This window comes from Anomaloglossus baeobatrachus, chromosome 5 (assembly GCF_048569485.1).
Source record: "Anomaloglossus baeobatrachus isolate aAnoBae1 chromosome 5, aAnoBae1.hap1, whole genome shotgun sequence".
Lineage (NCBI taxonomy): Eukaryota > Metazoa > Chordata > Amphibia > Anura > Aromobatidae > Anomaloglossus > Anomaloglossus baeobatrachus.
The window spans coordinates 513311054-513455232 of record NC_134357.1 but is presented as its reverse complement, the minus strand read 5'-3'; the positions used below and the strand labels follow the sequence as shown (position 1 = coordinate 513455232).

Sequence of the window (144179 nt, the reverse complement as noted above, 5' to 3'; positions counted from 1 at the left end):
CATATTTCCAAACTTTTCACACATAAACGCAAAAAATATCGGCCTAAATTTACCATTGACATGAAGTACAATATGTCACGAAAAAACAATCTCAGAATCGCCAGGATCCGTTGAAGCGTTCCAGAGTTATAACCTGTCAAAGTGACACTGGTCAGAAATGTAAAAAATGGCCGGGTCTTTAAGGTGAAAACAGGCTGGGGGCTGAAGGGGTTAACAAACAGAAGGAAAAAAGGGGAACCCCTCATATTAATTGTCTTTCATAAGCTGTAACAAATGTGATTAGCTTATACCACTAAACTATAAGAAATAGTTTCAGGAACTCCCACTCTAGGATTTCCTGAAGGTAGAGTACAAGAAAAAATTAAATAAAAAGAAATACAGAGAAGTAAGACATAAAGCAGGAAGGGAAGATAAAGATAGGAAAGAGAAAAAGAAGATAGGAGAAAAGTATTACCATGATGTCACACCACCATTCACCTTGGTCACATGGCCACTCATCTTAGGCCCCTTCTATTCTAAAACACCTTGTGTCAGCCAGATCTGAAATTGTTGAGATTCTCTAAATTCAATCCAGGGGTACCAGATTGTGAACCAAGTCTGAGTTGAGTTTGTATCAGATGCCCTCAGCTCCTCCATACAACGCAGAGTATCTAATGCTTCAACCCAATCTACTCTCTTCAACTCATAAGATGTTCTCCAGTGTCTGGGGATAATCTGTCTCATTGAGATTACGAAGTATGATAGGAGATCTTTACGTATTTTGGTGACTGATCCATTAAACATGGAGAGTAATGCTATCTCTGGTGTAGGGATCACTTCCAAGTGCGTAAGATGGTTATATAGGGAGAAAATTTCATCCCACAGTTTTCTAACTACCGTGCATGTCCACCAAACGTGTAGCATTGTCCCCGGTGATCCCCGACACCTCCAACACTCGTCTGCAACCTCTGGGAAAATCCTGTGGAGTTTGTCTGGCGTTCTATACCATCTAGATAAAATTTTATAATTTAGTTCTTGTATCTTACTGGATACTGTTGATTTGTGTGTTAAGGTGAAAGTTTTGTTCCAGGTTTTTTCAAGAAAAACCCGAAGCAACTCTCTATGCCACTGGTCTATGTATCCGGGCAGGCCTCCTCCCCCACTCTGTAGCGACACTATTTTATAGATTGTAGAAATAACATGAGTTGGTGTCTCCTGAGCAATACATAGCCTTTCAAAATGGGTCATTTCCTCATCAGATCTGGACCCCGGTGTCAGAGAGTCCACGTAGCTGAAGATAAAGAAACCAGTGTCCCGGTTTCATCCTCCTATCTCCCAGTAGGGAGTTCAATGTTCTACAAGCTGTGGAGGACACTACTTCCCTAACACGGGGAATTCCCATTGTGTAAACCGAGATAAGACTGGGGTGTAGCTCATGCATCCAACAGGGGAACTGAGGGTTACCCACCAGAGGAGTCAGGGGTCCCGGATTTTTGGTCAAGCCGTATCTCCTATTGATAGTGCGCCATGTGCCAATTAGGGAGAGGAAGAATGGGGTCAGTTCTATATTTGATAAATGATCACCCGGAGACAACCAAAAAATCCCCAATGCACTAGCTGGAGCCAAAGTATGTTCCATTTCTACCCATAGTTTATTCTCTTTATTGTGTAATAGGTCTAGAATACAATTTCCTACTGCTGCCGCATAGTAAGCTTTAAAGTCAGGTAGTCCCGTCCCTCCTTCCCACCATGAGCGTATTACTAGAGAATGTTTCAAACGAGATTTGGTACCGAGCCAGGCAAAGTGCCGTATCATCCTTCTTAATTTTAAGTAAGAAAGTGTTACGGGGGGCTGTCTGATAATAACCTAAATGAGTATCAGACAGTCAGGGTCCACCGTGCAAAGACTCTGCTGCAGACTATGGCAGAGTGCAATACCTCTGTTAACTCACAGAAGGATATAATAAGTAATTAAAGCAATTCCTCCCTTACTTGGAGGGTGTGTGGAATGATCTCTGTTAATAATCACAGAGACAAAGGCAATGTGTGCGAAATGGCACCTACCTAGGTCCGCTCTTCTAGTGGTGCAAAAGAGACGAACAGCAGCGTAAGCCGCACAAAGCTCCTACCTGCGTTCGCTCCACTAGTGTGCGAGGACACGAACCACTAGATATGGCACCTGCCTAGGTCCGCTCTTCTAGTGATGCAAAAGAGACGAACAGCAGCGTAAGCCGCACAAAGCTCCTACCTCTGTTCGCTCCCCTAGTGTGCGAGGATACGAACAACTGCCAGACGCAGTATAAGGAACGTTACCCTAGCGGCAACGTCCACCTACGAGTCGAACCACAAGGCCCAGCCAGACCATGTGCCTCAGGCACCTGCCTATGTCCGCTCCCCTAAGAGGTAAGGATACGGACAGCAGCCGAAGCTGTAAGGTATAAGAACGCTACCCTGCCGGTAGCGCTCACCTAGCATAGACAGAGGAATGCCTAGAGGAACGCGCACAGAGCGTCTACTCTTATGCATGAACCAAGAGGACTGAGCGCCATGCGGCGTGTGTCAGGGTCTTATATAGACTCTGTGCCTCATCCAAGATGGAGGACACCAGAGCCAATCCGCTGCCAGAACGACAGGAGTGACGTCATGCTGGCCTATCACTGAGCAAGGCATCACAAGCAAATGACCAGCGACCAATCGGCATAGAAGGTGTCAGAGACATGTGACCTCGTGTCAGCGATGATGTCACCCGCACATGTGCAATGGCTCCAAGATAGGACTTAGTCTCTGGCGCTCGCACATGTGCAGTAGCAAGAAATCTGGACTTAGTCTCCAGTGCTCGCACATGTGCAGTAGCAAGAAATCTGGACTTAGTCTCCAGTGCTCGCACATGTGCAGTAGCAAGAAATCTGGACTTCGTCTCCAGCGCTCGCACATGTGCAGTAGCAAGAAATCTGGATATAGTCTCCAGTGCTCGCAGCAACCGTAACAGTACCTCCCCCTCAAGGACCCCCCTCCCGGCGACGCAGGTAATCGGCAACTAAGTCGGGAGCATGGACAGCCTCCTCAGGCTCCCAAGAGCGATGTTCCGAGCCATAACCCTCCCAATCTATCAAGAAGAACCTGCGCCCTCTAACCATCTTAGAACCAACTATGGCTCGGACCTCATAGCTAGAGCGAGAGGAATCAGAGGCAGGAGAGTGCACTTCACGAGCGTGAGGTAAAATAGCCGGCTTTAACAGTGAGACATGGAATTTGTCATGAATCCTAAGATGGACGGGTAACTTCAATTGGTAGACTACAGGATTTACCTGTCGAAGAACCTCATAAGGACCCAGGAAGCGAGGAGCAAATTTGACAGAGCTCACTCTAAGTCTCACGTGTTTTGCAGAGAGCCACACAAAGTCCCCTGGAGAAAAGACAGGAGCCGGGCGACGAAACGGATCGGACACCATCTTCATACGGTCCTTAGCTGCTTGGATCGACTCTTGAGTCCGATCCCAAACCTCTCTGGCATTAGTTGCCCAGTCGGCCACAAGAGGAGGAGGTGCAGCAGCGGGAAACGGTACCGGTACCCTAGGGTGTTGCCCATTATGGAGTACGAACGGTGTCTGCCCAGTGGCCTCAGCCAGCGAATTGTTAAGGGCAAATTCTGCCCAGGGTAAGAGGGAGGACCAGTTATCGTGGTTCTCAGCAACAAAGTGTCGAAGGTATATAATCATAGATTGATTGGTACGCTCAACCAAACCATTGGTCTCCGGATGGTACGCCGAAGAGAGATTCAACTCAATTTGCAGAAGGCTACAAAGATCTCGCCAGAAACGGGAAGTAAATTGAGGGCCTCTATCACAAATGATACGATCTGGCATCCCGTGAAGCCTAAAGACATGCTTGAGGAATAGTTTGGCTAGTACCCTGGAAGATGGGATTCTTGATAACGGTACAAGATGAACCATCCGGGAGAAATGGTCCGTAATGACCCACACAAATCTATGTCCCTGTGAACATGGAAGATCACCCACAAAGTCCATGCCTACCACCTCCCATGGTCTATCTGGCACTGGTAAAGGATGCAAGAGCCCAGCCGGTCTCTGCCGTAATGGACGGTTGCGAGCACACGAGTAGCAGGAACCGACATATCTCTTGACGTGGCTGGCTAAGTGTGGCCACCAATACCACCTCTCCAGTAACTCTCGTGTCCGCCTAATACCAAAATGCCCACCCACCTTTGAGGTGTGGGCCCATGACAGTATATCATTCTGTCGATCAGGCGGAACAAAGGTCTTGCCCGGTGGGATTTGGTCTAACGTCACAGGGGAGAGCGTATGAAAAACCCTGGAGGGAAGGATAAGACGAGGTTCGTCAATCTCTTCCTGGGTAGAAAGCATAGAGCGAGACAGGGCGTCTGCCTTGTTATTCTTACTCCCAGACAGATAGTTGATGGAGAAGTGAAAGCGGGAGAAAAACAAGGACCAGCGGGCTTGGCGAGGATTCAGACGCTGAGCGGTTTGTAAGTACGTCAGATTCTTATGGTCTGTATAGACCTGGAAAGGATGTTTCGCTCCTTCCAGCAAGTGACGCCACTCCTCCAAGGCTAATCTCAAGGCGAGCAGTTCCCTATCCCCAATGGTATAGTTTCTCTCTGCCGGTGAAAAGGTTTTTGCAAAGAAGAAACACGGCCTTTTTCTACCTGCACCGTTCTTTTGATACAAGACCGCACCAGCACCCACTGAAGAGGCATCAACCTCTAAGAGGAAGGGCTTACTCTCATCGGGTCTTTGAAGAACGGGAGCAGTTGAAAAGTGTCTTTTTACTGCCTCAAAAGCCTGAGATGTCTCAGTAGACCAGGCTTTGGGATTAGCACCTTTCTTAGTCAAGGCCACCAAAGGGGCCACCAAAGTAGAAAAATGGGGTATGAACTGCCTGTAATAATTTATGAATCCTAAGAAGCGTTGCACCGCCTTCAAGGAATGAGGTTCAGACCATTTCAGGACAGCAGAGAGCTTCGCAGGATCCATAGCCAGGCCCTCTTGTGAGATAATGTAACCCAAAAAAGGCAATGAGGACTGCTCGAATACACATTTCTCGAGTTTAGCAAACAATGAGTGCTCCCTTAAACGGGAAAGGACACGAACGACATCCTGACGATGAGTCTCCAGATCAGGAGAAAAAATCAGGATGTCGTCCAGATACACCACTACTGAGGATAACAGTAAATCCCTGAACACATCGTTTACGAAGTCCTGAAATACTGCGGGTGCATTACATAAACCAAAAGGCATGACGAGGTATTCATAGTGACCGTCTCGGGTGTTAAAAGCGGTCTTCCATTCGTCACCCTTTCGAATTCGTACCAAGTTATACGCACCCCGCAGATCCAACTTCGTAAAAACTTGAGCTCCTCTCAGTCTGTCAAAGAGCTCCGAAATTAAAGGTAATGGGTATTTGTTCTTTATTGTGATTGCGTTGAGACCCCTGTAATCTATGCAGGGACGCAAATCACCCTCTTTCTTCCGAACAAAGAAAAACCCAGCTCCTGCGGGAGAGACAGACTTACGAATGAACCCCTTCTTTAAACTCTCTCTTATATAGGTCGACATGGCCTCTGACTCAGGTATTGACAGGGGGTAAACCCTGCCCTTAGGTGGAACTGAACCTGGGATAAGGTCTATGGCGCAGTCATATGGCCTATGGGGTGGAAGAACCTCAGCACCCTGTTTGGAGAACACGTCAGCGAAATCCAGATAGGGTGTAGGTATGGGAGAGAGATCAGTAGATGCAACCGCAATGACCTTAGGTGGTAAGGGAAGACATCGGGACTGACATTTCGAACCCCAACTAATAATGCTGTCAGACTCCCAGTCAATGTGAGGAGCATGAGTCCGAAGCCATGGGAGACCCAGAAGGACGTCGTCTATACCCTCAGGCAAAACAAGAAAAGAAATCTCCTCTATGTGACCCTGAGACAGGGAAAGGCGCAAGGGAACTGTCCTCAATGTAATGGAGTCAGACAACATAGTTCCATTAACAACACGGACAGGAATAGGCGCCTCTAACATGATAGAGGGAATATTGTGTCCCTTTACAAATCCTGAGGACACAAAAGTCCCGTCAGCTCCGGAATCCACAAACATATGGACAAATATTGGAATATACAATGAAAAATGCTACTTGCTAATTTGAACATGTGAATAATGAATTGCATACCTGCCATGAATATTAGGAAAAAGGAGATATTTAGCAATCGCATTGATCAATGTAACTGAGCCCCAAGGCCTCGTCAAGGCATATCTCTATATTGGGGTCCCTAGCTCTGTGACCCTAACTGTGTGTCATCTCATTGCAATTAAAAACTGCTATGGGTGGAGAGGGGTAACTAAGGACTTTCTTATATAGGAGATGGAAAAAACATGGCCGAAAGGGGCGGAGCTGTGTTCACATTCAGAAAAAAACTACATATAACTGAATAGGATAACTGAAGTGAGCACTAATATATATATTATGAGTGCAAGCCAAAAATTACATACTATATACGGATAAGGCTGCACATCAAACTTAGATAATAGTATAATGCCTCAAGCATATGGACAAATATTGGAATATACAATGAAAAATGCTACTTGCTAATTTGAACATGTGAATAATGAATTGCATACCTGCCATGAATATTAGGAAAAAGGAGATATTTAGCAATCGCATTGATCAATGTAACTGAGCCCCAAGGCCTCGTCAAGGCATATCTCTATATTGGGGTCCCTAGCTCTGTGACCCTAACTGTGTGTCATCTCATTGCAATTAAAAACTGCTATGGGTGGAGAGGGGTAACTAAGGACTTTCTTATATAGGAGATGGAAAAAACATGGCCGAAAGGGGCGGAGCTGTGTTCACATTCAGAAAAAAACTACATATAACTGAATAGGATAACTGAAGTGAGCACTAATATATATATTATGAGTGCAAGCCACAAATTACATACTATATATGGATAAGGCTGCACATCAAACTTAGATAATAGTATAATGCCTCAAGCATATGGACAAATATTGGAATATACAATGAAAAATGCTACTTGCTAATTTGAACATGTGAATAATGAATTGCATACCTGCCATGAATATTAGGAAAAAGGAGATATTTAGCAATCGCATTGATCAATGTAACTGAGCCCCAAGGCCTCGTCAAGGCATATCTCTATATTGGGGTCCCTAGCTCTGTGACCCTAACTGTGTGTCATCTCATTGCAATTAAAAACTGCTATGGGTGGAGAGGGGTAACTAAGGACTTTCTTATATAGGAGATGGAAAAAACATGGCCGAAAGGGGCGGAGCTGTGTTCACATTCAGAAAAAAACTACATATAACTGAATAGGATAACTGAAGTGAGCACTAATATATATATTATGAGTGCAAGCCAAAAATTACATACTATATACGGATAAGGCTGCACATCAAACTTAGATAATAGTATAATGCCTCAAGCATATGGACAAATATTGGAATATACAATGAAAAATGCTACTTGCTAATTTGAACATGTGAATAATGAATTGCATACCTGCCATGAATATTAGGAAAAAGGAGATATTTAGCAATCGCATTGATCAATGTAACTGAGCCCCAAGGCCTCGTCAAGGCATATCTCTATATTGGGGTCCCTAGCTCTGTGACCCTAACTGTGTGTCATCTCATTGCAATTAAAAACTGCTATGGGTGGAGAGGGGTAACTAAGGACTTTCTTATATAGGACATGGAAAAAACATGGCCGAAAGGGGCGGAGCTGTGTTCACATTCAGAAAAAAACTACATATAACTGAATAGGATAACTGAAGTGAGCACTAATATATATATTATGAGTGCAAGCCAAAAATTACATACTATATACGGATAAGGCTGCACATCAAACTTAGATAATAGTATAATGCCTCAAGCATATGGACAAATATTGCAATATACAATGAAAAATGCTACTTGCACAATGTAACTGAGCCCGTATATAGTATGTAATTTTTGGCTTGCACTCATAATATATATATTAGTGCTCACTTCAGTTATCCTATTCAGTTATATGTAGTTTTTTTCTGAATGTGAACACAGCTCCGCCCCTTTCGGCCATGTTTTTTCCATCTCCTATATAAGAAAGTCCTTAGTTACCCCTCTCCACCCATAGCAGTTTTTAATTGCAATGAGATGACACACAGTTAGGGTCACAGAGCTAGGGACCCCAATATAGAGATATGCCTTGACGAGGCCTTGGGGCTCAGTTACATTGATCAATGCGATTGCTAAATATCTCCTTTTTCCTAATATTCATGGCAGGTATGCAATTCATTATTCACATGTTCAAATTAGCAAGTAGCATTTTTCATTGTATATTCCAATATTTGTCCATATGCTTGAGGCATTATACTATTATCTAAGTTTGATGTGCAGCCTTATCCGTATATAGTATGTAATTTTTGGCTTGCACTCATAATATATATATTAGTGCTCACTTCAGTTATCCTATTCAGTTATATGTAGTTTTTTTCTGAATGTGAACACAGCTCCGCCCCTTTCGGCCATGTTTTTTCCATCTCCTATATAAGAAAGTCCTTAGTTACCCCTCTCCACCCATAGCAGTTTTTAATTGCAATGAGATGACACACAGTTAGGGTCACAGAGCTAGGGACCCCAATATAGAGATATGCCTTGACGAGGCCTTGGGGCTCAGTTACATTGATCAATGCGATTGCTAAATATCTCCTTTTTCCTAATACTCATGGCAGGTATGCAATTCATTATTCACATGTTCAAATTAGCAAGTAGCATTTTTCATTGTATATTCCAATATTTGTCCATATGCTTGAGGCATTATACTATTATCTAAGTTTGATGTGCAGCCTTATCCGTATATAGTATGTAATTTTTGGCTTGCACTCATAATATATATATTAGTGCTCACTTCAGTTATCCTATTCAGTTATATGTAGTTTTTTTCTGAATGTGAACACAGCTCCGCCCCTTTCGGCCATGTTTTTTCCATCTCCTATATAAGAAAGTCCTTAGTTACCCCTCTCCACCCATAGCAGTTTTTAATTGCAATGAGATGACACACAGTTAGGGTCACAGAGCTAGGGACCCCAATATAGAGATATGCCTTGACGAGGCCTTGGGGCTCAGTTACATTGATCAATGCGATTGCTAAATATCTCCTTTTTCCTAATATTCATGGCAGGTATGCAATTCATTATTCACATGTTCAAATTAGCAAGTAGCATTTTTCATTGTATATTCCAATATTTGTCCATATGCTTGAGGCATTATACTATTATCTAAGTTTGATGTGCAGCCTTATCCGTATATAGTATGTAATTTTTGGCTTGCACTCATAATATATATATTAGTGCTCACTTCAGTTATCCTATTCAGTTATATGTAGTTTTTTTCTGAATGTGAACACAGCTCCGCCCCTTTCGGCCATGTTTTTTCCATCTCCTATATAAGAAAGTCCTTAGTTACCCCTCTCCACCCATAGCAGTTTTTAATTGCAATGAGATGATACACAGTTAGGGTCACAGAGCTAGGGACCCCAATATAGAGATATGCCTTGACGAGGCCTTGGGGCTCAGTTACATTGATCAATGCGATTGCTAAATATCTCCTTTTTCCTAATATTCATGGCAGGTATGCAATTCATTATTCACATGTTCAAATTAGCAAGTAGCATTTTTCATTGTATATTCCAATATTTGTCCATATGCTTGAGGCATTATACTATTATCTAAGTTTGATGTGCAGCCTTATCCGTATATAGTATGTAATTTTTGGCTTGCACTCATAATATATATATTAGTGCTCACTTCAGTTATCCTATTCAGTTATATGTAGTTTTTTTCTGAATGTGAACACAGCTCCGTCCCTTTCGGCCATGTTTTTTCCATCTCCTATATAAGAAAGTCCTTAGTTACCCCTCTCCACCCATAGCAGTTTTTAATTGCAATGAGATGACACACAGTTAGGGTCACAGAGCTAGGGACCCCAATATAGAGATATGCCTTGACGAGGCCTTGGGGCTCAGTTACATTGATCAATGCGATTGCTAAATATCTCCTTTTTCCTAATACTTACGACAGGTATGCAATTCATTATTCACATGTTCAAATTAGCAAGTAGCATTTTTCATTGTATATTCCAATATTTGTCCATATGCTTGAGGCATTATACTATTATCTAAGTTTGATGTGCAGCCTTATCCGTATATAGTATGTAATTTTTGGCTTGCACTCATAATATATATATATTAGTGCTCACTTCAGTTATCCTATTCAGTTATATGTAGTTTTTTTCTGAATGTGAACACAGCTCCGCCCCTTTCGGCCATGTTTTTTCCATCTCGTATATAAGAAAGTCCTTAGTTACCCCTCTCCACCCATAGCAGTTTTTAATTGCAATGAGATGACACACAGTTAGGGTCACAGAGCTAGGGACCCCAATATAGAGATATGCCTTGACGAGGCCTTGGGGCTCAGTTACATTGATCAATGCGATTGCTAAATATCTCCTTTTTCCTAATATTCATGGCAGGTATGCAATTCATTATTCACATGTTCAAATTAGCAAGTAGCATTTTTCATTGTATATTCCAATATTTGTCCATATGCTTGAGGCATTATACTATTATCTAAGTTTGATGTGCAGCCTTATCCGTATATAGTATGTAATTTTTGGCTTGCACTCATAATATATATATTAGTGCTCACTTCAGTTATCCTATTCCAGAATCCACAAAAGCCATAATAGGCCATGTATTCTCAGATAACGAGAGCTGACCTGGGATACAACACTTAGAGGGTGCAGAAGATGTCTCTAGTAACCCCCCTCTAATGGTTACTAGACCAGGGAGTTTCCCTGACGACTAGGACACTTGTTGGCATAGTGCCCAGCCTGACGACATACGTAACATATAGGAGGACCAGACTTGCGTAATCTGAAAGACGTATGACCTAACTCCATAGGAGTGGGAGATGTTTCAGATGCTGAGGAAGATGGTAGTGGACCCTAAACAACTGGAATAGCCCGATGCTTAGGGCGTGAGGAAGAGACCTCGAGTCTACGTTCCTTATGGCGTACATCGATCCTCGTTGCTACTGTGATCAAGTCCTCCAGAGAAGCAGGGACCTCACGAGTAGCAAGAGCATCCTTGACATAGCCTGCCAACCCTCTCCAGAAGATAGGAATCAACACCTTCTCTGGCCAATCTAGTTCTGCCACCAGAGTTCTAAAAGCAATGGCATAAGAACTAGTGGATACCGAACCCTGAGATAGATCTAACAGTCTCAGGGCCGCATCATGGGTAACCTGCGGACCCATGAATACCGCCTTAAGAGCATCAAGAAAGTCTTGATGTCTCAGAGTAACCACATCAGAGCGCTCCCATAGGGGAGTCGCCCATTCTAAGGCTTTGTCCTGAAGTAAGGAGATGATAAAGCCTACTCTGGACCTCTCCGTAGAGAAGCGAGAAGAGTTGACCTCTAGGTGTATCTGACACTGACTAATGAAACCACGACATGATCTGGCATCGCCAGAATATCTGTTTGGCAGAGCAAGTCGAGGATCATGTGCAGATGTCACCATGGTCTGAGGTTTATCCTCTATACTCTTGAGCCGTGACTCAAGTACTTGTATGTAACGGTGTAACTGCTGATATTCTGCCATAACTGCCAGACCCTTGGCTCAGTCCTAATGTTACGGGGGGCTGTCTGATAATAACCTAAATGAGTATCAGACAGTCAGGGTCCACCGTGCAAAGACTCTGCTGCAGACTATGGCAGAGTGCAATACCTCTGTTAACTCACAGAAGGATATAATAAGTAAGTAAAGCAATTCCTCCCTTACTTGGAGGGTGTGTGGAATGATCTCTGTTAATAATCACAGAGACAAAGGCAATGTGTGCGAAATGGCACCTACCTAGGTCCGCTCTTCTAGTGGTGCAAAAGAGACGAACAGCAGCGTAAGCCGCACAAAGCTCCTACCTGCGTTCGCTCCACTAGTGTGCGAGGACACGAACCACTAGATATGGCACCTGCCTAGGTCCGCTCTTCTAGTGATGCAAAAGAGACGAACAGCAGCGTAAGCCGCACAAAGCTCCTACCTCTGTTCGCTCCCCTAGTGTGCGAGGATACGAACAACTGCCAGACGCAGTATAAGGAACGTTACCCTAGCGGCAACGTCCACCTACGAGTCAAACCACAAGGCCCAGCCAGACCATGTGCCTCAGGCACCTGCCTATGTCCGCTCCCCTAAGAGGTAAGGATACGGACAGCAGCCGAAGCTGTAAGGTATAAGAACGCTACCCTGCCGGTAGCGCTCACCTAGCATAGACAGAGGAATGCCTAGAGGAACGCGCACAGAGCGTCTACTCTTATGCATGAACCAAGAGGACTGAGCGCCATGCGGCGTGTGTCAGGGTCTTATATAGACTCTGTGCCTCATCCAAGATGGAGGACACCAGAGCCAATCCGCTGCCAGAACGACAGGAGTGACGTCATGCTGGCCTATCACTGAGCAAGGCATCACAAGCACATGACCAGCGACCAATCGGCATAGAAGGTGTCAGAGACATGTGACCTCGTGTCAGCGATGATGTCACCCGCACATGTGCAATGGCTCCAAGATAGGACTTAGTCTCTGGCGCTCGCACATGTGCAGTAGCAAGAAATCTGGACTTAGTCTCCAGTGCTCGCACATGTGCAGTAGCAAGAAATCTGGACTTCGTCTCCAGCGCTCGCACATGTGCAGTAGCAAGAAATCTGGACATAGTCTCCAGTGCTCGCAGCAACCGTAACAGAAAGGCTCTCCCAAATTGTACGGGATGGTCTGAAATAAATATAAAACTCTGGGTAAAATATCCATTTTTATAGTGTTAATTCTACCAAACCGATTGGAAGGTTGTGCCAATTTGTGAGGTCCCTCTGGATGGATTGTAAATTGTTTGTAAAGTTTAGATCATATATGTTTTGGGGGTCTACTGGTATTTTAATCCCTAGATATTTAATAAAACTGCTACTCCATTTAAATGGGAAGGAAGATTGAAGTGCTCTCTTCAGAGGAGAGTGAAACGTTCAAGATCTCAGTTTTCTGGAGGTTGACCTTAAAATTGGACAATCTACCAAATTTCTCAAATTCCACCAGAACAGCCGGCAGGCTTATCCTTGGTTGAGTAACATAGAGCAGTAAATCGTCTGCAAACACAGCCATCTTATGGGAACAGAGACCCACTTGTATTCCACTGATTGAAGGATTCCTCCTAATAGCGTTTGCTAAAAACTCCATCACTATGATGTATAAATATGGGGACAATGGGCACCCCTGCCTGGTGCCGTTCCCAATCTCAAGTGGGTTGGACAGGCGCCCATTAATGCTCACCTGAGCTGTGGGAGTTTGGTATAGTGCCATTATCCAATTTCTCAACCGAGGACGAATCCCTATCCCCTGAAGGGAGGCATCAAGGAAACCCCAACGAACCCTATTGAATGCTTGTTCAGCATCTACCGTTAAAAAGCAAGCAGGGATTTTTTGCTTTCCAACCCAGGAAATCAAAGATGTGGTTCTAATGGTGTTGTCTCGCGCCTCCCTCCCGGGAACAAAGCCCACCTGATCTTTATGAATTAATTTTGGGATATGTGGGTGTAAGCGAGGTGCAATCATTTTGGAGTATAGTTTAACATCGATGTTAATAAGCGATATTGGTCTGTAGTTGGCACATATTAAGGGGTCCCTCCCCGGCTTGGGAATAACCGCTATCCGGGCTTGGAGAGATTGTTTAGGAAAGCCACATGTTTTAGATATAGAATTAAAAGCTTTCAGCATCAGAGATCCACATGTCTCACCACATAGTTTATAAAACCGGGGAGTGAGGCCATCTGGACCTGGACTCTTCCCCACTTTGAGAGCACTGATAACTTCTTTAAGTTCCGATTCCGTAAAGTCAGCTTCCAACTCCTCTGCCTCCTCCACACCCAACCTCCCTGGATTATTTTCTCGTATGTAATCTTGCGTGTCCTAATCGAAATTTACAGCATCTGACATATGTTGTGATGGTATGTTATATAGAGATGTATATTTCTTAAATTCATCTAGTATGTCTGATGTGGAATGGATCTGGGTCCCCGACTTTGTGTTAAGGGTAAGGATCGGAGGCTGTGCCTGTCTGGGATGTAGAGTCCGGGCCAGCAGTCTTCCACTTTTGTCTCCAAATTCAAAGAAATTTTTCCGAGCTCTATCTCTAAAGCATAAGGATTTTTGGTCTAAAATGGATAAAATTTGGTGGCGCAAAGTAGATATCTCTGTTTTGAGGATGTCGTTTGGTGTGTTTTTATTTATGGTTTCTTTCAGACCCAGTTGTAACAGTAATTCTTTTAATTCCATCGCTCTTTCCCTCTTGAGTCTGGAACCATGGGAGATAAAGGTGCCTCTAATTACACACTTCAGGGCTTCCCACTTTATTGGGTCAGGTGTCGGGTCCATTGCATGGTCAGCCCCAAAGTTTGTAATTGCTGTGTGAATCTCTTCTAAACACGCTTCATTTTTCAGTAAGTTGTCATTAAGTCTCCAAGTATATCCCGAACTGCCTCTATCTATCATTCCCACCTCTCCATAAACTGGCGCATGATCTGACCACAAAAAGGTATCCAATGAACATTTTGGAGTATTGTCCAAAAGATCATGGGAAATAAAAATAGTCTATTCTCGTGTAACTATTATGTGCCAGTGAACGGAAGCTATAGTTCCTAACTCCAGGGTGCAGGATCCTCCAAAGATGTACCAGTCTAAAGCCTGCTTTACACACTTCAATAGATCTTTCAATCCGTCGTCGGGGTCAAGTTGTAAGTGACGCACATCCGGCATCGTTCGTGATGTATTTGCGTGTGAAACCTACATGCGATCAATATTGAACGAAAATACGGTGATCGCATACACGTCGTTTATTCCTCATACATTGGACGTTTTGTTGTATGAACCTAGTGAATTGTAACGTGTGACATCCCTCATACGATTGTGATGTCTGATGCTATGTGCGCAGGTGTGCGCTCTGCACCGCAGCTTAAAAAAGGCCTGCTTCAGAGCGCAGCTGAAAAGCTGCGTTCTGAAGCGCCTCACAATGTCTGTCATGCACTAATCTCTGTCAGTCCGTCACTATCTCTGTCCCTCTCTCTCTGTCCATGTCAGTCTATCCCTTTTACCCCCCCTCTCATACTCACCGATCCCCGATCCCCGGCGCTGCTCTGCACGGCGTTCACACTGCTCTGGCGGCTTTTACTGTTTTGAAAAAGCCGGCCGCCCATTAAACAATCTCGTATTCCCTGCTTACCCCGCCCACCGGCGCCTATGATTGGTTACAGTGAGACACGCCCCCCACGCTGAGTGACAGGTGTCACACTGCACCCAATCACAGCAGCCGGTGGGCGTGTCTATACTGTGTAGTGAAATAAATAATTAAATAATTAAAAAAAACGGCGTGCGGTCCCCCCCAATTTTAAAACCAGCCAGATAAAGCCATACGGCTGAAGGCTGGTATTCTCAGGATGGGGAGCTCCACGTTATGGGGAGCCCCCCACCCTAACAATATCAGCCAGCAGCCGCCCAGAATTGCCGCATACATTATATGCGACAGTTCTGGGACAGTACCCGGCTCTTCCCGATTTGCCCTGGTGCGTTGGCAAATCGGGGTAATAAGGAGTTATTGGCAGCCAATAGCTATGAGACACCTTCCATGATTAATCTGTAAGTTACAGTAAATAAACACACACAGCCGAAAAATCCTTTATTGGAAATAAAAAACACACACACATTCCCTGGTTCACCACTTTAATCAGCCCCAAAAAGCCCTCCATGTCCGGCGTACTCCAGGATGGTCCAGCGTCGCTTCCAGCGCTGCTGCATGGAGGTGACCGGAGCTGCAGCAGACACAGCCGCTCCGGTCACCTCCACGCAGCTAATGAAGACAGCCGTGCGATCAGCTGATCTGTCACTGAGGTTACCCGCGGCCACCGCTGTATCCAGTGACAGCGGGTAACCTCAGTGACAGCTCAGCTGATCGCCGGCTGTTTTCATTAGCTGCGTGGAGGTGACCGGAGCGGCTGTGTCTGCTGCAGCTCCGGTCACCTCCATGCAGCAGCGCTGGATGCGACGCTGGAGCATCCTGGATTACGCCGGACATGGAGGGCTTTTTGGGGCTGATTAAAGTGGTGAACCAGGGAATGTGTGTGTGTTTTTTATTTCCAATAAAGGATTTTTCGGCTGTGTGTGTTTATTTACTGTAACTTACAGATTAATCATGGAAGGTGTCTCATAGACGCCTGACATGATTAATCTAGGACTTATTGGCAGCTATGGGCTGCCAATAACTCCTTATTACCCCGATTTGCCAACGCACCAGGGCAAATCGGGAAGAGCCGGGTACTGTCCCAGAACTGTCGCATATAATGTATGCGGCAATTCTGGGCGGCTGCTGGCTGATATTGTTAGGGTGGGGGGCTCCCCATAACGTGGAGCTCCCCATCCTGAGAATACCAGCCTTCAGCCGTATGGCTTTATCTGGCTGGTTTTAAAATTGGGGGGGACCGCACGCCGTTTTTTTTAATTATTTAATTATTTATTTCACTACACAGTATAGACACGCCCACCGGCTGCTGTGATTGGGTGCAGTGTGACACCTGTCACTCAGCGTGGGGGGCGTGTCTCACTGTAACCAATCATAGGCGCCGGTGGGCGGGGTAAGCAGGGAATACGAGATTGTTTAATGGGCGGCCGGCTTTTTCAAAACAGTAAAAGCCGCCGGAGCAGTGTGAAAGCCGCGCAGCGTCGGACATCGGGGATCGGTGAGTATATGAGAGAGGGCTGCTCAATTCACTTACTCAGGAGTTTAGCGGTCACCGGTGAGTCCTTCACTGGTGACCGCTAATCAGGAAGCGACACAGACAGAGCCGCAGCATCACAATGAAGTCGGGTGAGGTTCACCCGAGTTCATTCTGACAGTGCGGCTCTGTCTGTGTCTGCTGCCATCCGCCATTCACCGCTGCTACATGGCTGTCTGTGTCTGCTTTCAGCGGCCATGTAGCAGAGCTGAATGGCAGATGACATAGTAAAAACGCATCCCTACACATTACACACGCTTGTCAAGTCAATAAATAAAAAAAAAAAAAAGGTGCCCAATGCATACGTCACAGAACACATGATCTAAAGGATCGCACACAAAATTGATCAATTTAACATAGACTACTAACGCACGTGTGACAGCAAATGAACGACCTACATGCAATCTCATTCGATCGCATATGCGACCTGGGCGTGTCACATCGCATACAAGATCGCATACCTAATTGTAAGGTGTAAAGCTGGCTTAAGAGACACCAACTCCTTTTTAAGTCTACGTATGATGTTGATTATTTAAATGTATTTTAATCACCTGATCACACAGGATTTGTGCTACTCTGTAAAAGAGACTGATCCTGTGTCTCACTTCACTGGACCCGTGGAAGCACTAAGGTGTCAAACGGCTCGCCGTCGTCCGGCATTATGTGCTTAATCCTCCCCCTCCCCCACCACCTGTACCCTCTGGAATGAATTTGGAATAAAGAAATTCTGCATTTGGATTCCGTTGAGTGCTGCCTATTCTCTCTCTATCCGGATATAATGTATGTGTATGTGTGCGCGATTTGATGTGTGCGAGTGTCGGCCAGAAGCAGTGGAGGACAATGTGCAGCATACCTGCTAGAAGCGCCTGCCAAGAATTGCAGAAGGACCTGGGAGCCATGCAGATTTCTTTAAGTATGAGTCTCTTGGGAAGGGGGGGGGGTCTGCTTTTTTTGGGGGTAAATTTTTCCCCAAAAATAACACCTACCTGGAAAAAAAAACATAGCGCTTTTTTCGGGGCAAAAAAAAAAAGTATGGTGTCATATTTTTGGAAGAACACAGTATATACACTGCTCACAAAAAGTTAGCGATATTTGGCTTTCGGGTAAAATTCCAGGATGATCCTAAAATTACTTTTTTAGGTACACTTAATGTGACCTTCTCTAAACTGTTGAATATACAGTACATGTCCAACTGTTCAATGTTTCAGTACATTTTGCAGAACTTGCTGTTTTCTAACAAGGAGCTTAATAGAACAATTCACAACAAGTGTTTCATCCATAAATCACCCAATAAATTTCAGGGTTCAATTAAAAAAGAGAATTTTGTTTACTTACCGTAAATTCTTTTTCTTGTAGTTCCGACATGGGAGACCCAGACCATGGGTGTATAGCTAGCGCCTCCGGAGGACACACAAAGTACTACACTCAAACGTGTAGCTCCTCCCTCCGGGCTATATACACTCCCTGGATGACAATCTATCCAGTTCAGTGCAAAAGCTGAAGGAGGACATCCACCCATAAGTAGAGATAGACTAAAACACGGCAAAACCAGAACTCTGTCTACTAACAACAGCCGGTGAAACACACGGAACAAAAAACTGCCAACAGGCAACAGGGAGGGTGCTGGGTCTCCCATGTCGGAACTACAAGAAAAAGAATTTACGGTAAGTAAACAAAATTCTCTTTTTCTTTATCGTTCCTTCCATGGGAGACCCAGACCATGGGACGTTCTAAGCAGTCCATTGGTGGGAAATAAACCAAACTGAAAAGTAGGCAAAACCTAACTTCACAAATGGGCGACAGCCGTCTGAAGGATGCGTCTGCCCAAGCTCGCATCTGCCGAAGCATGAGCATGCACTTGGTAGTGCTTCGAAAAAGTGTGCAGACTAGACCAAGTGGCAGCCTGACACACCTGCTGAGCCGTAGCCTGGTGTCTGAAAGCCCAGGAGGCACCGACAGCTCTGGTCGAGTGCGCCTTAATCCCCGGCGGGGGAGGCACCTGAGAACACTGGTAGGCATCGGCGGTAGCCGACCTAACCCAACGAGCTAGGGTCGGTTTAGAAGCAGAGAGACCCTTGCGCTGACCCGTGGTGAGCACAAAAAGTGAGGTGCACCGCCGAAAAACGGTGGTGCGTGACACATAGATTCGGAGCGCCCGCACCAAATCTAAGGTGTGCAACGCCTTCTCAAAGCGATGCACAGGGGCCGGACAAAGAGAGGGCAATGAAATGTCCTGGTTAAGGTGGAAGGAAGACACCACCTTAGGGAGAAAATCCGGAGTCGGACGAAGAACCACCTTATCTTGGTGAAACACCAAAAAGGGGGATTCCGAAGAAAGCGCAGCCAAATCAGAAACTCTCCTGAGAGAAGTTATGGCTACTAGAAAGACAACTTTCTGTGAAAGTCTAGACAAAGGAACCTCCCTGAGAGGCTCAAAAGGGGGTTTCTGTAAGGCCGTGAGGACCAGATTAAGGTCCCAGGGGTCCAAGGGCCGCCGGTAAGGAGGGATGATGTGAGATGCGCCCTGCATGAAGGTGCGCACCTGAGCCAGTCGGGCAATACGCCGCTGGAACAATACCGACAAAGCCGACACCTGCCCCTTGAGGGAATTGAGGGACAGACCTAACTGTAGACCTGACTGTAGAAAAGACAAGGTCGACAAGGAGAACGGCCAAGGAGCATGGCTGGAAGAACGACACCAGGACAGGAAAATCTTCCAAGTCCTGTGGTAAATCTTGGCCGAGGAAGACTTCCGAGCCGGAGTCATGGTGGAGATGACCTCAGAGGGAATGCCTGAAGCCGTCAGGATCCAGGACTCAAGAGCCACGCCGTCAATCTGAGAGCCGCAGAATTCTGGCGGAAGAACGGACCTTGAGAGAGAAGGTCTGGGCGGTCCGGGAGATGCCACGGCACCTCTACGGACAGTCGGAGCAGGTCTGGGTACCAAGCTCGCCTGGGCCAGTCCGGAGCAATGAGTATGACTCGACGGCCCTCCGTTCCGATCTTGCGCAGAACCCTGAGACTGGAACTGAGACCAATCTTGAACCAGTGCGTCTGCTGCGAAGGCTTGAGGATCGTGGGAGCGAGCCACGTAAACCGGAACCTTGTTGTTGTACCGGGAAGCCATTAGATCTACTTCCGGAGTGCCCCACTTGCGGCAGATCGATCTGAACACTGACGGATGCAGGGCCCACTCGCCGCCGTCCACGGTTTGACGGCTGAGATAATCGGCCTCCCAGTTTTCCACGCCTGGGATGTGGACTGCAGATATGGTGGACTTGAAGTCCTCCGTCCACTGGAGGATTCGTTGAACCTCCAACATCGCCAGACAGCTGTGAGTCCCGCCCTGGTGATTGATGTAGGCAACCGCTGTCGCGTTGTCCGACTGAACCCGAATGTGCTTGCCCGCCAACAGATGGTGAAAGTCTAGGAGAGCTAGAAACACAGCTCTGATCTCCAGCACATTGATCGGGAGGGCTGACTCGGACGGAGTCCAAGTGCCCTGTGCTCGGTGATGGAGAAATACCGCTCCCCAACCGGAGAGGCTGGCATCCGTGGTGAGGATCACCCAGGACGGAGTAAGGAAGGAGCGTCCCTGCGACAGGGAGAGGGGCTGAAGCCACCACTGAAGGGAGTTCCTGGCTTGTGATGACAGAGCCACCAGCCTGTCCAAGGAAGAAATCCGCTTGTCCCAACAGCGGAGAATGTCCAGCTGCAAGGGACGCAGATGGAACTGGGCAAAGGGAACCGCTTCCATTGACGCCACCATCTGACCCAGCACCTGCATGAGGTGTCTGATGAAATGACGGCGGTGCCTCAGCAGAGAGCGCACCGCCAGACGAAGGGACTGCTGTTTGACTAAGGGCAACTTGACAAGTGCCGGCAGAGTCTCGAATTGCATCCCTAGGTACAGAAGTACCTGGGTCGGGGTCAGAGTGGACTTGGGCAGGTTGACAAGCCACCCGAACTGAACTAGCGTGGCGACAGTGAGAGAGACACTCCGCTGGCAGTCTACACTGGATGAGGCCTTGACTAGAAGGTCGTCCAGGTAAGGAATCACTGCCAATCCCTGGAGGTGCAGGACCGCAACCACTGCTGCCATGACCTTGGTGAACACTCGAGGGGCCGTGGCTAAGCCAAAGGGAAGAGCCACGAACTGGAAATGTTCCTCTCCGATTGCAAAGCGTAGCCAACGCTGGTGTGAGACCGCAATAGGCACATGCAGATAGGCATCTCTGATGTCGATGGATGCCAGAAAATCTCCTTGGGTCATTGAGGCAATGACCGATCTCAGAGATTCCATGCGAAAGTGCCGCACCTGAACATGCTTGTTGAGAAGCTTGAGATCCAGGATGGGCCGAGGTAAACTGGTGTATCTCTACCAGAGAGGCTTGTTCCTCAGACTCTGGTGGGTTGAGGTTCAGTACGGAGTTAATGGACGCAATCAAGTCACTAACATCCGCATCACCCTCAGACAAGTCAATGGGGTACATAGAGGTAGCGTCTGAGCCCACAGTAAACGAGTCCTCCTCGCCCTGCACCTCGGCACGTGAATCAGAGCCGTGGGAAGAGGAAGGAGAAGGGTCCCTGCGTCTCCGTTTAGGGGGACGGGGTCCTGGGACATGCTCTGGGAGCTCTGCAGAGCTAGGAGCAGCCGAAGCACCCTGAGAAGGGGGCTGATGCATGGACAGCAGTGTCCGGGACAGCTGCCCCATGGAGTCGGCAAAAGACTTGGAAATAGCATGCGAAAAGGATGCTACCCAAGCCGGGGGTTCAGCCACCGGGGCCAAAGCAGCCGGAGGGACCCCTGCGGAGGCTCCAGGCTGAGACACAACCATGTTAGCACAGGCATCACAATGTGGGTATGTGCTTGGCTCTGGCAGAATGAGCTTACAAGCAGTGCATATAGCGTACATGTTTGCAGCCTTGCTCCTAGTGACAGACATGCTGCTGATGGTGGAGGCTCTGCAGCCAGAATACACTCCTGTAGAATGCCTGAGAGTGTAATAAAAGTCCACAACCAGAGGTTGTGGCTTACCAGCCCGTGCTCTCTGTGTGCCCTCCGGATTCCACCGCTCCCCTGTGAAGCGTTAGCCTTCCTGATAGTATGCAGCTGCAGCATCCAGCGCCTCCAGTGTAAAGAACGCTGAGAAAATGGCGCTGGGAGAAAGAGGGGGGGCGTGTATAAGCCCAAGAGCGGGAAAAACGGAGGGCAGAGAGATACAGGACGATACAGGATACAGGATACAGGGGAGGGAACATCTCCCCAGAGAGGAGTGCCCTCCCCTCTGCTGGTCGGGCGGTGGGCGGCGCTGTATGCAAAACATGCAGAGAAGCCAAAACCGAAACTAGGCCCAAACAGAAGCCGGGGCCTAGATTTAACAATGCGGCCGACGAGCAGGCACCTTCGGCGCGGTTCTCAGGGGAAAACCCCAGAATCGGCCGGAATTTACAGTAACGCTAAAACACATACTGTCCCCCTAATAAAAGTACTCGGGACCCCTGAAAGACGTCTCTATACTTAGCTTGGAGACGCAGGGCCATGTCCCTGGAGAGGGGGGTAATGCTCCTTCCAGCAGGGACCAGACAGGGCTGCGGATGGAGACCGGTCTTCTGTAAGCAGAGAGGACCGTGGAGGCTCCCACTTCAACCCAGAGCCTCTTAGAGGATGTGAAGGAGCGCGGCATGTGAAGCCAGCCTTATAAAGTCAACCTTAACAGCACCGCCGACAGAGTGGGGTGTGAAGGGACATGCCGGGAGTCCAGACTGGACCCGCTTTTCTTCCAAATCTTTAAAATAAAATAAAAATGAGAAAAAAATATCAGAGAATGCAAGTGTGTGTATCCTCCTGAAACACAAAGCATTGAACTGGATAGATTGTCATCCAGGGAGTGTATATAGCTCGGAGGGAGGAGCTACACGTTTGAGTGTAGTACTTTGTGTGTCCTCCGGAGGCGCTAGCTATACACCCATGGTCTGGGTCTCCCATGGAAGGAACGATAAAGAAATTGGTATTTAAACAATCCTCCTCAACAGGCTGTGAACATTTTCACATCATGAGACCAAGATGATACCTAACAATTGATCAACAGTGCCTAGCAATTTGCAAGGCTTCAAGCAGGGTTTCATAGTTTCATAGTTTTTAAGGTTGAAGGGAGACTCTAAGTCCATCTAGTTCAACCCGTAGCCTAACATGTTGATCCAGAGGAAGGCAAAAAAACCCCAATGTGTCAAATAAGCTCCAATGGGGAAAAAAATTCCTTCCTGACTCCACATACGGCAATCAGACTAGTTCCCTGGATCAAAACCCTGTCATAAAATCCAATATACATAACTGGTAATGTTATATTTTTCAATTAATGCGATCAGGCTCTGCTTAAATTTTACTTGTGAATCCCTCAATACAACATCATACGGCAGAGAGCTCCATAGTCTCACTGCTCGTACAGTAAAGAATCCTCATCTGTGATTATGATTAAACATTCTTTCCTCAAGACGTAGCGGACGTAGGGTGTTCACAGTCGGAAGTGGACACAGAGCTTAGAAGTGTCACAGAGTGTCATCAGCAGGTGACAAAACAGATGGGAGACTGGAAGTCACAGAAAGGCATATAATTGGACGTCCTTTGACCACATCCCCCACTGATGACCACTTCATTGTGAACAATGTGCTCCAGAACTGGATTGTGAATGCCACACTATCCAGGTACATTTAAGGCAGTTAATTGTCAGGTTGGACCATTCAAAACCAGTTACATCAGTGTGGACTGCGTGTTAGATGACCTGCAAGAGTACCTGACCACACCATGAGGCACAGGCATCATCGTCTTTCTGGACAAGGTACCAGTAAACCTCAGCTCTGTTGACTGATAAAAGCCAATTCATGCTGAGCAGAAATGATGGCTCCCACAATGTTGTAGACATTAAGGAGAGTACTATGCATCAGCTACTGTTGTCACCAGATGAGCCTTTGGTGGTGATGGTGTTACAAAACTGCCCAACACTTTGTTAATGGCACTGTGAACAGCAGGAGACATTGTTGTTAGCTATAATTGATGCTCAAGGCCACATGACAAGTTATTGGGACATTGACATTTTTTGGCGTGGTATACCCAGCACTGTTGTTGGCTTTTGTTTCAACAAATTGTTTGACATGAGGAAATCACCATTGCATGCATCTGCTTAAATGCCCTAATTTCATGATAAAATATCACTGTAGCGTGAACTTTACATTTTACAGAAATTTCACCCGAAAACCAAATACGCTAATCACTAAAATATTAGGGATATGTCCCCCATCCTGAGCGCATCCTGGTATACGTCCCACATCCTGGTATATATGTTCTCCATCCTGGGCCCATCATGGTGTATATGTCCCCTATCCTGAGGAATAAGTCTCACATCCTAGGCCCCATTCTGGAATATATGTTCCACATCTTGGTATACATGCCACGAAACATTTCTCTCTTCCCCATCTTCAAAATTGAGAAACCTACTCTTCATGACCACGCCAAATAATAGTTTTATTTAGGGGTGAGTGGTTTGGAGGTGTTACCAACAAAGACTTTAGCTTTGGGACCCTATCATTTCTATGCTGGTCTCATATTATTTGGTCACTTTATTTATTAGATGAGACAAGCTGGGCATGGGATATTACCGCGGCAATTGTACTGATCATGTAAAGCAGCATCCATGCTTAATCCTTATCAAATAGGATGGAAATAAGGATCACCAACAATCTTTTAATGCTGCAGTTGTACAAATGCAAAATATCTTACATACATTGTTCATATACAGGTATATTATTTGGATAATAATTAATTTTAATATTAAATGGTCATTGATAATTGTATAATTTATTATTGATTAGTGCTTTACATTGTTTTTCCTTTCTTTTGTAGCAAATGATCTTACTATAACTTCATTTTTTTTATGTTGCAAATAAAATAAGTCTATAAAGAAAATGGCTACTTCACTATATGCAATCTTTGATGAATAAAAAGATTTCTTTGCTGACTAAAACATTTCTCACAATTTGAATATGGCTTCTCCATAGTGTGAGTTTTCTGATATATTACAAGATCTGATTTCTCTGTAAAACATTTCCCAAAATCTGAACAGGAAAATGGTTAATGCTCGGTGTGAGTTACGAAATGTCTAATGAGACTGTATTTCTATGTATCACATTTTCCACACTTGAAACATGAATAAGACATGTTCCCTGTTTCAATTCTTGGATGCAAGATTAAAACTGACTTTTGTTTAAAACATTTTCCACAATGGGAGAAACAAAATGCATTTTTTTACTGTATATGACTTACATGATGCTTATCAAGATGTGATTTTTGTGTAAAACATTTCCCACATTTTGAACATGAAAATGGCTTCTACCCTGTGTGATTTCTCTGATGATGAACAAGAAGTGAATTAGTAGAAAAATATTTCCCACATTCTGAACAAGAAAATGACTTATCCCCTGTGTGAATTCTCTGATGTTTAACAATTTCCCTTTTCGTTGAGAAAAATGTACCACATTCTGAACAAGAAAATGGCTTCTCTCCTGTGTGAGTTTTCTGATGTTGAACAAGATTTGATCTAGTAGAACAATATTTCCCACATTCTGAACAGAAAAATGTTTTCTCCCCTGTGTGAATTCTTAGATGTGAAACAATCTCAAATTTCCTAGAAAATTTTTTACCACATTCTGAACAAGAAAACGGCTTCTCTCCTGTGTGAATTTTCTGATGCTGAACAAGATTTGACCTACTAGAACAATATATCCCACATTCTGAACAGAAAAATGGTTTCTCCCCTGTGTGAATTCTTAGATGTGAAACAATTTCAAATTTCCTAGAAAAACACTTCCCACATTCGGAACAAGCAAATGGCTTCTCACCAGTGTGCAGTTTCTGATGTTGAACAAGATTTGATTTAGTAGAAAAATATTTGCCACATTCTGAACAAGAAAATATTTTCTCTCCTGTGTGAAGTTTCTGATGTTGAACAAGATTTGATTTAGTAGAAAAACATTTCCCACATTCTGAACAAGAAAATGGATTTGCTCCTGTGTGAATTCTCTGATGTTGAACAATTTCTCCTTTTGTGGAAAAACATGTTCCACATTCTAAGCAAGAAAATGGTTTCTCCCCTGTGTGAATTCTCTGATGTGAAACAAGTACAGGTTTCCTAGAAAAAGATTTCCCACATTCTGAACAAGAAAACGGCTTCACCCCTGTGTGAATTCGCTGATGTTGAACAATTTCACTTTTCTTTGAAAAACATTTCCCACATTCTGAACATGAAAATGGCTTCTCCCCTGTGTGAAGTTTCTGATGTTGAACAAGATTTGATTTAGTAGAAAAACATTTCCCACATTCTGAACAAGAAAATGGATCCATTCCTGTGTGAATTCTCTGATGTGAAACAAGTACAGGTTTCCTAGAAAAACATTTACCACATTCCGAACAAGAAAACGGCTTCTCCCCTGTCTGATGTTTTTGATGTTGAACAAGATTTGATTTAGTATAAAAACATTTTCCATATTCTGAGCAAGAAGATGGATCGCCTCCTGTGTGAATTCTCTGATGTGAAACAAGTACAGCTTTCCTAGAAAAACATTTCCCACATTCCGAACAAGAAAATGGCTTCTCCCCTGTGTGAATTCGCTGATGTTGAACAATTTCACTTTTCTTTGAAAAACATTTCCCACATTCTGAACATGAAAATGGCTTCTCCCCTGTGTGAAGTTTCCGATGTTGAACAAGGTTTGATTTAGTAGAAAAACATTTCCAACATTCTGAACAAGAAAATGGCTTTTCCCCAGTGTGAGTTCTTTGATGTCTAATAAGATGTGATTTCTGATTAAAACGTTTTCCACATTTTGAACATAAAAATGATTTCTCCCCTATGAAAGCCATTTCATGTTCAATAGCATTTCTATGACTTTTGTTTTGCATATTTGTGTTTGGGGAAGCAGAAGAAAGGACCTTGGCTTGACGTGCATCTGATGTAATGACAGGTTCTTCACATGTATCTGTTGCAAAATCTGAGAATATCAGATGTCCTTCTGAGCTCCTGGTCAAGTCATCTGCCAAGAACAAAACTTGATTTTATTATTTTTAATTAAAACTTAGTTATATAGTTACATAGGTTGAAAAAAGACCTTGCTCCACCAGTTCTACATTTTGTCACTAAAGCGGGCTTTACACGCAACAACATCGCAAACAAGAGGTCGTTGGGGTCACGGAATCACGACGCACGTCTGGCCTCGTTAGCGATGTCGTTGTGCGTGAAACGCAGGAATGACCATTAACGATCAAAATTACTTACCTAATCGTTGATCGTTGACACGTTGTTCCTTTCCCGAATATCTTGCTGTTGCAGAACGCAGGTTGTTTGTCGTTTCTGCGGCAGCACACATCGCTATGTGTGACACCGCAGGAACGAGGAACATCACCGTACCTGCGGCCGCCCGCAATGAGGAAGGAAGAAGGTGGGCGGGATGTTCGGCCCGCTCATCTCCGCCCTTCCGCGTCTATTGGGCGGCCGCTTAGTGACGCCGTTGTTACGCCGAACGAACTGCCCCCTTAGAAAGGAGGCGGTTCGTCAGCCACAGCAACGTCGCTAGGCAGGTAAGTTTGTGTGACGGGTCCTAGCGATGTTGTGCGCCACGGGCAGCGATTTGCCCCTGACACACAACGGACGGGGGCGGGTGCTTTCACCAGCGACATCGCTAGTGATGTCGCTGTGTGTAAAGCCCGCTTTAGTCATTTATAACCAACAATGTTGTGTGTACTGAGGAAATCATCCAGCCCTTTTTTAAAAGCAGTTCTAGTATCTGCCATTACTACCTCTTATGGTAGGGCATTCCACAGCCTGACTGCTCTAACTGTAATAATAATAATAATTTTTATTTCTAAAGCGCCAACATATTCCGCAGCGCTTTACAATTCAGAGGGGACATGTACAGACAATATGAGACAATACAAAATAACAACATTAAGATACCAGGAGTGAGGGCCCTGCTCGTAAGCTTACAGTCTTATGAGGAAATAGGGGAGGCACAAAAAGTGAATGGGGGGAGAAAAGCTTGTTATATATGGTCCAGCCATCGATTTTTAACTGTAAAGAATGCTTTCCTATTTAAATGGCGGAATCGCTTTTCTTCCACTCGTAGTGTATGCCCCCTAGTCCTTAGTATTGTCTTTGAAAGGAATAAGTCATGTGCCAGTCCTTTATATTGACCACACATGTATTTATACATATAAATGAGATCTCCTCTAAGACATCTTTTTTTCTAAGATAAAAAACATATTTAACTTTTTCAACCTCTCATCATTTATTCAATCGTATGAATGTTTACCTTACCATCATATAAAAATAAACACCAGACAATAGACAGTGATTGAAAAATATCAAAAGGATAAAAATCAAAGTTGAATATCAAGATTTTCTATATATGCAATAGAGTTATCATTTACAGTATAGAAATCATTCTTGTCACCATAGTAGGATCTCAGGGGGCACTCCTCAACAATGTGCTGGATAGTTTGACGATCTGCTCCACAGTCACAGGTCGGAGAGTCATATTTTCCCCACTTATACATAAAATCTGCACAGACGCCAAAGTTTGTTCTGATACGATTTAGAGTAACCCAGGTTTTTCTTGGTAGATTGAAGCCTGGTGGAGGGTTTTGTAACTTAGGGAACATTTGGGGATCACCGTCTACTACACTGACCCAAAGTTCTCGCCATTTCTCCTCTAAATTGAAGTCTTGTTCATGCAAGGTGATTGCCTCAAATGGGAGGCCTTCCATTCCTTGTAGTAGTCTAGTTGCCCGCCTTTGAACTGATTCTAACTTCTGAATGTCCTTTTTAAAATGTGGAGCCCAAAACTGAATCCCATATTTTACAATTGATTTATAGAGGGGTAACAATACGTTGGGATCATGGGACCTAATTTCTCTTTTTATACACCCTAAAATCTTGTTTGCTTTAGCAACTGCTGCCTGACATTGAGTATTGCTGCTCAGCATATTTGTAATGAGAATACTAAAGTCCTTCTTCTGTTTTGTAGTCGTGAGTTTACTGCCATTTAATGTATATGCAGCTATAGGATTACTCTGTCCTAGGTGCATTACTTTACATTTATCAACATTAAATCTTATTTGCCAAGTATCTGTCCATTCTGACATCTTAAGACCCCGTTACACGCAACAACGTATCTAACGATATATCGCCGGGGTCACGGATTCCATGACGCACATCCGGCATAGTTAGCGACGTCGTTGCGTGTGACACCAACGAACGGCCGTTAACGATCAAAAATACTCACCTTATCGTTGGCATGTCGTTCACTTTCAAAATATCGTTGATTGTTGAGGTCGCAGGTTGTTCGTCGTTCCCCAGGCACCACACATCGCTACGTGTGACACCTCGGGAACGACGAACTGCAGCTTACCTGCGGACCGGGAATGAGAAAGGAAGGAGGTGGGCGACATGTTACGGCCGCTCATCTCCGCCCCTCCGCTTCTATTGGGTGGCTGCTTAGTGACGTCGCTGTGACGCCGCACGAACCGCCAGCTTAGAAAGGAGGTGGTTCGCCGGCAACAGCGACGTTGCTAGGCAGGTAACGTGTGACGGCTCCGAAGGATATTGTGCGCCACGGGCAGCGATTTGCCCGTGACGCACAACCGACGGGGGCGGGTGCTTTCACCAGCGATATCGCTGCGTGTAACACCCCCTTTATCCAGATCTTTTTTATAATATCAAGGTCAGTGTTTAATATCCTACATAGTTTGGTGTCATCAGCAAAGACTGACACTTTACTATCTATCCCATCCACAAGGTCATTAAGAAAAGTGATTAAAAAGAACTGGTCCTAGCACAAATCCCTGTGGCACCCCACTGCTGACTATAGCCTATTTAGAGAATGTACCATTTATGACTACTCTTTGTTTCCTATCTTTTAGCCAATTCCTTACCCAGTTGCATATAGTTTCCCGTAGTCCTTGCTTCTGGAGCTTTAGTATAAGGCTATTATGTGGTACAGTATCAAATGCCTTTGCAAAGTCCAAATAAATCACATCAGCTGCATTACCAATATCCAGATTTGCACTTACCCCCTCATAGAACCCCAGCATGTTGGTTAGACACGACTTATCTTTCATGAATCCATGCTGTCAGTTATTATATTATTTTCTGCACTATATGTTTGCATGTCATCCCTTAAAATGCCCTCAAAAACTTTGCATACTACTGATGTCAGGCTTACTGGACAGTAGTTGCCTGGATCCACCTTCTTACCTTTCTTAAATATCGGAACCACATCAGCAATCCTCCAATCCTGAGGCACCAACCCTGTTACAAGCGGGTCTAAAAAGATGAGATACAGCGGTCTGTAGATTACGGCGCTCAAATCCCTCAATATTCATGGATGAATGCCATCTGGCCCGTGGGATTTGTCAATGTTTAATTTACTCAGACGCAGGTGTACTTCTTCTTGTGTTAAATTAATTATATCGGGTGGTGAACTTTGATTTTTCACTTGTTGAATGATCCCTGGAACAGTCAGTTCCTTGGTGAACACAGATGAGAAATGCCTATTTAATATCTGAGTCTTTTGTTTGTCCTCTAGAACTAACTTTTTATTATATTTTAAGGGGCCGATACTATCCTTTTTATTTTCCTTTCGGCATTAATGTACTTATAAAAGATTTTGGGATATAGTTTAATGTCCTTGGCGATTTTTGTTTCAGTAGCTAATTTTGCTTGATTTCTTTTTTACATTTTTTATTGATATCTTTAGACTTCTGAAATGGTATTTCTGTATTGTCAGCCTTCAAGATTTTAAACGCCCTTTGTTTTTGTTTTCTTATACTTTGTACAGTCTTATTTATGCATAGTGGTTTCTTTTTATTCCTGGACATTACCAGAGGGTATACGTTTTTCACAGGACTCTAGGAGTATATCCTTAAACTTACCCCATTTATGTTTGGTATCCCCAGTTACCATCACATTGTCCCAATCTACACATTTAAGCTCTTCCCTTAATTTGTTGAAATCACATTTCAGATTCAAATTTCCTAAAATTCCAGGTTTTAGCATTTCCCCTTTTAAATGTTCTATTGAATATTACTTTGAAGCTTACCATATTATGATCGCTGGCAGGGCCGGATTGGCCATAGGGCAAGTCTGGCAAATGCCAGATGGGCAGGTCCCTGTAGTGGGCCGCTCGATCTGCGGCCACTTTCTCCTTTGCAGCATGAACGGCAGGCAGCATTTGCCTTGAGCTGCACGATCATGCTGCGCACGCTGCACAGTTAAAATCAGCAGGAGGAGGGGGTGGTGTGCTCTGTGCCGCCCTCTGCTCCTACTGATTAGACAGTGACAGTAGATCGAGCCTCCATCTGGCCCGCGAGATGTGGGCATCCTACGCTGCTCCCTGCTTCCCTGATCAGTGCAAAGCGGTGACTGGGCCCTGAAGTGCGGCAGCGTCATGATGACAGTGCATTGCTGACGTCATCACATAGCGCGCAGACACACGTCGGGTACCGGTAAGCACTCCACTTAGCCGAAGATGAAAAGTTTTATCAATGTGGATGAGAGGGGATTAGGGCACAAGATGGGTGAAAAGGGGCACAGCTTTGCAAAAGAAAGTGGAGGGAGTACTTTATACAGATGTACAATGTGTGTCTGTAAGGGGGGGGATTTTGAACTGGAGCAGTGTGGGGAGGAATATTTTGGAGAGGAACTGTGTGTGTGTGTGTGTCTGTGTATGAGGCCTGGCTGTGTGTGTGTATATGAGGCCTGGCTGTGTGTGTGTATATGAGGCCTGGGTGTGTGTGTGCATATGAGGCCTGGCTGTGTGTGTGTGTATGTGAAGCCTGGCTGTGTGTGTGTGTGTGTGTGTGTGTGTGTCTCTGTGTATGAGGCCTGGCTGTGTGTGTGTGTGTGTGTGTGTGTGTGTGTGTGTGTATGAGGTCTGGCTGTGTGTGTGTATGTGTATGAGGCCTGGCTGTGTGTGTGTGTATGAGGCCTGGCTGTGTGTGTGTGTGTGTGTGTGTATGAGGCCTGGCTGTGTGTGTGTGTGTGTGTGTGTGTGTGTGTGTGTGTGTGTGTGTGTATGTATGAGGCCTGGCTGTGTGTGTGTGTATGTATGAGACCTGGCTGTGTGTGTGTGTGTGTGTGTGTGTGTGTGTGTGTGTGCGCGAGAGAGAGAGAGAGAAGCATGGATATTATGGAGAGGGGCAGCCTGGGGGATATATGATGGAGAGAGGCAGCCTGCCTGGGGGGTATATGATGGAGAGGGGCAGCCTGGGGGGGATATGATGGAGAGGGGCAGCCTGTGGGGGAATATGATGGAGAGGGGCAGCCTGTGGCGGAATATGATGGAGAGGGGCAGCCTGTGGGGGAATATGATGGAGAGGGGCAGCCTGTGGGGGAATATGATGGAGAGGGGCAGCCTGTGGGGGAATATGATGGAGAGGGGCAGCCTGGCGGGGGGGAATATGATGAAGAGGGGCAGCCTGGGGGGAATATAATGGAGAGGGGGAGCCTGAGGGGAATATGATGGAGAGGGGCAGCCTGTGGGGGAATATGATGGATAGGGGCAGCCTGTGGGGGAATATGATGGAGAGGGACAGCAAGGGGGGAATATGACGGAGAGGGGCAGCCTGTGGGGGAATGTCATGGAGAGGGACAGCCTGGGGGGAATATGATGGATAGGGGCAGCCTGTGGGGAATATGATGGATAGGGGCAGCCTGTGGGGGAATATGATGGAGAGGTTCAGTTTGTGGAGGGGATATTTTGTGAAGGAAGCACTGCAATTATTTTTTCAGGGGTGCAGAATAGGATACATTTATGGGGCAGTATAATGATACTTTTATTTTTAAGAGCGCCATGTTGGGAAGTGTTGCGGAAGATGGAGAAGAGGGAAATCTGGACACATGAGCACTGTGCGCAACATCTCATCATGGCGTCTTTACTTCATGGAGACACATGGCACGGGAACAACTCTGATTTGAGATTACATCACCTATAAGGTACCTGCATGTAAATCATTTTGATACTGCCTGAATCTCATCATTACTGTGGTTCCTCTATGCTCTGCAGTCTAATGATTCCTGATAACAGCTCCCAACTCACAGCATCTCCTTACCATTTTTCAGGACAACCTGGGAGTTGGTTTGTACAATACAATTGTACATGGGGCTAAGGTTGGTTATTTATTCATCTACAGATGGTAATTCTGGCTCTGCATTCATGTGCTGACGGTGGTTCTGGTGCTACATTTATTTGCTGACGGTGGTTCTGGCGTTGGATTCATGTGCTGACCTTGGTTCTGGATTTGCATTCATGTGCTGAAGGTGGTTCTGGCTGTGCCTTCATGTGCTGAGCCTGGATCTGATGCTGCATTCATGTGCTGATGGATATTTCACTGCATTTATGTACTGAGGGTGGTTCTTGAGCTGCATTCATGTACTGACGCTGATTCTGGTGCTGCATTTATGTACAGATGGTGGTTCTGGTGCTGCACTTATGTAATGACAGTGGATCTGATCTTGTAGACATTTAACAATCCAAAACAAGCTTCATGGCTTCAAGTTAAAATGTAAAAAAAAAATCTTCAAAATTTTGTTTTGAGATTATGAGGAGAATTTGGCGAGATTCTTATCCAAAAACAGTGTAAGGCTAGGTTCGCACACTGCGTCTTTTTGACGCTGCGTTTTTGGCCGCTAAAAACACACAAAAACGCACCTGCGTCAAAAAAACGCATCAAAAAACGCATGCGTTTTTGCCGCGATTTGGTGCGTTTTTGGCTGCGTTTTTGATCTTTGCGTTTTGCTGCGTTTTTCCAAAGCATTGCATGGGGGGAAAACGCAGAAAAACGCAGGAAAGAACTGACATGTCCATTTTTTTTTTTAACTCAAAAACGCAGGTAAAAAAAACAGATGTGTGCGGACAGCAAAAATGAAAACTCATGGACTTTGCTGGGGAAGCAAAGTCCTGCAGTTTTGAGGCCAAAAACACACCCGAAAAACGCGCAAAAACGCCGCGAAAAACGCACTGTGCGCACATAGCCTTAATTAGCGTATGTTCAAATTGATTTTTTTTTTGAGCAGAAACTGAGCATAATCTCACCAAATCCTCATTAAATCCTTACAAACTTTTATTCCAGGGATGCATTAAAGTACTCATGGTGGTTCTAGTAATGTATTCATGTAAGTGCCTCTAACATAACACTAACTGCTCACATCCTCTTGATGTCTGATGCTTCCTTTTTGTTATAAAAATTATAAACTGCTGTTGTGTCTGCTATCTATAATTGATTGGTTGCAGCGCCGTCATTGTGACGTGACATCAGCGTTGCAGACAATAGCAGGCCTGGGAGGGACAATAAAGCAGTTTGTTTTCAAACAAACAATCCAGGGAATGGGTTTCCAAAACCGGAAAACCACTTTCAGGGCATTTTTTCTGTTTTTTGACGATTTTTCTTATCAGTGTTTTCTCATTGTTTTTGTCACATTTTTTACAGCGCTTCTAAGAAAAAGCAATGGTAAAACGCAACAAAAAAAAGACGTCCGGGCATCTTCCGAGCCTTCCTATTGTCCTGCATAGTAAAGTACAGAGCGTCTTCCGAGTGGCAAACACCAGAAGAATGGACTGCTTTTAATCACTTGGTGGTTTTAGAAACCTGAACTGGTTAAAAGATGCTGAAAATCTTGAACCTGTGCACAGCGAGTAGATGCATATGGTCATTCCAGTATTTTTCATAGTGGTTTCCATGGTGGGATCTGCCCCCAAAAAATGTCATTGCACATTACCTAAGTGGTATGTGTCCAAAATTATCACCAGTGAAAACTACAGCTTCCTTCCATTCCCCCTTTCCAAAAAAGCAAAGTTATGGGTCTCAGAAATTGGTGGAAAAAAATCTGATTTTGTATCCCTGCCCATAAGCAATATGAAGAAGCCACAGTACTATGGAGGGCAGCATCCTCTTCATTATCTATGAGCTCTGTAGGGAAAATAGCAGCAAATAAAGCAATAAATAGGACTGTAAGCTGGCCACAGCTGTGACTACATGTTATATGGTCGTGTTACACAATCTACAAGTGCACAAAGATATCACACATTTACCACGCGACAAATGGGCCTGTGTACCCCCAAATGCCAGGGCTGAATGTGAGTCCCAGTGCGGCCATGATCGCTGGTCCCAAGTACTCCCGGACCTGTAGATCTGAAATTGTATCTGGTCTATTAGACAGGACCAGATCTAGCAAATTATCTTCCCTCGTCGGTTCATCTACCATCTGAGAGAGGAAATTGTCTTGAATAGTAGATAAGAACTTACAGCTTTTAGCACAACCAGAAGATTCTATGTCCCTCTGAATGTCTGGATAGTTGAAATCCCCCATAATAAGAACCCTATTATTATTATTATTATTAGCTGCCTTTTCAATTTGTTGCAGCATTTCACCCTCTACCTGCTGAGGTATGTTAGGAAGCTTATAGCAAACTCCAATTAGCATTTTTCCCCTCCCCATGTACATTTACCCATATTGACTCTATATTGTTGCAGTTCCCCAAAATGTCATCATTCAACACATGTTTTAGGTTAGATTAGATAAATATACACACCCCACCACCTTTTTAGTCTTTCCTGTCCTTCCTGAATGTAGTGTAACCACTATAGGCCACCTGCCGTGTGACGTCGCTGTGACGCCGCACGACCCGCCCCCTTAATAAGGAGGCGGGTCGCCGGCCAGAGCGACGTCGCAGGGAAGGTGAGTGCATTTGAAGCTGGCGTAGCGATAATGTTCGCTACGCCAGCAATCACAAGATAATCGCTGCTGCGACGGGGGCGGGGACTATCGCGCTCAACTTCGCAGCATCGGCTTGCGATGTCGCAGCGTGCAAAGTACCCCTAAGGCAATGTGCACACGTTGCATTTTTTCCTGTGTTTTGGCTGCGTTTAAAACTGCAGCGTGTCATTGTGAAAATGCATGCATTGTGCTTCCCCCAGCAAAGTCTATGAGAAGTCAACAAATTCCATGCGTAGATTGCTTTTTTAAACGCAGCGTTTTGGATGCCAAATATTTGACAAAATCGATGCGTTTAAAAAAGCAGCAAGTCACTTCTTTTGTGCGTTTTGGTTGCATTTTGAACCCATTGAAATCAATGAGGTGTGTCAAAATGCAACTAAAATATTTAGCTGTGCGCTTGTTGCATTTTTGCTGCGTTCTGCATGCTTTTTTGACAAACAAAACGCAAGTCTTTCGGTCTCTCTCTCTGTCTGTCGATGTCGGTCTCTCTCTGTCAGTTGGTCTCCCCCTCTCACCCTGCCTTTCTCACTCACCGATCACCGGCGCGGTGCTACACAGCTGTCACACTGCTCCGGCGGCATCTCCTGCTTTTGAAAATGCCGGCCGCTCATTATTCCATGTCATATTCACTGCTTCCCCCGCCCACCAGCGCCAATGATTGGTTGCAGTGAGACAGCTGTCACTCAGCGTGGGGGCTCGTCTGACTGCAACCAATCACAGCCGCGGGTGGGCGGGTCTATATCTTGCAGTAAAATAAATAATAAAAAAAAAAGTGTACGGTCCCCACCATTTTTGATACCAGTCAAGGTAAAGACACACGGTTGAGGGCTGGTATTCTCAGGATGGGGAGCCCCACGTTATTTGGAGCCCCCAAGCCTAAAAATATCAGCCAGCAGCCGCCCGGAATTGCCGCATCCATTAAATGTGACAGTCCCGGGGACTCTACCTGGCTCATCCCGAATTGCCCTGCTGCGGTGGCAATCGGGGTAATAAGGTGTTAATGGCAGCCCATTGCTGCCACTAAGTCCTAGGTTAATCATGGCAGGCGTCTGAGACACCCACCATGATTAATCTGTAAGTTAAGGAAAATAAACACATAACCCCAAAAAATCCTTTATTTGGAATAAAAGACAAAAAAAACACCCTCTTTCACCACTTTATTAATCCCCAAACAGCCCTCCAGGTCCGACGTAATCCACACGAGGTCCCAAGACGCTTTCAGCTCTGCTACATTGGAAGCTGACAGCGAGCGGCCATAAAGCAGGACCGCTCACTGTGAGCTCCACACAGAAACTGAAGTGAGTCGCGCTATGAGCGATGACGTCACTCAGGTTACCCGCGGCCACCGCTGGATCCTCCAAGTGTGACAGCAAGTCGCCCGAGTGACTAAAGTGAGCCGCGCAATCAGCGGTGCCCTCACTCAGGTGATTTGCGGCCTCAGGTGGAGGCCTTCAGCCATGCTTCTATGGGGATGTAGCAGAGCAGAGTAGGACCGCACTGTCAAAAATGCATTCAAAATGCATCCAAAATGCATGCGTTTTGGATGCATTTTTTTTGTCAAACGCAGTGTTTACAGTTGTCCAGTCTGCCAGAGGGTGCAATTTTTTCTACACTTGGCAGAACGCAGCTTGTGCACATACCCTAAAGGATGCTTTACACGCTGCAACATCGCTACCGATATATCGCCGGGGTCACGTCGTTAGTGACGCACATCCGGCGCCGGTAACGACATCGCAGCGTGACACCAAAGAGCGACGATCAACGATCGCAAAATCGTTCAAAAACGGTGATCGTTGACACGTCGCTCCGTTCCTTAATATCGCTGCTGCCACAGGTACGATGTGGTTTGTCGTTCCTGTGGCATCACACATCGCTGTGTGTGACACTGCAGGAACGATGAACATCTCCTTACCTGCGTCCACCGGCAATGCGGAAGGAAGGAGGTGGGCGGGATGTTACGTCACGCTCATATCCGTCCCTCCACTTTTATTGGCCGGTCGCTTAGTGACGCCGCAGTGACGTCGCTATGACGCCGAACGCACCTACTCCTTGAAGGAGGGATTGTTCGGCGGTCACAGCGACGTCACTGACAAGGTATATGCGTGTGACGCTGCCGTAGCGATAATGTTCGCTACGGCAGCGATCACCAAATGTCGCACGAGCGACAGAGGTGGGTTCTATCGCGCACGACATCGCTAGCGATGTCGCAGCGTGTAAAGCACCCTTAAGTCAAACAGCAGTGACTGCACCAACAGCTACTTGACCATGTGGGAGTTGAGATTTATTAGGCAAGTTGTATTTTAGCGGATTTTTTTTATTATTGATCAACAACTATGTTCTCAATCAACCCAAAAGACTCAAACATCAAAGCTTCATATTTTTGGAAGTTGGAGTGTTTTTTTTTTAGATTTGGCTCTTAGGAGGATATCTGTTTGTGCAGGTAACTATTACTGTGCAGAAAAATTAGGCAACTTAATAAAAACCAAATATATTCCCATCTCACTTGTTTATTATCACCAGGTAAACCAATATAAATGCACAAAATTTAGAATTAAACATTTCTGACATGGAAAAACAAACCCAAAAAATTAGTGACCAATATAGCCACCTTTCTTTATGATGACACTCAATAGCCTACCATCCATAGATTCTGTCATTGCTTGATCTGTTTACGATCAACATTGCGTACAGAAGCCACCACAGCCTCCCAGACACTGTTCTGAGAGGTGTACTGTTTTCCCTCCCTGTAGATCTCACATTTTATGAGGGACCACAAGTTCTCTATGGGGTTCAAATCAGGTGAACAAGGGGGCCATGTCATTATTTTTTCATCTTTTAGAGCTTTACTGGCCAGCCACGCTGTGGAGTAGTTGGATGTAAGTGATGGAGCATTGTCCTGCATGCAAATCATGTTTTTATTGAACGATACAGACTTCTTCCTGTACCACTGCTTGAAGAAGTTGTCTTCCAGAAACTGGCCGTAGGTCTGGGAGTTGAGCTTCACTCCATCCTCAACCTGAAAAGGTCCCACAAGTTCATCTTTGATGATACCAACCCATACCAGTACCCCACCTCCACCTTGCTGGCGTCTGAGTCGGAGTGGAGCTCTCTGCCCTTTACTGATCCAGCCCCTGGCCCATGCATCTGGCCCATCAAGAGTCACTCTCATTTCATCAGTCCATAAAACCGTTGAAAAATCAGTCTTAAGATATTTCTTGGCGCAGTCTTGATGTTTTATCTTATGTTTCTTGTTGAAAGGTGGTCGTTTTTCAGCCTTCCTTACCTTGGCCATGTCCCTGAGTAAGGCACACCTTGTACTCCAGTAACGTTGCAGCTCTGAAATATGGCCAAACTGGTGGCAAATGGCATCTTGGCAGCTTCACGCTTGATTTTCCTCAATTCAATGGGCAGTTATTTTTTGCCTTTTTTGCGAAACACGCTTCTTGCGACCCTGTTGGCTATTTGCCATGAAACGCTTGATTGTTCAGTGATCACGTTTCAAAAGTTTGTCAATTTCAAGACTGCTGCATCCCTCTGCAAGACATCTCACAATTTTTGACTTTTCAGAGCCCATCAAATCTCTTTTGTGACCCATTTTGCCAAAGGAAAGGAAGTTGCCTAATAATTATGTTCACCTTATATAGGGTGTTGATGTACGGTAATTACACCAACACCCCTCCTCATAACAGAGATGCACATCACCTGATTTATTTAATTGGTAGTTGGCTCTCAAGTCTATACAGCTTGGAGTAGGACATGTATAAAAAGTATCATGTGATCAAATACTCATTTGCCTAATAATTCTGCACACAGTGTCGATGACTGGGATTGCATATCTGTTCATCTCTCTACAATCAAGGGAAAGATACTTGATGCTTGATGTGATAAAGGAGTTCAACAAGCAAGCGTTTTAGATGTTAATGATTACACCGACCAGGTACTATGTGAGGATGTAACCTGGTTTTAAATGCAAGGAGAAGGGGTAAGAGTATAGTTTGAGTCTTGCTTTTATAGCTGGCCTGCTTGCTTTCTCAAATAATTAAGTACAGTATGTGGCTTAATGTGTTTAGGAAGCATTGAAGTTCCTAATCTATTCATGCCTGGGTGTCCACTGTCTATTTTCCTGCTCCGGAGCCTTCATATTGCAAAAGATTCATCACATGGCAACATGAAAAATTAATTCCAATCACCAAGACGCTCGCATGTGGCGCTTGCCACCAGTACAACCACAACCAGAGCTTTCAGAAGCTGTTGAGTTTCTTCTAGCAACTGCAGTTGCGGTATCACCTGCTACAAACCTGACACAGACGAAGCACATCTACCCCAGAAGATTTTTTAGGCAAATCTTGGCTGCCCTCTTTTTGTAGATACCACCACCCTCCTCCTGCTGACATCACGCTTTCATCAATCATGATCTGGCTCCCAGATCTTGTCCACCACACAATTGTGCCGCCCCCGTGAATGCAGCCGAGCTGCTCGGATCCGGGTTCTCAGTGGCTCGAGTGTCTCCGGACCCGGGGGTTGTGCGGCCGCTCAAATGAAGGGGGGTATTTACAAGGGATTATAGAGTTTGTGGCGTGGTAATTAGGAGTACCACCGCTGCTGTTGGGAATACCCGGGGATGATGGAACGGGGCAGCAAGGTATTGGAACCCTCCACGGGTAGGGGGAATTCCCCAGGACTCTGTGTTGGGGATAAGGCTGTGGGATGCAGGGGTCAGTCTTGTACTCACTCAGTCCATTAAGCAGACACCGACAATCGGGTAAACCAAATCTTTGGACACCGCTGCCGCTGAGGGGAGCTAGTTCGGGTCCCGTCCCCAATGGTGCTGCCTGGTGATCCATGACCTGCCTCCTGGCACTAAGTGTACTTCTCTGGTGGTCCCGGTAGTGTGAAACTTGCCGGGTCCCGCTCTCCACTGTGGCTAAGTGTGGGAGCTTGCTCTCAGGGCTCACGCTTGGGAATTTCTGGACCGTTTTGGGTGGAAAGTCCTATCCCCCTCGTTGCGCTACTGCCCCAATTTTGGAGCGGTTGGGAACGAATCTTCAAGGCTCCGTTCTCCACGGGTAAATTATCGGGTTGCATGCAGCTCCTCCCACACCTAGGGTCCACGTACCCAGTCGGCCTCGGTCCCGGACCGTTGATTGTGAAAGGCCGCCGGCTGTCCTGTTCGACAGATCCGAGATCCTTGCCATGATCCCCTGCGTCCAACTCATCTAGGCCCAGACCACCGTCTGCAACCTAAACAGTTTTTTTATCGGAGTCACCGCTCCTGACTTCCTCAGAGCTCCTCACAGCTCGAGGGATACTCACTACTCCTCACTACTGACTACTGACTACACTCCTCACCTCCCCTCCCTGACCCCCCAGGTGGGCGACTCTATTACACTCAAGCCGTCCACTGGTGTGTCTGGTGGGTGTGGTGCAGGGTGTATCTAGGATTTGATTTGCTGTTGTAGGCAACACCATTTGGTTAGGGACCCATAACCAAGAGGGTTGTGGATACTGCACGGGAGGGTAGATTGTACAATACCCTGTGAAGACCTGATAGTCCAGGGGCGTCACACAATCATCAGCGTTCATTCTAAAGTCAGCTACAGTTGTCTCAGTATGGGAAATTGGCAGTTTCTTGCACTCTCGTCTGTGGGGGCATTATTCTATTTAGAGAGCTTTTTTGGGGGTCATCCTACTATTTAATGATTTATGAAGGGGCCATCATATTATTTGTAGGGCTATCTTATGTGCACTCCTACCTCTACTTGTAGCTTCTGTGTAAATTTTCATAAAATGTCTTTAAGACGTCGTCTTATTGTAGACAATAGGTTTGATCAGGCTGGATGTAGACGGCCATGTAAAAATCCTAACAGTTACCGTATTTTTCGGACTATAAGACACACTTTTTTCCCCTAAATGTTGGGGGAAAGTGGGGGGTGCGTCTTATGGTCTGAATATAGGGCTGTGGCTGGGAAAGAGGGTGCTGCGGTGGAGCGGGTCATCGGCGGCACGAGCAGGTTGCAGCAGCGCCTGCCGTGACCATGTGGGCCCGCTCATTTCATATGCACGCCCATCCTTCCGTGGGTGCGCGCATAAATAACAGACGGCCGTGATCACCCCTGGCAACTACAGCTTGGAGTGATCATGTGCGGCTGCATTCACTGCCCCTCGCGCATCATCATCAGTGCGGGGAGCAGTAAATAAGTACGCTACACTCACCGGCCACTTCCGTGCAGCACCGCAATCTCCTCCAGTCTGTGCCGGCCAGCTGATCTGAGTAGAAAGCAGTGAGCACAGCGATGACGTCATCGCTATGCGCACCGCTGGTCACGCAGGTCAGCAGACCGGCAGACTGGAGGAGATTGCGATGCTGCAGGGAAGTGACCGGTGTCGGCTCCACAGATCAGCGGTGCATCTTATAGTCCGAAAAATACGGTATATTTGCAGAATATGGACCTGTTTGGCTTCATGTGCAGCTCTAGATTTGTGCTGTTGATGGTGCAGGAGCCACCATCTATTGTATGAAATATCTTGGTACATTAATTGAACTAGAATAAAGCAGAGAATATTGACTCAATTTGATCCTAAATTCTTGAAGAATTAGGGACAATTCACTTATTACAGTTTTATCAACTGGGATTTTGATTTCCAAATGAAATGCAAAATTTACTTTCATCTGAAAACAACACCATGGACCTCTGAGCAACAGTCCAGTTCTGTTTCTCCTTGGCCCAGGTAAGTCGCTTCTGGTGTGGTCTATTGGTCATGAGTGGCTTGACACAAGGAATGCGACACTTGTAGCCCATGTCCTGGATACGTCTGTGTGTGGTGGTTCTTGAAGCACTGACTCCAGCAGCAGTCCACTCCTTGGGAATCTCCCCCACATTTTTGAATGGCCTTTTTTTTAACAATCCTATCAAGGCTGCGGTTATCCCAGTTGCTTGTGCACCTTTTTCTACCACAAGTATTCCTTCCACTCAACTTTCCATTAATATGCATGGATGCTGCATTCTGTGAACAGACAGCTTCTTTAGCAATGACCTTTTGTGGCTTACTCTCCTTGTGGAGTGTGTCAATGACTGCCTTCTGGACATCTGTCAAGTCAGCAGTTTTCCCCATGATTGTGTAACCTACTGAGGCCTAAGACACACATCCGTGCCGCCGGTACGTGTTTGGCAGTTTTTTCACGTACCGGCAGCACGGAGACACGTGGACCTATGTTTTCATTATTGTTTGGACACACGTAAGCATTTTGGAACGGAACGTGTGTCCGTTCCGTACTTACGTGCATCCGTGATTTTCTCACGCTGACATGTCTACGTATTCTCCGGCAGTACGGGTGTAACAAAACACATACTCACCTCCACCAGCCCCGCAGATTCTTCTGCTGCAAAATGTTCTTTCCGGCCGCCGCTCGTTATGAGCGTGTAAAGGAGGTGGGCGTGCCGTCACGGGCGCTAATCTCCGCCCCTCCACTCGGCCGGAAGCGGCGTCAGCGGGGAGTGGGTGGGGCTGGAGCCGAAGATCAGAACCCTGGACAGCAGCGCGGACCACGTGAGTATGCAAATTACCGGTTCTCCGTGTGGTATCGTGGATAGCACACGGAGAACACACGTGGACCGCACGTACCCGAGACACGTACTTACCACACGCAACACGCAGGGAAAATACGTGTCTCGCGGCACGTGCGTGTTTTAACGGATGTGTGTTGGAGGCATAAACCAGACTATGAGAGCAATCTGAATGCTTAGGAAGCCTTTGCAGGTGTTTTGTGGTAACTATTCAAATTTTCTGAAATAATGACTTTTGGGTTTTCATTGGCTATAAGCCATAATCATCAACATTAGCAGAAATACACACTTGAAATAGATCACTCTGTTTGTAATGACTCCATATAATATATGTGTTTCACTTTTTGTATTGAATTACTGAAATAAATTAACTCTTTGATATTCTAATGTATTGAGATAAAATTGTATCTGTGATTTCTCTGGATTTAGTGGTCACTACTCACCTGTGCGGTTATCTGTAGGAATCTCCTCTTTACACCGCTCATAACCCCTCACATATGTCTCTGTAATATTAATATGGGTCAGATCTTCACCCTGAAACAAATATTGTAAAAGTCAAAGACAGACGAAAGAGTCGCTTGAAAGGATTCAGAAAAACAGAAAAGATCATAAATGAACATGACGACCAAAACTGACAGCAGTAGATATCACAGAGCTGCAGGTCTCCTGTATAATCCAACCTGTCGCCTCCTAATTGTAACCAGCAGTCTCCATAACCAGAAAATTGTGAGAAGATCCAGACAACATCTAATGTCTATGATCAGCTTTATCCTGTCATCTCCACCAAGTATAAACCATACACTGAATGGCCACATTATTACAGACACCCATCTAGTAACGTTGGATTTACTTTGGTATTTAGGAGTTCAGCAATTTATAGTCAAATATTCTAGGTGGTGAAATAGTTCTGCAGGATTACAGGCCCATGGGGACATGAAAGCTTCTTACATTTACCAAAAATTAGACTGAGGAGCTGACAGGCACTGAACATCCCATTTTACCTTGTCCCAGAGATGCTCTGTAGGACACAGATCTGAGGACTGTGAAGGCCGAGGAGGCAAGAACAAGTAACGCGCCCTCCTCCTGCTTATAAAGAAGGGAATTTTGTTTACTTACCGTAAATTCCTTTTCTTCTAGCTCCAATTGGGAGACCCAGACAATTGGGTGTATAGGCTATGCCTCCGGAGGCCGCACAAAGTATTACACTCAAAAGTGTTAAGCCCCTCCCCTTCTGCCTATACACCCCCCGTGCTCCCACGGGCTCCTCAGTTTTGGTGCAACAGCAAGAAGGAGGAAAAAGAATTATAAACTGGTTTAAAGTAACTTCAATCCGAAGGAATATCGGAGAACTGAAACCATTCAACATGAACAACATGTGTACACAAAAAAACAGGGGCGGGCGCTGGGTCTCCCAATTGGAGCTAGAAGAAAAGGAATTTACGGTAAGTAAACAAAATTCCCTTTTTCTTTGTCGCTCCATTGGGAGACCCAGACAATTGGGACGTCCAAAAGCAGTCCCTGGGTGGGTAAAATAATACCTCGTAAGAGAGCCGTAAAACGGCCTCTTCCTACAGGTGGGCAACCGCCGCCTGAAGGACTCGTCTACCTAGGCTGGCATCCGCCGAAGCATAGGTATGCACCTGATAGTGTTTCGTGAAAGTGTGCAGGCTCGACCAGGTAGCCGCCTGACACACCTGCTGAGCCGTAGCCTGGTGCCTCAAAGCCCAGGACGCGCCCACGGCTCTGGTAGAATGGGCCTTCAGCCCTGAGGGAACCGGAAGCCCAGCCGAACGGTAGGCTTCGAGAATTGGCTCCTTGATCCACCGAGCCAAGGTTGATTTGGAAGCCTGTGACCCTTTACGCTGGCCAGCGACAAGGACAAAGAGTGCATCCGAGCGGCGCAGGGGCGCCGTACGACAAATGTAGAGTCTGAGTGCTCTCACCAGATCTAACAAGTGCAAATCCTTTTCACATTGGTGAACTGGATGAGGACAAAAAGAAGGTAAGGAGATATCCTGATTGAGATGAAAGGGGGATACCACCTTAGGGAGAAATTCCGGAACCGGACGCAGAACCACCTTGTCCTGGTGAAAAACCAGGAAAGGGGCTTTGCATGACAGCGCTGCTAGCTCAGACACTCTCCGAAGTGAAGTGACTGCTACTAGAAAAACCACTTTCTGCGAAAGGCGTGAGAGAGAAATATCTCTCATTGGCTCGAATGGTGGTTTCTGAAGAACCAGCAGCACCCTGTTCAGATCCCAGGGTTCTAACGGCCGCTTGTAAGGAGGAACGATGTGACAAACGCCCTGCAGGAACGTGCGTACCTGTGGAAGTCTGGCTAGGCGCTTCTGGAAAAACACAGAGAGCGCTGAGACTTGTCCCTTAAGGGAGCCGAGCGACAAACCCTTTTCCAGTCCAGATTGAAGGAAGGACAGAAAAGTGGGCAAGGCAAAAGGCCAGGGAGAAAAACCCTGAGCAGAGCACCACGACAGGAAAATTTTCCACGTCCTGTGGTAGATCTTGGCGGACGTTGGTTTCCTAGCCTGTCTCATAGTGGCAATGACGTCTTGAGATAACCCTGAAGACGCTAGGATCCAGGACTCAATGGCCACACAGTCAGGTTGAGGGCCGCAGAATTCAGATGGAAAAACGGCCCTTGAGATAGCAAGTCTGGTCGGTCTGGTAGTGCCCACGGTTGGCCGACCGTGAGATGCCACAGATCCGGGTACCACGACCGCCTCGGCCAGTCTGGAGCGACGAGGATGACGCGGCGGCAGTCGGCCCTGATCTTGCGTAACACTCTGGGCAACAGTGCCAGCGGAGGAAACACATAAGGGAGCTGAAACTGCGACCAATCCTGAACTAAGGCGTCTGCCGCCAGAGCTCTGGGATCTTGAGACCGTGCCATGAACGTCGGTACCTTGTTGTTGTGCCGGGACGCCATGAGGTCGACGTCCGGCACCCCCCAGCGGCAACAGATCTCCTGAAACACGTCCGGGTGAAGGGACCATTCCCCTGCGTCCATGCCCTGGCGACTGAGATAATCTGCTTCCCAGTTTTCCACGCCTGGAATGTGAACTGCAGAGATGGTGGAGGCCGTGGCTTCCACCCACATCAAAATCCGCCGGACTTCCTGGAAGGCTTGCAGACTGCGTGTGCCGCCTTGGTGGTTGATGTATGCCACCGCTGTGGAATTGTCCGACTGAATTCTGATCTGCTTGCCTTCCAGCCACTGCTGGAACGCTTTCAGGGCAAGATACACTGCCCGTATTTCCAGAACATTGATCTGAAGCGAGGACTCTTGCTGGGTCCACGTACCCTGAGCCCTGTGGTGGAGAAAAACCGCTCCCCACCCTGACAGACTCGCGTCCGTCGTGACCACCTCCCAGGATGGGGGTAGGAAGGATTTCCCCTTCGATAATGAAGTGGGAAGAAGCCACCACCGAAGGGAAGCTTTGGTCGCCTGAGAGAGGGAGACGTTCCTGTCGAGGGACGTCGGCTTCCTGTCCCATTTGCGTAGGATGTCCCATTGAAGAGGACGCAGGTGAAACTGCGCGAAAGGAACTGCCTCCATTGCTGCCACCATCTTCCCCAGGAAGTGCATGAGGCGCCTCAAGGGGTGTGACTGGCCTTGAAGGAGAGATTGTACCCCTGTCTGTAGTGACCGCTGCTTGATCAGCGGAAGCTTCACTATCGCTGAGAGGGTATGAAACTCCATGCCAAGGTATGTGAGCGATTGGGCCGGTGTCAGATTTGACTTTGGAAAATTGATGATCCACCCGAAACTCTGGAGAGTCTCCAGGGTAGCGTCGAGGCTGTGTTGGCATGCCTCTTGAGAGGGTGCCTTGATCAGGAGATCGTCCAAGTAAGGGATCACCGAGTGACCCTGAGAGTGGAGGACCGCTACTACCGTAGCCATAACCTTGGTGAAAACCCGTGGGGCTGTTGCCAGGCCGAACGGCAGTGCCACGAACTGCAAGTGTTCGTTTTCTATGGCGAAGCGCAAGAAGCGCTGGTGCTCTGGAGCAATCGGTACGTGGAGATAAGCATCTTTGATATCGATCGATGCAAGGAAATCTCCTTGGGACATTGAGGCGATGACGGAGCGGAGGGATTCCATCCGGAACCGCCTGGTCGTTACGTGTTTGTTGAGAAGTTTCAGGTCCAGGACAGGACGGAGAGACCCGTCCTTCTTTGGGACCACAAACAAGTTGGAGTAAAAACCGTGGCCCTGTTGCTGAAGAGGAACAGGGACCACCACTCCTTCTGCCTTCAGAGTGCCCAGCGCCTGCAGAAGAGCCTCGGCTCGCTCGGGAGGCGGGGATGACCTGAAGAATCGAGTCGGGGGACGAGAGGTGAACTCTATCTTGTAACCGTGAGACAGAATGTCTCTCACCCAACGGTCTTTTACCCGTGGCAGCCAGGCGTCGCAAAAGCGGGAGAGCCTGCCACCGACCGAAGATGCGGAGTGAGGAGGCCGAAAGTCATGAGGAAGCCGCTTTGGTAGCGGCACCTCCGGTGGCCTTTTTAGGACGTGACTTAGACCGCCATGCGTCAGAGTTCCTTTGATCTTTCTGAGGCCTTTTGGACGAGGAGAATTGGGACCTGCCCGCGCCCCGAAAGGACCGAAACCTCGACTGCCCCTTCCTCTGTTGGGGTATGTTCGGTTTGGGCTGGGGTAAGGATGTATCCTTTCCCTTGGATTGTTTGATGATTTCATCCAAACGCTCGCCAAACAATCGGTCGCCAGAAATTGGCAAACTGGTTAAGCGCTTTTTGGAAACAGAATCTGCCTTCCATTCCCGTAGCCACAAGGCCCTGCGGAGTACCACCAAATTGGCGGATGCAACCGCCGTACGGCTCGCAGAGTCCAGGACAGCATTAATAGCGTAAGACGCAAATGCCGACGTCTGAGTGGTTATGGACGCCACCTGTGGCGCGGACGTGCGTGTGGCTGCGTCAATTTGCGCTTGACCTGCTGAGATAGCTTGTAGCACCCATACGGCTGCGAACGCTGGGGCAAAAGAAGCGCCGATAGCTTCCTAGATGGATTTCAACCAGAGTTCCATCTGCCTGTCAGTGGCATCTTTGAGTGAAGCCCCATCTTCCACTGCAAGTATGGATCTAGCTGCCAGTCTGGAGATTGGAGGATCCACTTTGGGACACTGAGCCCAACTTTTGACCACGTCAGGGGGAAAAGGATAACGTGTATCCTTAAGGCGCTTAGAAAAACGCTTATCTGGACAAGCATGGTGATTCTGGACTGCCTCTCTGAAATCAGAGTGGTCCAGAAACATACTCGGTGTACGCTTGGGAAACCTGAAACGGAATTTCTCCTGCTGAGAAGCTGACTCCTCCACCGGAGGAGCTGAGGGAGAAATATCCAACATACGATTGATGGACGCAATAAGGTCGTTCACTATGGCGTCCCCGTCCGGAGTATCAAGATTGAGAGCGGCCTCAGGATCAGAATCCTGATCAGCTGTCTCCGCATCATCAACCAGAGATTCCCCCCTCTGAGACCCTGCACAATATGATGATGTCGAGGGAAAATCTAAGCGAGCTCGCTTAGTCGGTCTGGGGCTGGGGTCTGTGTCAGAACCCTCAGCCTGGGATCCATGAGATACCCCGGGAGGACATTGTTGGTCCAGCTGAGGTGGGCCAGGGAACAAAGATTCAACAGAGTCCCTGTGCTGAGATACCGGCCTGGACTGCAAGGCTTCTAGTATCTTAGCCATAGTCTCAGAGAGTTTTGCAAACTCCGTCCCCGTCACCTGAACAGTGTTAGCAGGTGGCTCCCCCTGGGCCCCTCTTAGCAGAGGCTCCGGCTGAGTAAGTGCCACAGGGGCCGAACAGTGCACACAATGAGGGTCAGTGGAACCTGCCGGTAGCGGGGTCGTACATGCGGCGCAGGCAACATAATAAGCCTGTGTTTTGGCACCCCTGCCTTTCGTGGGCGCCATGCTATTATCTTCCCTGAGTAACACAATAGGGTATATAGCCAGAAATCAACTGTGCACCATACAGTGTAAAACATATATACCATAAACATATAATGTTACACTACTGCACAATGGGGCTAGCACCACAGGTGCTGCTTACCACCCGCCTAAAGCGGTTGTGAGGCCACCAGAGTCCCTGCCTGGGTCTCCCAGACTTTGTCCCCCTCTGCAGCGTCCGAGGAGCTGACAGGAATGGCTGCCGGCGTCCTGAGGAGAGGAGGGAGCCGTGGGCGTGACCCAGAAAGAGCGGGAACTGGTGCCCGCACTGTGCACAGTGAGAGGGGTGGAGTATGCAAAGCATGCTCCAGCCCTCAGTGCTGCTCGTTCTGTGCAGCGTCCCGCCCTTCCCCTGCCTGTCAGGGCTGTGGGCGGGAGGAAAGGAAACTAGGCCGCAAAAAGCCGGGGACTCTAGTAATAAACGCGGCCGCCGTAAAAGCGCGGCCGGCGTGAAAGTCCCCGGCGCACTACAAGTCCCAGCCGCGCCGCAGTGTTTCCATGGCCGCGGCGGTCAGTGCGGCAGTCCCTATACATAAACACACTCAGCAACGCTGAGTGTGTAATGGCACATATTAACCCGGTCAGCGCCGTGGTCCCCGGTGCACTAGCACACCCAGCAAAGCTGGAGTGTTGCTGTGCGCTGTCCCCACAGGGATACAGAGTACCTCCAAGTAGCAGGGCCATGTCCCTGAACGATACCCGGCTCCTATCCAGCAGGCTCCACAGGAGTTGTGGATGAAGCACGGTCTCAGTGCCTGGAGACCGATAGGATCCCACTTCACCCAGAGCCCTGAGGGGGATGGGGAAGGAAAACAGCATGTGGGCTCCAGCCTCCGTACCCGCAATGGATACCTCAACCTTACAACACCACCGACAAGAGTGGGGTGAGAAGGGAGCATGCTGGGGGCCCTATATGGGCCCACTTTTCTTCCATCCGACATGGTCAGCAGCTGCTGCTGACCAATCTGTGGAGCTGTGCGTGCATGTCTGCCTCCTTCGCACAAAGCAAAAAACTGAGGAGCCCGTGGGAGCACGGGGGGTGTATAGGCAGAAGGGGAGGGGCTTAACACTTTTGAGTGTAATACTTTGTGCGGCCTCCGGAGGCATAGCCTATACACCCAATTGTCTGGGTCTCCCAATGGAGCGACAAAGAAACGTTCTTCTATACTGCACTATTACATCTATACAGAACAGCAATCTGATCGATCTATAGATCTCATGGTGATTTTGACAGTGTCACCATCTTAAAGGCATATCCCGACACAAGAATCTATTGATGATGAAGACCCAAGTATAGGGGTCGAAACTTTACATTTTTTGGATTGCCGGTTTAATAAAGTCCTTATATTCATTTTTGGTGTGGCAAGTTTTCTTATATCTAATGACGGGTATGAGCCCTTTTTGAGCACCCATAATTCCAAGTGTGCCATAAACCTTATTCTGAAAGACAAAACAATGTCATATTGCTCACATAAAGAAGTGAAGCATCCTGGAACCCCCTGGAGAGAATTGCTGTGGACATAAAGTTTCAGTTGTGAGGCTCTAAAATAAACTGTTATTTTTTTTCAATCAGATCTTTTTTATTAAACACTGGTACAAGGGTACAAAACAGAGAAATGATCATTGCAGAACATCAATGTACATTGTCATAGTAGGCTGAACATCATCGTATTATGCCGAGCTATACAATTACTCCTCATACACATTTATGATAGTATTTTGATTTTCCATAAACTAACCAATTGAACTACTTAACTTCTTTAAAATAACAAAAAGTCATTAAGCATAAAAGTTGTTTTTCCTACTATGTTTGTCCCGCTCAACACTCATTCTCCGACCATGTCACTCCACAACATTTTCCGCTCAATCACATCTAACCCTCCTTCTCTTTTCGGTACACCAAAATTATTTCTGTTGCTCTTCTCAATGTCCCCCAGAGGCTCCAATACCATATGGAAATTCCAATCTCCCAGTACTTCAGTGGTGCCCCCCTATTGCAAACATAAATTATCCAGTATGCTATCCTGTATTCGCACATTGGAGGGAAGACCAGGAACATCCATCCAGGGCTGCCAGATCTTATAGAATTTGTCCAGTGCCCTCTTCTTCAGATATACTCCTCTCTCCAGTCGAAGTAAATTATTCAATTTATATTTTAGCTCTACTATAGTCGAAGGCGAGGGATCAAGCCAGTGATACGCTAGTAACTTTCTCGCTTGGTTTTGGATGCGAGATATACCCAGGGCTACCGGGGAATCCAGATCCACTCCATCCTCCCACAGCTTCACCAAACAAATACGGGGTGAGGGCTGAATCTTGATATTATACACCTGTTCTATGAGTCCTAAGGTTTGCTTCCAAAATTCGCCGATGTGTCCACATTCCCACATTACATGCATCAAGTGAGCCCCCTCTTGTCCACATCTAACACATTGCGCATTTAGCCTAAGTCCAATCTTGAACAGAAATCTAGGTGTTCTGTATACCCTATGAATAAGAAACAGCTGAGAAAGCCTCTGGCTCTCCGAGACTGCCATTTTGGGAATCTGCTCCAATATATCTGACCACTGATTATCTGTTATGGGACCTAGGTCTGTCTCCCACTTAGTCTTAACCGCTAACGGAAATCTATTCAAATGGGAGGACAACAGTCTTTTATATAGATCAGATATGAGGCCTCTAGAGGATTCAGATATAGCTAAAGCATACAGCGTGGAGTTGTGTGTCACCTTCACGGAGCCTAATCTCCCCTGCTTCTCTAGTGCGTGTCGCAACTGCACATATTGATAGAAAAAGGAATGTGGAAGACAAAACTCCGTTCGCAATTGTTCGAAGCTTTTAAGAACATTGCCCTGAATAACTTGGGACACCAAGCAAATCCTTCTATCTTCCCATCCCCTAAAGCCAACCATCTTCTGTACTTCTTACAGATCCGGATTCCGCCATAGTGGCAAATACCGCATAGGCCCATCAACCTTTAAGAGAGATTTGCCCCTATCCCACACCTTAAAAATCATAGCTAGCGTTGGATGCCTCACTGTATTCCCATGCCGCCGCCTCACCTCCAACCGGCTCATCGGTTACTTCCAGTCTGAACCTTCCTTTATCAACTCACCACTTACATCGTATGCCCCCTCCCTTCCCCATCCTCTGAAGTGTTGCAGTTGGGAAGCGATATAATATAAATATGGATTCGGAACCGCCAACCCCCCCCTTCCTCCTTTCCTCTCTGCAGCACCTCTAGACGGACCCTAGAATGTTTTTTCCCCCATATGAGCTTGCAAAACATGGTGTCTATCTTGGTAAAGAATTCCCTATTTATCCATACTGGGGAGTTATGTATCAGATACAACAACTGTGGCATCAGTACCATTTTTTTTTTAATCAGATACATTTATTTTTCACCAGGTATACAAAACATGTTATGTTTTCAACAATAACGAGCAGAACTATAAACTTTCCCTCCCCAACATCACTTCCCCCTCCCCCCTTAGCGTACATATTACCCATATCAATATCAAAGATCTTACATTTTAACCCTTCAATAGCATATATTGGAATGTATAGAACTAACTATCTCTGTCCCTAGTCCAACATCTCCCAACTCTAATATTTATCCATATTGCAACCACGGATTCCACAGTCTATCAAAAAGTGCAAGTTGTTTCCTTTTCCCATATATGCTGCTCTCCATTCGAACAATATGATTAACATATGCGACAAATTCCCCTCTAGTCGGTGGGTCCCCCTGCATCCAGTGTTTGGCAATTACTTTCCTCGCCGCATACAGCAGTCTGGCTATCACTATTTTAAAATTGTTGTCTACTCTAATTTCCTCCACGTAACCTAGAAGACATACCAGGGGTTTTCTGGGAAGTTTACATCTATAAGCTCCTTCTAGTCTATTAAGACCAGTATCCAAAAGGGTGCCAACCTGGGGTACATCCACATCATGTGTGAAAATGCCGGCATCTTCTCCATTACATCTACGACAGTCGGAGTTACTCCTCAATCCCATTTTACACATAATTAGCAGGAATCTATATGCCCTATGCACCACGTAGAGGTGGGATAATCTTGCTGGTTCACTCATTGATAATTTCGGTATGTATTCCAAAACACTATCCCATACCTCATCAGTGATCCCGTCTATCTCGGCCTCCCATTTAGTCCTAGTGTTTACAGGATGATCAAGCAAATATGTATGCAGTAGGTCCCTATATATAGTAGATATGATTCCTCTTGTGGGTCCACTACTACACACATATATTTCAGTACTAGGTCTGCCTGTACCAGCAATGATTGCTTAACCCCCTGAGCCACCACTGCATGCGCCAACCATTTGTACTGGTACCACCTGTCATGATGTATGTAGTTTTCTCCATTCCATATTTTTGTATAAGATGCCATGTGATGTATTTTACCTTCTCACTGTATTTGCTGTAATACTATGTCTTGGGATGTAAGTGACTATACCTTCCCCCAGCCTGTATCATATTGCACTCAGGCTTCAGCAATAGCTATTGTCATTGATTTGGTGGGGGTTGCATATCTATTGTTCTTCTCAGCATGGGACTTCTCCAATCTACAACTTGGTAAACAGAACAGAGCCAGCAGTCTAAAGTCCATTCATGCATCAAATGGCCAGGGGGAGGTGTGCCCAACTAAGGGGCTGATCCCAGGAGAGAAGAACATGTTAGTTCAGTTAGTTGGAGCTCGGCTGGAGAAGGACTAGGATCCATAGCTGAGGCTGGATCCTGGGGTCTGTGTGTGTGGACTGTTACAGACTGGAGATCCGCGGCCACGTGGGATTGCGTTTTGTTGTTCACCTGTTGGACTCAAGGAACTCATATAAGGACCATTGCCCTAATTCCCCTGGCATCGGAATACCAGGCGGTGCCCCTGGATCTTTTGTTTTTCTGTTGTGGACTCCTTGCAGATTTGAAGGATTTATATTTATGTTGGCTGCTTATTCTTTGTGGTTCCAATAAAGCCCTTTGGATTGTTCCTTGGCCTGGCGTCCCTCACTGCTCTGTTGCATACCCCGTCACAAACTGGTGGCAGCGGCGGGATCAGAGCAGAAGAAATGGAGGACAACAGCCAATCGACGTCTGAAACCAGAACCTCAGGATACAGGAACTGGACTGTGGCGAGTCTACAAACAAAGGCCCGTGAATTAGGTGTCGGCTACAAAGGACTCTCTAAGGAGCAACTAATTGAGGCATTGGAACACGCTTGCCTGCAAGATGGCACCGAGGAACAATTTCCACAGCAAGGGGAGCAAAGACGGGAGCCGGAGGTGAATACCCAAAAAAGTCAATGGGTTGTGTGGTACAAGGAAAAGATGGCACTGCTTGGAGATGAGGCCACCATAGAAGATAAGAGGGAGGCCATGCGTGGAGCTGAAGAGAAGGAGCGCAGGATGGAGGAGATGGCATTGCTGGATAAGCAGCTCGCTGTGGAAGCCGCGAGAGGTTCCAGACAGACTGTAACCCCAGCACCCATCATGAGGGAACTTCCCAGGGTGTCCCGCAAAGACTTTAAGCCGTTTAATGAGGCTGCAGGCGACATTGAGGGCTTCTTCCAGGACTTTGAGCATCAGTGTCGATTAATGGAAGTCCCGGACAGGGAGCGTGTCCGGCATCTGGTTGGGCTCCTAGAGGGGGGAGCTGCTGAAGCCTATAGAGCTATGGACCCTCGGTGGAACTGTGAGTATGCGGATATTAAACAGACTATTCTAGAACATTATGCTGTGACCCCAGACACTTACAGGACTCAGTTCCGTGCTTTAGCCTGTGATGGGGAAGTGTCTTTTAAGATATATGCTCATAGACTCAAACAAATATGTAATCGCTGGCTGGAGGCAGAGGAGGCCTTATCTTGGGAGACCTTCCTGCAGGTCATCCTAAAAGAACAATTCTTTGCCCAGTGCCCCGCTGAGATCCGGGAATGGGTGCGTGAGAGAAAACCAGCGACAGTGGAGGAAGCTGCTGCTCTCGCTGATGAGGCTCTCACCATCAAGCCTCAGTGGAGGGTTCTGTTGGAGGATGGAGAGACGCCTAACAGCTCCACAACACCGGATGCCCCCAGTTATTCTGTCCCCATTGTTCCCCGTTTCTCTAAGCCACCACATGTTGATACCCGTGTTAATGTGCCTCCAGTTGCTTCTACTGCACTTTCTGGAATACGCCGGGGAGAGGAAGTAACAGAGCGCAGGTGTTATGTTTGTAGGCATCCCGGGCATTTGCAGGCCTCATGCCCAGCCAGGCCATGGAGGAATCATCCTCAAACCCCTACAGCACCTTCAGGTGGGAGCCGGCCTCCAAGTTCCCCTACCCCTTACCCAAGAGGACGCCTTGGATGGAGGGAGACCCAGCTCAGATGCTATCAATGTGGACAGCCAGGGCATCGGCAAGTCTCCTGCCCAGCTGTTCAAATGAGGACTGATCCTGCACCCAATCGGATTGTTAATTATTTACAGCCCAGTGCCATGGAGGAAGATGTGGCACCGTTATGTGAGGACTGGCCTAGTGACTCAGCCCCCCATGTTGCACCACCAGGAGTTTACGGGGTGCGACCCGCAGTTATGACGACTTCTGCTCATCGAGGTAAGCACTTGCAGGAGGTTGTGCTGGATGGACAGAGACTTGTTGGATTTTGTGACTCGGGTGCTTTCCTCACACTGGCTGATCCCCGAGTGGTTCGGCCTGAGGCAATCCATAGAGGACCTGGGATTGTCATTGAACTGGCGGGTGGACAATGGAGGACTATTCCCACAGCCACTGTGGATCTGAACTTTGGTTTTGGAGTCAGGCGATGTGTGGTTGGGGTGATGGGTGGTCTGCCTGCAGCTGTTCTCCTGGGCAATGATGTGGGAGAGCTACGATGCCAATTCGTGGCTGCATGAAGCCACATGTAAGTAACGCTCTGCCTGTGTGTACTTAACCAGTGACCTGTAGAGGTCCCTAGTACGTACACAAGTTGGGAGGGGAAGGAATTGTCATGATGTATGTAGTTTTCTCCATTCCATATTTTTGTATAAGATGCCATGTGATGTATTTTACCTTCTCACTGTATTTGCTGTAATACTATGTCTTGGGATGTAAGTGACTATACCTTCCCCCAGCCTGTATCATATTGCACTCAGGCTTCAGCAATAGCTATTGTCATTGATTTGGTGGGGGTTGCATATCTATTGTTCTTCTCAGCATGGGACTTCTCCAATCTACAACTTGGTAAACAGAACAGAGCCAGCAGTCTAAAGTCCATTCATGCATCAAATGGCCAGGGGGAGGTGTGCCCAACTAAGGGGCTGATCCCAGGAGAGAAGAACATGTTAGTTCAGTTAGTTGGAGCTCGGCTGGAGAAGGACTAGGATCCATAGCTGAGGCTGGATCCTGGGGTCTGTGTGTGTGGACTGTTACAGACTGGAGATCCGCGGCCACGTGGGATTGCGTTTTGTTGTTCACCTGTTGGACTCAAGGAACTCATATAAGGACCATTGCCCTAATTCCCCTGGCATCGGAATACCAGGCGGTGCCCCTGGATCTTTTGTTTTTCTGTTGTGGACTCCTTGCAGATTTGAAGGATTTATATTTATGTTGGCTGCTTATTCTTTGTGGTTCCAATAAAGCCCTTTGGATTGTTCCTTGGCCTGGCGTCCCTCACTGCTCTGTTGCATACCCCACCGTCACACCACCCAAGTGGGGATATCCCAAACTCATCCTGTATTTGTGTAAACGATTTCAGACGTCCCTGGCTAAGAATTTGCCCCATATACCATATACCTTTACGTGCCCATTCCTTAATTTTGCCTATCTTGTATATCTCAGAGCAGTTTTCATTGTCCCACAACGGAGAGAATTCAGTTATTGCTGTAATCCCTCTTATTTGCTTGATCTTTCTCCAGATTCTATTCATCAGGCTAAGTGTAGGGCTCGTTTTTCCTACTCTCCCAAATGATCCGTCTTCCAGTCCGAACCCTTATGGTTTCCGATGCAGAACATGCCCCAACAGTCTGGATGCTGGGTCCACCACCACTAAATCTGCCCATTCCCTAAAATGTTGATTCTGAGCTGCCAGATAATATATGCCCGGATTGGGTAGTGCTAGCCCCCCTCATCCTTCGGTCTCTGTAGCGTCTCAAGCTTAAGTTTGACTTGTTTGTTATTCCATACTAGAGCACGGAACATGGAATCAATCTTCTTAAAGTGACTCTGAGGGATCGAAACAGGAGAATTGTGCAACACAGAGTATCTTGGGTATAAGCACCATTTTCATAAGATTAATCCGTCCTATTACTGATAAATGAACCTTATTCCAAGCAGTTATCTTACTTCGCAGTTGCTTCAGCAAAGGGACTAGATTAATAGTAATGTAATTCCCAATTGGCATGGATACCTGAATGCCCAGATATCAAAACTGGTCCACAACCCGCAGTCTGTTGACCTCATCACCCAGGATCAACCTATCTACTCCCGCGTCCACCTGAAACAGATTCGTTTTGGTCTAATTGATAGTCCAGAGATCCCCCCCGTACCGCTCGATCACCTGCATGGCACAGCTCAACGATGCCCCTGGGTCTCCCAGAAACAATAGAATCTCGTCTGCATAGAGGGCTATCTTCTCTTCTAGATGGCCATATACAAATCCCTTTATGTCTCTGTTCTGCCGTATAGCAGCCGCCAGTGGTTCCACTGCCAGACCAAAAAGGAAAGGCGAGAGCGGACATCCTTGGCGAGTATCCCTTTGTAAATCCACCGTGTGTGACAACATTCCATTAATCCTCACTTTAGCTACCGGTGTAGCATATAAAAAAAAAAACCAAAAAGAGAAGAGTCATTGACACTACCTTAATGCAAAGAGTTATACAAGTTTATTAATCAGTTGTATAAAAACACATAGATTAAAAGAGGTTCAAAGATAAGTGCTGGAGAGGATACAAAAAACAAGGGGGTTATATGTAGCATATAACAGCTGTATCCAGGATATAAAATTAGGGCCAAATCCCATATGTCTTAGCACTCCCCACAGATATCCCCATTCCACACCATCAAATGCTTTATGAGCATCTAATGAAGCTATTACTCTCTGTCCCGGATTGTCCACCGGCAGTTGCATGTTAAGGTATAATCTTCGTATATGTTTTGCTGTGGATCTATTAGGCATAAAACCCGACTGATCCTCGTGGATTAGGGTAGATATCACTTCTGTTAATCGAGTAGAGAGTACTTTGGCCAAAATTTTTACATCCGTCGTTAACAGTGAGATGGGCCTGTATGATTCGGGGAGTTTTGGATCCTTATCCTCTTTAGGTATTACTCCCTCATAGACTCTGGCAGTGTCCCCCTCTCCCTTGCCTCCTCCAAGACACTCAGCAAATTGGGTAAGAGTATTTCTTCCAGAGATTTGTATACCTCCACCGGCAGACCATCTACCTCCGGAGCTTTTTAATTTGCCATGCCATGCAAAGCTCTCTCTATCTTTTCAAGTGTGATAGGGCCCTCTAGACTGTGTTTCTCTGTCTCTGTAATTTTGGGTAATGTCATTGTACCTAAGAAAGCCTCTAGGTCGCTCTGTCTCGTCTCCCCTCTAGTGGAATATAATTCCTCATAAAAGGCTGCGAACGTGTCCAGAATATCTACCCCCTCCATAACCAAATCTCCCGTTGTGGTGCGAATGCAATGCACAAAGGATGATTGTCTCTGGGCTGCCGTCACCACCGACAACAGATGTCCCACCTTTTCTCCCTCCGCATAAAAGTTCTCTTTTTGAAAAGCATGCTTCCTAGCTACTTTCTCCAATAGCACCTTATGAACTTCTTCCTGAGCTACTTTTAGCTTCTGCCTATTCTCTGGTGTGGGCTGTGTTACCATCTCTGCTTCTGCTCCCTTCAAGGCTTCTAAACAATCAATTTCCCCCCGTCTACTACGAGACTTACACCGGCAAATGTCTCTAAATATAAGGCCTCTCAGGTATGCCTTCATGGCGTCCCAAACTACCAATGGATCCGAACTACCTCTATTAAGGGTAAAATATTCCAGAATCTCACTGGCTATACTGTCCATGTCAATACTTTTTACCCAAACCGGATGTAGCTTCCATTCTCTTGTTAGCCTCTCCCCTACTCCCCGTTTTTTAATAGATACCAGTATTGGACTATGATCAGATATTACTCTAGCCAAATATTCAACATTTGAAATTCCAGAGTCCATCAGTTCATTTCCCAAGGCCAGGTCTATACGGGAAAGCGTATCATGGGTCGCTGAGTGACAGGAAAAACAGGTCACCCCTAAATTCCTTATCCTCCAAACATCTACCAACCCCAATTCTTGAATAAAGATACCAAATGTTGTTGTTCCGTCCCTCCTCGCCTCCTGTGAGTTTCTGCTCCTGTCCCAATACGCATTTATGACATTATTAAAGTCACCAACCAACAAGAATGGCAAATTACCCCATTTAGCCGAACGCTCTCCCACCTCTCTAATTTCAACACTAGTGTAAGGCGGTGGAGCATATATAGCAGTAATGCATAATAATTGTCCATACAACTTACAGATCACCATTACATATGGTCCCTCTGTGTCTATCCATGTCTCCAGTTCTTCATATATGGCGGATCTATGGACCAACACAGAGACCCCTCTAGCATAAGTAGAAAAAGTCGAGTGATACGCCTTTTGCACCCATCGCTTGTTCAGTACATTTGTCGTTTTGCTCGTCAAATGCGTTTCCAATAAACACATCATTGATGGTCTCTGGTCTAGCATATATTTTATCTTTGCGTCTCTTCTACCTATCTGGACAGTCCCCTTACATTCCAACATAATATTTTAATCTCCTCTCCCATGTTGAAAATTACTGGTTATCTTTAAACAAACAACCTGTCCCTTTGTACGCTGAGTCTTTCCTTTCCCTAACCCGCCTCTTAGAACCACCCCAACAAAACTCCTCCACCTCCGATTTACATCTTTAACTCCCTTATAGGGAATGAGGTCTGTCTCTCCCAGACCGGTCAACCTCCTTCCTCCTTTTCTCTCATACCAAACCTGTCTCATTCCAATGAGCAGAACCCCCTAACTCACCTCCCGCCTTCACCATATTTGTTTTCATTTGCATATATCATATAATGTAAACTGCTAACATTTGAATTTTTGAAAACTTGACCATTTATCAATCGCCGCCGCACGGCCAGAAGAAAAAAAAAAAAAATTATTATCCTCCTCCTGTCATTGTCCAGCTTAGTGTTAGGAAACTTCTCCCTGCCCCATCTAACACTCAGGAGGTGGACAGGAGCAAGAGATCAACAATAATAACCAGGAAGAGAAAGGGAAAAGAAGGGGTGGGGGGAAGGTGTAGAGTCACTGCCATAAAAATGGGCTTATGAAGTCTCCTTCTCCTCTAGCATATGCAAATGCTTATGAGTAGTCAGTCCTGTAGTCGAGGAAAATCACGAAATTGCAGTGTCACTCATAGCCAGCTTCTATCCTTCTCCTGTTTGCAGCTTCCTTACATTGATGTCTATCCATTTCATGGCCTCCTCTGGATCAAGAAAAAAGTGCACCTTCTCCAGTACTGCTACTCGAAGTTTTGCTGAGAAGATCATGGAATATTTAACCCCCAGCTCACGGAGTCGTCTCTTTACCCCTGTAAATTGAATTCTTTGCTTCTGTACCGGTACAGAGTTGTCAGAATATATAGCTACTGGGTGTCCATCAATTGTCAGGTTCTCCAGATCCCGCGCCTTGCGGAGAATAATATCCCGGTCCCTGTTGTTAAGCAGTTTCGCCAGCATCATACGGGGCCCCTTGCCAGGTGGTTGCGGTTGCATTGGGACTCTGTGCGCCCTCTCAATTGCATATAACTTGGTCAAATTAGCAGCGCCAATCTTTTCTTTAAGCCACGTTTCCCATTCTTTCCTCCACAGCACTGGTTCTCATATCAGTTTTCTTCTGATCTTTTTTGAGAGTAGCTATATCTCCCTGTATTCCTAGCACCTGCTGGGTTAATGTTGCAAGGGCCTGTTTGCAGAAGACCACCTGAAACACATCCTTAATAGTGGGGTTCTCCTGTATTTCCTCTGCTGCCTGCTGCTCTCCTGAATCCTCCTTCTGTTTGTCTTCTCCTGGTTTTCCCTCTATTCCTTCAGCCTCCTCCAGATCTTCCTCCTCCTCCCCATTCTCCTCCACCATCTTACTGGGCTCCTCCAGAGGTTCCTCTGATTGTATTGCAAACTGTGCAAGCTTTGCAGCCACTTCCATGCGACGGTGGCAGGCGGTGTTTGCTTTCTCCGCCTCCTCTCTGACCTCGGTTCCATTTTGTGATCCAGGCCCTCTGCGTGCTCCCACTTCCCTCTGTCGCCGCCTGGACATGCTGCCGGTTCAGGAGCTGAGACTTCTCCTGCTGTATGCCGGTACCTTCCCCTGCCCTCCGGTGTCACTATAATCGTTGGCCTTGCGTCGGCTCCAGCGGTATCACGGTGAGTCAGCAGGAGAGTGTCTCCCTGTGTGTGCTCACATCCCGGTCCAGGCTCTGCCCCGGCATCAGTACCATTTTAATTAAGTTTGTTCTACCAATGTTTGATAGGGGGAGTCGGCACCAGGTATTTATCTTCAGTCTAAAGTGCGCCAGTAAGGGATCCAGGTTTAGGGTCCGGTGTTCATTTGGATTCGGGCTAACTAGTACCCCCAAATATTTAAATTTTCAAACTACAGGGACTGGTATCTGGAGATGAGAAAAATCTGTCGGGAGAGGATCTATCGGCATCAAGGCTGACTTCGACCAATTAATCTTTAAACCAGATCTCCGTCCAAAATTCCCGGATGAGCTCTATCGCTGTAATAATTGAGGAGCGCACAATGTCCAGGTATAAAAGCAAATCGTCGGCATATAAAGACACCTTCTGTTCCACAGTCCCGCATCGAAATCCCTCAACCTCCCTTGACGTCCATATGATAGCCGCCAATGGCTCTATTGCAGTTGCAAATAGCAGGGGGGAGAGCGGGCACCCCTGTCTTGTACCCCTTTTCAGAGGAAATGTACTGGAGACCCGCCCATTCACCCTAACCCTTGCCACTGGGGAGTCATAGCAGCTTCACCCAACTTATAAATCTTGCTTCAAATCCCATTCTTTCAAGAACTGCCCACAAAAATCTCCATTCTAGGCTGTCAAACGCCTTAGCGGCATCCTGTGACAATACTGCTGTCTCCCCTGGTCTCTCAGAGCCAAGTTGCAATCTCAAATACAGTCTTCTAAGATTCAACGCTGTAGCTCTGGTCGGAATAAAACCAGTTTGGTCTTCGTTCACGACAGATGAGATAACTCGGTACATCCTGTTAGCGAGCACCTTCGCCAGTAAGTTAACATCTGTTGATAGGAGGGAAAATCGGGCGCTATGATTCTGGTGTTTCAGGGTTTTTCCCAGGTTTTAAAATTAAAACTATTAGAGCTTCTTTCATTGAAGATGGCAAAGTTTTTTGCCTTTCCGTCTCCTCAAACACCGTAAGCAGTTTAGGCAATAGCAAGGGGCCATAAGTTTTGAAATACTCTCCTGGCAAACCATCGACACCCGGGGCCTTTTCATTTTGTGTTTGGCTAAGTTCTGTCTCCAATTCCTCCAGCAGAACGTTCCCATCCAACAGATCTCGTTCCTTATCAGTTAATCTGGGAAGGGGGAGTGCATCTAACCATTGCGTAATCTCATCTGCCGTGAAGTCACAATCCGAGGTATACAGCCGAGAATACTATGAGCGCATTTCTGCAACTATACCCTCACTATCTTCTACTACATCCACAGTTTCTGTAACCAGCCTAGTAATATAGGAGGAGCTATCCTGGGACCTAATAATTGTGGCCAGTAGGTGTCCCACTCCCTCCACCTCTACAAAAAATTTCTGCTTGAGGAAAAAGCGTTTATTAGCTGCCGTACATGTACCGCCCTGAGAGGGGCCCGGCCGCTTCCTCCGCTTGCTCGGGCCGAGCCGCTTGAGGTCCGGGCTCGGGTTGTCGGTGGCACGAGCGCCTCCGGACCGGAGGCCGCGTCACTCTTGTTAAAGGGGTAGGTGGTGGGAGGATGGTGGTCGTGTAACGGGTCGTGACGCCACCCACGGGTCGTGGTGACGGGAGAAGCACCACCGCTGCGGCTGAAGTGATAGCGGGCTCGTCCGGGATTGGTGTTGCGGCCGCAGCCGAGATGTTAACCCCTCCGTGGGTAGGGGCGGTGTGTCCGGTGGAACTGTAAGGGTTGTTTGATGCTGTTGTCGGAGTGCAGGGCGCCGTGCTGCGGTGTAGTGTGTCGTGCCGTGCCCGTATGGCACTGGTGTACTCACGATTAATTCACACTGAGTCACTGGCAAACCAAAGTTCGGGTCTGGTTGGTTCCCGCGGCCGGCTGCTGATGTCCCCCTGCGGGGTTGATGGTGGCCCCTTTTCCCGTGCACCTCTAGATGTTTGTGTTTCGGCTCCCCCTGCCTGAGCAGCGGTAGCCCGCTCCCCGGCGTTGAGCTGCCGGAGGAGCCCTCGGTTGCCCGCAGGCGCTGGCCCGTCGGGTGTTTGGCCCTTGGCGGTGGAGCTCACCCGGTCTCGGTGGGCTTTTGCCTTCTTTCGGGACTTTGGTTGTGGATGAACAGGTCAGGTCCGGCCAGCAATCAGTCAATTCACCTATACTCAGTGGCTTCTAAGCTAGGACGGGGTCTGAGTACCCTTCTTTTTGGTGCTCCGGTACACGTTCGACTCTCCGGTTCGGGACCAGTGGGCCACAACCCAGGCCCGGTCCGTACGGTTCCGCCGGTTGCTGTACCGGTACTCCTGCAGACGGCCACCACCGCCTGCCTGCCTGACGTTTAGTAAGGGGCCCAGGCTCCTACCCGGGTCCCTGAGAGTTTCTCTCCTTTTTCACCTCTTGTCACTGTCACTCTCCAAACTCATCTGCTTGAACTTCCTGCCCCAGGACAGTAGTCTCCTCGGTGGGCGTGTCTTTCCGCCTGACTCAGCCCACCTGGTGTGCTCTACTTGCCCTGGTGGAGGAATCAGGTTCCCTTTCGGGTGACGTGTGTGACCTCACAGGGGGCGGGGGTGTGTGTGTATGTGGCTGATGTAATTACCTGTGACCCCTGGGGTCCAGGGCATCACATAGACATAAGATGTTCCCTCAATGACACTTGTGTCCTCTCTAGGTGTTGTTTATTTGCTTCTATCAGGTTTAATATCACCGCAGCTTTTGCCACGGTCAGTTGCCCAGTTAAGTATTGAGTATGTTGTCTATTTTGGGTTTTCCGGGTGCTAATTTCCCCGATATACAGGCCTCTTACGAAGGCCTTCATGGAATCCCACACTATTTGAGGTGACATTGAACCATCATTCAAGTTAAAAAATTCCAAAATATCAGTATGCAAAGATTCCCCTATGAGCTGGACCCAAAAGGGGTTAAGTCTCCACATGGGTCTAGGTGAAGTAAGAGGGTCCCCTCTCAGGAGTGTAACGTGTAATGGTGAGTGATCAGATACACTTCTGGGTAGATATGTCACTGATTGTATGTATGGGGTCATGTGCGAGTTGCCGACGGCCAGATCTATCCGAGACAGTGTGATGTGTGCTAGAATAGCAGGAGAATTGTCTAGCTGTAAGGTGTATCATGCACCATAGATCTACCATTCCTATCTCATTCAGCATTCTAGCAAAGGAGGTCGGAGAAGCATTCTGTAGGATATTGTCCGTGTGTAGCTTATCCAGGAAGGGGTGTAGATAAGTGTTGAAATACCCCACTATAAGGATTGGCGAAGTAGGAAAAGAGTCAAAAGCAGTGAGTATCTTTTTCATTGGCTCCGCTGAGTAGGGAGGGGGGATATATACTGCCACTAATATGATTTATATATTATATATTGTACAAAGTATACATACAAAGCCTCCTCCCGGATCAGTCACCGATTTAGTGCAGGCGAATGGGACGGATTTGTGCACCAACACACTCACACCTCTTGCATGAGTTGAATATGTGGAGTGATATTCGTGCGCAATCCACATTCTTCGCAGTAGGTGAACATTATCTTTCACTATATGGGTCTCAGACAGGCACAGAACAGCCGGAAATAATTGCTGTAACTGGGTAAAAACAGCACATCGCTTATTTGCATCTCCCATTCCCCTGACATTCCATGCCACAACATTTATCAGTGACGCCATACTTGTAGATTAGAAAGGAGACTAAAGAGCCACTGCGGTCCAATGAGGCAGAGAGGTGGGTCTTGCAATTGTGTACCGTTACTGCATAGAGCGACATAGCCATAGTACATAGTACAATACATGAAAGAAAAATAACAATGGGACAAGAAATAGGAAAATAAGAAAGGGAAGAAAAAGCAACACCACACAACCGTATGCAGTAGAGCATCCCTCCAACACAAGAGTAACATATACATTCCTCTCAAATGGAAAGGACTGGGGCTAACCAACCGCCCGGGATCAATATAGGCAGAGGAAGGCATACCATACATTCCATCAGAAAACACAAGTTTGAGAATGGTTGTTTCCCACGGAGGATCCAAAATAACTATAATATAATATCAACTCCAGCATATTATCCCGCACAAAAATGACATATGATGAGATAAGGCGATCATTCAAGTGGTCCCTCTCTTTTTGGACCTCTCATTAGCATCCAACAAGGACACAGCAGCCCCTACTGTGTCAAAAAAAATGAGTCTCTCAGTTTGCAGCAACACGCAGCTTGGCGGGGTACATCATTGAATATGGCACTTCCGTAGACGCTTCTTAACATCAATAAATTGTGCTCTTTTGCGCTGCACCTCCATAGAGAAATCCGGGAAGATCGAGATTTTATTCCCATTAATTATAAGATCTTTAATGTCCCTGGTTTTACGTAGGATAGAGTCTCTGTCTTTAAAGTGTAGAAGTTTCAGCAAAATGGGTCGCGGGGGGAGCTCCCGGCAGCAGTGGACGAGTGGGCACTCGGTGCGCCCTTTCAATAGTGAAAAAGGGGGAGAGCACCTCCCTTCCAATATTGTCTATCAGCCATTTTTCAAAAAACATCAGGGGGTCATTACCTTCCACCTTCTCCGGTACCCCCACTAGCTATAAATTGCTCCTGCGGGAACGGTTTTCCAGGTCATCCACTTTATTTATTAATGCTGCAATGTTCTGTGTGGCTTTTCCCAGCTTCCATGTGATTGGTGGCAGTTTATCTTCTGCAGTACTCATGCGGGTCTTCAATTCCCCCACTCTGGCTGTCACCCAGCGCAGCTCTCGTTTAATGCAGGCTATATCTGAGGTGACAGTCCCCATCTGTGTGCTCAGGGTAACCAATGTGTTATTACACAGATTTACTGCCGCCAGGACATCTCCCAGTGTAGGTTCAGGAAGATCAGGACTTGGCTGCTCCATGTCTCCCCCTCCCCCGCTTCCCTCCACGTGAGGAGTTGCATGCAGGTGCTGTGATGCTGAATCAGCATGTATCGGGTTACTCACTGCCTTCCTGCTCTCCTGGCTCCCTTCCAGCTCCGCAGCCCGAGTGCATCTGTCATCGGTGGGGTCTACGGAGGTAAGCACTGTCTCTGGGGCGCTCCTTGCAAAGCGCTCCAGCTTGCTAGCTGCCTCTGCTGCGGGCAGGGGTCTCTGGCGCCGGCGCTATCTTGAGGGCTGCAGGGTCACGGCCCTGAAGAGCTTTATCTCCCCTTTTGGGGGGGGCATGGTGGCAGCAGGTCCCAAATGTTCTCCTGGGCATCCTGGGAGTCAGTACTATCCACCAAAGCCGATATAGCTGTGGGTTCAGCTGGATTACAGGATATATGCAGGATCCACAGTGGGAGCTCTCACACAACGCGTCTGCCTTACATGGGTCCTAGGCCATGCCCCCAAGATAAACTGTTATTACAGGACCCTGATGCAGATTACTGTCATTATATGGTGAAAGCTCTGGTTAATTATAACCACTTTTATGTGAATGTTATAGGACAAAAATTATCTGTGCAGAAGAGTTACAGAGGGTCAGCCCTGCAGCTGGGCAGGGGAGAGTTACAGAGGGTCAGCCCTGCAGCTGGGCAGGGGAGAGTTACAGGGTGTCAGCCCTGCAGCTGGGCAGGGCAGAGTTACAGAGGGTAACAAGGAATGCTTCAGCTCACCTGCTGCCCAGACTGTGATGCCTTGCGGGTGCCTGGATGACATTTCTGCCCCTCCTCTCTATCCAGCCAACTAGTCAGTCTATTTCAGTAGCTCTGTGGTAAGACTTGAGACACTTATGACTAAAGACTCTTTCATGGTTTTAAAATGAAGTCCGAAACGCGTAAAGTTCTCATGCTGTAACATCTATTTTTGGTCTTCACGGTACTTTTTTTGTTCAAATCAAAGTTTATTAGAATAGAAGAAGATAATCAAACAATTTCACAGCGCGCAGGCTGAGGGTATATATCCAAGCTAGCTGCTAAAAACACAACAGTTCTTTGACTACACCTGCGCCACTGGCGACCAAAAATAACAAGTACAATTCGTATGTGTTTGAAATAGGAAGAACAAGTTGAAAAAAAAGAGATAAAGAAGAGGAGGTGGAAGAAGAATTTAGAGACAGTAAGGACAACAGAAACGTGGGAAAGTAAGATGAAAGGGGAAGGGTACAAAGAGTTCCCACCCGAGTGGACGCGCCCTCCTACATCATAACCACATTTTCAAGGCTAACCTTCTAGGTACAGAAATAAGAGAATGGAAAATTACCTACATACCTGCCCCCCCGTGAATCCATAGACCCATATCCGGTGAGTCCCTGAACATGATCCACGGGGCCCACGTAGCATCAACTTTGTCCCTGTTGCCGAGTGTCTGACCTATCAAGGTCTCCATCCTGAAGATCTCGTTGCACTCTGCTATGAATTCATCCCGTGATGGGATTCTAGTTTGCTTCCAATATCTTGGAATTAGGTTTCTGGCAGCTGTTAAAAAATGTCTTAATAAACCTTTCCTAAACCCTGAAGCAGAAACATTCCCGAGGGACAGGAGAGCTAACTCTTTTGTGGGCCGGATCTGCCTCAAGGAGAGTTTATTGAGTAACTGGAAAATGCTCTCCCAGAATGATCTCACCGGGGGACATGACCACCAGATATGAGTGAGGGTTCCCCTCTCCTTTTGGCATCTCCAGCACACATCAGAGGCTGATGGAAAGGCAGCATGGATACTCACAGGACACCTATACCACCTAGATAGGATCTTGTAGCACCTCTCCTGTGATATCACATTCAGCGAAGTTTTACCAATAAAGAGAAGGATTTTGGTCCGCTCCTCAGCCGAGAATGACCTCCCCCACTCTCTCTCCCATTTCCCAAAGTACCCAGGCAAGCCGTCCCTCGCACCTCTGCATCTGAGAAACAAGTCATACAAGGTCGAAATGGTATGGCCTGGAGGATCCTTCGCTAGGCAAAGGGCCTCAAAGGGTGTGAGTGCCCTATAGATGTCTACCCTCCTAGCCATAGACACTATAAAACTTTTCAGCTGTTCGAAGAAGAACCACATATCTTGAGATTTGGTGATATCTGAAGAGTAATTATCTAGGGGTGTAATACCTGTGTCTGAGATAAAGTCACGAATAATAGGATGGTCACTCTTCCTTTTATGGAGGAATGTTGATCTATGGAAACCCGCCTGAAAATCTGAATTACTATGGACCGGTGTCAATGGGCCTGGAATGGAGGACAAGTCAAGATATTTATTACCTCGGGACATAAAATTCCGCAATTGCTTTGTGATAAAGGGTACTGTGATAGAGCTGGAGCTGGGTGGTGCTCTGGTCCAAATAACTACCTTCGGATCAACATCAGATTGCGCGCTTTCGGCTTCCACCCATCTTTTCGTTTCACCTGAGTTAAATAGATCCAGAACGCACGTCCCTAAAGAGGCGTAGCTATACAAAAGGAGATTAGGGAGTCCAGTTCCTCCCATATCCCTTGATCTACTCAATATTTTGTGGGAAATACGTGGGCGTTTATGTGCACAGACAAATTTGGTTATGCTAGATTTCAGACGTGAGAAAAAAGAGGCCGGCAATACTAAGGGGATGGTTTGGAAGTAATAAAGCAGCTTCGGTAACAGGTCCATTTTGATCGCATTTATCCTCCCAAACCATGAAAGCTGGAGTTTGTTCCAGTTATTGAGGTCTAATTCTAACTTCCTGGAAATGTGGCGGTGATTTGATTTAAAGAGGTCAAGGGGATCTGCCGTCAGTTTAATTCCTGGGTATGTCAATGAATCCACCTGCCATTTGAAGGGGAGAGAGGCTTTGAGCTGAGTCACCAGCATTGGAGGAAGAGATATATTCAGTATTTCGGATTTATGAGTATTTATTTTAAAATTACTCAGAGATCCGAACCTCCGCAATTCAGCCATTATGTTGGGTAGACTAATGAGTGGAGAGGTAACGTACAGGAGCAGATCATCTGCGAATAAAGCTAATTTATGGTCCTGTTTGTGAAATGTAACCCCTTTAATTGATATATTGCTCCTCAATGCCACCGCCAGATGTTCCATGGTCAGAATATATAATAATGGGGAAAGGGGGCACCCTTGTCTTGTTCCATTACATATTGTAAAGGAATCTGAGAGGGAGCCATTTATTTTGATTTGTGCTGTGGGCGAAGAGTAGAGTGCTGTAACTCTGTTCATCATGTGCTCTCCCAACCCTATGTTTTTAAGGACCTGAAACATGAAACCCCAGTGCACCCTGTCAAACGCCTTCTCTGCATCTACCGACAGGATGCACATGGGGATCCTGTGACGTCTTGCGCCGTCAATCAGGGAGATGGTCCTCAGGGTGTTGTCCCTGGCTTCTCTTCTGAGCACGAAACCCACCTGGTCTGGATTTACCAGTCTGGGAAGAAGGTCTCGTAACCTATTTGATATCATTTTAGAATAAAGCTTGATATCTAGATTTATGAGCGAGATCGGTCTATAGTTGCAGCAAAGAGATGCGTCCTTCCCTGGTTTTGGTATAACTGTGATGTGGGCCATCAATGCCTGGGGAGGGAACGCACCCCCTGCAGATATATATCTACAGACCGATAGGAACAGAGGATTTAGAAGTTCTGAAAATTGTTTATAGAAACCCGCTGAGAACCCGTCTGGACCTGGGCTTTTCCCTGACTTCAAATCTGAGACTACCGCATTGACCTCCTCCAGGGAGAAGTCCTCTTCCAGCTCCAGTAAGGTATCATTTGAGATGGAAGGGAGATTATGGGATTTCAGGTAAGCTTTAACATCATCTTGAGTCCCATATGTCGCTATGTGTCCCGATTGTCCCCTAATATCATAAAGCGCCTTGTAGTATGTGCGGAAACCTGCTAAAATGTCCTGGTTGCTATGCAAATGACCATCACTTCCTGGGTCTTTTATGAAAGGGATGTAAGTATTCATGGAGCGGGGATGGAGGGCCCTTGCAAGAAGCTTCCCACTTCTATTTCCCAGTTGATAAAAGCGGCTTTTGAGACGTTCTCTTAAGCCCCTGGATTTCTGGTCTAATACCTCTAGTAATTTATGTCTGGTTGTAGAGAGTTGTGCGTAGGTTGTAGGAGATGAGTCCCGTTTGTGTTTGCTTTCTAGTGAGGCAATCTGGTTAGATAACTGCGTTATTTCAATGGCTCTTTCTTTTTTCAGGCGGGTACCATGTGAGATCAAAATGCCCCTTAATACACATTTCAGTGATTCCCACTGGATTGCAGGAGAAGTGGTATCACATTCATGATCTCTAATAAAGTTATGAATTGACTGGGTAAGGTCCGCTTTGCATAACTGATCCTGTAATAGGTTTTCATTCAGTCGCCAGGTGAAATTTGATTTGACACGAGGCCCTAACTGAATCGATAAGTAAATGGGAGCGTGGTCTGACCATATTATATTACCTATGGTCGCTTCTACTGTCATGTCTAGGAGGGCATGAGAAATGTGGAAGGAGTCAATTCTGCTATAGACAGAATGGACCGAGGAATAGAAGCTGTAATCTTTGGTGTCCGGATGAAGAATCCTCCATATGTCCACCAATCTCAGACCATGCATGTGCTTTTTGACCCTTTGTATGACTGAGGCCGGATAGGACGACTTACCCGAGGACACATCGAGGGCCGGGTTCATTGGTAGATTAAAATCGCCTCCTAATATCACCGGAGAGGAGTCCGCAAAATCTTCCAGAATTTTCCTCCCGTCTGCACAGAATCTGTCCTGCCCCTGGTTAGGAAAGTACATGTTAGCAATAACAAAGATATTGGTTTTCCAAGAAAGCTTTAAGAAAATATATCTTCCCTTGGGGTCGATACAGGAGTCTAACACCTCTGGTATGAAGGACCTATGAAATGCCACGGAAACCCCCTTAGACTTAGCATCAGGATTCGAGCTATGGTGCCAAATCGGGTAGTAAGCCGAGGAACACTTAGGAATTGCATCTGACCTAAAGTGAGTTTCCTGAAGCATCAAGATGGCCACCCGTTGCTTATGACAGGAATATGCTATCTGTTTTCTTTTTTCAGGGACATTCAAACCTTTAACGTTGAAGGAGCAAAACTTGACACTATCCATAATGCAGGTCAGCTGGAAGCATGATGTGGTATCTGGGGGCTGGTCCAGTCAGGTGAGAGGGAAGGATAGAGAAGAAAGAAAGACAGAGAAAAGAAAGAGCAAGGTTTAGGTCAAAGGACCTAAAAGGTGGGTAAGGAAACCTAGTATTAAGTGGTGCAAAATTTCCATGGCAATGGATTGCCATTTGCACTAAGGGGGGTTAGAGGAAGCCAAGAACGGCAGCGAGTCCGTTCCTTACCCCCCGCCTCTAATACAATATGATATATCATTATAAAGCGCACTAACTATATGCTCCCGCTAAAACTTTATCATCTAAAGAAAAGTAAACATCATAACAGGCTATTATTCTAGGCATTGACCCCAATCAGCATTCCCGGTAGGTAAGCAAAGTGTTCAGATCAGGGACAAGATTCTAGTAATTGTAAAAAACAAGAAAATCACATGGGTCTCCCGGGCTTATTTCTCAAAAGGCCCAAATCTTCGCCTCTAGACGGTCCAGCCCCACAGGGTCCAGTCAGTAAAGGCTAGGGGAAGACACTCCAAACCAGGTCCACCAGGTGGAGGGTCCAAGTGGATGAATAACACAAACAGTTTACTGCTTCCTCCTATGAGGTTTAAGTAGTACTTGACTCAATGTCAGAACCTCTGATAACACCTGTGAAATAACACAATGCCAGTCTGGAAAGAAGCAATATTAGGTGACAGGAGAAAGACTTTCAACAAATCACAGTAACTTGCAACGATGCCTTTGATGCAGTTTCATGGTAAGGCCCTCCCCTGTTGCTCCAGGGATAATTGGCTATCATGCCGGAAGGGCCCATGAAGGTTATCCCCAGTAGGAAACAGGGGTGCTACACAGGACCGCTACCCTGTCGGATTGCTCTTGTCAGGACCTCTTTGTCTCCCATGGCGACGGACTGGCTGCCATACTGGGGGTTCCACAGGGAGTTGGGGGCCTGAGGGCCAATCCGGCAGTGCTACCATAGGAAGCTCGAAAGTCCCCAAGAACTTAGCCAGATCTCCGAGTTTGCGAAAGATTGCTGATTTCCCATCCTTATGCGCTGTCAGCTGGAAGGGAAAACCCCATCTATATGGAATGTTTCTGTCCTGGAGGTGTTGGAGCAGGGGTTTTAATGCTCTTCGCAGCTGCAGAGTGCGTCTAGCCAGATCCGGTAATATCTGGACCTGGGACCCCTGGTAGTTGATGGATCCTGCCTGCCGCACCGCGGACATGATGGAGTCCTTTACCTTATAAAAGTGGACTCTACATATTATGTCCCTTGGACGTGAATCTGGAGGGGATTTGAGACCCAGGGCCCTATGTATGCGGTCTAACTCAATCGGCCCAGAGCTTTGTTCTCCCAGAATTTGAGCAAAGAGCTTCTGTGCCATGGCCTCCAGTTCAGGCGTGCCAATACTTTCAGGGATGCCACGGATACGGACATTATTTCGCCGATTGCGGTTCTCTAAGTCCTCTTGCCCTGAAGTGAGCTCATCAATCTTTGCTGAGTGGCTAAGTAATATTTTCCTTTGTAGGGACAACTCAGCAGTGATGGCTTCCTGGGACTTCTCCACTTCCTCTACCCTGTATGTGAATTCAGATTTCAGTGCCTGCAGCTCTTTCTTATAAGTATTCTCAAGCCTGCTAGCAAATCTGTCCAAATCTTTTTTTGTAGGCAAAGCCTTGATAGATTTACTTATCTCATGTAGATTAGGCAGATCTCCCTCATTGTCCTCCTCGCTGGAGAAGTCCTGCTGTGATTTCCCCAGCTCCTGCTGTGTCTGTGTTTGACTTTCCCCGGGGCTGTGAGTTTTCCATGAGGGAGGCAGACGCCATCATTGATCTAGTGTTCCTGACGGCTGCTGAGGTGCTCTGGCTGAGGAAACGATCCATGCTGCTCACTGTCTCCTTTATCTCACCTCGGTGTCTGGTGACTTTCCTGGATCTGCCCATAAGCAGGGAGATGTTAATGTGCTCTAATAGAGGCTAATGGGGGAAGTTCAGGACAGAGCTCCCAGCAAGTGCAGCTCACTCGGCCATCAGCAAGCCACGCCCCCCTTCACGGTACTTTTTAATGGTTATAATAAAGACTTTGATGATTTTACTTCAAGAGGAATTTGTGCCAGATCCGTTTTCTTCCTTCCAGAGTTACAGAGGGTCAGCCCTGCAGCTGGGCAGGGGAGAGTTACAGAGGGTCAAACATGCAGCTGGGCAGGGAAGAGTTGCAGAGGGAAAGCCCTGCAGCTGAGCAGGGCAGAGTTACAGAGGGTGAGCCCTGCAGCTGGGCAGGGGAGAGTTACAGAGGGTCAGCCCTGCAGCTGGGCAGGGGAGAGTTACAGAGGGTCAGCCCTGCAGCTGGGCAGGGGAGAGTTACAGAAGGTCAGCCCTGCAGCTGGGCAGGGGAGAGTTACAGAGGGTGAGCCCTGCAGCTGGGCAGGGGAGAGTTACAGAGGGTCAGCCCTGCAGCTGGGCAGGGGATAGTTACAGAGGGTCAGCCCTGCAGCTGGGTAGAGGAAAGTTACATAAGAGAAAAGTATTCATCACCTCACCAACTCCAATGAAGGTATAGAAAAAGTCATGCACAGAGTTTCAGACCGACTTCCTGGGTAAAATCCAATTTAAAGATAAGGTGAGTATATCCAGCACTCGTAGTGGAACGATCCAAAAATATGAAAACATGTATGTACAACCGGGCTATGCGTTTTAAGCTAAACAGCTCTTAATCAAGACAAAGTCTACAAGTAAGGCTGCTTTCACACGTCAGATTTTTTTGCATCAGGCACAATCCGGCTCAAAAACCTATTCAACGGATGCGGCGAAAAAAACGGATCCGTTGCATAAGGTTTTCCATGCGGCCCATCCATTTCTTGACGGATGCGGCTTGATACTGAGCATGTGCAGTTCAAAAAACCGCATCCGGCAGCCAGATGCGGTTTTTGCCGCAGGACGCCGCATCCAGCGTCCATAGGCTTGCATTGTAATTTGCGCCGGATTCGGCGCGATACGTTTTTTTTGCCGCACAAAAAACGTGCCAGGCAACGTTCCATCTGACCGCCGCATGGGCTAAATATGCCGCATCCGGCAAAAAACGGACGCAACGCAAGGCAATGCGGCACAATACGGCGCTAATGCAAGTCTATGCCGAAAAAACGCAACCGGCGGCAAAAAAAAACAACGGTTGCTTTTTTCTGCAAAGCGCCGTATTGTGCTGTTCAGCAAAAACCGGATATGTGAAAGCAGCCTAAGTGATCATATATACAAAAAAGAGGGCAAAGGAAATGCTTGGGTGTGGAATGAGAAACGCCCAGCCACAGGCAAAAATCCAGATTAACTATAAAAATGCCTGCATTTAAGATCAGACCAAACATAAATAAGGAGTAAATCAACATCTATCAAAATCTCCCAATAGTGTGCTAATAGAAGTTTAAAAAAATAACAATATACACGAAAAAATATGCCCGGAATGTGATAAGGAAGGATGAGGACATTGTGCTTCTAAACTGACCCTGAAGCCTATAAGTGGTTGAGACACTGAAGTATAGCCGGTAAGACTTGGGACCAGGTCAGAAATCTGGTAAGGAAGAAAGAAAATCAACTGTAGAGGTTCTGAGCAGGAAGACCAGAAAAATAGCTGTAGGTTTTTAGGGAAAATAAGATGGCAAGAACAACGACTACGAGGAACACAGACTTGGGAGTTTTGAAAAACTCTAGATAGCAAAGACAAGGCACATATGGTACACAGAGAGGGCAGCATCGAAAAGGAGTCAGGAAAGATGGAGGGCCAAAGAATACTAAAAAACTGCACAAAGTTGGCAATTTTTGAAATACTGTTCCTGGCTAATCTATCAAATGTAACCATGTTTAAAGTTATTTTGTCACAATGAGACTGTTGGAAAATGAGGGATAGGGACACCTAGGCTGTCCCTCACAGTAGGGGGCCCTATGCTATCCCTCACCTCTGGGACACTCCTAATGGTGAAGATCCCTGGCTCTACTTCTGACCTAATCTGATACCTCTCCTTCCCACAAGAAATAGACGGGGCAGAGGTATCATGATTACCACAGATAAAGACAGACAAGGGAAAACTATAACTCTGACACACTATACATACACACGATTAGACAATAAGAGATTTAGCATGAAAACAAGAGCAGGAAGGTAGCTACTAATGACAACAGGGGTAAACTCCACGAGTGCAAAAAGCAATAATTATTAGCACTAAGCGTTACTTCCACAAGATAGTCTGGAACACCACACCTCTTCAGACCAATTAAGATTAACTATAGCTGGCATATGTGGAAGGATTCAGCCAGCATAAATAGCAGGGGAGCAGATGTGATTGGCTTTCCCACAACATGTGATGAAAGAAGACTAACAAGCAGAAAAGCAGAGAATAACTCTTGCTATCCTGTCTATGAATCAGCACGTTGCTATGACAGTAGGTAACGTTTGTGAAAATCTACGTGTGACACAAATCAGATTGTTAAATCTTCATATTCTGAAAACTGATCATTCATTATACACTGCACTACACAGTCATGTGTGTAATAGGTTTCAGATGGGAGTGTGAAAGTGTTTCTAATAAAGATAAAGTGTTCATTCAGAGTATAATAATGGGGGATAACACAAGACTGAACACAAGACCTTCACAGCCGTCTACACATCATAGGGAGATTTCATGGCGTGAAATTTCAGCTCACCGCCACCTGACCTTGTCATTACCCAGACTCGGAAAACGGCCCTGCCCCGGCCGTGGAACAAAAACTGAAGGAGATAATCCAGCTGGGTGCAATAAAAGACAGTGCACAACTAACATTAACGTTACTCGTGCACTGTCTGTTCATGCGCAAATAAAGAAACACTGTTATTGCACCCAGCTGGATTATCTCCTTCAGACATTTCATGACACCTTCTCTCCATCTACCTGATCATGCTGAGGAACATTGGGATCTTCTTGTTTACAGTCCTGTGGAAGAAGAGGACGGGGACATCTCTCTGGTGTTGTCCTCTCACTGGATAGAACTAGAGGAAACACATACAGGGGCTGAATTTATTCTTTACATACAGATAATTATAGGCCGTGTGTATTTAGTCCTGTCTATTACCTGGTGATGTGAGGGGCTGGCGATCCTCCATCATGACGTCCTTGTACAGATCTTTGTGTCCTTCTAAATACTCCCACTCCTCCATGGAGAAATAGATGGTGACATCCTGACACCTTATAGGAACCTGGCACATACAATGATACCGTCATCCCCCGATCCCTTCATAGCGTTACTGTATAATGTCCCAGCATTCCCAGCAGTGTCACCTCTCCAGTCAGCAGCTCAATCATCTTGTAGGCGAGTTCTAGGATCTTCTGGTCATTGATGTCCTCATGAATCAGGGGGTGAGGTGGAGGCCCCGTGATTGGGCTCAGGGGTCTTCCCCATCCCTCAGACACAGGGTCCTGACAGCGGTCACTAGAGGTCTTCTTCACTACTGTGTAATCCTGGATATGGAGAGACTCATTAATAAATCTCACTACAGACATTTCCAGAGTCCTCACCTCTCCAGTTCTGTCAATCTGTTATTCCCATAGATAAGAATGATGTAATGTGACGTCATCAGAATCTCTCACCTCTCCAGTAATCCGGAAGAGGATCTCTAGGGTGAGGTGTAATATCCTCTCCGCCATCTTGTCCCTGTCCCTATCCATCCTTGATGGGTCAATCAGGAAAATTCTCTTATATAGAAGATCTGAGAGGATCCGATATTGTAGGGACCTGAATGGGGAGAAGATGACGATGTAACATCAGAAAGATCCCATGTAAGAAATCTCCAGAGCTGTTACCGGCTTCACATGATCCCTACATCCAGCCCTGGCCCCGTCCTGCCCCCGGTATAACACACAATCCACCTATAGTCACACACAGGGATTTATCACAGAATATAGAACCGGGGCCGTCAGTAACAGATAATGATAGAACATTAATATCTCCTGATAGTGACAACATGGAGCGGGCGACGGCCATAATGGAGACTGTATAGTAACAGAGCAGCGAGCGGCGTCAGGAGGGAAGTGACCCAATCTAATCCCATACAGACAGATCTCCTGATAGAGCCGCACAGACGGGAACACGTTCTGTCTCCTGGAGTGTGAGCAGCACTGAGGGGGTTAATGTAATGGGGAATCTCCACATCCCTCCTCCTGCAGAGCCGCACACTGGATATATGGCTGTGACTAAATCCTAGTGGTGAAAGCTCCGCTCCCTCTGCCACCAGGATTTCCCCGCTCCCCTTTATCACACACAGTCTGTTCTCGGCGCCATCATTACCCGACTCTCTCCCTCTCTGCAGCTTCTTCTCTTACATGCGGCCGCTTATACAGGGGAAAACACTTCACTTCCTGTAAACTGTAGAATGGCTCCTCCCCCCATGTGACTGATCACATGACTATGACATCATCACAGGTCCTGTAAGCACAGAACAGCCACATATCTAGTGTACTTGTTGAATTGAATAATTAGGCTATGTGAGCACGTTGCATTCTCTGCAGTGCGGAAAAGAACGCATCCTCTGGCAGACTGGACACTGCGTTTATAAAATAAAATGCATCCACAACACATGCATTTTGGATGCTTTTTCCATGCGTTTTGGATGCATTTTTGTCAGTGCGTTCCCCCGGCAATTCAGCTCTCTACATGCCGGCTGATAGTACACAGACAGAGTCGCGCAATGAGAGTGAACTCGGGTAAACTTCACCCGACTTCATTGTCATACCGCAGCTCTGTCTGTGTGGCGTCCCGATTATCATCTTCAACGCACACATACCGACATTACCGCCGACATCCCCGTACACATCCCGACATTACCGCACGCATCCCGACATCACCGCCGACATCCCCGCACACAACCCGACATCCCCGCACACAACCCGACATCCCCGCACACATCCCGACATCCCCGCACACAACCCGACATCCCCGCACACATCCCGACATCCCCGCACACATCCCGACATCCCCGCACACATCCCGACATCCCCGCACACATCCCGACATCCCCGCACACAACCCGACATCCCCGCACACATCCCGACATTACCGCACACATCCCGACATCCCCGCCGACATCCCCGCACACAACCCGACATCCCCGCACACATCCCGACATCACCGCCGACATCCCCGCACACATCCCGACATCTCCGCACACATCCTGACATTACCGCCGACATCCCCGCGCACATCCTGACATTACCGCCGACATCCCCGCACACATCCTGACATTACCGCCGACATCCCCGCGCACAACCCGACATTACCGCCGACATCCGCGCACACATCCTGACATTACCGCTGACAACTCCGCACACAACCCGACATTCCCGCACACATCCTGACATTATCGCCGACATCCTCACACACATCCCGACATCCTCGCACACATCCTGACATTACCGCCGACAACTCCGCACACAACCCGACATTCCCGCACACATCCTGACATTACCGCCGACATCCCCGCACACAACTCGACATTCCCACACACATCCCGACATAACCGCCGACATCCCCACACACAACCCGACATTCCCATTCCCGCACACATCCTGACATTACCGCCGACATACCCGCACACATCCCGACACTACAGCCCTCATCATCACCGCACACACACCGGCATTACCTCAGTGACGTCCCCGCTAACAGCGCGATTCACTTCAGTTGCTGCGTGGACCTCACAGGGGCGGTGGTGTTCTACTGCTGCTCCTGACAGCTTCATGTAGCAGAGCTGGATGCGTCGCGGGACCTCTGGATTACGCCGGACCTGGAGGGGTATTTGGGGATTTTAATGAAGTGGTGAAAGAGGGTGTTTTTTTTGTCTTTTATTCCAAATAAATGATTTTTTCGCGTGTATCTGTTTATTTACTTTCACTTACAGGTTAATTATGGAAGGTATGTCGGGGAGACGCCTGTCATGATTAACCTAGGACTTAGTGGCAGCTATGGGCTGCTGCCATTAACCCCTTATTACCTCGATTGCCACCGCACCAGGGCAATTTGGGATGAGCCAGGTAAAGTCCCGGGACTGTCGCATGTAACGGATGTGGCAATTCCGGGCGGCTCCTGGCTGATATTGTTAGGCTGGGGGGTTCCCCTTATGGTGGCGCTCCCCATCCTGAGAATACCAGCCTTCAGCCGTGTGGCTTTATCTTGGCTGGTATCAAAATTGGGGGGGGGGACCGCACGTCGTTTTTTTTTTTAATTATTTATTTATTTTACTGCGCGATATAGACCCGCCCAACTGTGGCTGTGATTGGTTGCAGTGAGACAGCTGTCACTTAGCGTGGGGGCGTGTCTGACTGCAACAAATCATAGGCGCCGGTGGGCGAGGAAAGCAGGGAATACGAGATTGAATAATGAGCTGCCGGCATTTTCAAAAGAGGAAAAGCCGCCAGAGCAGTGTGAACGCCGTGCAGCGCCGCTCCGGTGATCGGGGAACGGTGAGTATGAGAGAGGGGGTAGGGAGACTGACCGACGGACAGAGAGAGGGACAGACAGAGAGACCGACCAACAGAGAGAGAGAGACATAGACAGAGCGACCAACTGACAGAGAAAGAGACCGACTGACCAACAGACAGAGGGAGATTCACCGACATGCACAGACAGAAATTGACTGACATCACAGAGACTGAAAAGACCTGCGTTTTTCTTGTCGAAAAAGCATGCATAACGCAACAAAAATGCAGTCCAAGTGCATTTTGGTTGCGTTCTGACCCATATCATTGATTTCAATGGGTGGAGAACGCAGCTACAACGCACAAAAGTGACATGCTGCTTTTTTTTCCGCAGCGATTTTGGGCATCCAAAACGCTGCGTTTACAAACGCAACGTGTGCATTGATTTTTCGGCTTTCTCATAGACTTTGCTGGGGAAGCTGAACGCATGCAGTTATGCTGCAGTTCAAAACGCAGCGTTTCCGTGGGAAAAAATGCAACGTGCGCACATAGCCTTATAGGGTTTAGAAGGAAATCACCACGCCAACTAGCCAAGCTAGTCACACTCACCAACCTGGAAGGAGCCCATACATTCTAGGCTCAACCATCCAATGTGTGGCTCTTCAGGTGGAGGGATGTGGAGATTCCCCATTACTGGGCGCAGGACATATTTGTTGAATATGTAATCTAGTTGAAATAAAATTATAAAACAATATAAAATAAAGTCCTTTTCCGCATGGCAGCTAGATATCTGATCATACCTCCCAACTTTTACAGACGAAACGAGGTAAAACTAGGGAGAGAAAAAGCGCAATAGGGTCTTACGCGGTATATATCCGGGGAAAATAAAAGGAAATGCACTCACCTCAAGGAGTTGTGGCAGTCACAACTCCTATGAAAGCTTATGTTGTTGGGATGAAATCTGCTGCAGCCCCCGTGGTTGATAACAGAGAACAATAGAGAAGGTGTTTATGCCGCGCTATTCACCAGGAAGGAGGACAGAGAGATGATCAATGTTCCTTTATTGTAGCTTGTGTCTTGGCGTTTCAGGAGCTCTGCTCCCTTCATCAGGACATACAGCACAAAAACAACATATCTGCAGTTGATCCAAGGATCCCAGCATAAATACAACACAGAAAAAAGAAAAAAATGGCAAGCCACGCCCCCAAATAAAAAAATTGGCGGGTTGGAATGACGCATATAGCAGCAAACACATTTTCATGTATAAAAAGCAGAAGAATCAGGAACGAACAGTTGGTAACAGTATAAAAACATACTATAAAATGTTTGAGCAAAAAATTTTTACACAATTAAAAAAAGGAAGAAATCTAAAAATAAAGACTTTATGATAGATTAAAACATTGTATGTGTTCTACTTTGCTCAGGAACCTGCAACTTTATGGGGTTAATGTGTGAAGGTCGGGACTCTGATTGTGTGTGCCACTGGGGAATTACAGGGCAGTGTTAGCGAAAACACCTCCATGGTAAATCATTAGCAAAATAGGGAAGAAATTTAAATGACTTTTTTTTCAGTAAATCTTCAGTTAAAAATCACTCAAAGATTCTCCCTCAGTAAAAAGTAAAAATAAGTAATGAAACAACGGGAATTTACATCAAGCGGGTGACAGAGTCCAAGTATCTGGGAGGATAATAATAGGGTACCGCTTGTGGTCACATATAATCCCCACATGAGCATCCTAAGGAAAATTGGTGCTGATCTTCAACCCATATTCCACAGGGACCACAGACTGAAAGTAATATTCCCAGAATTACCACTTCTCTCCTACAAACAGCCCCCTAACTTAAGGAATCTCCTTGTTAGAAGTGTCCTCTCATCACCATCAGAGACGGGCACATTCCCCTGTAATGGTAAGAAATGCAAGACCTGTACCCACATTTTACCAACAAATATGGTCCACATAGCCAACACAAATCAGAACTAAAAGATCATGGACCTCTTTTCATGTACATCCTCCAATGTGGTATACATGATACAGTGCACAAGATGCCCTGGAGGAACATATATTGGGGAAACTAAACAAAAACTACAAACAAGGATGAATCTACACAGGCACACAATAAAAAAATGAACTGGACACGCCTGTGGGAAAACATTTCTCCAGACCGGGACACAGCATGACAGATTTAAAAGTACTAATACTGAAAGGTCATTTTAAAGATGACAGAGAGAGAAACATTTGGGAATTCAAACTGATAAAGGTGTTTGGATCCTTAACAAAAGGACTGGTTTTATGACTCACTACATGCACACACTTCACACCTCCAGCAGAAGAACCTCAGAAGTGATCTGAACAGAACACTTCCAACTCATCTGCATTTCTAAGAAAAAAAATAATTTGATTTCCTTGGCTTATCTTTAGGAGGCATCATCTTTCCCATGTCCTGTTGTAACATTCATTTAAATGTTATGTTTAGTCTCAGTAATTCATTTGTAATTTGCCTGAAGAAGGAGCCTCTGTGCTCTGAAAGCTTGCTAATATAATTTTTATGGTTAGCCTATAAAGATATCACTCCTAAAATACTTTTGTCATTCTTGGGACATAGTATTTCAATTGATTTTTCTGGCTAACACGGTACCACAATATTACCCTGTATTGCACCTAAAATACATATAAACATACAAATCTATACAGTCATATACACTGACATATATAGATATACAGTATACATCATACATATACACACATTAGAGGTAATAATATGAGGAAGCCGGCAGCAGCCTCAATCACCTCCCCCACTTGTCTCCTGTCCACTCCTCCTCGGCATGTGATTGGCATCACTTAAACAGACCTAGCCATGCACACTGACACTGCTGTATATTTATCACAAGGGAGGATGGGGTATATATATAAAATTACAGGAGGGGCTAGGGGGTACAGTATATACATTGCAGGAGGGGCTGGGGGCTACAGTATATATATATATATATCACAGGAGGGGCTGGGGGCTATAGTATATATATATATATATCACAGGAGGGGCTGGGGGCTATAGTATATACATGACAGGAGGGGCTGGGGGCTACAGTATATACATCACAGGAGGGTCTTGGGGCATAGACAGTACTTGAGGGGGCATACATGTTAGGCCTATTTCAGACGTCAGTGATTCTGGTATGTATGTGCTAGTTTTTATACGTACCAGAATCACTGACCTATGCAGACCCATTATAATCTAATCAATGGGTCTACGCACACATCAGTGATTTTTCACTGACCGTGTCTCCGTGCGGCGTACATGCATATCCGTGATTGCCGCAGAGAGACATGTCTGTTTTTTTCTGGCATCACTGATGTCCCATGGACCACACTATGGTGTGATCCGGGAAACACGTACCAGAAAAATATGGCCATTGAAAATGTAAAGCTTTTTCAACTCACCCTTCTCTAGCGATGCTGTGTTCGGCAGCTGCCCTCTGCTTCTTCCTGGCTGGCTCATTATGGCATGCATATTCATTTATGTAGCCAGAGCCGACCCGGAAGTAGCTGCAGAGGTGAGAGAGAGCGGATGCTGAATCGTGGGACTGTTCACCACCATGGACAGCAAGTGCGGGGACAGGTAAGTATATGTCCATGTGCAATCACGGAGTTCGGATCACGTATCACAGATTGCACATGGACAACCACTGTGTGTATGAAGGGACATATGCGTGAAGAACGTCTGTGTTTTTCACTAAGGGGCATACGTTACTAAGAGGTATACAGATTACTGGGGGAAATACATTTTACTGTGGGGCATACAAATTAGGCTAAGTTCACACTTCCGTTGTTTTGTATCAGTCACATGCGTCGCTTGACGCTTGTGACTGATGCGCTGTACAACGGATGACAAAGAACAGAATTCTTTGTCGGACTCCGTTGTGTACAGGGGGCGGAGCGCGAGGGGGTGGAGTTCGGGGGGGGGGTGGAGCCAAGCGGGGCCGTGGCACTGAAGACGTCAGTGCCGCAGGGACTGCAAGACAGGTGAGGGTGTGTGAATGTGAGTGTGTGTGTGTATACATGCTGAATGCGGGAGGGGCGGAGCCGAGCGGGGGGCGGGGCCAGATGCTGAGGATGTCAGTGGCAGTGCTGCGGTCTGCATGGCTGGGGACAGGTGAGTGTATGTGTGTGTGAGTGAGCGAGTGAGTGTGTGCACATGTGGAGTGTGGGAGGGGGCGGAGCTGAGCGGGGGGCGGAGCCGAGCGGGGCCAGACGTGGGTGTCAGTGGCAGTGCTGGTCTGCATGGCTGGGGACAGGTGTGTGTGTACACACATGTGCGGAGTGCGGGAGGGGGCGGGGCCGAGTGGGGAAGTGTCGGCCTCCCTGCACACATAACCAGACTAAATATCGGGTAACAGCAAAGCACCCGATATTTACCTTGGTTACCCGATATTTACCTTGGTTACGGGCGTACACCGCTTAGCGCTGGCTCCTTGCACCGTAACCAGGGTAAATATCGGGTAACCAACCAAAGCTGGTTACGTGTGCAGGGAGCCAGAGAGCATGCGCAGCGAAATCCGACGGATCGCGCTTCTCAAAAAACTTTACAGGCTGTGTTACTCCCGCCCAGCGGTCAGTCGTTCCACGACTGATCAGTCAGGCGGAGGGTGGAACACAGCATCATCAGTCACAATCCGCTGCTCATACAAGTCTATGGAACAACGGAATCCGCTAAACGGATTCCGTTGTTTACCAGAGCAGCGGATTGTGACTGATACATTTTAGCAGAAATGTGAACTTAGCCTTACTGGTAGCATAGATGTTACTAGGGGGCATTTAGCTCTGGTGTTGAGGCTCATACAGCTCTAGGGGAACATACAGCTCTGATGGGGGGGTGCACATACAGCTCTGGTGGCGGGGGTGCCCATAAAGCTCTGGTGAGGGGGCTGGGGGCATACAGATCTGGTGGGAGGGGGCATACAGTTCTGGTGAGGGGGGCTGGAGGCATACGGCTCTGGTGAGGGGGGCTGGAGGAATACAGTTCTGGTGAGGGGGGCTGGAGGCATACAGCTCTGGTGAGGGAAGCTGGGGGTATACAGATCCGGTGGGGGAGGGGCTGGGGGCATACAGATCTGGTGAGGGGGGCTGGGGGCATACAGATCTGGTGAGGGGGCTAGGGGCATACAGATCTGTTGGGGGGATGGGTATACAGATTTGGTGTGGGAGCTGGGGGGCATACAGATCTGGTGAAGGGGCTGGGGGGCATACAGCTCTGGTGAGGGAGGTGGCTGGAGGCATATAGCTCTGGTGAGGGGGCTGGGAGGCATACAGATCTGGTGTGGGGGCTGGGGGGCATACAAATCTGGTGTGGGGGCTGGGGGTCATACAGATCTGGTGAGGGGGTGGCTGGAGGCATATAGCTCTGGTGAGGAAAGGGCTGGGGCATACAGCTCTGGGTAGGTGGGGGTCACATACAGCTCCTTTCCCTCCAGTCTTCATCTGTGGACAGAGCTCAGCATGTCGCGCGGTAGCTCCGCCCACAGATGCACTTCCGTACACAAGCAGCCCAGCTGAGAGCAGTGCACTGGGCTGTTGGTGCCAGGTTTAAAGCGCCACAGTAAGGGAAGTGCTGCTGCTACCGACCCATAACAGCAGTAGCACACAGAGCCAGAGCAGTGAAGTAGCGCTCGGCTCTGCTTATGTGGATAGGAGGGGGAGAAAGTCAGATGGGGAGAGAGTGGGTGGGTGGAGCCACGGGACACATAGCTCACGGCCGTGATACCGGGACACCCACTCAAAACCGTTATAGTCCCGCTGTATCCGGGATGGTTGGGAGGTATGATCTGATTCTGGGCCAAAGCCAGACTCATGATGACCCGTTCTTGCCTAATCAGAGAGAGATAGATCGAGAGAGAGAGACAGAGGGGGGAGGAGGCCTTCAAAGAAGCAGCAATATCCTTGCCAGTAAAGACCTTTTAATACAAATAAGTGATGACTGCATGTTTTTTCTTTGAGGCAACATGGGTAACAGAAGAGAAAACAAGGTTTCAATCATCAGCCAAATATTAAAGCAACAATGTATCCTGAGATAATAATTTCATGAGAAGATCATTGAAATTATGTAAGCAGATCATTTTGTAGCAAGGCTGAAATTAGGTGGATATGTGGTGCCCCTGACCTGGTCAGGCACCACTGAGTACTGCACCCATGCTGGGTCAGTACTGTCAGGTAATTCTAAAGGCTGGAATAGGGTGTGTACGCACAGACACATAGTGACCAGGTCTCCCACACCATTAGAGGGCCGACCCAATAGGGGGCTTGCCTCCACATCTCAAAAGGGGTGTAGTGTAGGGGCTGGGAGCTAGGCTGCAGAGGCTGTCAGGAAAGAAGGGGAGTGAGCCAGTCTGCTAGTGAAGCGCAGTAGTTGCTAGGAGATGCAGTCGCGCGGACACGCTAGTCAGACCCTGCACGTGTAGTAGGTGGTAGCGGGGGAGAACGGTTACCAGTGAGTCACTATGAAAGATTCTGAGGGAGTCAGTCGGTCGAGTACGGGGATTCCTGGTGACTAGGCACGTATGGGGAACAGGTCCCTAGAGTGGATGTCCATTTATTGATCTGCTAAACCTGCCGGTGAGGGGAACTGCAAGTCCCTCACCAACTATCTAGAGTACGAGCCTCAGCAGCAACGAAGGGGCCCATAAGAGGGATCGAGCCTGGAGCTATCTCACTTGGTCCACGCTGCCAGCAAACGGGCCAAAAAGGGGAGAAAAGGCAGTAGCGACTTCCCTGGATCAATCCCACAGTACTTCAAGTCAGGGGTTATCCGAAACAAGAGGTGCTAGCAAGGCGAGCTAACGGTTACCCTTAGACCGGCCTAAAGGATACCTGATTTCACCTGGTTAATCTCAGCATCGCCCGGGTACCTCACAAAACATCTAAAAGCGAGTAAAGATCAGTTACAAGAAATTTTGGACTTTGTTACGTCACCGCCGGAGTCTGCTCCAGCGACTTCTGCTCCGATCGCCCGGCGACGCCGTGTTCCTGCCATGGATGGTGCTGGTGATGGGAGAGGAGTCGATGCCAGCGGCACCGGTGGGCGCAGGCTCTGATCATCCACTGGGCTGGGTTATCTTGGGATCTGCAGTACCGCTGGCTGTGGGTGGCGTGTGTTTTCCAGCTGAAGTTGCCAGTGTTCAGGTTTTAGGTTTTTAGGTTAGATTTGATAAATATACACACCCCACCATCTTTTTTAGGTTAGATTTGATAAATATACACACCCCACCAGCTTTTTTGTCTTTCCTAAATGTACTATAACCCTGTATATTTTTCACACAGTCATGGCTTTCATCCATTTCCGTAATGCCCACCACATCATAGTCCATGGTTGACATAAGAGTCTCCAATTCATTTATTTTGTTTGCAAGACTTCTTGCATTTGCCAGTAGACATTTAATACTATTAACACCTTTATTACTCCTAGCCTCCCTACATTCCTTGCATGTCCCATCCCCCCCTAATCCTTCATTGACCCCTACCGTCTCACTGTATCTGTTCTATCCCCTTTTTTGCTCCAGTACACTCCCTCCCCCAGATCCTAGTTTAAAAGCTCCTCCATCCGTCTGACCATTTTCTCCCACAGCACAGCTGCACCCTCCCCATTGAGGTGTAGCCCGTCCTTACCGTAGAGCCTGTAGCCGACTGAGAAGTCGGCCCAGTTCTCCATGAACACAAACCCTTCCTTCCTGCACCAATTTCTAAGCCACGTATTTATCTCCCTAAGCTCTCGCTGTCTTTCTAGTGACGCTCGTGGCACTGGTAGTATTTCTGAAAACACCACATTGGAGGTCCTGGACTTCAGCTTCTCTCCTAGTTCCCTGTAATCATTTTTAAGAACCTTCCACCTGCCTCTAACTTTGTCATTAGTCCCAATGTGCACCATGACCGCTGGGTTTTCCCCAGCCCTACCCAGCAATCTGTCTATCCGATCTGCAATATGCCAAACCCGAGCACCCGGCAGACAACACACTGTTCGGCATTCACTGTCTCGGCGACAGATGACACTGTCTGTCCGCCTAATTATAGAGTCTCTTAACACCAACATCTTTCTGGGCTTTGCTGCACTCCTATTTCCCTCCTTCCTACAACAGTCATTTTCCTGGTTGCTAGGAGACACGTCCTGCTGTAGTGATCCTAGTCCTGGCCCTTCATTCCTAATATCAACCAAACAGGCATATTTACTAGGTTGTGCCAGGTCAGGACTAGGCTCCCTGACACGTTTCCCCCTACCTCTTCTAATTGTTACCCAGCTACCTACCTCTGGGTCCTGATCTTCCCCACCTCCACCCTCCTCCATATCACTGGCCCCAGCCAGAGAAAGCTAAGTGAGCTCTAAACTCCTCTCCAGGTTTGCAATGCCCATGAGTGTTGCAAGCTCTTTATTTCGATCAGTTACCTTGGCTTCCAAATACGCAACATGCTTGCATCGAGTGCAGACATATTCACCCTCGAACGGCTGCTCAAGGCATGCATACATCTGACAAGATACACACCTGGTAGCATTGTCCATGGAGCCGCTATTAAATGGGAATAAACAGTAAAGTAGAAAAACAAAGAGAAAAAAAAACAAATGGGAAACGTATAAGGATAAATTCAAACTATGTTCTTGTGTCAAACGATGAGATTGTGTTTAAACTATGCTGCACTTATCTGCAATCCCAGCACTTTACTGCAGCACCTCACACACTCAGAACCTCGCTTGTTCTGGCATGTTTATATAGTTCCACAAGGACTACCAGAAGCTGCCAGAAACAGGTGTGGCTAATACCACTAATTGAATCACAAGACAAACTTTTTTTTTTGCTTTTTAACAGTATCACAGACAGATACACATATCCCTAATGAAATTAAACAATTACAGTTATCACCACTATGAAATTGTGTTTAAACTATGCCGCACTTATCTGCTATCCCCGCACTTTACTGCAGCACCTTGCACGCTGACTACCACAGATTTACACACGTCTTCTAAACAATATTTGAAATTTTATGTAATAGTAAACTTCTTAGATCTTTCAAATTTTGCTAATGAAAATTGGGAGCAAAACCAAAAGTGTTATGTTGATATTTTTGTGCAGTGTATGTTTCCTAAACATAAGAGCTCCCCCAAAAATAAGCCCTAGCAGGAATTTTTGGCCTTTTCGGAGTAAGGCTTAAACATAATCCCTACCCCAAAATAAGCACTAGTCGCGGTTCAATAATGAAGTGTCTATGCAGCTAAATAAGTTAAAGAATACTGCAGGACACTTCATTATTGAATGCAGACAACTCCAAAAGAGAGAAGACAAAGAAGTGAGAATACCCTGCGATCGAACTAACCACACGCCGAATGGGAGGACCTACAGCATAACGCACACCCACCCACATCAGATTGCAGACACACACAATCACACATCAGATCGCTCAAACACACTCACCACATCCAGCGATATCGATTGCTTCTGGCAGGCAGAGAATCCTGAGACGCAGTGTAGTAGAACGCATTAATCTAATGTGTGTGAGCATGATCTAATGTAGGTGTATGTTTGCGCGATTTGATGTGTGTGAGTGTGTCGGACAGAAGCAGGGGAGGACAGTGTGCAGCATACCTGCTAGGAGCGCCTGCCAAGTATTGCAGGAGGACCTGGGAGCCACGCAGATGTCTAGTAAGTATGAGTCTCTTGGGAAGGGGGGGGGGGCTGCTTTTTGGGGGGGGGTAAACTTTTCCCCAACCATGTTTCCCCAAAAGAAGGGAATTTTGTTTACTTACCGTAAATTCCTTTTCTTCTAGCTCCAATTGGGAGACCCAGACAATTGGTGTATAGGCTATGCCTCCGGAGGCCGCACAAAGTACTACACTAAAAGTGTAAAGCCCCTCCCCTTCTGCCTATACACCCCCCGTGCTCCCACGGGCTCCTCAGTTTTGGTGCAAAAGCAAGAAGGAGGAAAAAGAATTATAAACTGGTTTAAAGTAACTTCAATCCGAAGGAATATCGGAGAACTGAAACCATTCAACATGAACAACATGTGTACACAAAAAAACAGGGGCGGGTGCTGGGTCTCCCAATTGGAGCTAGAAGAAAAGGAATTTACGGTAAGTAAACAAAATTCCCTTCTTCTTTGTCGCTCCATTGGGAGACCCAGACAATTGGGACGTCCAAAAGCAGTCCCTGGGTGGGTAAAATAATACCTCGTAAGAGAGCCGTAAAACGGCCTCTTCCTACAGGTGGGCAACCGCCGCCTGAAGGACTCGTCTACCTAGGCTGGCATCCGCCGAAGCATAGGTATGCACCTGATAGTCTTTTGTGAAAGTGTGCAGGCTCGACCAGGTAGCCACCTGACACACCTGCTGAGCCGTAGCCTGGTGCCTCAAAGCCCAGGACGCGCCCACGGCTCTGGTAGAATGGGCCTTCAGCCCTGAGGGAACCGGAAGCCCAGCCGAACGGTAAGCTTCGAGAATTGGCTCCTTGATCCACCGAGCCAGGGTTGATTTGGAAGCCTGTGACCCTTTACGCTGGCCAGCGACAAGGACAAAGAGTGCATCCGAGCGGCGCAGGGGCGCCGTACGAGAAATGTAGAGTCTGAGTGCTCTCACCAGATCTAACAAGTGCAAATCCTTTTCACATTGGTGAACTGGATGAGGACAAAAAGAAGGTAAGGAGATATCCTGATTGAGATGAAAGGGGGATACCACCTTAGGGAGAAATTCCGGAACCGGACGCAGAACCACCTTGTCCTGGTGAAACACCAGGAAAGGGGCTTTGCACGACAACGCTGCTAGCTCAGACACTCTCCGAAAAGAGGTGACTGCTACTAGGAAAACCACTTTCTGCGAAAGGCGTGAGAGAGAAATATCCCTCATTGGCTCGAATGGTGGTTTCTGAAGAACCCTCAGCACCTTGTTCAGATCCCAGGGTTCTAACGGCCGCTTGTAAGGAGGAACGATGTGACAAACCCCCTGCAGGAACGTGCGTACCTGTGGAAGTCTAGCTAGGCGCTTCTGGAAAAAACACAGAGAGCGCTGAGACTTGTCCATTAAGGGAGCCGAGCGACAAACCCTTTTCCAGTCCAGATTGAAGGAAGGACAGAAAAGTGGGCAAGGCAAAAGGCCAGGGAGAAAAACCCTGAGCAGAGCACCACGACAGGAAAATTTTCCACGTCCTGTGGTAGATCTTGGCGGACGTTGGTTTCCTAGCCTGTCTCATAGTGGCAATGACCTCTTGAGATAATCCTGAAGACGCTAGGATCCAGGACTCAATGGCCACACAGTCAGGTTGAGGGCCGCAGAATTCAGATGGAAAAACAGCCCTTGAGACAGCAAGTCTGGTCGGTCTGGTAGTGCCCACGGTTGGCCGACCGTGAGATGCCACAGATCCGGGTACCACGACCTCCTCGGCCAGTCTGGAGCGACGAGGATGACGCGGCGGCAGTCGGCCCTGATCCTGCGTAACACCCTGGGCAACAGTGCCAGCGGAGGAAACACATAAGGGAGCTGAAACTGCGACCAATCCTGAACTAAGGCGTCTGCCGCCATAGCTCTGGGATCTTGAGACCGTGCCATGAACGTCGGTACCTTGTTGTTGTGTCGGGACGCCATGAGGTCGACGTCCGGCACCCCCCAACGGCAACAGATCAACTGAAACACGTCCGGGTGAAGGGACCATTCCCCTGCGTCCATGCCCTGGCGACTGAGATAATCTGCTTCCCAGTTTTCCACGCCCGGGATGTGAACTGCAGAGATGGTGGAGGCCGTGGCTTCCACCCACATCAAGATCCGTCGGACTTCCTGGAAGGCTTGCCGACTGCGCGTGCCGCCTTGGTGGTTGATGTATGCCACCGCTGTGGAATTGTCCGACTGAATTCGGATCTGCTTGCCTTCCAGCCACTGCTGGAACACTTTCAGGGCAAGGTACACTGCCCGTATTTCCAGAACATTGATCTGAAGTGAAGACTCTTGCCGGGTCCACGTACCCTGAGCCCTGTGGTGGAGAAAAACCGCTCCCCACCCTGACAGACTCGCGTCCGTCGTGACCACCTGCCAGGATGGGGGTAGGAAGGATTTCCCCTTCGATAATGAAGTGGGAAGAAGCCACCACCGAAGTGAAGCTTTGGTCGCCTGGGAGAGAGAGACGTTCCTGTCGAGGGACGTCGACTTCCTGTCCCATTTGCGAAGGATGTCCCATTGAAGAGGACGCAGGTGAAACTGCGCGAAAGGGACTGCCTCCATTGCTGCCACCATCTTTCCCAGGAAGTGCATGAGGCGCCTCAAGGGGTGTGCCTGACCTTGCAGTAGAGATTGTACCCCCTTCTGTAGCGACCGCTGCTTGATGAGCGGAAGCTTCACTATCGCTGAGAGGGTATGAAACTCCATGCCAAGATATGTCAGCGATTGTGCCGGTGTCAGACTTGACTTTGGAAAATTGATGATCCACCCGAAACTCTGGAGAGTCTCCAGAGTAGCATCGAGGCTGTGTTGGCATGCCTCCTGAGAGGGTGCCTTGATCAGGAGATCGTCCAAGTAAGGGATCACCGAGTGACCCTGAGAGTGGAGGACCGCTACTACAGTAGCCATAACCTTGGTGAAAACCCGTGGGGCTGTTGCCAGGCCGAACGGCAGTGCCACGAACAGCAGGTGTTCGTCTCCTATGGCGAAGCGCAAGAAGCGCTGGTGCTCTGGAGCAAATCGGAACGTGGAGATAAGCATCTTTGATATCGATCGATGCAAGGAAATCTCCTTGGGACATTGAGGCGATGACGGAGCGGAGGGATTCCATCCGGAACCGCCTGGTCCTTACGTGTTTGTTGAGCAGTTTCAGGTCTAGGACAGGACGGAAAGACCCGTCCTTCTTTGGGACCACAAACAGGTTGGAGTAAAAACCGTGGCCCTGTTGCTGAAGAGGAACAGGGACCACCACTCCCTCTGCCTTCAGAGTGCCCAGCGCCTGCAGAAGAGCCTCGGCTCGCTCGGGAGGCGGGGATGACCTGAAGAATCGAGTCGGGGGACGAGAGGTGAACTCTATCTTGTAACCGTGAGACAGAATGTCTCTCACCCAGCGGTCTTTTACCCGTGGCAGCCAGGTATCGCAAAAGTGGGAGAGCCTGCCACCGACCGAGGATGCGGATTGAGGAGGCCGAAAGTCATGAGGAAGCCGCTTTGGTAGCGGCACCTCCGGTGGTCTTTTTAGGACGTGACTTAGACCGCCATGAATCAGAGTTCCTTTGACCTTTCTGAGACCTTTTGGACGAGGAGAATTGGGACCTGCCCGCGCCCCGAAAGGACCGAAACCTCGACTGCCCCCTCCTCTGTTGGGGTATGTTCGGTTTGGGCTGGGGTAAGGATGTATCCTTTCCCTTGGATTGTTTGATGATTTCATCCAAACGCTCGCCAAACAACCGGTCGCCAGAAATTGGCAAACTAGTTAAGCGCTTTTTGGAAGCAGAATCTGCCTTCCATTCCCGTAGCCACAAGGCCCTGCGGAGTACCACCGAATTGGCGGATGCAACCGCCGTACGGCTCGCAGAGTCCAGGACAGCATTAATAGCGTAAGACGCCATTGCCGACGTCTGAGCGGTTATGGACGCCACCTGCGGCGCGGAAGTGCGTGTGGCTGCGTCAATTTGCGCTTGACCTGCTGATATAGCCTGTAGCGCCCATACGGCTGCGAATGCTGGGGCAAAAGAAGCGCCCATAGCTTCATAGATGGATTTCAACCAGAGCTCCATCTGCCTGTCAGTGGCATCTTTGAGTGAAGCCCCATCTTCCACTGCAAGAATGGATCTAGCCGCCAGTCTGGAGATTGGAGGATCCACCTTGGGACACTGAGTCCAACCTTTGACCACGTCAGGGGGAAAGGGATAACGTGTATCCTTAAGGCGCTTAGAAAAACGCTTATCTGGACAATCATGGTGATTCTGGACTGCCTCTCTGAAATCAGAGTGGTCCAGAAACATACTCGGTGTACGCTTGGGAAACCTGAAACGGAATTTCTCCTGCTGAGAAGCTGACTCCTCCGCCGGAGGAGCTGAGGGAGAAATATCCAACATACGATTGATGGACGCAATAAGGTAGTTCACTATGGCGTCCCCGTCCGGAGTATCAAGATTGAGAGCGGCCTCAGGATCAGAATCCTGATCAGCTGTCTCCGCATCATCAACCAGAGATTCCCCCCGCTGAGACCCTGCACAATATGATGATGTCGAGGGAATTGTCAAGCGAGCTCGCTTAGTCGGTCTGGGACTGGGGTCTGTGTCAGAGACCTCAGCCAGGTATCTATGAGAATCCCCGGGGGGACATTGTTGGTCCAACTGAGGGGGGCCAGGGAACAATGATTCAACAGAGTCCCTGTGCTGAGATACCGGTCTGGACTGCAAGGCTTCTAGTATCTTAGCCATAGTCTCAGAGAGTTTATCCTTAAAGACTGCAAACTCCGTCCCTGTCACCTGGACAGTGTCAGCAGGTGGAGCCCCCTGGGCCCCCCCCAGCAGAGGCTCCGGCTGAGTAAGTGCAGCAGGGGCCGAGCAGTGCACACAGTGAGGGTCAGTGGAACCTGCCGGTAGCGGCGTCGTACATGCGGCGCAGGCAGCATAGTAAGCCTGTGTTTTGGCACCCCTGCCTTTTGTGGGCGCCATGCTATTGTCTTCCCTGAGTAACACAATAGGGAATATAGCCAGAAAGCAACTGTGCACTATACAGTGTAAAATATATACCATAAACATATAATTACACTTCTGCACAATGGGGCTAGCACCACAGGTGCTGCTTACCACCCGCTTAAAGCGGTTGTGAGGCCACCAGAATCCCTGCCTGGGTCTCCCAGAATTTGTCCCCCTCTGCAGCGTCCGAGGAGCTGACAGGAATGGCTGCCGGCGTCCTGAGGAGAGGAGGGAGCCATGGGCGTGACCCAGAAAGTGCGGGAACTGGTGCCTCACAGTGCACAGTGAGGGGGGTGGAGTATGCAAAGCATGCTCCAGCCCTCACTGCTGCTCTTCTGTACAGCATCCCGCCCTTCCCCTGCCTGTCAGGGCTGTGGGCGGGAGGAGGAAACACTAGGCCGTTCAAGCCGGGGACTCAAGTAATAAGCGCGGCTGCCATAAAAGCGCGGCCGCGCGGAAGTCCCCGGCGCACTACAAGTCCCAGCCGCGCCTCAGTGTTAAAACATGGCGGCGGCGGTAGTGCGGTAGTCCCCCTACATAAACACACTCAGCGACGCTGAGTGTGTAATGGCACATTAACCCGGTCAGCGCCGCGGTCCCCGGTGCACTAGCACACCCAGCAATGCTGGAGTGTTGCTGTGCGCGGTCCCCACAGGGACACAGAGTACCTCCAAGTAGCAGGGCCATGTCCCTGAATGATACCCAGCTCCTATCCAGCAGGCTCCCAGGAGTTGTGGATGAAGCACGGTCTCAGTGCCTGGAGACCGATAGGATCCCACTTCACCCAGAGCCCTAAGGGGGATGGGGAAGGAAAACAGCATGTGGGCTCCAGCCTCCGTACCCGCCATGGATACCTCAACCTTAACAACACCGCCGACAAGAGTGGGGTGAGAAGGGAGCATGCTGGGGGCCCTATATGGGCCCACTTTTCTTCCATCCGACATAGTCAGCAGCTGCTGCTGACCCATCTATGGAGCTGTGCGTGCATGTCTGCCTCCTTCGCACAAAGCATAAAAACTGAGGAGCCCGTGGGAGCACGGGGGGTGTATAGGCAGAAGGGGAGGGGCTTTACACTTTTAGTGTAGTACTTTGTGCGGCCTCCGGAGGCATAGCCTATACACCAATTGTCTGGGTCTCCCAATGAAGAAATAACACCTACCCGAAAAAAAAAACCATAGCGCTTTTTTCGGGGCAAAAAAAAAAAGTATGGTGTCATTTTTGGAAGAACACAGTATATACACTGCTCACAAAAAGTTAGGGATATTTGGCTTTCGGGTAAAATTCCAGGATGATCCTAAAATAACCCCCTGACTTTTTTAGGTGCACTTAATGTGACCTTCTCTAAACTTTTGAATATACAGTACATGTCCAACTGTTCAATGTTTCAGTACTTTTTTCAGAACTTGCTGTTCTCTAACAAGGAGCTTAATGGAAAAATTCACAAGTGTTTGATCCATAAATCACCCAATAATTTTCAGGGTTCAATTAAAATTGGTATTTAAACAATCCTCCTCAACAGGCTGTGAACATTTTCACATCATGAGACCAAGATGATACCTAACAATTGATCAACAGTGCCTAGCAATTTGCAAGGCTTCAAGCAGGGTGTTCACAGTCGGAAGTGGACACGGAGCTTAGAGTGTCACAGAGTGTCATCAGCAGGTTGCAACAGAGATGGGAGACTGGAAGAGTCACAGAAAGGCATATAACTGGACATCCTTTGGCCACATCCCACACTGATGACTGCTTCATTGTGAACAATGTCCTCCAGAACTGGATGATGAATGCCACACAACTCCAGGTACATTTAAGGCAGTTAATTGTCAGGTTGAACCACTCAAAACCAGTTACATCAGTGTGGCGTGCGTGTTCGATGACCTGCAAGAGTACCTGACCACACCATGAGGTACAGGCGTCATTGTCTTGCTGGACAAGGTACCAGTGAACCTCAGTGCTGTTGACTGAAAGTCAATTCATGCTGAGCAGAAATGATGGCTCCCACAATGTTGTAGACATTGCTATGCATCAGCTACTGTTGTCACCAGACGAGCCTTTGGTGGTGATGGTGTTACAAACCTGCCCTACACTTTGTTAATGGCACTGTGAACAGCAGGAGACATTGTTGTCAGCTATAATTGATGCTTAAGTCCACATGACAAGTTATTGGGACATTTACATTTTTTGGCGTGGTATACGCAGCACTGTTGTTGGCTTTTGTTTCAATAAATTGTTTGACATGAGGAAATCACCATTGCATGCTTCTGCCTAATTGCCCTAATTTCATGATAAAATATCACTGTAGCGTGAACTTTACATTTTACAGAAATTTCACCCGAAAACCAAATACACTACTCACAAAAATATTAGGGATATGTCCCCCTTCCTGAGCCCATCCTGGTATACGTCCCACATCCTAGTATATATGTTCTCCATCCTGGGTCCATCCTCACAGGTGCACACGCAGTGGTCACGTGTGTAAGGACACGTCTAAACCAAAGGAAACGGAACTAAAAATTGTCACGTGTGTAGAGACACAACAAACCAAATGGTAACCCAGTTAGCGTCACTGGGAAACCTGGAACGTAACCACTGAGCCGGTCACGTGTGTACAGGGGCACGTCAGACCGGGACGGCTACCCAGTTAGCGTCACTGGCAACCTGGAACGTAAACACTGAGCCAGTCATGTGCGTACAGGGCACGTCAGACCGTGAGGGCACCCAGTTAGCGTCACTGGGTACCCAATGCTGGCACACACATACACACAAGTCTGCCACTGCAGACGGGGCGTGTGCATAGGGGGCACGTCTTGTCCGGAAGGACCCTAATCCCTCACCGTGCCGAGACACAGCTTGTACCTAGATACGAATACCTGGTACCAGTGCCTGCCCTAAATTCAGATTCACACTAGCATACATACACAGGTCTGCCCCAAACACTGCAGTCTTAAAATGGCGCTGGAACCCACTCTCTCTGACAGCTGGGAATACAGCCTTTGCTGTCAGCATGCATAATGATGCTCGCGCCCCGATGGGCGGAGCTACAGACCTTTTATAGCCACCACCCTGGCCCAGACCACATGGCATGTAGTAATGGCGTCGGCTGCAGCCATACAGGGGCTGCCACGTCATTGCTGAAGTCATGATGACCAATCAGCGGCTGCCACTTCATCGCTGATGTCACTGATGACCAATGAGTAGCCGCCTTGCCATCAATGACATCACGCACATGCTCAGTGTGGCTGCATGAGCACTTAGGCTCAGGGTGGTACAAAACTCAAGCCACCTGATGCTTCAAGCAACGGCCAGGTGGCGCTGTAGAGTTAACCGACCCCAATGTGGAAGTCAATGATGGGACTAGGCCGCTTCGAGGCACAACTGTAACACATACTCTACATGACCACGCCAAATAATAGTTTTATTTAGGGGTGAGTGGTTTGAAGGTGTTACCAACAAAGGACTTTAGCTTTGGGACCCTATAATTTCTATGCTCAACCCTGGTCTCATCAAATTATTTGGTCACTTTATTAGATGAGACAAGATGGGCATGGGATGATTACCTTGGCAATTGTACTGATCATGTAAAGCAGCATCCATGCTTAATCCTTATCAAATAGTATGGAAAAAGGGTCGCCAACAATCTTTTAACGCTGCAGTTATACAAATGCAAAATATCTTACATGCATTGTTCATATATAGGTATATTATTTGGATACTAATTAATTTTAATATCCAATTGTCGTTGGTAATTGTATAATTTCTTCTTATTGATTTAGTGCTTTACATTGTTTTTCCTTTCTTTTGTAGCAAATAACTTCATTTTTTTATGTTGGAAATAGAATAAGTCTATAAAGAAAATGGCTACTTCACTATATGCAATCTTGGATGAATAAAAAGATTTCTTACTTACTAAAAATTTCTCATAATTTGAATATGGCTTCTCCATGTGAGTTTTCTGATCTGATTTCTCTGTAAAACATTTCCCAAAATCTGAACAGGAAAATGGTTAATGCTCTGTGTGAGTTACGAGATGTCTAATGAGACTGTATTTCTATGTATAACATTTTCCACACTTGAAACATGAATAAGGCATCTTCCCTGTTTCAATTCTTGGATGCAAGATTAAAACTGATTTTTATTTAAAACATTTTCCACAATGGGAGAAAGAAAATGCTTTTTTTTACTGTGTATGACTTACATGATGCTTATCAAGATATGATTTTTGTGTAAAACATTTCCCACATTTTGAACATGAAAATGGCTTCTACCCTGTGTGAATTCTCTGATGTTTAACAAGTTCACTTTTCGTTGAAAAAAATGTACCACATTCTGAACAAGAAAATGGCTTCTCTCCTGTGTGAGTTTTCTGATGTTGAACAAGATTTGATCTAGTAGAGCAATACTTCCCACATTCTGAACAGAAAAATGGTTTCTCCCCTGTGTGAATTCTTAGATGTGAAACAATTTCAAATTTCCTAGAAAAACACTTCCCACATTCGGAACAAGAAAACGGCTTCTCCCCAGTGTGCAGTTTCTGATGTTGAACAAGATTTGATTTAGTAGAAAAATATTTCCCACATTCTGAACAAGAAAATATTTTCTCTCCTGTGTGAAGTTTCTGATGTTGAACAAGATTTGATTTAGTAGAAAAAAATTTCCCACATTCTGAACAAGAAAATGGATCCGCTCCTGTGTGAATTCTCTGATGTTGAACAATTTCTCCTTTTGTGGAAAAACATGTTCCACATTCTAAGCAAGAAAATGGTTTCTCCCCTGTGTGAATTATCTGATGTGAAACAAGTACAGGTTTCCTAGAAAAACATTTCCCACATTCTGAACAAGAAAACGGCTTCTCCCCTGTGTGAATTCGCTGATGTTGAACAATTTCTCCTTTTGTGGAAAAACATGTTCCACATTCTAAGCAAGAAAATGGTTTCTCCCCTGTGTGAATTCTCTGATGTGAAACAAGTACAGATTTCCTAGAAAAAGATTTCCCACATTCTGAACATGCAAACGGCTTCTCCCCTGTGTGAAGCTTTTGATGTTGAACAAGATTTGCTTTAGTAGAAAAACATTTCCCACATTCTGAACAAGAAAATGGATCCACTCCTGTGTGAATTGTCTGATGTGAAACAAGTAAAGGTTTCCTAGAAAAACATTTCCCACATTCCAAACAAGAAAACGGCTTCTCCCCTGTGTGAGTTATTTGATGTCTAATAAGATGTGATTTCTGATTAAAACGTTTCCCACATTTTGAACATAAAAATGGTTTCTCCCCTATTAAAGCCATTTCATGTTCAATAGCATTTCTATGACTTTTGTTTTGCATATTTGTGTTTGGGGAAGAAGGAGGAAGGTCCTTGGCTTGACGTGCATTTGGTGTAATGACAGGTTCTTCACATGTATCTGTTGCAAAATCTGAGAATATCAGATGTCCTTCTGAGCTCCTGGTCCAATCATCTGCCAAGAACAAAACTTGATTTTATTATTTTGAAATAACACTTAGTTACATAGTTATATACAGTAGTTACATCGGTTGAAAAAAGACCTAGGTCCATCTAGTTCAACCTTGCTCCACCAGTTCTACAGTTTGTCACTAAGTAATTTATAACCAAGAATGTGGTGTGTACTGAGGAAATCATCAAGCCCTTTTTTAAAAGCCGTTCTAGTATCTGCCATTACTACCTCTTGTGGTAGGGCATTCCACAGTCTGATTGCTTTAACTGTAAAGAATCCTTTCCTATTTAGCTGGCGGAATCGCTTTTCTTCCACTCGTAGTGTATGCCCCCTGGTCCTTAGTATTGTCTTTGGAAGGAATAAGTTATGTGCCAGTTCTTTATATTGACCACACATGTATTTATACATATAAATGAGATCTCCTCTGAGACGTCTTTTTTCTAAGCTAAAGATATCTAACTTTTTCAACCTCTCATCAAATGGGGGGCCTTCCATTCCTTGTAGTAGTCTAGTTACCCGCCTTTGAACTGATTCTAACTTCTGAATGTCCTTTTTAAAATGTGGAGCCCAAAACTGGATCCCATATTCCAGATGTGGCCTTACAAGTGATTTATAGAGGGGTAACAATACATTGGGATCACGGGACCTAATTTCTCTTTTTATACACCCTAAAATCTTGTTTGCTTTAGCAGCTGCTGCCTGACATTTAGTACTGCTGCTCAGCCTATTTGTAATGAGAATACCTTATTCTGTTTTGTAGTCGCGAGTTTACTTCCATTTAACGTATACGCAGCTATAGGATTACTCCATCCTAGGTGCATTACTTAACATTTATCATTATTAAATCTCATTTGCCAAGTATCTGCCCATTCTGACATCTTATCCAGATCTTTTTGTAATATCAAGGTCAGAGTTTAATATCCTTCATAGGTAGGTGTCATCAGCAAAGACTGAGGGGTACTTTGCACACTACGACATCACAGCTGCGATGTCGGTGGGGTCAAATCGAAAGTGACACACATCCGGCGTCGCTGTCGACATTGGAGTGTGTAAATCGTTTTTGATACGATTAACGAGCGCAAAAGAGTCGAAATCGTATCATCGGTGTAGTGTCGGTCATTTCCATAATGTCGCGGCAGCGACAGGTACGATGTTGTTCCTCGTTCCTGCGGCAGCACACATCGCTGTGTGAGAAGCCGCAGGAGCGAGGAACATCTCCTTACCTGCGTCCCGCGGCTCACACCGGCTATGCGGAAGGACAGAAGTGGGCGGGATGTTTACGTCCCGCTCATCTCCACCCCTCTGCTTCTATTGGCCGCCTGCCGTGTGATGTCACTGTGACGCCGCACGACCCATCCCTTAGGAAGGAGGTGGTTCGCCGGCCAGAGCGACGTCGCAGGGCAGGTAAGTGCATGTGAAGCTGCCATAGCGATAATGTTCGCTACGGCAGCTATCACAAGATATATCAGCTGCGACGGGGGCGGGGACTATCGCGCTCGGCATCGCTACCATCGGCTTGCGATGTCGTAGTGTGCAAAGTACTCCTGACACTTTACTATCAATCCCATCCACAATGTCATTAATAAAGAGAATAAAAACAATTGGTCTTAGCACAAATCCCTATGGCACCCCACTGCTGACTATAGCCCATTTAGCGTATGTACCATTTATGACTACTCTTTGTTTCCTATCTTTTAGTCAATTCCTTACCCAGTTGCATATAGTTTCCCCTAGTCCTTGCTTCTGGAGCTTTAGAATAAGGCTATTATGTGGTACATTATCAAATGCCTTTGCAAAGTCCAAATAAATCACATCAGCTGCATTACCAATATGCAGATTTGCACTTACCGCCTCATAGAACCCCAAAAGGTTGGCTAGACACGACTTATCTTTCATGAATCCATGCTGTCTGTCAGTTATTATATTTTCAGCTATATATTTTTGAATGTCATCCCTTAAAATGCCCTCAAAAACTTTGCATACTTCTGATGTCAGGCTTATTGGACAGTAGCTGCCTGGATCCAACTTCTTACCTTTCTTAAATATCGGAACCACACCAGCAATCCTCCAATCATGAAGCACCAACCCTGTTAAAAGCGAGTCTAAAAAGATGAGATACAGCGGTCTGTCGATTACGGTGCTAAATTCCCTCAATATTAGTGGATGAATGCCATCTGGCCCGTGGGATTTGTCAATGTTTAATTTACTCAGACGCAGGCGTACTTCTTGTGTTATAATTAATTATATCAGGTGGTAAACTTTGATTTTTCACTTGTTGAATGATCCCTGGCAGTTTCTTGGTGAACACGAATGAGAAGTGCCTCTTTAATATCTCAGTCTTTTGTTTGTCCTCTATAACTAACTTTTTATAATATTATAAGGGGCCGATACTATCCTTTGTTTTCCTTTTGGCATTAATGTATTTATAAAAGATTTTGGGATTTATTTTAATGTTCTTGGCGATTTTTATTTCAGTAGCTAATTTTGCTTGCTTGATTTCTTTTTTACATTTCCTATCGATATCTTTATACTTCTGAAATGCTATTTCTGTATTGTCAGCCTTCAAGATTTTAAACGCCCTTTGTTTTTGTTTTATTATACTTTGTACAGTCTTATTTATCCATAGTGGTTTCTTTTTATTCCTGGACATTTTATTACCAGAGGGTATAAGTTTTTGACAGTACTCTAGGAGTATATCCTTAAACTTACACCATTTATGTTGAGTATCCTATTACCATCACATTGTCCCAATCTACACATTTAAGCTCTTCCCTTAATTTGTTGAAATCAGCTTTCCTAAAATTCCAGGTTTTAGCATTTCCCCTTTTAAATGTTCCATTAAATATTACTTTGAAGCTTACCATATTATGATCGCTGGTCCCAAGTGCTCCCGAACCTGTAGATCCGAAATTCTATCTGGTCTATTTGACAGGACCTAATCTAGCAAATTATCTCCCCTCGTCGGTTAATCTACCATCTGAGAGAGGAAATTGTCTTGAATAGTAGATAAGAACTTACAGCTTTTAGCAAAACCAGAAGATTTTATGTCCCACTGAATGTCTGGATAGTTGAAATCCCCCATTATAAAAACCCGATTATTATTATTATTAGCTGCCTTTTCAATTTGTTGCAGCATTTCACCCTCTACCTGTTCAGGTATGTTAGGAGGCTTATAGCAAACTCCAATTAGCATTTTTCCATTATTCCCCTCCCCATGTACATTTACCCATATTGACTCTATATTGTTGCAGTTGCCCAAAATGTCATCATTCAACACAGGTTTTAGGTTAGATTTGATAAACATACACACCCCACCACCTTTTTGTCTTTCCTGTCCTTCCTGAATGTAGTATAACTCTCTACGTTTGTCACCCAGTCATGGCTTTCATCAAGCCAGGTTTCTGTAATGCCCACCACATCATAATCCATGGTTGACATAAGAGTCTACCACAAAAGTAGTAGAAGGAAGGAATCCAGCAATCAACAAACCATGAAAAAAAAATCCCTATTTAAAATATCAATTCTTTATTAGTCAACTCACTAAAATAACTGTCAGTGCAGTCACATAAAAATAGCCACTAAAAGGTGGATGAATGGTGAGCGGGACAAGTGCGCCAAATATCGATATTAGAGATATTGGTTGGGCGGGGGTGGGGGTAGGATGATGCTCGCCCTTTGGATTCCCCCTACCTACCAGCGGAGTGTAAACACTTTAACACTCGGTGCCCCCGCTCCTCGGCGGCTGTCCCTCACTGACCCTCCACTCCACAATACACTATCACCATCACCATAAATCGTGTACGTGAGATGTGCAGGTCATGTAGTTGTCGGGTAACTGCTCTCTAAAGTCAATAAATATCATTCAAGTTAGTTACACCAACTGGAAAGTTCAGATAGAATAACTCCCTTCAGGAGAAAATAATATTCTTACATCCCATAAATGCTAATGCACATCTATTCAGAGGCCTACAATACCTCAATGCCTGCACATATATAAATAGAAATATAATACTTATCCCATCCCAACGCGTTTCTCCCTCAGGATATCTGGGGGTTCATCAGGAGATGTTCATATCTTAAGTCAGAAGGCCGGTCACACAATGGAAATCCGGATGTTATTGTGACTGGTGGCGTCACACAGGACCGCACAATCAGGGACCTATCTCATTGATGGTGTCAGGGATAATGCCTCCCTGAAACCATTATCCCTTACACCATCAATGAGATAGGACCCTGATTGTGCGGTCCTGTGTGATGCCACCAGTCACAATAACATCCGGATTTCCATTGTGTGACCGGCCTTCTGACTTAAGATATGAACATCTCCTGATGAACCCCCAGATATCCTGAGGGAGAAACGCGTTGGGTGGGATAAGTATTATATTTCTATTTATATATGTGCAGGCATTGAGGTATTATAGGCCTCTGAATAGATGTGCATTAGCATTTATGGGATGTAAGAATATTATTTTCTCCTGAAGGGAGTTATTCTATCTGAACTTTCCAGTTGGTGTAACTAACTTGAATGATATTTATTGACTTTAGAGAGCAGTTACCCGACAACTACATGACCTGCACATCTCACGTACACAATTTATGGTGATGGTGATAGTGTATTGTGGAGTGTCAGTGAGGGACAGCCGCCGAGGAGCGGGGGCACCGAGTGTTAGGGTGTTTACACTCCGCTGGTAGGTAGGGGGAATCCATAGGGCGAGCAGCCGCCTACCCCCACCCCCCCAACCAATATCTCTAATATCGATATTTGGCGCACTTGTCCCACTCACCATTCATCCACCTTTTAGTGGCTATTTTTATGTGACTACACTGACAGTTATTTTAGTGAGTTGACTAATAAAGAATTGATATTTTAAATAGGGGTTTTTTTCATGGTTTGTTGACATAAGTCTCCAATTCATTCATTTTGTTTGCAAGACTTCTTGCATTTGTAAAGGCAACTTTACACACATAGATAAATCTTTGGCAGATCTGTGGTTGCAGTGAAATTGTGGAAAATCAGTGCCACGTTTGTGGCTGTGTACAAATGGAACAATATGTCCATGATTTCACTGCAACCACAGATCTGCCAAAGATTTATCTGTGTGTGTAAAGAGGCCTTTAGTAGACATTTAATACTATTAACGCATCCTTACTCCTAGCCTCCCTACGTTCCTTGCATGTCCCAGCCCCACCTAATCTTTCATTGACCCCTACCGTCTCACTGTCTCTATCTGCTTTATCTATCCCCTTATTTGCTCCACAACTCTCCCTCCCCCCACATCCTAGTTTAAAAGCTCCTCCATCTGTCTGACCATTTTCTCCCCCAGCACAGCTGCACCTTCCCCATTGAGGTGCAGCCCGTCCTTACCGTAGAGCATGTAGCCGACTGAGAAGTCAGTCCAGTTCTCCATGAACCCAAACCCTTCCTTCCTGCACCAATTTCTAAGCCACGTATTTATCTCCCTAAGCTCCCGCTGTCTTTTTAGTGATGCTCGTGGCACCGATAGTATTTATGAAAACACCACCTTGGAGGTCCTGGACTTCAGCTTCTCTCCTAGTTCCCTGTAATCATTTTTAAGGACCTTCCACCTGCCTCTTTGTCATTAGTACCGATGTGCACCATAACCGATGTATTTTCCCAGGCCCCACCCAGCAATCTGTCTATCCGATCCTCAATATGCTGAACCCGAGCACCCGGCAGACACACTGTTCGGCATTCACGGTCTCAGCGACAGATGACCCTGTCTGTCCGCCTAATTATAGAGTCCCCTGGGGGGCGTGGCCTGGACCTCATGTAGAGAGGAAGCAGCGTGGGTGAGCTCCTGCCTGGATCCTGAATCATCCTGCACACCGGCCTTGCTGACAGGCACTACCGACCCTGGAGGGCTGCAACACTACTTATAACACCCGGGGAAGTGAGCACAGCCAGGATATGCCGACCCGCAGCAGCAATAAAAGGGGCAGAGACGCGCAGGAGCGCGCCTCTGAAGAATCCAATATGGCGCCGCCGGCATCCACACCATCCCGAGCTGGAGCAGCGGGAGTAGCAAGCAGGTTGGAGCGGTTTGCCAGAGTGGCCCCTGGCGCAGAGCCTACCTACAACGAGGCACCCGATGGCAGCGCTGAACGGGCCCTGGAGCAGGGAGAAAACATACCCGACGGTGAGACTGAGTACCCTGGGCCCTGCATGTTCAGCAGCACAAGATACGCAGACACAGAGGCCTGCGCTGGCAGAGGGAGGAGGGGGAGATGTGGAGCAAACAACACCTGTTTTCACTGAGGCCATACTGAGAGACATTCTGGCAGCAATTAACTCTTGCAATACCACATTGGCCACTCTAAGCAGCCAGATGGGAACTGTCACCTCAGATATGGCCTGTATTAAACGTGAGCTGCAAGGGGTGACTGTCAGAATGGGGGAGCTGGAGGAAAGAGTGAGTACAACAGAGGATAAATTACCACCAATGTCACGAGAGCTGGGAAAGGCCACGCAAAATATCTCCACACTGCTAAACAAGGTGGATGATTTAGAGAACCGCTCCCGCAGAAGTAATTTGAGACTGGTGGGGGTCCCAGAGAGGATGGAGGGCAATGACCCATTGATTTTCTTTGAAAAATGGCTTAAAGACACCATGGGAAAAGACATACTATCCTCTTTCTTCACCATTGAAAGGGCGCACAGGGTCCCTGCGCGTGCCCCACAGCCGGGAGCACCCCCACGTCCTATTCTGATTAAACTACTGCACTATAAAGATAGGGACACTATCCTGCGCAGAGCCAGAGATATCAAAGAACTTGCAATTGATGGAAGATCTCAATATTTCCTGATTTCTCCATAGAAGTGCAACGTAAAAGAGCGCAATTTATTGAGATCAAAAAACGATTGCGCAACCTACAAGTGCCATATTCCATGATGTACCCTGCTAAACTGCGGATTGCTGCGAATGGAGAGACTCATTTTTTTGATACGGCTGGGGCGGCATTGTCTTGGCTGGATATCAATGAGAGATCCCTGAGGAGGAAGAATACCTGAGATGTCCCTTTCTGCCGCCAGGCGTTGTTTTTGTTTGGGACGCTATGCTGGTGAGCTCATTACAGTTAAATTCATCTGGGATCCAGGTTGGGAGATGGCCGGTTAATTGTGGACACACGCTGCACTAGCAAGTTGTGGACCCCCCTCCCTGCATGGACTTGGGGCGTATTTTTAGCCCTGATTCTCTCTATTTGGGAGAAATGTGTAAGATACACTTGATTTTGAGGGCAGGGGCACTGCGCACTGGTGTGCGGAGCCCTATCTCTCTCCTTGTTTTTCTTGTTTATTGTTGTATGATGCAATCTGTTTGGGAAGTGTGGTGTGCCTCAGTCGTGTCGCTCAACCTAATGTTTTTGAGAATCGGTGGAGAACGCCTCTCTCCTCCAGGTATGAAGTATCCGTCCGGATCATATCTTAGTCTACGCTTATGGCGACATCTTTAAATATTGTAGCATGGAATGTTAGAGGGCTCGGAGATGCGAACAAAAGATGTGCTATATTTACTCACCTACAGAAACTTTTACCGGCTATTTTATGTCTCTCCGAGACCCACATGGGCAGGGATAATGTTCATTGGCTGAGGAAGGGATGGATCGCGCATGAATATCATTCCACATACTCGACCCATGCACGGGGTGTGTGAGTGTGTTGGTGCACAAATCCATCCCGTTCTCATGTACCAAATCAGTGATTGACCCGGGGGGCAGATTTGTATGTTTGCTTTGCACGCTGTATGGTATACAATTTATTCTGGTTGCGATATATATCCCTCCACCATATTCAGTCGAACCGGTAAAAAGGATATTGTCTATTTTAGATTCCCTTCCATCTGTGCCGACGCTTTTGATAGGGATGTAAGTAATTATTAAAATCCCCTATCTAGATAAATTACACTTGGGAAACATATCAGAGAACGCCGCCCCGACTTCATTTGCTAGAATGCTAACAGAGCTGGGTTTTGTAGATCTTTGGCGCACCCAACACCCCACAACCAAACAATTCTCATGTTACTCTAGCTCCCACCACACCATGTCACGGATAGACCTGGCTATTGGAAACACACTTATGGCCTCATATACACAAAAGGTGGCCTACCTACCTAGAAGTGTATCTGATCACTCACCATTACATGTTACGCTTGCATGGGGAAACCCCCCTCACTCTGCCCAGGCCTATCTGGAAACTTAATCCTTTCTGGATCCAGCTTATTGGGGGATCTTTATATGATAACATTCTAGAATACTTTTATCTTAATGAGTGCTCTGCACCGCCACACATAGTTTGGGACTCTATGAAAGCTGTGGTAAGGGGCATATATATTAGAGAAATATGCATACGCAAAAATCAAACCAAATGTTACACCCAGAGTCTGATTCAGAAGGTATCTGATGCGGAGGCTGCGGTGGTGCTCAACCCGACAGAAACTAAAAACACTCTAGAGAAGGCACAGATGTCACTCAAAGAAAATCTCATGTCGGTGGCAGAAAATAAACGCTATTTCCTTAAACAAAATTATTTTATGGCGGGGGAGGGCGTGGGGCACCTACTGGCCACAGTCATTAGAGCACAGGAAGAATCTTCTTATATAAATAGGTTAAAGACGGAATCAGGTGACTTTGTAACAGAAAGCGAGGATATAATAAGAGAAATAAAGAGGTATTATATGCGGCTATACACATCAGACTGTGACCTCACGGAGACTGAGATTGAGCAGTATTTGGATGCTCTCTCTCTTCCTACACTGAGTGATGTAAACCGGGAATTGCTGGACCGGGACATCTCATTGGAAGAACTGGAGGAAGCGCTTGGCCAGACACAAAATGAAAAAGCTCCGGGAACGGATGGCCTGCCTGGAGAGTTTTATAAAACGTATGCACCCTTACTGCTACCCAAACTACTTAAGGTATTTGAAGAATCTGAAAGGCAGAGGGTCCTCCCGCCCTTTATGAGGGAAGCCTTAATAGTCTTAATATTAAAACCCGGAAAAGATCCAGAGATCCCGGATTCGTATCGCCCAATTTCTCTCCTACAAACAGACATTAAATTGCTGGGCAAGGTGCTCGCCAATAGGATGTCCCGAGTCATCTCATCTATAGTGCAGAGTGATCAGACAGGATTCATTCCATGCAGAGCCACATCTATGAATCTCAGGAAATTATATTTGGGAATTCAACATAGTTCTGAGGTACCGGGGGAAAGGGCAATTTTGTCTTTAGACGCCGCTAAGGCGTTCGATAGCCTTGAATGGGAATATATGTGGGCTGTACTTCGGAAAATGGGCTTTGGACATAGATTCATAAATTGGGTAAAACTGCTATATGACTCACCGGTGGCGAAGGTTAGGGTTAATGGCAGGGTCTCCGAGTCTTTTCCTCTTGGAAGAGGTACTAGACAGGGGTGCCCGCTTTCACCCTTGCTATTCGCGACTGCAGTGGAGCCGTTGGCAGTGGCAATACAGAAATCCAGGGAGGTAGAGGGATTTCGGTGTGGAGCCGTGGAACAAAAGATATCATTATACGCAGACGATCTACTCATATTTAGACAGGGTACGTTCCTCGATTTTGCCGGCAATGAATATCATTCGGGAATTTGGACAGAGGTCTGGTCTACGAATCAACTGGTCCAAGTCGGCTTTAATGCCGTTGGACCCCCTTCCGGGGGACTTTTCGGACTTACAGATTCCAGTTCCTGTGGTCCGGGAGTTTAAATATCTCGGAGTAATTGTCAGCCCAATCCCGAAGGATTTCCAGGCCCTAAATCTGGAACCCCTGTTACAGCGATTCAGAGCAAAAGTGCATACCTGGTGCAGTTTGCCACTATCAAATATCGGCAGATCCAATTTAATTAAAATGGTAATGATGCCACAATTACTATACCTTATACATAATTCTCCAGTGTGGATATGTAGGGAATTTTTTGTAAAAATTAATACAATATTCCGTAAAAAAAATTGTTTAAAAGAACTGAGAGTCCTCAGTGGTTGATACCTTTTAATGGCTAACTGAAAAGATGGTAATAATTGCAAGCTTTCGAGACTACTCATGTTACCTGAGTAGTCTCGAAAGCTTGCAATTATTACCATCTTTTCAGTTAGCCATTAAAAGGTATCAACCACTGAGGACTCTCAGTTCTTTTAAACAATTTTTTTTATCTCTACTGGCTAACACGGTACAAAGATATATTTTACTTGTACATTATTCCGGGAACTTATTTGGAAGAAAAAGCAAGCTAGGATTCGACTGGAAGTGCTACAGCGGGGAAAGGAGGAGGGAGGACTGGCGGTACCAAACCCATATATATACTATATAGCCTCCCAGATGCAACATCTGAGGGGTTGCGGCAAAGAAGGAGGGTATGATACCAGTGGTGATATAGTGAGAGAGGGATCAGTATGGAAGTACCCAGGTTGCTGGTTGGATATGGGACAAAGACAGATAAATGGGGCACGATATCCCACACTGGCTATGATATTCCAGGTGTGGGACAGGGGTAAGTCTCTTTTGGGGATAAGCGGACCTACAGAGCTCTGGCCACTGTGGCAGAACCCCGACTTGCCAGAAGTTAAAAAATTAGTAGGGTTCAGAGGATGGGAGGATAAAGGGATCCATTTAGTGTCACAAGTACTACAAAATAATACTCTTAAAAGCTTTAAAAACTGAGAACAGAGTTTCACCTTCCGCATGTCTTCTTTTATCAGTATTTGCAGCGGAGACACGCACTGGAAAGACAGGGGAGGACAAACCCGGTAACCGTGACACAATCAAACATTACATAGGCTGCTTACATCTGAGTCCTCTAAGGGTCTTATTTTGGAACTATATAAAAAATTACTACCTGCCCATCTGGAAACACATCCATTGATTGTTGAAAGCAAATGGGAACGAGACGTCGGTCCCCTGACGGAAGGCCAGTGGTCTGATATATTGGAACAAGTTCCTAAACTGGCGGTATCGGAGTGCCAAAAGCTGTCTCAAATATATCTCATCCACAGGGTATATAAAACTCCCAGTCTACTATTTAAGATGGGACTCAGACCAAACACACAGTGTGTTAGGTGTGGACAGGATGATGCCCATTTGATGCATGTTATGTGGGAGTGTGGACACATTGGTGATTTCTGGAACCAAACCCTGGGACTTTTAGATCAAATATATCATATCACAATACAACAGTCGCCCCGCCTGTGCCTGTTGAGTCTGTGGGAAGGAGAAGTGGATCCGGATTTTCCAACAGCTCTGGGAATAGCCCGTATCTTGTACCAAGCAAGAAAGCTACTTGCATATCACTGGTTAGAGACCCTCTACCACCAACATTACCAGAGCTCAAAAACAAATTAAATAACGTCATAAGATTGGAAAGGGGAGTTTATTTAAAAAGAAAAACATTGAAAAAGTTTTACAGCATTTGGCGGCCATGGATGGAGTTGCCAGGCCTACCCTCTAGTGCACTGGTTCGGGATGCAATGCTGGACCGGTTAATGTTGTGCCTGCAGTGATGGCATGTGTGAGGAAGGGAATTAAAACTAGTATTTTCTGTGACGAAGTGGACTTTGAATGAAGAGGTGAGAGAGGACTGGAACGGTTTCATGGATGACTGCACGGAGAGGGAGGGGCGGGAGAGTATAGCAATATGATGTGGAGCGACACGGCTGATGGAGGAGGTGTTCCTGTTAGTCTGAGGCATTATTGCATAATATAAGTTTTGTTTATTTGTAGAGCCACAAGGTTTGTAGGCTCAAGCTATATAATATAATTATGATTTGAGAACTCTATTATATTTACATACATGCAGAGAAAGAACCCGATTTATAAATCACATGTGTTTATCAAAATTGGGTGCATTTTCCACCCATTAAAAGTGAAATACTCTCTGTATTGATCCCTAATGATTTAATAAAAAAAGATCTGATTTAAAAAATGATAGAGTCCCCTACCACCAATATCTGTCTGGGCTTTGCTGCACTCCTATTTCCCTGCTTCCTACAGCAGTAGTTTTCCTGGTTGCTAGGAGACACGTCCTGCTGTAGTGATCCTAGTCCTGGCCCTTCATTCCTAATATCAGCCAAACAGGCATATTTACTAGGTTGTGCCAGGTCAGGACTAGGCTCCCTGACCCTATTCTCTCTACCTCTTCTTGTAACAGTTGCCCAGCTACCTACCTCTGAATCCTAACCTTCCCCACCACCACCCTCCTCCATAGCACTGGCCCCAGCCAGAGAAAGCTAAGTGAGCTCTAAACTCCTCTCCAGGTTTGCAATGCTCCCGAGTGTTGCAAGCTGCATATTTAGATCAGTTATCTGGGCTTCCAAATATGTAACATGCTGGCATCGAGTGCAGACATAATCATCCTTGAACGGCTGTTCAAGGCATGCATTCATCTGACAAGACGCACACTTGGTAGTATTGTCCATAGAGCACCTATTAAATGGGGAACAACAGTACAGATAAAACTACAAAAACAAAGAAAAAAAACAATGGGAAACTTATAAGGGTAACTGCAAACTATGCTCTTGTGTCAAACTAGGATATTGTGCTTAAACTATGCACTTACCTGCAACCCCACACTTGACTGCACACCTGCAAGCTCAGTGCAACCCTCGCTTGCTGGCTAGAATATGTAATTCCACAAGAACTACCAGTAGCTTCCAGAAGATTCTACCATAGTTGCTGCCCTGTGTCTACGGTGCAGTGAACTTTCAGACTCCTTGTCAAGAGAAACAGTGGCCCATGTAATACTACATGTGCAAACAAAGAGCAGCCACCACTTTCTGTGAGAAATAATGGCAGATATGTATCCTTAAGCAAGGCTGAACACATTCCATCATTTCTCAAAAGACATCGAAGCACTGTAAGGCTGTTACACATTGTGTTTTTTCCTGCGTTTTTTGCTGCATTTAAAACTGCGGCGTGTCATTGTGAAAATGCATGCACTGTGCTTCCCCAGCAAAGTCTATGAGAAGTCAGGAAATTCCATGCAAACATTGCTTTTTTAAACACAGCGTTTTGGATGCCATATAGTTGACAAAATCGATGCGTTTAAAAAAATCAGCATATCACTTCTTTTGTGTGTTTTGGTTGCATTTTCCACCCATTGAAATAAATGAGGTGTGTCAAAATGCAACCAAAATGTTTAGCTGTGCGCTTGCACTGCATTTTTGTTGCGTTCTTCATGCTTTTTTGACAAAACAGGTCTTTCGGTCTCTCTCTCTCTGTCTGTCGATATCGGTCTCTCTCTCTCTCTCTGTCGGTCTCTCCCTCTAACCCCCCCCTCTCATACTCACCGATCGCCGGCGCTACACAGCTGTCACACTGCTTCCCCCGCTCACCGGCGCCAATGATTAGTTGCAGTTAGACGAGCCCCCACGCTGAGTGACAGCTGTCACTCAGTGCAACCAATCACGGACGCCGGTGGGCGGGCCTATATCATGCAGTAAAATAAATAATTAAGAAAAAACGGCGTGCGGTCCCCCCCATTTTTGATACCAGCCAAGGTAAAGCCACATGGTTGAGGGCTGGTATTCTCAGGATGGGGAGCCCCATGTTATGTGGAGCCCCCCAGCCTAAAAATATCAGCCAGCAGCCGCCCGGAATTGCCACATCCATTAAATGCGACAGTCCCGGGACTCTACCCGGCTCATCCCAAATTGCCATGGTGCGGTGGCAATCGGGGTAATCAGGAGTTAATGGCAGCCCATACCTGCCACTAAGTCCTAGGTTAATCATGGCAGGCGTCTAAGACACCCCCCATGATTAATCTGTAAGTGAAAGAAAATAAATACATACCCGCAAAAAATCCTTTATTTGGAATAAAAGACAAAAAAAAAACACCCTTTTAACCACTTTATTAATCCCCAAACAGCCCTCCAGGTCCGACGTAATCCATACGAGGTCCCACTACGCTTTCAGCTCTACTACATTGGAAGCTGACAGCGAGCGGCCATAGAGCAGGACCGCTCTCTGTGAGCTCCACATAGACACTGAAGTGAGTCGCGCTATCAGCGATGACGTCACTCAGGTTACCTGCGGCCACTGCTGGATCCTCCAACAGTGACAGCAAGTCGCCCGAGTGACTGAAGTGAGCCGCGTGATCAGCGGTGCACTCATTCAGGTGATTTGCGGCCTCAGGTGGAGGACTTCAGCTGTGGCCGCTGGTCACATGAGTGACGGCACCGCTGATCGCACGGCTCACTTCAATCACTCAGGGGATTTGCGGTCACCGGTGAGTCCTTCACCCGTGACCGCAAATCAGGCCGCGGTACACAGACAGAGCCGCGCAATGACAATGAAGTCGGGTGAAGTTCATCCGAGTTCATTATGATCGCGCAGCTGTCTCGCAGTCAGCCATGCTTCTATGGGGATGTAGCAGAGCTGAGTAGGACCGCACTGTAAAAAAGCATCCAAAATACATTCAAAACGCATTCAAAATGCATTTTTTTTTGTCAAACACAGCATTTACAGTTGTCCAGTCTGCCAGAGGGTGCATTTTCTTCTGCACTTGGCAGAACGCAGCGTGCGCACATACACTAAGTCAAACAACAGTGACTGCACTAACGGCTACTTAACCATGTGGGAGTTGAGATGATATAAACCGTGTGCAGAATTATTAGGCAAGTTGTATTTTAGAGGATTTTTATTCTTATTGATCAACAACTATGTTCTCAATCAACCCAAAAGGCTCATAAATATCAAAGCTTAATATTTTTGGAAGTTGGAGTGGGTTTTTTTTTAGATTTGGCTATCTTAGGAGGATATCTGTTGATGCAGGTAACTATTACTGTGCATAATTATTAGGCAACTTAATAAAAACCAAATATATTCTCATCTCCCAAAAAAATTATTGACAAATATAGCCACCTTTCTTTTTGATGACACTCAACAGCCTACCATCCATACATTCTGTCAGTTGCTTGATCTGTTTACGATCAACATTGCGTGCAGCAGCCACCACAGGCTCCCAGACACTGTTCCGAGAGGTGTACACGCAGAAATTGACCGATAGGTATGCATTTTACCACCTGGGTTGGATGTGAAGATTTGGCGCTCAGAAGTGAGTTCACTGCCATTTTTTTACGAAATATATCGGTGCATCAAGATCCATCGGTCCCTTAAAAAACTCGTACAACCAAGAAATCGATATTTTCACTGCTGTAGACATAAGTAAAATTGATGTTATTAGTGTTGACGTTGAGTCACATCCAATCCAGGTGATTAAATCCATACCTACCAGTCAATTTTTGTGTGTCCGTCGGGTGTGCTCCAGTGATGTTTTGTTCGAACAACAATCGGAAGAATTAAAAAGATGGTTTAGGGATCGTCATTACCATGACAAGTCTATATATGATGGTTATGCTAAGGCAAGGGACACCCCATGTGAGGAATTACTCAGAACTCACACTAGCAGGAGTGATGATGTGATTCATTTTATCACCCCTTATGCGCAGTGGAGAGAGATGTCGGGCATTGTTTAAAAAATTTGTCAATTCTCCACACTGACAACGATTTGTCTCATATATTAACACCTGGACCTGCTATTACGCCAAAAAGATCTAAAACGCTTAAAGATCAAAATTGTGAAAAGTCACTACATTCCTGCTGGTGGAAAATTGTTTGGAATAAACAGGGGCCCCAGATGGGGTTCCTGGTCTTGTGGAGACTGCGTGGCTTGCCCACAGATGGACAGTGCGGTGGATTTCTGGGATTCATCCCGGGAAAGGGAAAACACATACAAAATTGCACAATTTATCTACTGCTGATCCTCTGGGATTATCTACTGGGCGATATGCCCGTGTGGACTGGTTTATGTAGGGTTAACATCCCGGGAATTCCGGGTATGCATCCTGGAACACATTCGGGATATCAGAAATGCGGCCAAATTACATAAACCAGAGGACATTGGCTTATTAAAGAACATCCCCAAACACTTCAAAGAGAGTCATGATTGCAACTGGCGATTACTAAGGTTCAGAGGCATTGAGAAGGTTCATCTTGGGGCCAGAGGTGGTAGCCTTAAAAATGCATTACACAAACGAGAAGCCCGATGGATAACCATACTTGATACCGTCAAACCAAAAGGTTTAAAATGATGTAATTAGTTATAAACCATTTTTGATCTGATATAATAATGTGGCTCGCGGCTTTGCATTTTATGGGGGTGAATGTGCGGATGGTTTTTCACCATTTTATTATGTTTATTTTTATATATTTTCTCTATTTTCACTATATGATTTCATAGATATGGTCTGCTTTCATCCTTTTATGATTGGAATGTCATGAGAAGGAAGTAAAACATCTGTGGACCCGCTGCAATGAAAACAGACATTCCCATTAAAGAAATGTTATTTGGATTTCCAGACTAATATGTTTTTGGGATATTAGCTCCTTATAAATGTACCTTTTTTGCTGTTTATCTTTACTTTTTCAGAGGTATTCATTTTGCCCAATTCTATACCCTTCTCAAAGATGGCGATAATAGCTTCCGTCCTGTGCGCGCACGGCTCTCTGATTTCCCCTCCTCCCTTCTGTCTGACGACATATCGGTGGTCCGATTTGCGCGCATGCGCACTTCATATTCCAGAACGCCAGACACATTGGAGGACGGGCATCAGATGGCCGGGGCGTGCCATTATAGGATGGTAAGCGGCATTGTTTCGGATAAAAGCAGCCACACATCATTTTTGCACCTCCCGACAAAGCGGTTGCTAAACGTGTCGAGGTGCAGGGTGGTGTGTCTGTGTGGGGTCCGAGGAGACACCCTGGTAGGTCATTGTGCCTTTATTTATTATCCTGGGGTACCTCATGTTGATCCCTATTGCTCTACGTTGTTATTGAGACACTCAGATTTAGTGGCTCATACAGTCCCTTGTTAAATGTCATACTTATAAGCTGAATTGTTGTGCCCATAGCATATTGTTGGACCTGTATATGAGCGGATGTTCAATTGTTTATAATAACGTATCATGTTATCTAGCCATGTTTTACAAACCAATGATGTCTTCATTGATTGAAATTCTGTGTGTTCATTATGTATATGGGACCGATCTGGCTATAGAATTCTTCTAAATGCAATTAGGGATCATTCATATTTATATGATCTATATGTTTGTTTGACTATATAATCCCAATTGAATGCAATGAGGAATCCCTTATATCTATGTGATCATCAGGTGTGACCCTCCAGCCATGCTTCCCTGTTTTTTATTGTGATTTTATAGGCACTACTGCACTTTGTGTTTTTTCTAAATGGTGTACCTTTTAAAAGTCCTGTATCAAATTAATAAAAATTGTATTTTGACTATTTAATAGAATTATCTTGTATTTAATCATGATATAAGAGTCATATCAATGAGCTATGGAGGTCTTTTTTTTCCTTTTTAAGATATTTCTTAGCCCAGTCTTGACGTTTATCTTATGTTTCTTGTTCAAAGGTGGTCGTTTTTCAGCCTCCCTTACCTTGGCCATGTCCCTGAGTATGGCACACCTTGTGCTTTTTGATACTCCAGTAACGTTGCAGCTCTGAAATATGGCCAAACTGGTGGCAAATGGTATTTTGGTAGCTTTACGCTTGATTTTCCTCAATTCATGGGCAGTTATTTTGCACCTTTTTTGCCCAACAAGCTTCTTGCGACCCTGTTGCCCATTTGCCATGAAACGCTTGATTGTTTGGTGATCACGCTTCAAAAGTTTGTCAATATCAAGCCTGCTGCATTCCTCTACAAGACATCTCACAATTTTGTACTTTTCAGAGCCCATCAAATCTCTTTTCTGACCCATTTTGCCAAAAGAAAGGAAGTTGCCTAATAATTCTGCACACCTTATATATGGTGTTGATGTCATTACACCACATCCCTCCTGATTACAGAGATGCACATCACCTGATTTACTTAATTGGTAGTTGGCTCTCAAGTCTATACTCTATACAGCTTGGAGTAGGACATCATGTATAAAAAGTATCATGTGATCAAAATACTAATTTGCCTAATAATTCTTTCTACACACAGTGTAGATGACTGGGATTGTATATCTGTTCATCTCTCTACAATCAAGGGAAAGATACTCGATGCTTGATGCGATAAATGAGTTCAACAAGCAAGCGTTTTAGAGATAATGATTACACCGACCAGGTACTATGTTAGGATGTAACCTGGTTTTAAATGCAAGGAGAAGGGGTAAGAGTATAGTTTGAGTCTTGCTTTTATAGCTGGCCTGCTTGCTTTCTCAAATGATTAAGTATGTGGCTTCATGTGTTTAGGAAGCATTGAAGTTCCTAATCTATTCATGCCTGGGTGTCTACTGTCTATTTTCCTCCTCTGGAGCCTTCATATTGCAAAAGATTCATCACATGGCAACATGAAAAATGATTTCCAATCACCAAGATGCTTGCATGTGGCGCTTGCCACCAGTGCAACCCCAACCAGAGCTTTCAGAAGCTATTGAGTTTCCTCCAGCAACTGCAGTTGCGGTATCACCTGCTACAAAGCTGACACAGAAGAAGCATATCTACCCCCATAAGATTTTTTAGGCGAATCTTGGTTGCCCTCTTTTTGTCGGTATCACCACCCTCCTCCTGCTGACATCACGTTCTCATCAATCATGATCTGGCTCCCAGAACTTGTCCACCACACAATCAGATTTCATTCCAAATCATTTCAATCAATTTCATTGCAAATTTTCCGCAGCGTGGGCACATAGCCATAGAGATAATTCACTTATTACAGTTTTATCAACTGGGATTTTGATTTGCAAATATAATGCAAAATTTACTTGCATCTGAAAACAACACCATGGACTTCTGAGCAACAGTCCAGTTCTTTTTCTCCTTGGCCCAGGTAAGACACTTCTGCCATTGTCTATTGATCAGTAGTGCCTTGACACAAGGAATGCGATACTTGTAGCCCATGTCCTGGATACGTCTGTGTGTGGTGGCTCTTGAAGCACTGACTCCAGCAGCAGTCTACTCCTTGTGAATTTCCCCCACATTTTTTAATGGTCTTTTTCGAACAATCCTATCAAGGCTGCGGTTATCCCGGTTGCTTGTGCACCTTTTTCTACCACAAGTTTTCCTTCCACTCAACTTTCCATTAATATGCTTGGATACAGCACTCTGTGAACAGCCAGCTTATTTAGCAATGAACTTTTGTGGCTTACCCTCCTTGTGGAGTGTGTCAATGACTGCCTTCTGGACATCTGTCAAGTCAGCTTTGTTCCCCATGATTGTGTAACCTACCGAACCAGACTAAGGGGCCAATCTGAATGCTTCGGAAGCCTTTGCAGGTGTTTTGTGGTAACTATTCAAATTTTCAGAAATAATGACTTTTTAATTGGCTGTAAAGGCCCTGTCACACACACATAAATCTGTGGCAGATCTGTGGTTGCAGTGAAATTGTGGACAAGCAGTGCCAGGTTTGTGGCTGTGTACAAATAGAACAATATGTCCATGATTTCACTGCAACCACAGATCTGTCAAAGATTTATCTGTGTGTGTGACAGGGCCTTAAGCCATAATCATCAACATTAGCATAAATACACACTTGAAATAGATCACTCTGTAATGACTATATAATATATGTGTTTCCCTTTTGTATTGAATTACTGAAATAAATTAACTCTTTCATGATATTCTAATGTATTGAGATAAAATTGTATCTGTGATTTCTCTGGATTTAGTAGTCACTACTCACCTGTGCGGTTATCTGTAGGAATCTCCTCTTTACACCGCTCATCACCCCTCACATATGTCACTGTAGTATTAATATGGGTCAGATCTTCACCCTGAAACAAATATTGTAAAAGTCAAAGACAGACGAAGAAGTCGCTTGAAATGATTCAGAAGAACAGAAAAGATAATAAATGAGCATGACGATCAAAACTGACAGCAGTAGATATCACAGAGCTGCAGGTCCCATGTATATTTCAAATCTGTTTTATTGATGAAACTGTTGTCAACATACAAACATATCATTTGTGCAATTACAATACATAAACATTTTCTCAATGCCGGGATAACATCCAGAAATTGTTACATTACTAAATTTCTTGGAATTCTTCAAATTTTCTTTGTGCTATTACCATACAACCACTTATAAATTATAGGTCAGAATTCCCACTTCTTTTGACTTCCCGTATCCTAATATACTCATTCTCCTTGTGTGTCTATTGTCTTATGAATTATTGATAAATCTTTTCATATAAAAAATGAAACTAGAAAAATGCAGATTAATGTTCAGAAAAGAAAGAAAGAAGAGGAAAGATACAAGCATAAAGAAGAGGAAATTAGAGAGAAGGGGGGAGAGGGGGAAAGCAAGAAAAGAAAAGAAAAAAGGGGGGGGGGGAATGAGACTCCCCACCGTTTCTCAGTTCAAAAAGCTTGCCAAACTCTCCACAAACTCTGGGGACGCCATGAACATAATCCATGGTCCCCAAACTGTAGTAAATTTTTCTGTGTTCCCATTTAGTTCTGCTGTCAGCTCCTCCATTCTCTGGAGGTTTGTCATCTCCTCCAACCAATCCGGCACCGTAGGGCATCTAGTCTGTTTCCAAAATCGTGGGATAATCATACGGGCAGCCGCCAAGCAAAATCGCAACATGTCCCTTTTTTGTGTTTTAATAGCTCCTGGGAGCATAGAAAGAAGGGCAACCTGGGGGGACTTTTCTATTTCACCTCCGCTCATCTTTTTGTACAGGTAGAACACTGAGTCCCAAAAGGGTTGCAGCTTAGTACAGCTCCACCATATGTGTAGCATTGTACATGTGTCTGTGCCACACCTCTAGCACACATCAGACACAGAGGGAAATATAGCATGTAATTTAGTCGGGTAATGGTACCACCTTGAGAGAATTTTATAAAACTTTTCTCTTGAGTGGCGAACGCCAAGGAAAGCTTGTGGGTCCACAGGTACGCTCTGCTCCAATCGTCCTCTGGAATATCCTCTCCCAGTTCCTCTCCCCACCTACAGACAAAGTGAGGTTTATCCACCCTATTTCTCTGGTTCAGTATTTTATAAATGAGTGAGATGCCATGTCCAGGTGATGACCCCTGTAAAAATACTTTCTCAAAAGGAGTAGGGGGTGTCCTCATCCTTCTCCCCCTGTATTGGTACGAGAGGAAAGAATTCAACTGCATATATTCCATCCAGGAAATCTCTTTCCCTGTGGCCTGCATGGAAGTATAAGTTGGTAGGGTATGTCCCTGGAGGACGTGACAAAAACGAGTATCATCTGCCTGAGTAAGGCTATGTGCGCACTAGGCGTTTTTTTCACGCTGCGTTTTTATGTGCGTTTTTGTCTAAAAACGCACCCGCGGCTAAAAAAAACGCGGCAAAAACGCATGCGTTTTTGCCGCGATTTGGTGCGTTTTTTGCTGCGTTTTTGCTCACTGCGTTTTTAATCAGTGCACAATGCCATTAAAGATTGTTGATGAAAAAAAAAAAAAAAAAAAGGTCTGATGTCATTTCCTTCTTCAAAATGTTCATTGTATGCAGGAGAGCAGACAGCTGCAGAACTAGTGTATGCAGGAGAGCAGACAGCAGCTGCAGAACTACAAGTCTCAGCATCCTCCATTCACTAGTGTATGGAGGAGAGCAGACAGCAGCTGCAGAACTACAAGTCTCAGCATCCTCCATTCACTAGTGTATGCAGGAGAGCAGACAGCAGCTGCAGAACTACAAGTCTCAGCATCCTCCATTCACTAGTGTATGCAGGAGAGCAGACAGCAGCTGCAGAACTACAAGTCTCAGCATCCTCCATTCACTAGTGTATGCAGGAGAGCAGACAGCAGCTGCAGAACTACAAGTCTCAGCATCCTCCATTCACTAGTGTATGCAGGAGAGCAGACAGCAGCTGCAGAACTACAAGTCTCAGCATCCTCCATTCACTAGTGTAAGCAGGAGAGCAGACAGCAGCTGCAGAACTACAAGTCTCAGCATCCTCCATTCACTAGTGTATGGAGGAGAGCAGACAGCAGCTGCAGAACTACAAGTCTCAGCATCCTCCATTCACTAGTGTATGCAGGAGAGCAGACAGCAGCTGCAGAACTACAAGTCTCAGCATCCTCCATCCAGGACTGTATGCAGTTTTTTGCCCAAAAAGAAAAAAAAATGACGTGGGCTTCGCCATATTTTTGTATGCTAGCCGGGTACAGCAGGCAGGTACGGGCTGCCCCCAACCCCCAGCTGCCTATTTGTACCCGGCTGGGAACCAAAAATATAGAGAAGCCCTTTTTTTTTAATTATTTCATGAAATAATTAAAAAAAAAAAATGACGTGGGCTTCGCCTAATTTTGGTGTCCAGCCGGGTACAACTAGGCAGCTGGGGATTGGAATCCACAGTGCAGGGTGCCCATGCTTTCTGGGCACCCCCACTGCGAATTGCAGTCCGCAGCCACCCCAGAAAATGGCGCTTTCATAGAAGCGCCATCTTCTGGTGCTGTATCCAACTCTTCTAGCTGCCCTGAAGCCGGGTGGCGAGCTAGGTAATAATGGAGTTAGGGCTAGCTGTATATTATCAGCTAGCCCTAAGCCCGAAATTCATGGTGTCACGCCAATATTAGACATGGCCACCATGAATTTCTAGTAATGATTAAAAAAAAACAACACAGAGAAAAATATTTTTATTAGAAATAAAACACAACACAATTAGTGACTCCATCTTTATTGAAATAAACCCCCCTCCGCAGTAATCCTGGGTCAGGGTCCCGCGCCGTCCAATCCGGATCAAATATCATCTGATCGGTTTGCTGGAAGGCAAAGCGATCAGATGATGTGTCAGGTTCAAGGATGTGAATCACATCACACATCAGCTGATTGTATAAAAGCCGATTATACAATCAGCTGATGCATCAGTAGAAAAAAAAAAAAAAATAATACTCACTTATGTGCTGTGGTGATTACCGGCAGCTCCTGGAGCGATCGATTGGACAGGAGTCTGATCCTATACGATCGCTGCCGGAGCTGCCGGTAATCAGCTGATGAAGTCCCCTGACGGCAGGATCAGCTGATAGCCGGCCGGGCGCGAAAAAGCCGGCGACACCGCGATCAGCTGATGCGTCAGGTGACTGCATCAGGTGATCCACCGCCAGGTCCTGCAAGCAAGGTCCTGCCCCGGGGAGACTGCACACAGCCAGAGCGGCGGGACCGGGAGGAGCTGGGAGCGGGCATGGCACCGGGACCCTGCGGACAGGTGAGTATATATGACATTTTTTTTTTTCTACTGTTCACTTTGGTTTTCGCCGCTGCCTCCACCTCCCGCCCAGACATGGCGCCGCACGGAGCTGACATGCACAGGACGGGTTGTGGACGCAGCGGTGACGGTACCGGGAGGATTCCTGCTTCTGTGTTTACCAACAGAAGGAATCCTCTTCCTGTACACGTCACTGTAGTACCCACCCCTTGCGTTTATAGCTGCGTTTTTAGTCATAGAAACGCGGCTATATGCGTTATTCATTGCGTTTTTAACATCTCATTGAATTCAATGAGTGAAAAACGCAGTGGAAAACGCAGAAATAATTGACATGCTGCGTTTTTGTGGTCACCACAAAAACGCAGCTAAAAAAAAACGCTGTGTGAGGACAGCACTTCTGAAAACCCATTGACATTGCTGGGGAAGCAATGTCACTGCGTTTTCAGCACAAAAACGCGGTAAAAAACGCCGCTAAAAACGCGGCAAAAACGCCTAGTGCGCACATAGCCTAAATCCCCCGAATCTATGGGAGTGGAGTCCCGGGGGGGGAACTTCTTATTACCAAATACAGGGGTAAGTGGGTCCTGCTCCTGAGAAAGAGAGATCCCTTTTTTTCTCTCTCCATTCCACATCCCCATCGCTGTCCGCGTGAACTCCATTCCTTTCGCTATCTGGATCCTACTTTCTTTCTCTAACTATGGAAGTAAATGTAAGGGAGTTCCCAGCACATCCTGTTCAATCACCACCCATTGTTTCGAATTACCATGAAAATGCCAGTCCAGTAATCTCGTTAGGATAGCTGCCTTGTAATATAACTGAAAATTTGGGAGCCCCGCCCCCCCGTCACTTTTGTGTCTGGTCAGAGTTTTAATTCCTGTTCGGGGTCTCCTGTTCCCCCAGACAAAGTCAGACAAGGCTGTCCGGATCTTAGAGAAGTAACTTAGCGGTAGCTGTATGGGTATTGTCTGAAACAGGAACAGGAACCTCAGTAACACATCTTTTTTTATCGCGTTTATACGCCCAATCTCTTTTTGTCATATTTCTTTAAGTCCCTGATTGTCCTTTCTAATAAGGGGAAAAAATTGTGATGTACAATTTTTGCTGGATCCCTAGGTACCATAACTCCCAGATATTTTAAAACTGACGGTTGCCACTTAAAAGGAAAGGTTTGTGATACTCTCGCAAGGGCTTCTGCCGATAAAGTCACGTTCATGGCCTCTGATTTGGAAAAATTTACTTTGAAGTTGCTTAAGTTGCCAAACTCTTCAAACTCCTTGAGCAAGGACAGGAAGGATATGTGTGGTTGGGAAATGAACATGAGAAGGTCATCCGCGAATAGAGCCAGCTTACGGTTCTCCCCCCCGCCTCTATCCCGTGGATGCTTGTGTTGCTTCTCAGGGCGACCGCAAGGTGCTCCATGACTATGACGTATAAGAGGGGGGACAGTGGACAGCCCTGTCTCGTTCCATTGTGGACCAGAAAGGATGATGATAGAAACCCATTTGTCCTGACTTTTGCTGTGGGTCTTGTATACAGGGACGCAATTCTACCCAAAAATGTCTGACCCAAACCCACCTGTCTCAAGGCTGCCATCATAAAGCTCCAACTGACCCGGTCGAAGGCCTTCTCCGCGTCCACTGAAAGTAAACACATGGGGACAGACTGAGCCTTCGACCGAGCCATCAGGAGGAACAATTTGTTGGTGTTGTCCCGTGCCTCCCGGCCTTTTACGAATCCCACCTGGTCCGTATGTATTATCCCAGGCAGGGACGGGGCAAGTCTGTTGGCAAGTGCTTTAAAGAAAAATTTCAAATCTAAATTAATCAGTGAGATGGGTCTGTAATTTGTAACCAGCAAGTGGTCCTTTCCCGGTTTGGGGATAACACATATGTGTGCTTCAAGAGACTGTGCTACCCACTGAGAGTTTTCAGATATGGAGTTAAATACTTTGGTCATGAACGGGGATAACTGAGTCTGAAAAATTTTATAGAACTTAGGGGTAAACCCGTCCGGACCTGGGCTTTTGCCTGAGGGAGAATCCCTGATAATAGATGCCACTTCTGTCTCTGTAAAGTCTGCTTCTAGGTTTTTAACCTCAGTATTGGGTATAGATGGCAGGGCTGTTTTAAGTATGTAATCATTTATTTTAGTCTCCAAAGCTTCTTGTGGCATATCCCCAAATTTGCCCCTTATGTCGTAAAGGTCACTATAATATTTTTGAAACTGCTCCGCTATGTGGATTGGGTTCTGAGTCAAAAGGCCATCCGATTTTTTGATCGTAGGGATGTGACTGGGGTCCCCCCTCGGATGTAATAACCTAGCTAGTGGTCTGCCACATTTGTCCGCATATTCATACATAAATCTTTTTAGTCTATTCCTGTGGCGCTCGTATTGTCGGTCCAGAATGGATTTAAGTTCCTCTCTGTTTTTAACTAGCTCGGTCAGTGTCACCGGGGATAATGTCTGCTTATGGATCTTCTCTAGGTCTGAAATATTCTGAAGTAGACAGAATGGTTTGGGCTCTCTCCCTCTTAATCCTAGCCCCATGTTTGATCAGAATCCCTCTCAACACACACTTGTCTCCCATTGAACAGGTAGGGTAGTAGTGTCTCCTGAGTGTATCTCCAAGAATTCATCTATTGTGTTTTGCAGGTCTTTCAAGCATCCCTGGTCCCTCAGCAGACTATCATTCAACCGCCAAGACCACGGCCTCCGAGGCCCATCCGGGATAGTGAGGCTCAAAAATATAGGGGCATGATCTGACCAAAAGATACTGCCTATAGAGTCCTGTATCTGCCATGTCAGGGCCTTCTGACTTACAAGGAATAGGTCTATGCGGCTGTACGAAGAGTGAGCCGGGGAAAAATATATGTAGTCACGGTCTACTGGGTGTAGTGTTCTCCATGCATCCACTAATCTGAGTTCCTGTATACAACGTTTAACCTTCGCTAGTTTCCTTATTGAGAGAAAGTTATGTCCCGACGTTGTGTCTACCTTAGGGTCCAAAGTGAAGTTTAAATCACCGCCCACGATCACGGTCCCTTCTGCAAATTCATCCAGTGATGACAGGAGAGAGGAGCAGGTCGTCGCCGGATCTCTATTCGGTAGATACCAATTGACAATGGTAAAAATGGATGAGTTAACATTAATTTTCAGGAATATAAATCTTCCCTCCGTGTCCACCCGTGTATCTAGAACTGTGTGCACTAGGGACTTATGGATGCCTATGGACACTCCCTTGGATTTTGACTCTGGGTTGGAACTTTGGACCCAGTTAGTGTAATATCTGTCTCTAAAGATGGGGAGGTGGCCCGGTTTAAAATGTTTTTCTTGGATCAATAGTATATGGACTCTTTTTTGTGCATGTCAAAAAATATCTGGGAGCGTTTTTGCGGGACATTAAGTCCCCTCACATTTAGTGAACCCCAATTAATCTGTGTCATTCCAATGCGGAGGAACGGTGGGGACTCTAGGGATAGGTTCGGGGATAGGGAGAGAGAGAGATGTGCAGGCAAGTAGGATAGGAAGAGCAGGGAAAGAGAAGAGGAATTAAAAGAGAAGAGGTAAGAAGGTCGAGAATACAAAAGAAACTACCAACAAAGCAGTAGAAACCAAAGGCAAGGAGGTCAGAGTGCCTCCCGCCTGCAAGGTCACAACAAGACCCTAACGTCGGGTCTAAAAAGACTAAAAGTAACTGTATAGGTATAAGAGAATACCACTGTCTAACCTAGGGATGGTGAGACTACGCCACTCCTTTATGGCGTGTTATCCCAATCAGGGAGGGAACTTTCTACAAAGGAGCCCCCTGCCCCGGACTAACAATAAGCAATTATTCAACTTAGTTTGTCAGCCAGAGCCCTATATAATGTGGGGACACAAGGTCTAGAGAGAATATTGTGTTATACACCGTCGAGGGGTGGCCGCCCGCCCCCCCTTCCAGGAATGCGGGAGGGAACATCCCTCCCTCATAATCAGAAAGACTTAATCCCCCTGGCAAAAAAATTATGGCAAAACTGGGAGGTACATTCTATTGAGAAACAACCCAATGAATTTTTGTTTATAAACCAATAACTCCTTAAACATCAGACTGGTCTTCCTCTTCGAGGGCCACGCCATCTGATCACCATCTGGGGCAGCACCCCATCCCCCCATTGGAAACACCGGCCATTCCTCTATAGGCACCAACGGAATGTCCAGGGCTGCAGCAAACGATGGTATATCAGTCGGGCTCCTAAGAACATGCATTCTTCCCGCGTGTCGGACCTGCAGGTGGAAGGGAAATCCCCAGCTGTATTTAAACTCATACGAACGGAGCATGTCCAGGAAAGGTTTCAGTGCTCTCCTTCTTTGTAAAGTGAAACGGGATAAGTTCTGCAGAATCTGGACTTGGCTCCCCTCGTATGCTGGTGAAACTCCACTGCGCAGCTTAAACAGGATGACCTCTGTAAGGACATAACGGTGGACCCTGCAAATCACATCTCGAGGTCTGTCATTCTGTGTAGGTCTAGGGCCAAGCGCTCTATGCACTCTGTCTAGCTCCAGGGGTTGGCTTGATGGTTCACCCAGGATCTCATTAAACATCATTTGGAGGGCTCTCTGGAGATCCTTAGGTTCAACAGACTCTGGTAAACCGCGGACCCTTAAATTGTTTCTCCGGCCCCTGTTTTCAGCATCGTCCATTGCTTCCACCATATATTGTATTTGGCGGGAGTGTTGATCCAAAATGGCCCCTTGTGCCTGAGTGGTGTCTTCTATATTCTGTATTCTAGCTGCCTGTATTTGGTTCTGAGTGTCCACTCTTTCCACCTCCCCCCTCAGGGCCGACAGCTCTGTGCGGTATGCCTGTTCCAGCCTTGCTATATATGTCTCCATATCTTCTCTGGTGGGCATAGAAGAGATGTGTGCCCGGATTTCATTAAGTTCTGTCAGCACTCCTGGTTCATGTGATCTTATTGTACTTGTGGCAGGCTCTAACTCTGCTTGCATTTCCATATCATACACACTTTGACTCAGGCTGTGTCTCACTGAAGATAGGAGATTTCCACTAGCAGGGCCCTGTTCCCCATTTGCAGCATTAACAGCCTCTGCTTGAGATTTATTATTGTCCTCCTTCTGTGACAGGGGTAAGGGCACCTCTCCCCCCTCCTGAGGCCTCCCCACTGCAGGTCTGCAATCAGCAATGGTGGGGGTTGTACCCATGCTCCCTGCTCCAGGGATCCCCTGTACCTGAGACCTTGCACGCTGGCTGTCTGGGGTTATCAGCTGCCTCTCCTCTGCTGCCTGGGTGGTTTCCTCCCTCTGTCTCTGCTGCTGCTGGGGCTTCCCCTGCCTCTCCATCTTGGGAGATGTCTGCGGTGCTGTCCACTGCTTCGGCCCGGTAAGGAAGCCTCTAATTCCCTTCTCCTCTGTCCGTGACGCTCCTCTGCTGGGCCCCTGGGAGCTCTCCCTTCTCCTCCGCTGCATATCCTTTTCTTCCAGGCTCTTGGGCTGGTTTAATTGTCAGTAATGTAGTCCGGTGGCAGGAGCCGAGACAAACACGTCTGCACTCCTCCATAGCCATGGACACGCCCCCCCAGGTCTCATGTATAATCCAACCTGTCACCTCCTAATTATAACTAGCAGTCTCCATAACCAGAAAATTGTGAGAAGATCCAGACAACATCTAATGTTTATCCTGTCATCTCCACAAACTATAAACCATACACTGAATGGCCACAGTAATACAGACACTCAACTAGTAACGTTGAATTTACTTTGGCATTTAGGAGTTCAGCAATTTATAGAGTCAAACATTCTAGGTGATTTAATAGTTCTGCAGGATTACAGGCCCATGGGGACATGAAAGCTTCTTACATTTACCGAAAATCAGACTGAGGAGCTGACAGGCACTCAACATCCCATTCTACCTCGTACCAGAGATGCTCCATAGAATTAAGATCTGAGGACTGTGAAGGCAGACGAGGCAATAACAAGTAACGCGCCCTCCTCCTGCTTGTAAGACGCTCTATTATACTGCACTATTACATCTATACAGAACAGCAATCTGATCTATCTATAGATCTCATGGTGATTGATGACAGTGTCACCATCTTAAAGGCATATCCCTACACAAAAATCTATTTTGTCTGATGAAGACCCAAGTATAGGGGTTGAAACTTTACATTTTTTGGATTGCCTATTTAATAAAGTCCTTATATTCATTTTTAGTGTGGCAGGTTTTCTTGTATCTAATGATGGGTATGAACCCTTTTTGAGCACCCATAATTCCAAGTTTACCATAAATCTTATTCTGAAAGACAAAGCAATGTCATATTGCTCACATAAAGAAGTGAAGCATCCTGGCACCCCCTGGAGAGAATTGCTGGGTGACAAAGTTTCAGTTGTGATGCTCTAAGATAAACTGTTATTACAGGACCCTGATGCAGATTACTTTCATTATATGGTGAAAGCTATGGTTAATTATAAACACTATTATGTGAATGTTATAGGAGAAAAAATATCTGGGCAGGAGAGAGTTACAGATGGTCAGTCCTGCAGCTGGGCAGAGAGTTACAGAGGGTCAGCTCTGCAGCTGGGCAGAGTTACAGAGGGTCAGCCCTGCAGCTGGGCAGAGAGTTACAGAAGATCAGCCTTGTAGCTGGGCAGGGGAGGGTTACAGAGGGTCAGCCCTGCAGCTGGGCAGGGGAGAGTTCCGAGGGTCAGCCCTGCAGCTGGGCAGGGGAGAGTTACAGAAGGTGAGCCCTGCAACTAGGAAGGGGAGAGTTACAGAGGGTCAGCCCTGCAGCTGGGTAGGGGAAAGTTACAAAAGAAAAGAGAAAAGTATTCATCCCCTCACCAACTCCAATGAAGGTATAAAAAAAGTCATGCACAGAGTTTCAGACCGACTTCCTGCGTAAAATAAAATTTAACCCCTTCACAACCGCGAGCAGTAAAGTTACATCCTATTTTTACGTGACTTAATGACCAGGAAAGTAAATTTACTACTTAAAATTCATTTATTTGCTGTGGCCATAGCAACAGCTTTCTTACAGCAGGAGACCTTTGCTGAACCAGTGCGATACTGTGAGATCCTGCTATGAGGGGCTGCAACAGCTGCAGCAGATCATAGCTGGAGCTCAAACATGGCGCCCGCCAGTCCTTGCAGCACTGATTGGAGCAATCGTGCTATCGCGCGCAATCGATCCAATCAGCGTGCAGTGGAGCGGTCTGATCTGGAGGTGACCACCCTTCACCAGGCTTGTGTTGATCTGGGAAGCCCTCCCCCAGCATTTCTGCGGTGTGCACTGACTGGTATTTGTAGTACCACGCCGATGCTGCTGCTGCCGCCACTGCTGATGCCGCCGCCCAATCGCTGCACCTGCTCCATGTGAGTATTGTGCGCCCGCTGATGGTCCCTGCGTGCTCCCGTAATCGCCCCCTGTGCGCTCCCGTGATGGCCCGGCCCCCTGCCGATCCGCCCCCCCCATCAACCCCCGCGATCTCTATTCTGCTCCCATTCTGCCTCTGCTTCTCTTCATCTGCTCTCCCTCAGACGTCCCCTACCTGCCTTCAACGGGTCGTCTGAGGTCTTCACTGGCCTGATCACATCTGCCTCCATTGCTGGGTACTTCCCAGGTCTTCTGATGAGCTGTCCAACTTCCTGCCTCCTGCTCCTGTAACAAGGTGTCCACTTGTTGCCTTCTATTCCTCCTGCAGTTCCTCTGGTCAGTGATACTCCTGCAAATCCTCTGGGTACTGTGAGTATAAATTTATTTATTTTGTTTTTATCCCATCCGTCCGTGCGGTTTTTTTTTGTCTGTGCCTTGCGTCGTTTTTTTGCATCTCATCCGTTTGTGCGTCCTGCAGTGGCCGAGCGCCGATCAGGGATGCACACAACAGATCGGCATCTTTGCTCAATTTTCAGGGTGACTTTTTTCCGTATCCCCGACACTTTTTGTATCTCTTCTGACCGTGCACCCTGCAGTAGGCCGATCAGTGATACACGGCGTCTGTGCGTTTGAAAAGTGAAATGGCGCTCCTTCTCTTCCAAGCCCTGCTGTGCGCACAAACAATTGATTTCCACCACATATGAGATATCTGCGTACTCAGGAAAAATTGGTCAATACGTTTTATGGTGAATTTTTTTTCCTGGTACCGTTGTGGAAAAAAAAGCTACCTGGTTGAAGCAAAAATTTTGTGGTAAAAAAAAAAAAAAAAAATATTCACGGTTCAACGTTATCAACGTCTGTGGAGCCCCTAGCGGTACAAGGGGCTCACCAAACATCTAAATAAATTCCTTGAGGGGTCTAGTTCCAAAATGGGGTCATTTGTGGGGGAGCTCCACTGTTTAGGCACCATAGGGGGTTTCCAAATGTGACATGGCGTCCGCTAATGATTCCAACCAATTTTGCTGTCAAATGGTGCTCCTTCTCTTCTGAGCCCCGCCATGCGCCCAAACAATTACTTTTCACCACATATGAGGTATCTGCATACTCAGGAAAAATTGCACAATACGTTTTATGGTGCATTTTTTTCCTGATATCCTTGTGAAAAAAAAGCTACCTGGTTCAAGTAACAGTTTTGAGGTTAAAAAAAAAAAAAAAAAAATGTATTCATGGCTCAACATTATCAACTTCTGTGGAGCCCCTTAGGGCTCACTAAAAATCTAGATAGACTCCTTGAGGGGTCTAGTTTCCAAAATGGGGTCACTTGTGGGGGAACTCCATTGTTTAGGCACCTCGGGGGGGGGGGGTCTCCAAATGCAACATCACGTCAGCTAATGATTCCAATCCATTTTGCTGTCAAATGGTGCTGCTTCCCTTCTGAGCCCCGCTGTGCGCTCAAACAATTACTTTCCACCACATATGAGGAATCTGCATACTCAGGAGAAATTGCACAATACGTTTCATGGTGCATTTTTTCCTGATACACTTGTGAAAAAAAAAAAGCTACCTGGTTCAAGTGACAGTTTTGTGGTAAAAAAAAATATATATATTTTCACGGCTCAACGTTATCAACTTCTGTGAAGCCCCCAGGGGTTCAAAGTGCTCACCAAACATCTAGAAAAATTATTTGAGGGCTCTAGTTTCCAAAATAAGGTCACTTGTGGGGGAGCTCCATTGCTTAGGCACCTCAGGGGGTCTTCAAACCCGACATGGCGTCCGCTAATGAGTGCAGCTAATTTTGCGTTCAAAAATTCAAATGGCGCTCCTTCCCTTCCGAGCTCTGCCGTGAGTGCAAACAATTGATTTTTAACATATATGAGTTATCAGCGTACTCAGGAGAAATTGCACAATAAATTGTATGGTGCATTTTCTCTTTTCTCCCTTGTGAAAATGCAAAATTTTATGGCTAAAGTAACATTTTTTTGTTAAAAAGTAAAAATTTTCATTTTTTCCTTCCACATTGCTTTGATTCCTGTGAAACACCTGAAAGGTTAATAAACTTCTTGGATGTGGTTTTGAGCAGTGTGAGGGGTGCAGTTTTTAGAATGGGGTCACTTTTGGGTATTTTCTGTCACCTAGGCCTATCAAAGTCCCCTTCTAACTTCCTAACGAAAAAAAAAATGTTTCGAAAATTGTGACAAGTGGGAAATGTTATTTAGTAACTATTTTGTGTGACATAATTCTCGGATTAATGGTCAAAAATTTTCAAAGTTTGAAAATTGCGAAATTTTCAGAATTTTCGCAAAATTTCTGAAATTTTCACAAATAAACGCAAAAAATATCGGCCTAAATTTACCACTATCATGAAGTACAAGTTGCCACAAAAAAACAAATGTCAGAATCGCCAGGATCCGTTGAAGTGTTCCAGAGTTATAACCTGTCAAAGTGAAACTGGTCAGAATTGCAAAAAATGGCCCGGTCATTAGGGTGTTTTAGTGGCCGGGGGTGAAGGGGTTAAAGATGAGGTGAGTATATCGAACACTCGCAGTGGAACGATCCAAAAATATGAAAACATCACGTTTATTTGAAAGATTAAAATCTCAAGCAAAAAGAAGGTATGTACAACCGGGCTATGCGTTTCAAGCTAAACAGATCTTAAATCATGACAAAAGTCTACAAGCGATCATATATACAAAAAAGAGGGCAAAGGAAATGCTTGAGTGTGGAATGAGAAACACCGAGCCACAGGCAAAAATTCAGATTAACTATTAAAGTGCCTGCATTCAAGATAGATAAGACCAAATATATATAAGGAGTAAATCAATATCAGAAAAATTATCAAATGCTCCCAATAGTGTGCTAATCTAAGGTTAAAGAAATATCAATATACACAAAAAAAATATGGCCGAACCAGGGGGTGTGTGATAAGGAAGGATGAGGACATTGTGCTTCTAAACTGACCCTGAAGTCTATAAGTGGCTGAGACACTGAAGTACAGCCGGTAAGACTTGGGGCCAGGTCAGAAATCTGGTAAGGAAGAAAGAAAATCAAATGTAGAGGTTCTGAGCCGGAAGACCAGAAAAATAGCTGTAAGTTTTTAGGGAATATAAGATGGCAAGAACAACGACTACGAGGAACATGGACTTGGGAGTTTTGAAAAACTCTAGCTAGCAAAGACAAGGCACATATGGTACACAGAGAGGGCAGCATCGAAAAGGAGTCAGGAAAGATATTGGGCCAAAGAATACTAAAAAACTGCACAAAGTTGGCAATTTTTGAAATACTGTTCCTGGCTAATCTATCAAATGTAACCGTGTTTAAAGTCATTTTGTCACAATGAGACTGTTGGAAAATGAGGGATATGGACACCTAGGCTGTCCCCCACAGTAGGGGGCCCTATGCTATCCCTCACCTCTGGGATACTCCTAATGGAGAAGATCCCTGGCCCTACTTCTGACTGGACCTAATCTGACACACACACACACACACACACACACAATTAGGCAATAAGAGATTTAGCAGGAAAACAAGAGCAGGAAGGTAGCTACTAATGACAACAGGGGTAAGCTCCACAAGTGCACAAAGCAATAATTATTAGCACTAAGCATTACTTCCACAAGATAGTCTGGAACACCACACCTCTTCAGACCAATTAAGATTATCTATAGCTGGCATATGTGAAAGGCCAGAATCACACTTGCTAGTGCATCGCGTGTAACTCGCGTGAGTCTCTCATGGTAGAACCCGGCATGGCCGCACACTATGCATACAGGAGCGTCTGAGCTGCATAGAGATACATGCAACCGACCCGCTCCTGTCAGGAGAGTGTGCGGCCATGCCGGGTTCTACCATGAGAGACTCGCGCGAGTTACACGCGAGGCACTAGCAAGTGTGATTCTGGCCTAAGGATTCAGCCAGCATAAATAGCAGGGGAGCAGATGTGATTGGCTTTCCCACAACATGTGATGAAACGAGACTAACAAGCAGAAAAGCAGAGAATAACTCTTGCTAGCTTGCTTATGAATCAGCACGTTGCTATGACAGTAGATGAAGTTTGTGAAAATCTACGTGTGACACAATCAGATTGTTAAATCTGCATATTCTGAAAACTGATCATTCATTATACGCTGAATTACACGTCAGGTGTTTCAGATGCGAGTGTGAAAGTGTTTCTAATAAAGTGTTCATTCAGAGTATAATAATGGGGGATAAAACAAGACTGAGCACAAGACCTTCACAGCCATCTACACATCATAGGGGAGATTTCATGACACCTTCTCTCCATCTACCTCAGGGGTGGGGAACCTTTTTACTGCCGGGGGCCATTTGGAATTTCCTACTAACCTTTGGGGGCCGCACAACATTATCAACCTGAAAAATAACCCTGCTATATTTGGTCAAACGATTAATTAACTCACCCCTATTGTGGTGGCCGGAGCTGCTTCTCTTTGGTGCGATTGTGATGTTCGGTGATATTGATCATCTTGTTTCTCACAGCTGCTTTTCCAGGTTTGTCTCTGTCTGGAGATGCTGGGGGCATACACATCACAGGAGGGGCCGGGGCGCATAAATCACAGGAGACACTGGGAGTACACATCACAGGAGACACTGGGAGTACACATCACAGGAGACACTGGGAGTACACATCACAGGAGACACTGGGAGTACACATCACAGGAGACACTGGGAGTACACATCACAGGAGACACTGGGAGTACACATCACAGGAGACACTGGGAGTACACATCACAGGAGACACTGGGAGTACACATCACAGGAGACACTGGGAGTACACATCACAGGAGACACTGGGAGTACACATCACAGGAGACGCTGGGAGTACACATCACAGGAGACGCTGGGAGTACACATCACAGGAGGGGCTGGGAGTACACATCACAGGAGACACTGGGAGTACACATCACAGGAGGGGCTGGGAGTACACATCACAGGAGGGGCTGGGGCATATACATCACAGGAGGGGCTGGGGCATATACATCACAGGAAGGGCTGGGGCATATACATCACAGGAGGGGCTGGGGCATATACATCACAGGAGGGGCTGGGGACAGTAGGGGGCATGGATAGCCCTGGCGGTGGCACAGACATTACTGGGGACACGGACTGCACTGGGTGGCAGCACGGACTGCACTGGGTGGCAGCACGGACTGCACTGGGTGGCAGCACGGACTGCACTGGGTGGCAGCACTAGGATGACAGACAGGTCTGGGGGAACATAGACATCAACAGGAGAGCACGGACTGGGGAGCATAGAAAGTAGTGGGAGGGTACAGACAGCAGTAGCGAGTTAAGAGCACTGAGGGGTGGCACACAGCACTGGGGAGCATGGACAGCATAAGGGGGGAACAGACAGCACTCACCGTGGCATGGACAGCACTGGTGGCAGCATGGACAGCATTAGGTGGTGCGGACAGCACTGGTGGGGGGGGGACATCACCCAGGGGGTACACACAGCACCCAGGGGGTACACACAGCACCAGGGGGTACACACAGCACCAGGGGGTACACACAGCACCAAGGGGTACACACAGCACTAGATGGTACACACAGCACTAGGGGGTACACACAGCACTAGGGGGTACACACTGCACTAGATGGTACAAACTGCACTAGGGGGTACACACTGCACTAGGGGGTACACACTGCACTAGGGGGTACACACAGCACCAGGGGGTACACACAGCACTAGATGGTACACACTGCACTAGGGGGTACACACTGCACTAGATGGTACACACTGCACTAGATGGTACACACTGCACTAGATGGTACACACTGCACTAGATGGTACACACTGCACTAGATGGTACACACTGCACTAGATGGTACACACTGCACTAGGGGGTACACACTGCACTAGGGGGTACACACTGCACTAGGGGGTACACACTGCACTAGGGGGTACACACTGCACTAGGGGGTACACACTGCACTAGGGGGTACATACAGCATGAGGGGGTACACACTGCACTAGGGGGTACACACTGCACTAGGGGGTACACACAGCACCCAGGGGGTACACACAGCACCAGGGGGTACACAAAGCACCAGGGGGTACACACAGCACCAGGGGGTACACACAGCACCAGGGGGTACACACTGCACCAGGGGGTACACACTGCACTAGGGGGTACACACTGCACTAGGGGGTACACACTGCACTAGGGGGTACACACTGCACTAGGGGGTACATACAGCACTAGGGGGTACATACAGCACTAGGGGGTACATACAGCATGACTGGGTACACAGCATTGGGGGGTACATACAGCATTGGGGGGTACACACAGTACGAGGGGGTACGCAGCACTGAGCGGGGGGGGGGGGGGGGCAGCGATGGGTTGAGTACTCGCAGTGAGGGGGAGGGAGAGTCACACACACACACAGCACAGTTTCGGGAGGCTGGTAAACCTGCTGCAGCTCTTCTGTGTGACTTTATCGCAGCGTGCTGCTTACCCGCCCACCAGAGCACACAGGCCGGGGATAAGCCTAGAATGTATGGGCTGCAGTCAGGTCCTGGAAGTCAGGATCTGGAGAGAGCCCGTACATTCTAGCATCTACCCACAGGGCATCAGGCAGTGGGATTTAAAGGGCCGGCAGCCGGGAAAAGCGCGGCTGCCACCAAAGCACAATGGTCCCCGGGAATGTGCCCTGGGGCCGCATAAAAAGTCGTCACGGGCCGTATACGGCCCGCGGGCCGGAGGTTCCCCACCCGTGATCTACCTGATGATCCTGAGGAACATCGGGATTTTCTTGTTTACAGTCCTGTGGAAGAAGAGGACGGGGACATCTCTCTGGTGTTGTCCTCTTACTGGATAGAACTGGAGGAAACACATACAAGGACTGAAGTCATTCTTTACATACAGATAATTATAGGCTGTGTGTATTTAGTCCTGTCTATTACCTGGTGATGTGAGGGGCTGGGGAACCTCCATCATGACGTCCTTGTACAGATCTTTGTGTCCTTCTAAATACTCCCACTCCTCCATGGAGAAATAGACGGCGACATCCTGACACCTTATAGGAACCTGACACATACAATGATACCGTCATCCCCCGATCCCTCCATAGCGTTACTGTATAATGTCCCAGCATTCCCAGCAGTGTCACCTCTCCAGTCAGCAGCTCAATCATCTTGTAGGCGAGTTCTAGGATCTTCAGGTCCTTGATGTCCTCATGTATCCGGGGGTGAGGTGGAGGCCCCGTGATTGGGCTCAGGGGTCCTCTCCATCCCTCAGACACAGGGTCCTGACAGCGCTCACTAGAGGTCTTCTTCACTACTGTGTAATCCTGGTTATGGAGAGACACATTAATAAATCTCACTACAGACATTTCCAGAGTCCTCACCTCTCCAGTTCGGTCCGTTATTCCCATAGATAGGAATGATGTAATGTGACGTCATCAGAATCTCTCACCTCTCCAGTAATCCGGAAGAGGATCTCTAGGGTGAGGTGTAATATCCTCTCCGCCATCTTGTCCCTGTCCTTATCCATCCTTGACTGGTCAGTAAGGAAAATTCTTATATAGAAGATCTGAGAGGATCCGATATTGTAGGGACCTGAATGGGGAGAAGATGACGATGTAACAGCAGAAAGATCCCATGTAAGGAATCTCCGGAGCTGTTACCGGCTTCACATGATCCCTACATCCAGTCCTGGCCCCGTCCTGCCCCCGGTATAACACACAATCCACCTATAGTCACACACACAGATTTATCACAGAATATAGACCCGGGGTCGTCAGTAACAGATAATGATAGAGCATTAATATCTCCTGATAGTGACAACATGGAGCGGGCGACGGCCATAATGGAGACTGGACAGTAACAGAGCAGCGAGCGGCGTCAGGAGGGAAGTGACCCAATCTAATCCCATACAGACAGATCCTGATAGAGCCGCACAGACGGGAACATGTTCTGTCTCCTGGAGTGTGAGCGCAGCACTGAGGGGGTTAATGTAATGGGGAATCTCCACACCCCTCCTCCTGCAGAGCCGCACACTGGATATATGGCTGTGACTAAATCCTAGTGGTGAAAGCTCCGCTCCCTCTGCCACCAGGATTTGCCCTGTTCCCCTTTATCACACACAGTCTGTTCTCGGCGCCATCATTACCCGACTCTCTCACTCTCTGCAACTTCTTCTCTTACATGCAGCCACTTTCAAAAGGGGAAAACACTTCTCTTCCTGTAGAATGGCTCCTCCCCCCATGTGACTGATCACATAACTATGACATCATCACAGGTCCTGTAAGCACAGAGCAGCCACATATCTGGTGTACTTGTTGAATTGAATAATTATAGTGTTTAGAAGGAAATCACCACGCCAACTAGCCAAGCTGATCACACCCACTAACCTGGAAGGAGCCCATACATTCTAGGCTCAACCATCCAGTGTGCGGCTCTGCAGGTGGAGGGATGTGGAGATTCCCCATTACTGGGCGCAGGACATATTATTTGTTGAATATGTAATTTAGTTGAAATAAAATTATAAAACAATATAAAATAAAGTCCTTTTCCGCATGGCAGCTAGATATCTGATTCTGGGCCAAATCTAGAGTCATGATGACCCGTTCTTGCCTAATCAGAAAGAGAGATTGAGAGAGAGAGATTGAGAGAGAGAGAGAGATTGAGAGAGAGAGAGATTGAGAGAGAGAGAGAGAGAGATTGAGAGAGAGAGATTGAGAGAGAGAGATTGAGAGAGAGAGATTGAGAGAGAGAGATTGAGAGAGAGAGATTGAGAGAGAGAGATTGAGAGAGAGAGATTGAGAGAGAGAGATTGAGAGAGAGAGATTGAGAGAGAGAGATTGAGAGAGAGAGAGAGAGAGAAAGAGAAAGAGAGAGAAAGAGAGAGACACAGAGGGGGGGAGAGGGCAATCAAAGAAGCAGCAATGTCCTTGCCAGTAAAGACCTTTTAATGCAAATCAGTGATGACTGCATGTGTTTTCTTTGAGGCAACATGGGTAACAGAAGAGAAAACAAGGTTTCAATCATCAGCCAAATATTAAAGCAACAATGTATCCTGAGATAATTTCAGGAGATCATTGAAATGATGTAAGCAGGTCATTTTGTAGCAAGGCTGAAATTAGGTGGATATAAGATGCTGGATGTGGAGGTCCTGGGCTGGTGGGGTTACACTTAGATTGCTGTTGTGAAGCAGGTTTAATATACTTCCAAATTCTCTGAAAAGCCTTTGGAGACGGCTTATGGTCAAAAAACAAACATTCAAATCACGAGCAAAAGCTTTGGTGGACATTCCTGCAGTCAGCATGCCAATTACTTGCTCCCACAAAATTTGCAATGTCTGTGGCATTATGTTGTGTGATAAAACTGCATATATTAGACTGGCCTTTTATTCTATACAGCTTAACGCGCGCCTGTGCAATAATCATGCTGTCTAGTCAGCCTTTTGATATGACACACCTGTGAGGTGGATGGATTATCTCGACAAAGGAAAAGTGCTGACTAACACAGATTTACATAAATGTCTAAACAATATTTGAAATTCTGTGTAATAGTTAACTTCTTAGATCTTTCAATTTTGCTAATGGAAAATGGGAGCAAAACCAAGTGTTGTGTTGATATTTTTGTTCAGTGTATGTTTCCCAAACATAAAGACCTCCCCCAAAAATAAGCCCTAGCAGGAATTTTTGGCCTTTTCGGAATAAGGCTTAAACATAAGCCGTACCCCAAAATAAGCGCTAGTCGCGGTTCAATAATGAAGTGTCTATGCAGCTAAAAAAAAGTTAAAGAATACTGTAGGCCACTTCATTATAGAATGCAGACAACTCCAAAAGAGAGAAGAAAGAAGTGAGAAGACCCAGCGATCATACTAACCACACGCCGAATGGGAGGACCTACAGTATAACGCACACCCACCCACATCAGATTGCGCACACACACACACACACATCAGGTCACACACACAATCACACATCAGATCGCTCAAACACACTCACCACATACAGCGATACCAATTGCTTCTGGCAGGCAGAGAATCCTGAGACGCAGTGCAGTGGAACGCATAGAGGACCTGCGGTGGAACGCATTGATCTAATGTGTATGTGAGCGTGATCTAATGTATGTGTATGAGTGTGCGTGCGTAATTTGATGTGTGTGAGTGTGTCAGCCAGAAGCAGCGGAGGACAGCATGTAGCATACCTGCTGGGAGCGCCTGCTGAGTGTCGCAAAAGGACCTGGGAGCCGCGCAGATGTCTAGTAAGTATGAGTCTCTTGGGAAGGGGGGGGGTAGCTTTTTTGGGGGGGGTAAACTTATCCCCAACCATGTTTCCCCAAAAATATCACCCACCCGACAAAAAAAACAAAAACAAACCATAGCGCTTTTTTCGGGACAAAAAAAAAAAAAAAAAAAAGTATGGTGTCATATTTTTGGATCCTAAAATGCCCTCTGACTTTTTTAGGTGCACTTAATGTGACCTTCTCTAAACTTTTGAATGTACATGTCCAACTGTTCAATGTTTCAGTACTTTCTGCAGAACTTGCTGTGCTCTAACAAGAAGAATAATGGAAAAATTCACAAGTGCAATCAAGATCAATAAATCACCCAATAAATTTCAGGGTTCAATTAAAATTGGTATTTAAACAATTCTCATCGGGCTGTTAACATTTTGACATCATGAGACCAAAATGATACCTAACAATTGATCAACAGTGCCTAGCAATTTGCAAGGCTTCAAGCAGGATGTTCACAGACGGAAGTGGACACGGAGCAGAGTGTCAGAGTGTCATCAGTAGGTTTCAACAGATGGGAGACTGGAAGTCACAGAAAGGCATATACCGTATTTTTCGCTTTATAAGACGCACCTGATTATAAGACGCACCCCCAAATTTGGTGAAGGAATAGAGAATTTTTTAATAAATGGGGTCCGTCTTATAATGCCAGTGTCCGTCTAACAAATAATATTGGGTATATGTCCCTCATAGCCCCCTCATCCTAAATTTAGCCCCCTTAATCTGGATATGGCCACCTTATATTGAACATGTCCCCCAGTGATGCCAATTTCCCCTATGGCTGGCACACAGGCCCCCTATTGCTACACACAGGCCCAGTGTGGCAGGCACACAGGCCCAGTGTGGCAGGCACACAGGCCCAGTGTGGCAGGCACACAGGCCCAGTGTGGCAGGCACACATCACCCTCTGTTAGATATCGCCCCCATGTTGCTGCTTTTAGTAAAATAAACTCTTTCCTTACCTTCTGCAGCACTGTCCTGTCTCGTGTCTCCCTCCTCGGGGTTGAGCTCCTCCTGTCTCCTGCACTTCCTACTTCCTGGTTCTAGTGCCGGTTATGTGATCGGGACAGCAGAGAGAAATCTCTGCGTGCATGATCACAGCACCAGGAGGGAGACCGGGCAGACACGCTGGAGGAGGTGAGTAAAGAGTTTATTATTTTACTATGGGCAGCAGCATGGGGGTCATATCTAACACACGGGTGCATGTGCAATCAAAGGTAAGCACAGGCAGATATAATATGCCCCGCTGCCCCAGCCCATCAGCGCGATGCAGTTTCAGCACCACGCTGCTGATGGACAGCGGCTGTGCATATTATATGAGCGGGAGCAGGAGATCAAACGCTGCCGCCCGCAGCTTCACCTGCCCCTACCAGCCCCCAGCACCGCTCCAGAGCTGCCCGCACATCCACTGGACTATATATATATATATATATATATATATATATATATATATATATATATATATATATATATATATATATATATATATATATATATATATATATATATATATATATATATATATATATACACACATACACACACATATACATACACACACACCCCCTCCCGTATATTTGTATTATAAGACGCACCCCCTACTTTACCCCAAAATTTGGGGGAACAAAAGTGCGTCTTATAAAGCGAAAGAAGGGAATTTTGTTTACTTACCGTAAATTCCTTTTCTTCTAGCTCCAATTGGGAGACCCAGACAATTGGGTGTATAGCTATTGCCTCTGGAGGCCACACAAAGTATTACACTTAAAAGTGTAAGGCCCCTCCCCTTCTGGCTATACACCCCCAGTGGGATCACTGGCTCACCAGTTTTAGTGCCAAAGCAAGAAGGAGGAAAGCCAATAACTGGTTTAAAGACCAATTCAATCCGAGGAAACATCGGAGAACTGAACCATACCACATGAACAACATGTGTACCCGAAAAAACAGAAAAACCCCGAGAAAACAGGGCGGGTGCTGGGTCTCCCAATTGGAGCTAGAAGAAAAGGAATTTACGGTAAGTAAACAAAATTCCCTTCTTCTTTGTCGCTCCATTGGGAGACCCAGACAATTGGGATGTCCAAAAGCAATCCCTGGGTGGGTAAAAGAATACCTCATGATAGGGCCGTCAAACGGCCCTCTCCTACAGGTGGCCAACCGCCGCCTGAATGACTTATCTACCTAGGCTGGCGTCTGCCGAAGCGTAGGTATGCATCTGATAATGCTTGGTAAAAGTAAGTAGACTCGACCAGGTGGGTGCCTGACACACCTGCTGAGCCGTAGCCTGGTGCCGTAGTGCCCAGGATGCACCCACGGCTCTGGTAGAATGGGCCTTCGGCCTTGAGAGAACCAGAAGCCCAGTAGAACTGTAGGTTTCAAGAATTGGTTCCTCGAGCCCCCGAGCAAGGGTGGATCTGGAAGCTTGCGACTGTTTACGCCGACCAGCGACAAGGACAAAGAGTGCATCCGGGTGGCGCAGGAGCGCCATGCGGGAAGTAGAACCTGAGTGCTCTCACCAGAACCAACAGATGCAAATCTTTCTGAAATTGATGGACTGGACGAGGACACAAAGAAGGTGAGGTGATATCCTGATTGATATGAAAATGGGATACCACCTTAGGGAGAAATTCCGGAACCGGACGCAGAACTACCCTGTCCTGGTGAAGGACCAGGAAGGGAGTTTGTATGAGAACGTTGCTAGCTCGGAAACTCTCCTAAGAGACGAGACCGTTACTAGAAGGCCACTTCCCGTGAAAAACGGGAAGGGAGACATCCTTCAAAGGCTCGAAAGGCGGCATCTGGAGAGCAATTAGAACCTTGTTCAGATCTCAGGGCTCTAACGGCCGCTTGTACGGAGTGCTGAGAAGACAAACTCCCCGTAGGAACGTGCGTACCTGAGGAAGTCGTCGTTTCTGAAAAAATACAGATAGCGCTGAGACTTGTCCCTAAAGGGAACTGAGCGACAACC

At 46.6% G+C, this 144179-nt stretch overlaps 2 protein-coding genes across 4 annotated transcripts; both read right to left on the bottom strand.

The window, feature by feature from the left end:
• Positions 1-24659: 24659 nt before the first annotated feature.
• LOC142312014 (uncharacterized) lies at positions 24660-78174 on the bottom strand. Its single transcript, XM_075350884.1, has 7 exons — positions 78139-78174; positions 77442-77586; positions 77133-77312; positions 76927-77050; positions 76746-76843; positions 43703-43793; positions 24660-26956 (listed from the first exon to the last, which is right to left on the bottom strand). Exons 2-7 carry the CDS (start codon positions 77517-77519, stop codon positions 25257-25259), a joined length of 2271 nt encoding a protein of 756 aa, XP_075206999.1. The 5' UTR covers positions 77520-77586; positions 78139-78174; the 3' UTR covers positions 24660-25256.
• A 20234-nt stretch (positions 78175-98408) lies between these two features.
• LOC142312017 (uncharacterized) lies at positions 98409-139140 on the bottom strand. 3 transcript variants are annotated; one of them, XM_075350888.1, is made up of 7 exons: positions 139083-139140; positions 138387-138529; positions 138082-138261; positions 137876-137999; positions 137695-137792; positions 120091-120181; positions 98409-100387 (listed from the first exon to the last, which is right to left on the bottom strand). In XM_075350888.1, the coding sequence occupies exons 2-7, from the start codon at positions 138462-138464 to the stop codon at positions 99192-99194; spliced, it is 1767 nt and encodes a 588-aa protein (XP_075207003.1). In that variant the 5' UTR covers positions 138465-138529; positions 139083-139140; the 3' UTR covers positions 98409-99191. The 3 variants fall into 3 exon arrangements, with proteins under 3 accessions (XP_075207003.1, XP_075207004.1, XP_075207006.1); XM_075350889.1 differs by lacking the exon at positions 139083-139140 and having other exon boundaries at positions 138387-138730; XM_075350891.1 differs by lacking the exons at positions 137695-137792; positions 137876-137999; positions 138082-138261; positions 138387-138529; positions 139083-139140 and adding an exon at positions 135369-135550.
• Between the last annotated feature and the right edge of the window lie 5039 nt (positions 139141-144179).

Bases quoted from the DNA above. Each gene is read 5' to 3' on its own strand.
- LOC142312014 (XM_075350884.1), bottom strand. From the start codon at position 77,519: ATGGATAGGGACAGGGACAAGATGGCGGAGAGGATATTACACCTCACC. The intron at 77,313-77,441 runs GTGAGAGATTCT...CTCCATATCCAG, and splicing joins TCTTCCGGATTACTGGAGAG to GATTACACAGTAGTGAAGAA. The intron at 26,957-43,702 runs GTGAGTAGTGAC...TGTTCTTGGCAG, and splicing joins TCCTACAGATAACCGCACAG to ATGACTTGACCAGGAGCTCA.
- LOC142312017 (XM_075350888.1), bottom strand. From the start codon at position 138,464: ATGGATAAGGACAGGGACAAGATGGCGGAGAGGATATTACACCTCACC. The intron at 138,000-138,081 runs GTGACACTGCTG...TGTATGTGTCAG, and splicing joins TTGAGCTGCTGACTGGAGAG to GTTCCTATAAGGTGTCAGGA. The intron at 100,388-120,090 runs GTGAGTAGTGAC...TGTTCTTGGCAG, and splicing joins TCCTACAGATAACCGCACAG to ATGATTGGACCAGGAGCTCA.